This window comes from Haemaphysalis longicornis, unplaced genomic scaffold (genome assembly GCF_048455015.1).
Source record: "Haemaphysalis longicornis isolate Haplotype H1 unplaced genomic scaffold, Haemaphysalis longicornis Haplotype H1 scaffold_10, whole genome shotgun sequence".
NCBI classification, from domain to species: domain Eukaryota; kingdom Metazoa; phylum Arthropoda; class Arachnida; order Ixodida; family Ixodidae; genus Haemaphysalis; species Haemaphysalis longicornis.
In genome coordinates this window covers 18,119,662-18,263,840 of record NW_027526204.1, presented here as the reverse complement: position 1 = coordinate 18,263,840, position 144,179 = coordinate 18,119,662, and the positions used below count along the sequence as shown (strand labels likewise).

The following is a 144,179-nucleotide window of genomic DNA, read 5'->3' as shown; positions in this document are numbered from 1 at the left end:
AATCAGTGCCCCGTACAGCCGCTCCCTTCGGGCTGACCAATATCCGATTTTTTGACGGCGCCGGTGTTCGGCGGCGTTGCGTTCGCCCTCGAAACACTAGCGCGCGGAGCCTATAATGAGCGCTCAGCACAGCTCGTGTACACCTGCTTCACTTACGTGTCATGACGTTCAGATGTCATGCGGCACGCACCCTTCCTCTTACATTTCTTACTCTTACGTTTCTAATTCAGTTTTGAAAAGTTTGTGAAGCAGTCCTATCAGTCTTTACAAGCTTACGATTCCTGGCCAATCCCCCCAATGGAAATTGGCCACGAAGAAAAAAATTCCCCGCATTTCCCCGAGGGGAAGAATGTGAAAGTGCGAATGCACGAGTTGAATTTGCGCGGTTCGGTAATGTTCGCGAAAGAGAGATCACACACACACACACACACAACTACAAAGAAAGAAAGATGCATTTATTCACAGACACCTATTTGTGTTGTCGTTGTACTTGATTGCTAGAGCGGATCTCAGCTTTGAAATTTCGTGTCAGTACTCCTTTAAGCGGGTGCATTAGCCCTTCTCACGCCCGATTCCTGGCCAATCCCCCACGTGGGTATGTGCCATGTCAGCGGCCAGGCAGCGCGCGCCCATCTCCCCCCGTTGCCAAGGAAGACGAGGAGATTCCTGGCCAATCCCCCACGTGGGTATGTGCCATGTGCATTCGCACGAGCGCGGACACCGCCGGTGGACGCAGGTTCAGGGTCGCTTAAGAAGTGCATTCGCACTTAAGAGGTTAGGACAACAATTTTTGTTCTACGGTGGCAACGTACGCACATTGCACAGTTGGTAGTGCACTGCGCTGATACTTTGCAGATCATATTTTAAATCCCGCCGCATCGCGCGTGTCTGTTATATACTTACTATTAACAGCGTACGATTTCTTTTTAACCAGACATCTTCTACAACGACAACAGCGCGTTTTCCTGGAATGGGGCACTGAAGGCTTTTGTTTAGAACATATCACAGCGTCTGAAGCCAAACTTCTCTTGTTACAGAGGCCTTAGTACCACATGTGAGACAATGCCGCACTAGCTAGATTTTGCGATGCGCCATATATTATCAACATCATTGTTTGCGCGACACGACATTTCTGATGCTTCTGTGTTGCCATTTTCACTACGACTCACCGGCGTGTTTTTTTATTGTTGTCAGCTACTTCTTGCTTTAGAAGAAAATAAACAATTTGCACAGTGTTGTGTTGCGTGCACCACGTCCCGTAACAAGGTGAGTTCTTTCAGAAAGCACAGAAGCAATTTTCAGAACAGATGGTTCTACAGTGCGGGCTTCAGACATCAATTTGGCAATGTTTCATTAAGAATGCACAGTAAATCAAAAACTAATAAACCTATTCATAAAAACTTGACACCCAGGCTACAAGGAACCTTAATGGCTTCCCAAATTCCTGAATCATGAACCGAGCCCATCGACAAATAATTTCCCTGCTGTTACCGCCGATGTTGAAAAAGTTCAGGCTAGCCGAACTAATTTAATGAAATTCAAGGCCGGTGCACACTCGGAAGAGAAATGAGAGGCGGAGCCGTAATAATTGTGGTAAGATTAGATAGATAGATAGATAGATAGATAGATAGATAGATAGATAGATAGATAGATAGATAGATAGATAGATAGATAGATAGATAGATAGATAGATAGATAGATAGATAGATAGATAGACCGACATAAAGACACACAGACGGACGGACGGACGGACGGACGGATAGATAGATAGATAGATAGATAGATAGATAGATAGATAGATAGATAGATAGATAGATAGATAGATAGATAGATAGAGAGAGAGAGAGAGAGAGAGAGAGAGAGAGAGAGAGAGAGAGAGAGAGAGAGAAACTCTTCATTTAGCGTTTTGCGGTTTGGGGGGCTGTAGTGGCCCCCAGCTTGCGCGGGTGGCAACTTTGGTTCGTGGTAAGAAAACTTTTTCTAAGGAATACTGCATCTCCTATGTCACTTAGTTAAGACGTCACAATTGCTTTGCCTTTGTTGTGACGTGCACTCATGGCCATACTCGCAAGTGCCAACTCGTTTCTGTGCAATGAGCCACCGACGCACGTACGGTTCTTTATAGTCGGTTTCGCCAGATCGGTGCGGAAACGGAAGGCGAGTGTCTTGAACATAAAACACATAGTCCAATCCCTTTTCGGTCCTGGCACATCTACACCGAAATGACTGGCTGCGACAAAAGGGGTTCTCGTTTTTTTTTTTTTTTTTCAAACGTGTGATATGCCATTGGAATTTTTCGGACACTCAACTGAACCCTCCCGTTTTCGCAGCATAGCACTTTTTTTTCTCTTTGCCGCATAGGTACTCATGTTTACTACGCGTGTCTCTCCCCCGCGCTCGTGCTGTGCGTCAGATCTACCCAAGGACGACCTCCCATTATCCCGTCACGCGCCGGACACTAACAGCTGCCATAACCTAGAGAGGAATGACCCGCCATGAAGAACAACTGCCTGCTTTTACACGTAAAGCCTCGGGAGTTCTTCTCTATGGATTCCTAGCCATGTGTCGCTCGGCTCCGATATAAAAAGTCCCCTGGTGAGCTTTATTCAACGTGCTTGTAAGGAATTTTGGGAACAAGCACACCCGAAAACCATTGACAGAATGAAGCCATATCACAGATTACTCTTTAAATACATACCTAACGAAAGTATTAGCGACCCGGCCATCACACAAGCTACCGCCTTTGGGTATTATATAACTTTCGAAACTAATAACAATATTTTGCTGTTTTCATACAAGGGGGATTCTTGGCGCTGTATAGACACCCAACCTGTTTTTGCTGGGTCTGCCGAGCGGGTGGGGAAAAATTTAATTTTTTTTTCAATAAATCACAGCTTACATGTTGCATTACACGAGAGCGCTACATAAAAAAGGTAATTGCAATACGTCAATACAGAAATGCAGAAGATGGTTCAAACTAAAGACATATTAACAGCGGAGCAGTTGTTGCTTGCGGTGATGTGTGCGGCGTCATCAGAAAACCCTGGGTTATAGTTGCCACTTACCGAACACGTGAGCACGCGCCTCGCGAGAGCGCCCGGAAGGTACGGGCTAGCGCGTGGCGCTTTCAAAGAAGTATCAAGCAAACAGCTCACGTGCGTCCGCGCTTCAAGCGGGCAGCACAAGACAGCTCGCTATACAGACTCCCAGTTCGCGAAGACGGTTGCCGCCGGTTCCAGCGCGTGTTGACGCGTTCCATATTGTGGAAGCCAGTGCCTATTTTACGGAACATTGGACCTAAATAGGCCGATGATGGTGGTCATGAACACGTGGATAATGTGCAGCATTATTCTGTGGACCGTACCACAGGGTAATTCGGTGACGATACCAAGGTATAGTTCATTCTCTCTTGTCTAAAGCTACCTAAAATATACCAATTCCCACCTTTTTTCATAAACAGTGCGTAGTATTGACTTAAGAGTACAGGCTACATTTAAATAAATCACTTCGGGATGAAAATTCATAACTGCTGGTAGTTGAACCCAGGGCGTTAGTGCCAAAACCCAAGACTCCACCATTGCGCCTCGAAAGACAACAAAAAAACCAGCTAAAGACAGAACATACCCCGCTGGTCTGCATCAGAAAATAAAGCTGAACATTATGCTGTTGTCTGGCCCCCGGAATAGGCAGTGCGTTGTGAGAAATGTGAAAGCCTGCGGTCAAAACGGTTCGGGTCTTTCAGACAAAATGAAGCATTCCAGATGTATTTTAAACGCTGATCATACGACAATTCACTCCTCTAACAGATGCTTGAATTCCCTAATATCTCACCTAAATGCTGATGCAGCTAAAATCGTTAATTGGTGCTGTAATAATATGCTCAATATTACTGGTACTAAATCCCCCCTTGTCATGTTTTTATCCCCGCTTAAAACTGTTCCGGGACCGCCATGCATAATCGTTGCTCCGAATTTGCTTCATGCTATTCACCATGCCACATTTCTTGGCGTTGAACTCGACTGTCCTTAGAGTGTTACAAATCACATAGTTTAATTTACACGTAAAGTGGCCTATGGCCTGAGAATACTGATTCGAGTCCAACCATATTTTAATCAATACGTATCAATTCCACTTTACTACGCATTCCTTCGCAGCCATATTTTATATTCCATTTCTTCATGAGGCAACCCATATCAAACTCACCTGGCACGTTTACAGCGCGCACAAAGCCAAGCGTTAAGATTAATTACTTACAGCCATTTCTCCCGTATTGCATTGCCATTATTGCGGAGATTTATTATTTGGTCAATTAGTGAAGAAAATAAATATTTTCGTTGTGTCCTAATATTTAAATTATTTAAGGAAATTTTCCTATTTTGTTACTATCGAAAAACCAAGCCCTGCTTTTCGCCGCAACTGTATTCTCACACCACAATAACTATTTTTTACCAAAACCTTGGACTAATTGCGGCAAATATACTGCCAACTTTTTGGTGACATCATTCTGGAATTCATACTCCCAACCATTAAATCATCTCCTTCAATTCATTTATTTAAGAGGCCGCTTCGTCGAATCATTTTGGCATAATGAATGGTATTATAATATTTCCTTTGTTTTTTTAAACAATAACGTAGAATGAAAGCGCAAAATGGTAGTATCTCCACTCCGTGGATGACGACGAGGGTGCGGAGTACAGGGACTCGAAATGACATCCATGTTGCGCCACGAGTGACATCCGATTTGCGCCCCGATCGTCATTTCATTCGAGCCGTGAGTTACACCTTGATTACTCCCTAAATGAAACTGCAACTCACGGCTCAAACTTAATTTTGCTTGATATTCGCTTGATGGTAGTGTGCGCACGGATGTACGCGGACGTGCAATGGGAGGTCCTAAGGTACTCCGTACCGTTACAGGCGAGGGAGTAAGCCGTTTGACTCTCGGGTACTAACTCACGGTCATTGCCCAATATTTATTTCCTGAAAAGTGATCGGCGCCTCCACGCTTGCTCTGTCATCATCACTTAACTTTGGCATTGACGGCAAGAAAGTTTCCTCGTAATCTTTACTGCCTTGCTTTTCACTTCCAAGCAGTTCCTTACAATGCTCAAAAAACGCGCGCTCCACGACTTCGGAGTCCGTAGAAACCACATTATTGCATGCAAAAGCTTTAATCTCATTCTTTTGCGCATAACCCTTTTCGTCGCTCAAGGAACGTTTGGTTGGTGTTTCGCCCGACCAGAGTCACTCTGCGTGTGCGCGCACTATGGCACCACTGTACTTCTCGATGTCAATGACCTCCAACTTATTTTTAACCTTTCTGATTTCTTTTGTAAAATTTCCCGGCTGCTGAGCCTCGATGCCTATCAAAAGTGCAACTTGTTTGTATTTGTTTTTTCTCCTGCTTTTCTTTATGACGTATCACGGACGACCTTTCTATTGCACGTATCTTAACTTCACTTTTTAGCTGTTCCCAGACAGTAATAAGTGACCCGCTGTCTGTCCCGATTTTCTGCTCTAATTTCTTCTTTACACCATTTGTGAATGGTTGATCATTTACTAGTTTGACATTACATTTCCAGGTATCCCAGTTAAAGCGAGTTTTTCTTTGCTTCGGACCTATTGTAAACGTCACCATGCTGTGGTCGCTAGAGGACACTGGTTTTACGTTGTAGGCCTCGCACGGAGGTACACGACCCAGTGATACGTTCACTCTGTCCAGTCTTGCGTGACTTTTACGTTGAAAATGTGTGTACTGTGGTACATTCATATTCGACAGAACACACGCAACGTCCTCCTGGCCATACTCATGCACTAGGCTATTTAAAACCATCGCACTCAAATCATGTGTCGGTGGTTGTCTTGCTCTATCAGCACTCGAACAGACGCAGTTGAAATCACCAAGAAATATTACGTGCCTTTCGCAGTTTAAATACACTTTCAAACTTTCGAAAAAAAGGGCGGCGATCCACTTCCTTAGTTGGCGCATATACACAAATCACTCTCCATGCCATTTCAGGGTACAAAAAATCGCATACAATAAAGCGATCGCGTTCGCAAACACTGACCGTTTCTTCAAAAATTCCCACAGAATTACGCAGAAAAAGCGCACATCCAGCCGACGCTGACCGGGTGGGGCACGCAAACGTTAAATCGTGTCGTGAAAGTTTGCACCATCCGGTCCGTTTGCTCCCGACTTTAAATTTTCATCTCTTGAACGGCAATTATGTCGATACCGTCCTCCGGAAAAAGGCGGTTAAGCCCGTACTGCCTCCTTTTTGACGACAGGACCCTAACGTTAATTGCTGCCACCTTAAGTGCTGAAAGGAGATTCGCTGCCATTCACGTTAACGAGCGTGTGGGCGGGATGGTGCTTTCATACGTGCCAGGAAGAGGAGCGAACCGCTATAGTCAGCCACGTGCACCGTCGAAATGACATAGAAGCTGTCATCTGCCTCATACCAATTTATAGAACACGTTTCGCCCTCGACAACATCCTTACGTAGTCCTGCCTCCACATACACTAGAGACAGCGCCACGGGTACGGGGCGTGGATTCAAAAGCAGCGCAGAACTAAACTACTGCATTACGGGCCAGGAGTCTCAATGACACAAGTACCGACGCTGGCGCTCAAGGGCACTGGCGTACACTACTCGCGCAGTTACGTCGTCGTCTTCGCCGGCGTCGACGCTGTCGCCATCGACGAATTAACCACAGAGAAGTTGCCGGGCCCAAATTGATTGGGAGCCCAGTTTTACAAGTTCTTCAAAGAAGACATAGCAGTAATCTTGTACAGGGCAATAATGGAAGCATAATCCAAGAGAACACCGCCTTCGTTCCGGAAAAGTGATATTGTGTTAATCATATAAACGATGATCTTGAAAAGCTGTTGGCGGTGGAGTCGTATTGGCCAGTCAGCTCAACGAATGTTGATTACAAAATTTTCGTGAAGGTTTTGGCTAGCAGATTGCAAGGAGTCATCAAAAACAATTGTTGCAACCCATGAAACACGTGGAGTTCAGGGACGATCTTTTTTTACCAATATTCATGTCGCAAGAACTGCATTAGAGTGTTGCGACGCTCTAGGAGGCCACGTGGCCGTGATTCACACTGATTTGCAGAAAGCCTTTGGCCGTGTTGCACATAACATTCTTTTCTCAGTGTTAGAACACGTTAACGTAGGATCCGTCATCCTCCAAGGTGTACGTGTTATTGTAAACAAAAAAAATGGAAGAAAGTTTTGATATACCGTATTTACTCGCGTAATGTTCGCACTTTTTTTTCGAAAAATATGCAAGTTAGGGGGGCGATTAATACACAAGGTAAACATTTCGAGAAAACGTTTCAGCGCAGAAAACGCAAGTTGCAGCTCGAATGTTTACGATAATTCTCATGAACACAATAAACATAACAAATAAAAACATAATAAAACTCCACTGACGAGCGAATGACCGCTGAGTCATGCAAAATTCAGTGTTTTCATTACGGAATGCACTTCAAATACGGCATTACGGAATGCGCCGGAACGACTTTGCTGTGAGGTGAGGACACGGCGACAATAAGTGGCTGCTGCTGTCACAGTGTGGGACATCAAGACACGGCTGCCGACACAGCAAGCCGAGCGCGTTTTTTTTTATATTTTGTGAGTACATTATGTGCATTTAGTGAGAGTTTCTTCCCACCAATAATGAACTCACGCTTCTCGATATCGCTAATATCATAAAGTCCGCGGAAATAAACTAGCCATGTGCGCTTTTAAAGAGGAGGAAACTAACGTAAGCACGACCATCGTCGTGTGGACTTGGCACTCATACGACATATGGCTGCGGCAAGTTCAGGGTGCGGTCATTGCGTGGCAACTAAAAAAAGGCATATTTTGATGACGAACTTCAGGGGTGCGATCATTACGCGAGTGCGATCATTATGCGAGTAAATACGATACTGTCGTCAGTCAGGCAGGGGTGCCCCTTGAGCCCCTTCTTGTTTGCGATTTTCTTGAGCCCTCTTGTTTAAAGATTTTTCAAAAAATATATATATTAACGGATTCCGTTTGCACTACAGTGAAGTTAAAATTTTTTCATATGCCGATGACATCGCTGTTTTCTGTGGTAATAAAAAAAGTGTGAGTGAGGTGGTAAATGATCTAAGGCGATTTTGCGAGTGATCTGACGGTGCAGTTAACTGGAACAAGTGCATAGGATTCTGGCACGGTGACTGGCAAAGCAAGTCAGTGTTTTTCGAGAACATGCCTTGGACGACAACTCCGGCCAGGTTTCTAGGCATCCCGCTAGAAAACTACCAGGAAGCTAGGGAGTACTGGGACGGAGAAACTGATAGAGTTAGAGAGAAATTAACACGAGGGGGAAGGGATCTGTCAATGTTTGCCCGTGCGTGGCCTCCGCGATTTTCTGCCGGCGGCGCGCCGTTGCTCGCGCGCGCCGCCGGTAGCCGATCGCGGAGGCCACGGCCCGTGCATCACTATGCATTGTGTGTGCCGTTGCCACAGTATCGCACGTCCTTCAGTTGATTTGTATGTCAAGAAGGAACATACAAAATCGGCACAGAGTGTTCGCGTTGTTTTTGTGGGGCTCCAGTTGGTAGCCCACGATTGGAACTAATTTGTTTCGCTCGGTAAAATGTGGTGGATTGGGACTGGCGCAGATATTGCTTTCAGAGAACCGAGAGAGCAGAGAGAGCAGAGAGATTGCTTTCTACGCTCTGTGGTACAAGTCCGACTACGTGATATTATTCCAGACTATGTAGTTTCAACCTCTGAAATCCGATATGTACGTGTGCGTGGTTTCTTGCGCGAAGTCGTGGATGCTTTTATGATTTTGAGGGTTAGGTTCTTCCCGGAATATTTTAGTGTACCGCGCAAGCGTTTGTACAAAGATATGATTGATGTATGTCTACCTGTTTACCGTCACTTGTATGCAGTAGGTTCAGGAAAAGGGGATTTAAAAAGAGTGAAACTCATGCCAGTGCGTTCATTCATTATATCTTTCTTCTTCACACTTAATAGCGGCACGCTGCCGGTAAAATCCTGGCTGCAGGAAAAAGGATGATATGTGCACCCATGGACACCTAACTGTCGATTATGCAAAAAGCGTGAAACAATTGAACACATCTTTCTGGACTGTTCGGATGCGGTGTTCTATGGGGACATCCTACAACGAACCTTGAAGAAAGACCTACCCTTAACGCCTTATGGCATTCGCTTTTTGCAAGTAAACAATGATAAACGATGGAGGCGTGCCATATGATAGGTTCATGGCACTTAGTCTGTATTATATGTGGAAAACTCGCATGGCAGTTCAAAATGCCGAAAAGGATGCTCGCACGGTGCGAGGGTCCTTCATTGACAGCGTTATTTAATTACGAGAATTGTATAGAGCCATGCCGGAAGAACCTGAGTGGTTACCCATTCTGGATGTTATAGCGCAATTTAAGATGTTTTAAGCCACCCCCTTCAGCCGACTGGTGGCTGGAGCTACTAATTTGTGTAGTGTGCAGTGCATTTTGTGTTGTCGTTAAGCAGGTAACAAAGAAAAAAACTGTCGTAGCCCAATGAGTAAGACGACTCGCAATAACACTGTCTGGTCACCTAGACACAGGCTCGAATCCTGCCGGTGCCTGTGTGATTTTTTCCGATTGTAAATGCTATGGGCACGGATGCGGACGGACATTGTGCGGTCCTAAGGTACTCCGCAAAAAAAAATATTTTGGTTAGCTTCAAGGTGATTCCCCTTACTCGAATAATACAAAAATAATTCGTAGGAACGCCGCTACTACGTATGGTGCGCATTGTGGTGACAGCGCAGTGAACGGGCGACGAACATAGATACGGACGTAAGCACCTATGCGCAATGAGCCCTGTGCGTGTTCGTACGATAAACAGTAAGCGGACAAGGAACACGTGTGGTGCGTACCAAGCCCGAAACATGCGCACAATGGCCCCGTGTGGTATTGTTGTCAAAGTTGGTAAAGTATTGTTGGTATGGCAATACCACTCAAGCACAACCAATGCAAAGTAGAAGCATTTTTGAGTAAATGCAGGTCGTATTTTCTAAAAGATGCTAGTAATGTTTAGTTCTTGTAGACGTGAATAAAATTAAAGTGCAGTTGAGGCTGCTTATAAAGAACCTGGTTTTAACAAAATAGCGGCTATAACGAACAAATCTTCGTTTCTCGTTACCTTTTGTTTACATACATTTTTTGTCACTATGTAGCGAAAAGCGGATATAATGAGTAGGTTCTAGTTTCCCAAAGTGTTCGTTGTAAATGCTCAACTGTATTGAAAACTGAAGGCTCTATTAAAGCGCACCTTTCGTGGTCTCACTTGTGAAGGTATCCCAAATAAAACGCGAGGCAGGAAACCCAACTTTAAACAATGATAGGTACTTGACGATGATGATGATGATGACTTTGATTATGATAGAGAAATAAAAAAACGCTTCACTTGGTCAGAATAGAACCTAGGCCCGTCGCGTTATGAAGCCGACGTCAATCCCCTCGCGCCATCATTTTTTTTTCGTTATTCCATCGGAGAATACGGTCGAACATGACAGTACGAGGATACTATATAGTCAAGCAAGCAAGAAAGACCAACTAACTAGCGTTCGAACTAACGTTTAAAAACTTACGTTAGAAAAAAAATGCCGCCAATCCACCCCGTCAAGGTGGTTGGAAAGCGAAGCTGTACACGACGCCCACAAAGATTACGCATGCGGCGTCGCTTGAATTCACACGCGTGACTCTGCAAAGAGACAGAGACAAGCGAAATGTACTTAACCAGAACCTTTATTACTTCAAAGAGATAATCTTTGCTAAGGTTGACTCAATGCATGGTTCATTGATGGTGATTAGTTGCGATGTATTGGTGAGGCACATAAGTGTAAACTCCTTTTTATAAAATTAACGGAAGCTCAAATCCGGTGTTCGACGATCTAACTTATCTTCCGTCTCTGCCGCCGCCAACAGAGGCAACGATATCAGTGGCTGAGGCGGAGAAGTGCGGTGCCATGCGTTGGCGTGAGCTTCTTTTAATTTTATAACATCTAGTGCATGCGCAAGGCGCGCACAGGGTCGCTACAGGTGCCGAGGTGGAGCGCACAATGGCGCGAAAGGTCGCTTGACGCTATCACGTGGCATTCAGTGAGAACCCGCAGATGTGCTCACTGAGTGTCCCGTCTGTCTCCCCCATCTCTGCGTGTGCTCATAGCTCAATCGGTAACACAATAAGCTCTCGCTCCGTTTCTCTATTCGCTCCGGGTTCGATTCCTGGCGGTGTCACTGACTTCTTTTATTTGTTCGCGTGAGTTTTCTCTTGACACCAACGGTTGCAGCAGAAGCCTTGTGGGTAGAGATAAAAAGCTTCTTTAAAACGGAAATACATCAAAATTCAGGCAAACACTGACAAGCGTTCGAAAGAAACTTCCGTCATCTCCCGGCCCAGACGGCGTTACGTACGAGGTTTATAAGAACCTCGACGAGCCAGCCCTGAGCCGTCTCCTCGATTCCATCAATGACGTGTGGCTCTCTGGCCAAATACCAGAGTCATGGCTCCTGGATGATATCGTCCTTACACCGAAGCCAGGCATTCCACCCGAGCATCTTCCCAACTTGCGCCCAATAGCATTAATGTGCACCTTGTGGAAACTGTTGGAGCGAATGCTGGCTACGCGACTCCAGTGGGGGATGGACACTTACAGGTGGTACCACCCGGCAGAGATTGGGTTCAGACCTCGTCTGGTAACAGAGGAGGGACTTGAGCACTTATCATCAATGGTGCTACTCGGCGGCCCATCTCACAAAGTGTGGACGTTGCTTGCCATTGAAATTTACAAGCCATATGACAACGTCCGCCACAGCGCTATCCTGGAAGTTCTCCAAAGCCTACTAGTCCCGGAAAAGGTCCGCTCTTTCATGTGGACCTTTTGGACTAAAAGATCATTTTTAGTACGGATTGGTGGAGCTAGTTAGGGCGATTTTACGCCCGTGCGTGGAGTGCCCCAGGAGTCGGTGATTTCCCCCTTCCTCTTTAATGTAGCTATGCTGCCGCTTGCCATGGCATCGTGACTCCATATCAGACCTACACCCTCTGGTGTACGCAGACGATATTACAGTATGGTCTGTCCACCCAGACCTGTCTCGGCAAGCCACGAGACTGCAACAATCTTTAACTGACCCACTAAAATGGTGTGAATACCCTGGTCTCTCACTTTCAGTCGAAAAGACAGCCATTGTGTCCGTGGCCGATGCTTGGGGCTGTCGTAGGCTGGAGATGTCACCGATCTCGCTACATCTATCGGGCCAGCCTGAGAGCACTGCCACCTCTCTTCGCGCGCTGGTACTGGGGATTTTATCGTCAGGGTCAGCTGCCTTGTGGCTTCGATCTGCCCGCCAACGAGCAGGTCAAATGATACAACTTGTACGACGCATTTCACAAAAGTCTGGAGGCTCCTGCTTCAAAATGGCCCGACTCTTGTTGCGGTCAAACCTTCAGCCTCGACTTGTCTACAAGGCTCAGTTCCAGCATATGACCCAAGCGGAGTGGGCCCGACTTGAAGCAATTAATAGAGCTGCAATTCGGACGATCACCTGCCTCCCTCAAATAACGCCTATACCAACTCTTCAGGCAGAAGCTCAACTTAACACCCTGGATAGGCTTGTACATCAGCGCCGCTCCGCCCGCCAGCATAAACTTAATTTTGCTCCGGAGGTAGCGGCGTTGTCAATCTACATGGGCCGCTCTCTACCCGTCTTACAAGCCAACCCTGTAGCTAGACCGCCCTGGCTTTACCATCAAGTGGCCGAGAACCGGCCGCTCATTCAACTCCGCAGTCGGTTGACGGGAAACGCAGACGCTCAATCCGCGGGCGTACCATTACTAGCGACTGTGAACCAGCCCTAGGTTGTAGAGGCATTTGTGGACGCTGGGGCCCAAGACGGTGTTTTAACTACGCGATCGAATGCTCCTCTCATTCAGAAGTGAACCGAAATTGCGCTTATGAAGCACTCCGCACCTGGCCTTCTATGCTGGCGGAGCTTACAGCCATACGGGACGGACTGCAAGCTCTACTACCGGCACTTCTTCAAGCCCCTGGAAGTTTTACGGTGAAAATCTACATGGACTCAACGGCGGCCATACGGGATTTGAGACGTGCAGCCTCCAACTCTTCTGTCTCAAGAAACATTCATAACCTACTGGACCCGTACCCCTGCCCTCTCCGACTGCCGTGAATCCGGCGTAATACTATCACCGCCCATATTGCGGTGGACAGTGCCTGTCACCCTACGTCGGTTCCACGGCCCCTGCCCTTGCTGACAACTGAGCCACATGAACAGTTTCTCCAACTAAAGGAAGATCTGCGTCGCGCCACACGCGCTCTCATCCCACCGTGGGGAACAGACCTTCCAAGTGGGCTTGCTCGCTGGGAGGAGGTCCTGCTCCGTAGACTTCGAGTTGGGGTGGTCCTCTGTCCTGTGGTAACCCGGGCGTGGCTACCGCGATACCATGTGCCGTTTAGTAACAACTGCCCCTTCTGTACGGCTCCTGCCGAAGACGCCGACACCAACCACCTGCTATGGACGTGCCCTTCCCTGAGTGCAGCGAGATCCCGACACCTTCACCGCACAGGCCTGCATCCTGGGAGACCCCCCGATCTTCAGCGATGGCTGTGGGGGCCCCACCACCGCTGTCTGCTGGACTTCCTCCGGGAAACGGGTGCGAACTTGTACAGCACCGTATGCAAAAGGGCATACTATCGCAATTCAAAAACAAAGGAACCAGTCCTGTGGCTGGTCGAACAAGTTATACACACTAGTTACAAATGCCACAGTTTCTCAGAAATACGACTTTTTCGGGCTACCTGGCTCAGCATGCCTATCACATAGGCGACATCTGAACAAACTGTACAAACTAAGTAAAACAAATAAGTCACAGGGTGGCTCACCAGGATAGCATCATCATCGCATTTAGGCCGCACAGCATTGCATTTGGGCTCGTTGCACGGGCGTTGGCATTAAACTTTGTATGAGTTGAAGTGGGTTTCAGCTTTCGGCTTCGGAAGCTTGTATTTTGAATTTTGGAAGCGACAACGACGACGACGGTTTAATTACGACGATGGTTGGGTGGGGAGCCCAACTTTTTAGTGAGAGACTAGATTGCTGTCGGCTCAGTTTAGACTATGACTCACAGGGAGGTTGCAGTTTGATTGTTGGCGCTTGGAATTTGACTGTCGGGTGGTTTGGACCTTGTTCGTGGACGCTTTGACTTTGATTACAGCGGGTTTGACTTTAAAACTTCGCCGTTTGATTTTCCACGCAAGAATTGTTTTCGCCATGGTTGTCGTTAGACGGCGAGTATTGGAACTTTTTAAATTCAGCATCCATACCTGAAAATGGAAAATGGGGCGGAAAATATTTTTGCAAGTCTTTTATTTGCTTGGACATCACCTCTTCTGAGAAATTGGGTGGAGCAGACGTAACAGGTACATTTATTACAGATGACGGAATCGACACTGAACACTGGCCTAATAGATAGGATGTTTTGTGTAAGGCAACCAGCTCATCATTCTGTGTTTAGACTCGCCCGGGCAAGTGATTCGTAATCGACCAGATTTGGGGGAATCCCCAAGGTGGAGTAAGTTTCTGCGAAGTAAAGTATGACATCCACCTGAATGCAGCCATACGGCTACAAAGGAAGGCTGTATAGCTTTCCTTTGTAGCCATATGGCTGCATTCAGGTGGCTGTCAAACTTTACTTCGCAAGTGATTTGTACTCGAAAAATTTCTTGTCAAATAATTTTACACGTATAGAAATAGTAAAGTAAAGCACAGTTAAAGCAAATAGTAGTAAAGCACAGTCTTATTTGTTACGAATTCTAATGTTATTCCGTACTGGTTAACCGTATATTGCAGTGGGACTGTATTCGTATCTATCAAATTTCCTGATTTTTTGTTTAGACTCCCACGAAAACACCAAGATTCTTGTTCCTGTGGTCATGGTTACAGTTCTGGCTTTGAAAAACACCTGCCATTCTTTAAACCAGTCTTGAATTTCTTAAAGGCCTACTTTTAGTAGTGGGATTGTATTCGCACTTGACTATTTTGCTTTTATGCATTCATCAGTGAACATGCGGAGCACAGCATTATTCCTATAAGCTATTTCAACATAGGGATAAAAACGATTGGAGCTTAGACCGAGAATTGGGTACTCCTAAGATTATATTATGATTCGTGATAGCTTCACTCTTCAATAGAAGATCTTTCCAAATAATAAATAATTTGTATGGATACGTGACCCGGGGTACACCTCAGTGATTCCAGTAACACATGCGAGACAATTTATTTACTGAACGAAGTACATAGGATAGCAACTGGAGATGGTTCATTCTAGCTACGTTGCACGTGACCTTCCTCCAGAGCAACATTTCCAAAAGCGATGCCATTAAATTCATCATTCGGACTTCCAATCAAAGCAGCGTTGCCGATTCTCCGGCGTTAAGGTAAGGTTAGTCTCAACTACTATAACGCTTGGTACATGAACTCAACCGCTTGAATTATAAAATATTTTTTAGGGGCGAAGCTCCTCTTGCTCGGGCCCTGTCCCGTCCCTCGTTGCTGCCGTGTACATGCCGCTGATGATGATTGTGGCAGGATGCCCCTAGGACCTGGCCAACCAAACATTGGCCGAAGAGGTCAAACGTTCAACGCGTTCGTTGCTACCCAACAAGAAGGAGAGGAAGAAGAGGAGGTTGCCGTTCTTCGTCTGCGAGCTCAAGTACCGGAAGTGCGCGACACAGGACGCTCTGCAGAAGGCGACGGCCAAGGTGGCTAAAATGTCACACACCGAATTTACCAACTTACCCATGAAGATTCTCATCGTCCCAAACAAGCCCTACATGATCACCACAAACATCGACGTCGTCGACAGGCGTGTCAACGGAGCGGTGGGAAGTCCCAAGCTTTGCGAGTGAGGAGTGGTGGTCTTGACGCGGCGGCGCCCGGTTTCGATCGCACGACTCTCTGGCCGCGACGGGAGGTACGTGGCGCTCTTCCCACTGCGCTACAAACCGAGTCGCGAGCATGGCTACGAACACGCTTTATGTCCTTCACTCATTCAGATGGTGCGCGCCGTCAAGAACCTATAACAACGTATCGAGTCTTTATATGATGTGTGGGCGAATGTTTCATGGTTTACCGATAAGCATTTTAGCTTCGCCCCTCTCATCATCGTTCACTTCGTTGAGATGGCGCCGTACTCTTTATTTACGACATCTAAACCCAATTCCCATTCCTTTTGTTGAACCACCGCCAGTCGACAATAAATTTCTATAAGCCGCCGCTATAACCTCTGTAGCCATGTAAGTACAATTAATATCTTTTATGAGAGTTTAACTTTAAGATCACTAGGTTTTATTGAGCCACTTGTACTGCCGCTCTGGAATTGACTTTTTTGATCTTGCTGTTCTTGCTTCATGGTGACGAGTATGCACGCAAATACGATATATTGGTAGCAATACCTGAAATGAGTCGGGAAAGGTGTTTCGAACATACTAAATGAACAAGCGCAATGGTTAGGTAGGGTAGGGTGGTCAATGTCATCTGTGCCAAGAAAAACGTTTTACGTGCAAGGCAATGTCAACACTTTTGTTGCATACTTTGTTGCCGTGCTCGCACCTCTTTTTGGGCTTCGCCATTCAGACGCACGTACGTCATCGATACTTTCATGTGCGTCACAAAACAAAAATCCTGCAATTAAACGGCTTTTAAAGCAAAGCTTTTTACCTCTACCCCCCAAGGGTTCTTTCGCGACCGTTGGTGTCAACAGGAAACTCCCGCGAAGAAAAAACGATTTACTTACACCACCAGGAATCGAACCCGGAACTAATAGAGTAACAAAGCCAAAGCCCATTGTCTGACCGAATTAGCTACGAGCCCATGCGGGGACGGGGAAGACAAGTGGTGCACTCACCAAGCACATCTACGAGTTTAATCCCTACATTCTCGCTGAATGGCACGCGATAGCGAATAAAGGAAGCTCACATCAACTCCTGGCATCTCATTTCTAGTACGCCAATGTGCTAAAGCCTGTGGCTTGCAGTGTTCACGTAAAAAATCTCAGCTCCTTGTCGTCCACCCTCACGCCAAACGACAACCCAAGAAACACATTCAAATGCTTCTTGGTGGTCAGGCCATCACTCCAAGCCCCAGCATCAAGATCCAGGGCCTACATCTTCAGGCCAACACCAACAAAGACGAATTCTCGCAGCGCCTCGAACACAGCATCAATAAAATCATACGCATGATCAGGCGAGTTGCCCCGAAGAAGCTAGGCCTCAAGGAATCCTATAACTTTCGATTAGTTCAAGCTTTTGTCCTCTAGACAATCACTTACGTCAACTCCTTGTCTTCTTTTCGGAAATGAGACGCATAAAGGTGCTTTATATAATGATTAGAAAGGCGGTAGAGCAAGCCATTGGTCTTCCCATGAGTGCGTCCACAGAGAGGCTGCTTAGCTCGGGGCTCTGCAACACGGTGGAAGAGCTGATAGACGGCCATTTTTCTATACAGACGCTCCGAATGAGCAGAACTGCGGTGGGTCGCCACATCCTTCACCAGATTGGCTTGGAAGCACAGAATGTCACCCCGCTTGATGTAGTCCTGGAGCTTTGGCGACAAGGACTAAGGATGCTCTCTTTGCTTAGAAATATGAACCCCTCACACGAGTAGGGTCGCCGACAAGCACGGGTTCAAGCGCTCAACACCACCCTCTGTGGGGACCATGCAGGTGTCTACAAAGACACCTCCCAACATCGAGGGAAGCACCAACATCGAGGGAAGCAGTACACCATCATCGTGGCTACCTCCAGAACCAACGTCCTTGCTTGTGCATCACTCAAGAACGAAGACATGACGGCAGCAGAAGAGGAAGCCATCACATTGGCTCTCAATCAACCAGGGGTTCGTAAGGCAGTCACCGCTTCCGAACAGCATACCCGATTACCCCTCTGGTTTGGTGTGCCGACCTGCAAGGCGTGTGCTAAAAATCCGCTCCCCAAATGGTTTCATTCAGCTCATCTGGACACCCGCTTGCGCTTCCATGAAGGGCAACAAATACGTCCACCAATCGTGCACTTTTACCCCACGTGCCATGGAGCTGCGCTAGGACAGTCCCCAAGTTTGCCTCGGTAAAGGACATAACACAGCATTATCGCCTTCTGAGACATACCCTACCTTCGCCGTACCCTGACCTTTCCATAGAACAACAAACTACCCTACGGCTCATACAATCCGGCTCCTTCCCACACCCGACGCGTCTTCACTTAATGCACCCGAATCGCTACAACACTGAATGCAAATTTTGCTCAGAGGTAGGAACACTCTGCCACTTAATCGGGGTGTGCGACTTTAGCCCCGAGCATCCTCCTCTCTTTTCATCCACTACTGAACAAGAGCAATGGGAGATGCTGCTGTCAAGCCCCTCTCTGCCTACCCAGCTTCAGCTGGTGGACTGAGCACAGGCGGCGCGGACAGTGAAGAAGGAACCATTCGCCTGCGCCGCACTCAGAAATCCGAATAGAAGTAGTTCGTCTTCCTCATGCATACCCTCCTCCTCCCGTTTGTCATCCTTCTTATCCTCTTCCGTCTAAGCCGACCATCTCGCCGCCTCCGTCCGCGGCGGCAGAGACGGAGAAGTGAGATCGTTTAACCCCGGGTTTGAGCTTCTTTTAATTTTATATAAAAAAAGTTTCTACTCATGTGCTACACCAACAAACGTTATTGCATCATGCATTGACCCCGCCTTACCAAGAATATTTTTTAAGTAATGAAGGGTGTGGTTAAGTTCATTACACTTCTCTCTGGTTTCACTATTTGTAGAGCGACGTGAGTGAATTTAAGTGACGCCGCGTGGGTAATCGTTGTGAGTGCCGTTTACAGCTTTGCTTTCCAACCACATTCACAGGGTGGATAGGCGCGAATTTTAAGTGCGCATGCACTTTATAAGCGACCCCAAACCTTCCACCGCCGGCGGCGGCGGCGTCCGCAGTCCTCCTCTCCCTAGCAACGGCGTGGAGCGGAGAGGAGCGTCGGTAGCAACGGCGCGGTGACGTCACTTCACCACGTGACCGCGCTCGCTCCGCCTCCTCGCCGTGGCTGCGCGGGTGCGCGCCGCTCCCCGCACCGCTCCTCGCGCCGTGACGTCATGGTATGACGTCACAGCGCGCCTCCTCTCCCCAGCAGCTGCCGCGCGCCTCTCTCTCCACCGTGACGTCACACTCTCTCCTCTCCCCCTCGCTCGGCTGCAGCTGCCGTGCGCCGCTGTCCCTCTCCCCTTGCGCTCGCCTCCTCTCTCAGCCACCTGGCTCGGCGCGCTCGGCGCGGCGTACCCCCCTATATATGCAGCGATAAACTGCCAGACCTCCGTGGGTCGGCTCGCGCGCGCTCACGGGCGAATGCCAACGGATTTTAACTTTACTCCCCCTCATAGCATCACCCCGTGCATTCGCACTTAACCATGTTCACCCTCGGGGAAATGCTTGGGAGTTTTTTTTTTTCGCACTTCCGGCGAAGATGAGCGTCATGTGCTCAGCGTCGATGAGTCGCGGCGGCACCGTTGCTTAGTTACGCGCTTCCTGCAGCACGCTTAACGCTGTCGTGTTCATCCATATTTATGTTTTTTTACTGTGTTACCACGCTTCTCGTTAGGGCGCGTTGGCGAGGCCGATGCGACGATGAGACGATGGCGACGCTCACTTCCGAGTTGGCAGACCGCCTTGTCACACCACGCCGACGGCAACACGAACACGTCGACCAATCGGAAATCCGCGTGGTGTGACTAGCTCGCTGACTGAACACTCCGACAATACCGATAGGCCGAACGTCGTCCACCGCCACAATTTACCACAGCCACAAAGACCACAGCCACAATTTACGGCCTATCGTGTACGAGAAAGATACGCTTCGCACCAACTACTGTGCACAAAAGTTGACAAACCAAATTCCAGATATCGTAAGTGAACACCCTACTGTAATTACATTAATTCAGGAAAGCCCCTCGATTCATGTATTTAAAAAAATATTCATGCCTACATTTCACAAAACCAAAACTAAATCCACACACTCTTATTTCCTCATCCCATTCTATGCAACTCAAGCCTACTGTACTTGTTTCTTCTTACTTATGCGATATCTCTGTATTAGATATTCATTTAATTTTTTTACATGCGATACCAGTGTATAAGATAGTCATTTAATTTTTTACGTACTAATCTTCAATGTGCTCATGTTCAGTGTCCAATGGCATAACATTCGTGTTTCTCAATTGTGATGTATCGCGTCTTTTTTTCGTCTTTTTGTCTTCCTTACCCAATGAATGTTCATGTATGACTGGTGATTTGCGCGTATGTAATCGGGTGTACCGGCGCTTTGTCAGGCCTTCTGTGCCTTTACGCCGGTACCCTCAGGCAACTTGTATCTTTCTTGTTGTCTGAAATAAATCTCTATAAATTTCTATAAATTGCAGTCGACCGAGAAGCGAAAACTGCGCCAAAACGACGTTCGTGCCGCAATGAATGCGTTTCTGTTCTGTTAGGTCCTGGAGTGTAATAAACATAGTCAGGTACATAAAGCCAAGAAAACCCAGCCCTGGTGCTAATGCAATCCGTATCCCGGTTTACGACACTCCCGCTATTCACTTTGACAACGATTTTTTGCCTGAGTGGCAAACTGGTCATGTTGGACCAGCAACGATTTTAGAAAATATCAGCTTAGTTAAGAGCAAAAGAGAAGTTACGGAAGGCTTCTTAGGTACTAATAAATCCACATCGGCCATAGGTTTTAGCGTGAATTGTTAAACAAAAGTGCGGCATGGACTATTTCCGCAGGGCGAAATCGCAGTCGCAGCCGGAACAGTATGTTGCTGGAGGTCAGCTATGCTGGGGGCTTCATGGAACCTTACTGCGCAATTATTGTTCTAGAAATGGGGAGTTAACCAGCCATGAATTCTTGAACTCAAATAGAAAACATCAATTTGACACAAAGGGTGGCGCTCAGGGTAGTGTACAGGTTAATTCCTTACAATATCCAGTTTTGTCGTGGCGCAATCGACTAAAGCCTCGCGCTCACTCAATCAATGTTGCGGATTGAAATACCGGGAGTGCGTGCCTTTGTGCGGTCCTTTAAGTGGCATGGTTTGCGAATCGCATTCGCGAATTCAAAACAAAACTTTTTCGTAAACGTGGAAATACCATGACAAACGTCAATACATCGTCTGAGTCACTGGCACGATTTGTCCTGTTTTTAGCTCCCGCTTCGCATATATAGAATGTAAATAGTATTTTCAGAGAACGCAACACAGATGTGCGTATTTTGCAAAATTGGTATGCGTTTATAATCTCGGTGAGGTGTTTGAGTGGCGGCCCCTGTCTGCTGACGTCAGCTTTGGAACCCGCGCCGCTGTCACCAGGTACACTCCTGTTGTGAGAAGCAGTCAGTGCCTCTACTAGAAATCGTCCGTTTTTGATGCTTTAGTGCATTTAAAGGCGTATTTGCAGTAATTAGGTTATTTTCTACGCTTCTGACACCGTTGAATAGTTTCAAGCTGTATCCTGCAGAAGTTTGCAACAGATAAGACGAGAGAGAACAACTTTTTAAGAGCATAAGATCGTGTATAACTGTAGTCCTTACCAGCTTGCTTGGGAGGATCAGTGCTCAGAGCTCCTCGATAAGTGGTCAAAGTGCATAGGCTTCCCCAAAGTATTTTTTCAGATCCTCTTATGAAGACAATTGGCTGTGATGCTGCGCACCAATCAACGGGCTCCTATACCCGCATCGCACAGCAGGGAATATAACGGCTCTCTCCTATTTCGTCGTTGTTGACTTGTATCAGATTAATGTTTTTTTTTCTGTGCCCAACGCTTTAATTTTTCTGCACTGTGACAAATGTCTTATTAGGAGATTCGGTCATGTTTGGGAGGAGACAAAGTTCGTGTGGATATCTTCTTCAGGCTGTAGGCATACATTCCCTTTTTCACAAATTAGCTTTCGTTCGTTCAAGAAAGTGCATATCCGCAGCGGGGGTTGTTTATTTACATGCAAACATAATTACGAGGTTCGTGCTGCGACACCGCAAAAAGGCGCAGGCAATGTTGTCCGGAGTACACGAAGGCGGCTTTTCTGGCCCGAATTTTTGTCGTAACCATCATTATCATCATGAACTGACTCTCAACTCGAACAGTTATAACATCATTACGGTTTTGAAGGCTTAATGTAGTCGCTAACGAACGCAAAAAAAAGGTATACGCGCCGACTTCCAGTCTAACGAAAATCGAAGGCGGTGATGATGTCCAAACAGGTCTTTACTTTTTTTTAACCCCTTCTGCCGTAACAAAAAATCCTGGCCTATTCGGCATGATGTTTCGTGGATTGAAGAAAATTACTCCTGCTCTCTTAAGTGCAGTTTTACTGAAACGAACATCTGAATATGTGGAAGATGTGGCTTGGACCCTTGGACCCTATAGAGTTTCAAACCTTGTACCCTATAGAGTTCTGAATGCTGCCCGGCTACTAGAATGGCTATCTCAAGCTGCACTCGAAAGCGGAAGCTGAAGCTGAATAGTGCTCATATAGACGTAGATCTTTAAAAGAGGCACTTATGGCATTTACGCAAAATTGAACACTAATGCAAAAATAGGTACTTATAGTCACTATAAATTCATGCACCCCTTCGTCTAACGACGACGATTGTTGAACGCGAAGCTTTGCCATTCTGGATTCTTTGGTTGCACACTAAGAAGTCGAGGAGTGCTGGGCACTCTGTCTAGGAGTAAAAACTTTTGTCCCATATTTCACTCCCTTTGAAAGCATTGGGCTACTCTTCCGAGGAGTAGCGCGTGGCGGTCAAAACGACAGGCGAAACACTCCTCGTGAGATTTACTTGCTGCTTTCGAGGCCCACCAAATCATCTGCCAGCGTCCGCCAGACAGGTCTATTATGATAACATGGGCACCAGCCCACTCTGCCGTCCCGGGCAACGAAACCGCCCACCTGTTGGCCCAACAGTTATCCCGCCGGGCCCCGGGAAACGAGCAGGAGAGGCCAACCCCGCTGATCACGTATCACGAGATAACACAGCACTACAAGTTGGGACGTATCACCTACCCAGCACCGCATAAACACCTAACGAAAGAGAAGGAAAGGCAGCTCCGTGCACTCCAGACGAATACTTTCCCCCATCCCACTAAATGCCATATATTGCACCCCACCGTATATTTCCCGCTATGCCGCTTCTGCGGAGCCCCCGGGACGCTCTTTCATATGGTAGGGGGCTGCGCGCACACCCCACTACATTCGCGAAATCCCTCCATTCCTTTTCACGAGCTTTGGAAGAGAGCTCTGACCAGCTACGACCTCAATGACCAGCGCCTGCTGGTGTTGAGGGCTGTTGAGGCGGGGAAATCAAGGGGCCTTGGAGTGAGGACTCCTCCCCATTGCTTTTCGCAATAAACACGTTTACTCTCTCTCTCTCTCTCTCTCTCTCTCTCTCTCTCTCTCTCTCTCTATTTTGAAACATTTTGAAACATGGAATAGAAGGAAAAACGAGCTCAGACCTTATTTTTCAAGAAAATACCACAATAAACGGTTTGTTCTGCAATTTCACACAAAAGCAATTTATTTAGAATGAAAATATCACAGCTTAAAAACGGTTCCTAGTCCACATGCACACAGGAGACGAAGCGCCTATTTAGGATACATCCAAGAAAAATTCACAAATAAAAAGACAGCAAAGCAACTGAAAACACTGAAATACAAACATGAAATTCAGACAATAAAAATGACATTAACACACACAAATAAAAAAGTACAGGCATTAGCACGAAAAGCGTCAGTAGAAATACAGCAGTGGGAGAATAGTTAACAGTATTAAAATAAAAAAAAAATGCCCTGAGTATATCAGTGAGTGCTTCACATGGACTGGCAAGCCTGATCTTGTTTAGGAAACATTACAAACATTTACAAATAAACTTCGCGAAACAAAAATCTGAGACTAGAACAGTTCTCTGTGATTACTATTAACGCATTACAAGGTGAAATCAACACAAAGATACAAAGCCATTTACACTGGAGCTTTGCAACAGATATATATTGGGGGGATATAAGAAACCGCAGAAAACATTTGCCACTGGATTTTTTAGTAGGCGGTGGTTCTCAAATGGGGATGTTCTAGTAAGATTAAAAAGAGGGATAACTTGGTAATAAAAACAAATCCCTCCGAGCTGACTGCCTCATAATGCTCGTGGCAGCCTTCAGAACTGTACGGACCAGGGCACTGGGCTTGAGCCGATGTAGCGTCTCCAGAAGCAAGAAGGTGCGCTTCGCCTTTGAAGCGTATTGCACACTGAACAGCCAAAACACAGACAGCAGCAATGGGAACCCATCCACGAAGTCCAAGGCTGTGAGGAAAAGTGTCTTGAATGGACGGCCACTCCAGCTGACGCCTCGGGGATCCCTCTCTCTAAAAAAAACAATCTTCGGGCAAGTAGCGTCTTGCCGTGATTCCTAAATCTGCAGAAAGAAGGGGACGGTAAAGATAAATTCTAAAATGAAAAAAAAAAAATTGACGAGGTTGACAACGTTAAATGAATATTGGGTGATAGCTTAGTTTTTGCGCCGAGACCACGCACTGAACCCGTATTGGAATGGATTACTGATTGGCGCAGTCACCAGTCTAGATGCGAATGTGCAGTGACCTTGGATGCAGCCACGCTCACTGTGCCACTTGGCCAATGTCATGTCAGACAGCGCGCCCTACAGCTGTCTGCATACGCACTGCGCACCAAACCCATTAGTGCTTACGTGTCCGTAGCTTCCAATGTTGACCCCGCTATCATTACCCCTAAAAAACATGGCACAAAATGTAAGTACAGATAACTCTTTTTGTAAGGTTATAATCCCTGATTAATTTGCATTGGAATTTGTCCTCAGCCGACTGCAACGTACGGCCCATTATACGTTCACGTCCAGCCTGGAAAAGTTGATAATGGGTCATATAGCTACTGTTTTCTTCATTATCGAGTACGCTTCGTTGCATACATGCTCCAGACCGCAACATTTGATTGGAACCAATATGCTCGTTACTGAACAATCAGAACGCTGGAACATTAAAGGGGTAAGCACATGCAGCGACGGCGACAACCAAAGCGAAAAAAAGAATTGAAATGGGTACAACAAACAGTGTGGGCGACAGCGACAAACGGAAAAAAATAATGCATTGCCGCCAATGCACTTCGTCGTCGTTGCTGACGTTCGCTTGTGGGCAGCTTCTGGCCGGGAATAAGCCCGCGAGGGCAGTCGCCGCCGTCAGCGGCCTGTGGAAGTATTTTTCGCTTTACTGTGCCGCCCATAATACCTGTTTGCTGTACCCATTGCGTGAGGTTTCCCGCGTGGCTCATCGCCTTAGACGCATGTAGTTACCCCTTAACAGTGCGGGGCGTACGCCCCGAAAAGTCCCATTTCCGTCCATCCTGCCCTCAATCAAAACGCAAAAAACCGGTCTGGACAGCATTTCAGTCTGCTGCTGCACGCGCGGCAGTCACTAAATTCATTGTAATTTTAGTGACTGCCACGCGCTACACGCGCTCCTATCACTCAGCCTATTGTACGCAATTCTATGGAGCCGTGCAGGTAGCCACAGCTACTGCACGGCAGCCACTCTGACCCTAGCCGCCGAGCGAAGAGTGTAGGGTAGCTCAGCGACTACTCGCGCAACCGTGCTTCTTACCTGCGAAAACATTGGGCTAGGATACCAACACTTCACGAATCAAAGGGATTGAAATGGTGCAAGAATCGACGCTGTTTGCACACCGGTACAAAAGCCGCCCTTCAAATCTAAGCAACGGTCAAAATGAGTCACGAAAACGTTAGGGCTAACCGCTTCCGCGGACCGAAGTTCGAGAGCAACTCTGCTTCGTTAAATACACAAGACAAGAATACGAGGTTAACTAACGGCTTACCGCTACTTCCCGCCAGCGTTTCTTCGTCCGGTAGATAATTCAAAGGTCGTCATAGCAGTGAAAGATCCCAAGCTTAAGGCGCAAAGCCTGCGACGGCCACGAATACAGTCGGGCCAATAGCGCGCGCATCGCTACACGGTGCACATAGATGATGATAATGATGATGATGATGATTGCTATTGGTTTCCCCTTTGAAGCGAGGTGATGACATGTCATCTTACCAAAAAGGACAAATATAACCACGTTTTACACTCATGGTTTAATACTAGCGTTGCTTAGGGCAGGCACTAAAGCTTATTAGGCACGAAATACTTTTTTTTCCCTGTTACAGGTGGTAACTGTCATAGGCAATATTCCCCTCTCTGCTTTTCGTCCACTAGCATTCTAATCTTCTTTTCGTCCCCTCGACAGCCTTGAAGTTAACTTCCCCTGTGATACCCTTAAATCCTAGGGCTTCTGGAAGCCGAATATTTCCTTCATGCAGATTGAGATGGATGCCCTCACATTCTAACATTATGTGCCGCATAGTTTCTGTTTCTTTTCCGCAGACCACGCATACCACATCATTTTGTGAATACTTCCCCACAAAACTCTCAGTTCGCAGGAAACCTGCTCTAGCCTTAAAAAGCAAAGCACAGCCCTGGGAATTATCGTAGAAATTTTCCTTTCTGATGTTCAATTTCTCAGCCCTGTACATCTCTAACGACGTTTTAGCTTCCATTTTTTTCCTCCATTTATTCGTTTCAATCTGCCTTGCCTCTTTTTTGGTTACCTTGGATGTTTTGGATTCTCCACTGTTCTTTCCGTTCCGGAACCGGCCTCCGCGCTGCCGCCGCTGTAATGTTCGTCAGAAAGAAACACTAGTTCCACGCACGCACGCACGCACGCACAAATGTACGAACATACGACTTGCTCGCGTGTTCATCATGTCGCGCTGACGCACAGGCGTGCAGCAGTAGGCAACACGCGTCGTACTGTGTCGAAGGAAGTATGACGATAAGGGCAGGTGTAAAGCGACCAGACGTCCCGATTTAGGCGGGACACGTCCTGCTTTTACGGCTGTGGTCCCGCAGCCTGCTTGTGGGACGGTGTTTATTCCCGCCTTCGGCCGGAAATATGCAAAATGTGTATCAAGCCCAGTGTTACTAATGAAAAGCTGGAGTAATGATAGAACCAAAAGGAAATTTGATGAACTTCAAGAAAAGAGCACACGCGACGGTACTAAGCAAAAAACGGTTGTGTGTTTCTTGCTTAGTTCCAATGTCTAAGCTGTTTTTTTTTTAATTTACAGTCTACCAAGAAACCGTTCAGCACACCCTTCGGCGTTTGACGAAGGATGGGTGGGCTTATTCAGCAAAGAATGCTTCATTGCTCGTCGAACAAAGGCCGAGAGAACTACGGAACGTATGATGTTTCAGATAAAACAAAACTGCTTTGAGCATTAGTATCCCATCAAGCTAAGTGCCCCGTTCTTTCTTACCCCCGCTTCACTGCCCCCCCCCCCGCCCCCCCTTTCATACCCGTCCCGTCCCGCTTTGTGGGGGTCCGAGGAATCTGGTCACCAGGGTGTCAGAACGAAATGTTTTTCGTTCCGGTTTCTGCTTCGTTCTATAAATAAAAGATCCGTTCCGTTTCAGCTCCGGAACGAAAAAAATAATGGTTTGTAGCGGTTCATAACGGTTCGGGTTGGCGCGAAAAAAATTTAGATTTGTGAAACTGTTGAGAAGATTCAGAATTATGAAATATCGTTAAAAAAGGTGAAGTCACGCCTAATATGTCATTGAATTTTTTTTTTCTGATGAACTCATACAGTTCTGATGTTATTGCTAAAACTTTAAAATGGTCTGCCTCATAGAACACTCTAAAACTTCTCTTTTTAATCTTAAAAGAGATTGTACGGGAATAGGTAGCAATGGATTAACATCAGTACCTTCAGCATCCCCCCCCCCCAACCCGATATATATCCAGACTAAGGCATAACAGCACGAAAACACGAAAAACGGTGAATATTACTGGCGCACATCCGCATTAGAAGCGCATTTCTCGAAAAACCTTAGAGATAATACTGCCCGGTCCGAAACGGTTGATTCCGCTGCTTATGAAATGTTTTCCGCTGCACCCTCGCAGCACTTGCGTGCAAGTGCAACATGAGTTGTAGCTGTTTGCATTGAGTGCGGCTGTAATCTGCTGTTCGCGCTGGTAGTGGTGTATGTTCACACCAGAGGTTGTATTTTTCCTCATTGTTTTTATGTCTTCTTTTAGAATATCCGTGTTTATTATACACGTATCACACCCCCTAAACAATAGGGCTAATGTAGATATTTGATTAAACTAACCGAATAAATAAATAAATAAGGCCGTGACGTCTACAGCGCAGCCAGATGACCGCAGCAATCACGCGTTGATTTAGCACTGCGCCTATCGGAACGAACGGAGAGAGTGTGGGAGCAGGCAGCAAGCCTTCCGACAGAGAGTGGGTGCCAGAAAGACGAAAGACGATGTTATGCCAGAGAATCAACGCAATTTTCCACCTCGCTGAATGGAAATTGAAATGATTCCTGAAATACCTGAAATTGGCACTCATACCGAAAACCGAAACGAAATTTTTTCGGTTTCGCTCCGGAACGAAATAATTAATATTGTTACGTTTTCGTTTTCGTTCCAGCCATAAATATCTTTTTTTTTAGTTTTTCGTTTCCGGTTTTTCTTTCGTTCCGACACCCTGCTGGTCAATTTAGGCAGGTCCAACTTCCCATGCTGCACGAAGCGTCCGCTTGAAAGCCTACTTCGTTCGTGGCACATTGTTTACAAAGCCCAGTCCTGTATTCTGCGCTGGCGGGACATCACGGTCTGGCGCGGTCAGTAAGTCGCCCACCTGGTCTTCGCGGGTTCACCGACTGTGTAGGTGTTTGTAGTGGACGCGCACTTCACGGAAGGCGCCTTTCTCACGCTTGCTCTGGCGGTTCGCGTTACCTGACCCGCCAGATGTATGACGCGTTACGTATCCTGTTACACGCCTGCGGCGCCGCACCATCGGAGTCCTGGGGGGTTTCACCATTTCTCTTCGCTTAATAAAGGCGCTTGAGTTCCAGCAACCGATTGGTGTGTACACGTTTATCGTCGCTCGCCAGCCGACAAGACATATCACCGTTTTCAACGTAGACGGTGTATTTGGGATGCGCTCGCAGTGATATCGCCTGTTCCTCACACGCCGATCTTGAAGACGGGCCCCATATTGCTGTTAATACCAGTTATGTAGCCGGATTTGCTTTATTAAAGTTAATAAAACCTATCGTATGTACATGCCTATCTCGGCCGGCGACACAAGCAACGGTAGTTGGGTCGGGTCCGTGTTGCGCTTGCGGCTGAAGCTATCAGAAGAGCGCGGACTTTGCTTCTTGCAACACCATTTTCCTCAATCGATCTCAGATTTACAATCAGCTTTTTTTTTTAGCTCGACTAGTCGCGGCACAAGCGTACGTCTATCAAACTCTTCCAAAGCGGCTGTCTGCAGTGGCCTGCATTTTGGTTCATTCGGTTTGCCGCCTGCCCCCACTGAACACTGCGAGCAACCGTTACACGAAATCATATTCTTGCATGTTTATATACGCGGCAGAAGTAATCGGGCGCTTTTTACACAGCTGCTTTATTTATTGATTTATTTATTCACAATACACCTAAAGGCCCCCGTGAGGGGGTATTACATAGGGGGTTACATATGTAATTATTCGTATGCAAATAAAACATGCTGATGAGTTGGTGTGCGTAGATGGCAGGAGTGCATCTCCATGCTTACTCCCGCACTGCACAAGAATAAAATTGCAATTTTGCTCTTTGTACTGGAGAGGGCAGACAATGCGCAGCTTTACTCTTCGCTATTGTGGGAGCAGAACGGCAGCACTTCGCCGCGCACGAGAAGAGTACGCTTTCAGTTTTGCTCTCCCCCTCATGGGGAGCGAACATGGCGGACTCCCCTCGAAAAGGGGAGTCCGCCAACGCTTGCAAGACTACAATGACTGTTGGACTCTTCAACTACTCCCCCGATTTCTTAGAGTGTGGCCCATCCCACACTGCGAGTATGTGCTACTCTGGAGGTACGCACCACTTTTCTAGAATACAAACAGAAACTCTCAGTGTCCACCCCGTAGGCCTAACATCTGGATTTGCGCTGTATGGCGCCAATCGCTACCTGGTACTTGGCGTTCGCGTTTTTCATGTCGGAACGGAGCAATCGTATAGACACCGGCTTCACAACGCGAGTGACTTAGGTTCGATTCCGGCCGCGGGTGGTGGTAGTGGTGAACGTTTATTGGAGCAACAGGAAAAGGGAAAGGGGTCTGAGAAGCCTCCTTAGTCCAGAAGGCTCGCCGCATTCCACAGAAGCCATTATGGATAATTGGAGAGATGGCTGCGAGGGTGCCAGTCCTTCCCGAGACGACTTGCAGCTCCCGCCACCGCAGCCTCGAGTCGATGACGAAGAGCTGGGGGAAGTCTACAATGCTGAGGATGACTTTGCATCCACCGCTCGCCGCGAGGAAGACGAAGACGTCTTGGATGCATAAGACGACGGTTACTAGCACCCCAACCATGCAAAAAAATTTCCCCGCATTTCCCCGAGGGGAAGAATGTGAAAGTGCGAATGCACGAGTTGAAATTGCGGGGTTCGGTAATGTTCGCGAAAGAGAGATCACACACACACACACACAACTACAAAGAAAGAAATATGCATTTATTCACATACACCTATTTGTGTTGTCGTTGTACTTGATTGCTAGAGCGGATCTCAGCTTTGAAATTTCGTGTCAGTACTCCTTTAAGCGGGTGCACTAGCCCTTCTCACACCCGATTCCTGGCCAATCCCCCACGTGGGTATGTGCCATGCACAGACACCTATTTGTGTTGTCGTTGTACTTGATTGCTAGAGCGGATCTCAGCTTTGAAATTTCGTGTCAGTACTCCTTTAAGCGGGTGCATTAGCCCTTCTCACGCCCGATTCCTGGCCAATCCCCCACGTGGGTATGTGCCATGTCAGCAGGAACAACAACAAGAATGAGCCATGGGGACGCGGCCAGGCAGCGCGCGCCCATCTCCCCCCGTTGCTAGGGAAGACGAGGAGCGCGCGCACCCGCAGCTGTTGCTATGCAGACTACGGCGGCGGACGATTCAGGCTCGCTTAAGAAGTGCATTCGCACTTAATAAATATTGAGACTGAAACGTAACGATGTGTTCGGCAATGCTGACCTACAACAGCTTCGCCGATGAAGTTTTGCGCGTGAGCGGAAGCTTACCTGAATTTTTTTCTCACTTCGCCCAAGATCATTCATCACCTTCGTCAGAGAAAGTTGGCTTCCCTGCAGGGCGTATTGACATACTACGGCATCAGTGAGGACACTAAAGGTTCGCTTAAAACACCTAAATGGTTCTACCTGTCCTCTAATTCATGCTCATATATGCAAATGGGGCCGTATAGAAAAGTCCAGGAAACAAAATAAGCGTGTGCTGAAAATCCGCTCTCTAATTACTACAATTGTTACAACAACAGTACAAAATCCAGTATCTTTGACCAAATTTCTCTTTAATTGTCGAGTAACCAAGTTATCCAATTTAAACATAGGCAATTTGAAGTATCACTAAACCCCACCATAGCAAATCCCACCTTAGTACCAGCTTCGCTGGAATTCATTCCTCACATTGACTAAACATTTTTACACCATTTTTGGCAAAAAAAGATTGTAGCATGAGTAGAAAAAGCGCTTCGTTTGACTTTGACTTTCTGGTCTTGTCTGGTTTGCAGGTATTTAACTATGTAGCAATGTTTGTGAGCACTCTGACGCACCAGCACCGAACAGTAGTCTGCACTTGCAACACCGCGAAGGCAACAGGGACCGGATAAGCCAAACAATCCCGGACCATCTCAACTAACGTGAAACCTAGGGAGGGCCCAAGCATGCACTGTATAAGTGTATTCTTGGTGCCTTGATGTTTTTCCAACGGATATGAAATCGTGGGGGGGGTAGGGGTATATTGCTTTGCTGGAAAAGTGTCCTGTCGTGAAAGCACGAAGCGGTCCAGCACGGGGCGTAAGTGAGTGTCCCGGTGTTTTTTTTAGTGCGCGTTATACCAAGCGTTTTTTAGTACGCGTTATACCAAACGAGTGCCGCGGTTGTTTTAGTACCGTGACTACATGAGACAACGATTACGACGCCGACAGGAGACGCCAGCATCCCAAGTTTCTAAGGGGCTTCACCCCCCCCCCTTCCCACCCCCAAAAAATGCGAGTCTTTGAGTGAATTGAACTACTCGGCTCAGTGCGACACACAATCGCACCCTAAGCTGCGAAATAACAAGTCCCGCTCAGCGCCATCAGCCGGTCTCATTTGTGGAGTGATGCAAGTTCAGCCAAATTGCAAACAGCGAGCGTTTGCGTATCGCGTTCGTTCGTTACACCAAAGATTAAATAAAGCTTGCGTTGACGTAGCCAGCAGAAAGGCTGGAATGTCTTTTTGAAAGATTGGAATTTTAATGTCACTCTGACAACAAGCTGATTTTATCAGTACCCTGACAGTCACCAATTGGTGTGTCTCTGGAATACAATTACTGTTCCGGTGGTGGCTCATGCTTTTTAACTTTTCAGTTCCGTATACCCCTGCAAAAGAGAGTAGCACTAGATACACTCTTTGGGGAGATAAACAACAGCGAAGCTTCGAGCCACGCACAAGGCTGTTCCAGTGAACTAAACTGTTCAGCTGACTAAAACAAACTAATTTGCGTAAGAACAAAACAAGACGTACCAACAACTTCGCTTTCATTGTAGGGGAGGCTGGCCACGTTGCGCTTAGGGGAAAGTTGGCTGAGTTCTCTATGGATGGGCAGAGAAAACCTTACATTATGTGACAGCTTGCTGCTGAACGAGCCTCCTCTCTCTGGTCGTGCTTCGGATTTTTAGAATGTGGAGTGCTATGTTGATTGCGTGCGGTGTATCAGGGACCCATGGAATGAGGCGAAAGGCTCCATGAATCTGTTCGCTGACCCAGTCACAGAGCCGAGCCAGGAGATCGTGTAAACAGTCGGCAAGGATTTTTAAATGTTCGCGTTCAGAAAATCCAGCCAATGATACTATCAGGGTCTCCTACAGCTCGCAGTAGCAGAAGCTACGATTTCAATTTTTTTCAATTTTCCCAACGGACAGTACCTTTTGGTTGCAGACTATTTTTCTCGTTGCGCGGAGGTCACTCGATTATCTTCAACAAGCTCTGCAGGGGTTATTGCACTAATAAGAGCATCTTTGTTAGGCATATGATTCCAGAGCTCGTAATGAAGAACAACGTTTCGTAATTCTGGTCTACATGATACGCCGCGTTGGTAACGTGAAATTTGCTTTTATCACGCCACGTCCACTCCCAGGCGTCCGAGACAAAATGAATCATCCGACCTTAAATTGTAGCCCGCAAAACATGTGTTGAAAACAATTGGCGGACACATACATTCCAAGAATATACATACACCAGAGGCTCGTTTGGAATAGCCCATACAGACTACATATAGGCATACGCTTACGCTCTCTGCTCCACGGGCTCCCCAAAAGGCGTGACACCAAAACAGGTATTCTCCGTAGCCTTGAAAACAAACACAATGAAGTTAGCGATCAGCAGAGATTCCAATACAATCGTTACCATTCGTTTATCATAAGCGCTCAAAAAACACGTGGACACAGAAGACAAGGACAGGCACTTTACTAGAAGATGATTGAAGATTGAACACTGAAAAAGGCCCGATGAACTAGAAAATGCTCGAAGAAAGGCTTGCATTCGGGCTAGTTGGTATTACATAACGTTCATTTTAAGCCCACCAAAAACGCGGACACAGAAGACAAAGAAGCTTGTCCTTGTCGTCTGTGTCCGTTTATTTGTGGGCTTAAAATGAAAGTTATGGAATACCAACTAACCCGAACGCAAGCCCTTCTTCGAGTTACCACGCGGCTACTTGGTTACTAACCCTCACAGCAAGAAACCGGGTGTGCACAAAACACCGCAAAATGTCTTCAGTGGTGTTGAGCCCACACCTGCCGGTGTACACAGGTGACAAGATTGAGCTAGAGAAAAAAATACGGGCGTTGTTGCGCTTCAGCAAGCGACCGGGTGGGCATGGCACGTCTCATGACATTTTTGCTGCTTCAGCTGGTGCAGGCAATCCAATTTATAAAATGTTTCGGCGGATCCTTCTTCGATTTTCAAACCTTCCTCTGCCCCCCTACTGGAAACAAATGAATATTTAGATATAATTACGGGGTATTAAAGCTCGTGGAAGGCACCATGGGTTCAGTGGCTGATGTTACGTTGTTTGCGGAAAGGGATTAAACGCAACTGTGCGATTAAAAACGCTCTTATGAGTAAGTAGCTACAAAGGAGTGGCTTTGGTATTTCTTTTCTAATGTTTTTCCCTCCAACTTAGTTTTAGGTTTTACTAGAAGTTGTAACCACTTCAATTCTCCAGAAGAGCGAGAACCTTTTCAACATTGTCGCCGATCCCACGCGTGTGGTATGCAAGCGCGCAAAAGATATGAAGTGATGTTCAAAGTAAAGGGACTCTGCAGCACTTCCGAGGAACGTTTTCGCTATTTGCTTCACGTCTGGAAGCACTGTAAAAGCTATAGTTATCGCCACCACGGAGCCGAATGTGTGATTTGCTCGTCTCAGCCGATACGCCTACCGTTTCTGCTTTGCTTGTGAGGCCTTTTTTTAAAGTGGCTATCGAATGGTTTCATTGCTGCAACTAATAAAAAAATTCCCCCGCATTTCTCCGAGGGGGAGAATGTGAAAGTGCGAATGCACGGTTGTCGGCCCGCTTGCGGCGCTTGCGCTCGGCCCCCGCAGCCCACCGCCTCGCCGCCTTCTCTTCCATCTCTTCCATCGGGTTTGTAGTATCACGTGTACACCACGCAGTTATCAAGCCGCTATAACGCCGCTGAGTCGCCAACGCACGCCGCTGACATCGTAGTTTGAATGCGTTAAAGATATAAGGCGCGTCACTAACGCTGTTATCACGTCGCGTCCGTGGCTTGGTCGGTAGAGCGTCGCGCTGCGGCCGCAAAGTCCGCGGATCGAAACCTGGCGCCGGATGCTGTTTCTTTATAGAGGAGCACTGCGGACGCCGACGCCGCCGCCGACGCCGGCGGTGGATGGTTTGGGGTCGCTTATAAAGTGCATTCGCACTTAAAAGATGGCCAACAGCCACAACACCGACGTAATTGAAGCGGTGCAAGAACGGCAAGACCGGGAAAAAGAGAAAAATTACCCCACCTTCCCGCGAGGGGAACCCTGTGGAGATGCGACGCATTTTGGGGGTTCACTTGGTGTTTCCGTTGGGTTGATTCTCTAATTGCGTGAAACGTGTGAGGAACGCGTATGATGTATTCTTTATTTCTTTGGCCGGTGCTGGAACGACCGCGGCTATGACGCAACGTGGCGCGGCATGACGCAACACAATCCAACACAATCCACTTTAATCCAATCCAATCCAAGCCAAGCCAAGCCAAGCCAACCCAATCGAATCAAATCCAATGCCCCTCGCCAGAGAGTGTTCGCTATCGGAGAGGAGAAGGGGTGAGCGGCGCAGAGCGCAGCCCGCGCGGCGAGGAGAATGGGGGAGGGGTGTGGACGGACAACAACAACGCCGTATGGAGGGGCAAGGCGAGTGAATGAGATGCAGTCGCATCTAAGAATCTTTTGAGCAGCTTTCTAAGTTATCTGATGGGCATAGAGTCGTAATTTTTGGCTGATGTACTTTGCGACCCCTTAATCCAAGTACGGGATGTGGTGGTTGAATAGATTGTGCAAGCATTTAAGACCTCAAGAAACGTGGAAACAAGTGTTGGAGGGTTCCTTCCCCTTAAATACAATGACGCCAAGATTCCTGTTGCCGACTTTGTGATAAAAGCAGCGACCCCGTATGTGAAGCTGCGACGGAAGCAAACGGAACCCTGTTCAACATTGTCAATGGGCACACTAGACTAAACTATCATGACTATGTACAATATAACACAGTGCGCGAGACACGAAGGAAGCATGATAAGACAATTCTGGTTCCTTGTAGTAAAACAAACGCCCACCGTTTCTCTTTTTTTCCAAGGACGATTAGGGACTGGAACGTTCTTTCGTACGAAGTGGTAAATGCCTCATCCTTGGATTCTTTTTTGTCTCCGCTCGGTTCTAATCCTTGAACACAGCACTCAACCTGCATGTCTTATTTGAAACCCGACAACTGCTTCACTCTGATTTCGAACATCGAAGTGTCGATGAACCATTCAATAATATCTATTCCGACGTGTTAGCTGTTGTCTATGCTGTTTTTTTTCCAAGCCTGTATATCCCCTTCTCATGTATTTTTTGTGTTGATGCCATTGAAAGCAGTTATGGCCTATATATGACTTTATTGCCTTTTTCTGTTCTGCATAAGCTACAACTAGTGCTACGCCTGTCGTACACTTTTTTCCAGTGTCTACTTTGTCATTTACATGCCAAATCGTACTGTTACGAACTTGATCCTCACACATTACAGAATTCAGTAATATTTGTTTTTGTTTCTTTGTTTTTATCGTTCTTTGAATATTCAGCATATTTGTGTTATATGTCTATGTTATCTCTTGTTCCTCTTCTGTTCTCGCAGTTTGCAAAATCCATTATTTCACTGTTTTGTACACTGCTGCCTTGGCGGCTAAAAGGCTGCTGGCAGTATTGACCAAATAAAGTAAGATATTCCGTTCGCCGTTAATTTTATTACAGTCAGTCAGCCTGGTTTAGCGCTTGGAATGCGGCGTGTGCAATAAGTAGTATACGTTAGGAATCGATACCTTTTCCCGTATCGATAAACACCACCAGTCAGGCACAACCCCCCTCCCTCCCCCCTTTCACTCCAGCCCTCGTCTTGTCCAAGCACCTAGAAATGTAGAAGCACCTTTTGGTGACGTCAAAGTTAACTCTTTCAAAGCTTTTTTACCAGCTCTGAAACACAAGAGCAACGCCATTCAGATCTACTATATTTGTAAATTTAAACGGTGTGATAGGCATGATTGAGATTCCTGGAAGACTGACAGCCGTGCGCGGAGTAGATAACAGACCTAGAGTCTGCGACCCCAGCACGTACATGGCCTTGTCATCGATGATGTGTTTTGCAAATGAGGGTTTTGCACTGTTTTATATTTTCCTCTTCTTTGATCTTAACCACGATGGCGCAAATGATTGCTTGTTATGGCCTCCACGGTCAAATTTGTTGTCTCTGCTCTTTTCGGGGTGTATTGACATGCCTACAACTTATGCGTGCACTCGCGTGTTATTATTGTTTTCTAGCAATAAGCGTGCTGTTGCTTTGACCGCTGCTGTGAGTGAGTGGGCTGTCTGTGTATCTCGCCGTATGTCGATACGTGCCGTTGGTCGCGCTGACGCCGCAGTTGTGACAGCCATGGCGCCGCTGTATCGGCCCTGTGTAAATACGGGGGCCATTCGGTGTGCTCTGAAGCGAGGAGGAACCGCACCGTGAAATAGTCGGTTATGTTGATTCCTGCCAGGGTCTTTGATACAAGTGTGGGCGAGGATGCCGGAAGAGGGTGACCATAACCGCCTGTCTATGAAGAGCACGACACCACATGGAAGGCTTCCTGAATTCCAACCTGACGAAGGGGATTTCGACGTCTATCTAGAAAGGTTCGAAGTCTTCGCAGCCGCCAACGACTTTGCACCAGGCAAGAAGTTGCAAGTCTTCCTGGCTTCTATAGGCGAAAAGGCCTACCTTACCCTCCGAAACTTGCTTCTTCCCAAAACGCCCGCGGAAGCAACGTTCGAGGAAGTTGTAACTGCATTAAAACGTCACTACACGCCAGGGCGCCAACGAGTTATAGAGAGGAGTCATTTTTACCTGCGCCAGCAGCAGCCGCAGGAAACAGTAGCCGACTTCATCGAAGCGCTCAAGAAACTGGCAGCCAAATGTGGATTCGGCGCTTTCCTCCAGGAAGCTTTGCGGGATAGGCTCATTGCCGGGCTTCGCGACGACACAATTCGGCGCCGTCTCCTGACGATGCCGGACTCGGTCTCCTGGGACTACGCATGCAGCGTAGCCACGGCCATGGAAGCAGCTAGACACGGTACCCAAGGAATGACGCAGCAAGGTGATGCTGGTGGTTGTATGAACACTGCCGATGCTTCCGCTGACGTTCACTGGCAACTACAGCCTACGATGCGTACACTCGCGACAGCTGGAAACAAGTCTGCGGAGACAAGAAAGTCGAAGCTGAGCGCGTCTACGGCGTCTACGTGTCACTGTTGCGTGGACGAACGTGCTTGTCATCGATGTGGAGAAAAACACCCACCGGTGAGCTGCTTATTTCTTAGTATTATTGGTGTTGTGTAGACCAGAAAGGAACAGGTTTTACAAATGCGCAAGGGACATGCATGTGGAAGAGAAATATGACCGTGAGCTGTTTACCTAGTCTTGCATGTTGCAGCAGTTCAGCGCGCCATTTTGTGTCCTGACCATTGCAAAGATGTTGCGATGTAACTAAAATAAATGTGCCGCAGTGTCTGTCATGTCGGAAGCAGAATGAGCGGAGGTTTTCTAATGCTATAGCTTCAGAGAAGCGAGCAGCTTGTAGCGTACAATGGTTCGTGCGCCTGTCTCGAAGAAAGATGATTTAAGTTTTTTGTGTAGTGCTCGTGTGTCCTAGGTTGCGAGCTCGATCCTGGCCATAGCTGCCATATTTCCAATGGAGGCGAAAAGTAAAAACACCTAAAATGGCGGCGCGGGTAAATTATTCTGGAAGACTTCACTATGGCACGCCTGATAGCACGGGTGTACGTGCTGCCCATAAAACACCAAAATTTTCACCAATTTAGGAGATTTTAGATATGGAGGCTTGTTATTACCAGTATATTTAGACTTATTTATTTATTTATATTTAAAAAGTAGCCTAAGATAGAGATGGCTAGGTTATTTGGCCTGGACTTGCTTTGTAAAAGTATAAACTAAGGCGGCATGCTATGATGTCAGTGGAAGCAATGAATTCGGTGTCACCACTCAAGAAAATCTACCGTGAGATATTTGAACCTTGGTACGAATGTATGAGATTATTTAAAGCCAACGTTGCTGTGAAAAGAAAATGTTACCTTCCGACGTTTCATAATGGGGGTCAGTGCAGTGCGCTTTGCGGGAGCCAGTGCGGAAACAATTTGAGAACATGAAAGCTGTAGTAACCTTGTTTACAACAACAGTTATTCGACAGCAATCCTTGTTCTGTCCGACAGTAACTTCGAATACCTAGCCAGGCAAGCAAAAAAATGGTTACTCACGATCAAAATATACAAGGACATGTTCAGTCTTCACCGCTTGCCTTACGGTGGACCATGCCCGCCGGCTCTCTTTCAATCTGTGATAAGAGAGATACTGTACAGTTTACTGAGTACTGTTGGCTACTTAATTGACGTAATTATTGCAGGTGGGAACTAAAAGCAGCGATTTGCCAGAGTTGATTGATCGTGCGGTTACACGGCGAAGCTACTCCTGGGCCGTAGGGGAGGGCTCCGTATTAATTTTGACCACCTGGAGATTTTCAGCATGCGCCAAAATCTGGACGCGCGGGTGTTTACGCTTTTCACCTTCATCGGAAAAGCAGCCACCGTGGTCGTGATCGAACCACGGTCCTTGAGCTAAGCAGCACGACGCTTTAGCCACTCAGCCACCGGTGGCGGTTTGACAGAGTTGAGCAAGTGCTAACCCGCCTTTTCCAAAGCGGGACATGCCAGCGCTGCAAAGTGCCGACTGGTGCAAAACCTCGTTCACTACATGGGATAGGAAATTGACAGGAATAGGTTGCTCCCGAGGCCAGCATACCTAGCGTCTAGTTAGAAAACACCTAAACCTCAAAATGACTGTCAGTTATAGAGCTAGCCTTTCCTTCGTGCTCTCATGTAGGAATATTTTTGAACTTGCTGAAGATTTATGACAAAGTTCTTACTAATCTAAGAACTGGACTAGACCCACCAGCGTCTGGCTACGCAGACATACAAAATGTCACTGGTAGCGTCGTTGTGTGGAAGAGTTGTATTAACGTAAAGAAGTATTGGCGGATAAAAAGTGTGCGGGTGATCGGTCATGCGACGGACATCCAGAGGACGCTTATTTATTTATTTATTTATTTATTTATTCTTTATTTATTTGTTTATTTATATTAACACCTACATTCGCCAAGAGGCATTGTTGAATGGGGGTATTATACATGTAATAAAAACAAGTAATAACGAGCACGTCATAATGGTAACAAGGAAGGAAAATGGAGCGTTAAGCTCGCTAATGGCAGCACAGAGGGAAAGAGATCAAACTTGATTCTGCAGCTTAAGTTAGAGCCGCGGAGTGATCAGTTCTCGGAGAAAGGGGGCCTTCCACGGCCCTCCGATGGTGGCGGGCTTGGCGGAGGTGCGCAAAGAGTTTCAATGTGGGCAGCCAACAAGGGACCACAGAGATGCCCGTAGGTTTTCGGGGGGAGCGGCATAGCTAGACCACTAGTAGGGAATAGATAAACGCTGAAACAGCGGAAACAGCAGATGACAGCGGCACAGACACTGAAAAAACGATTCAAGTCATGTTGTGCTCATGCTCACGCATACACAGGTTGCAACGGAAGCAACGGAGACAGTAGGTTGGTTTCAACGGGACACTAAAAAACGGTTGAAGTCATGTTGTGCTCATGTGCAAGTGCTGCCAGAGCGCAGCGGAAAACAGTTCAGTGGGGCCGGCAACAACAGTGTCGGGTAGGGCGTGCCACTCTTTATTAGACCGGGGGGAATATCACGCTTGGAATGCAGATGTACGCCATGAATATTCAGCACTTTTGTAGCGTGAGCTACACTGGCCGAGGTTGAGCAGTTTCCCTTGGCTCCTGGAGAGCCGTGCTGCACATGCGCTAGGAGCAGTGACGTCACACGGTGCACAGCCGCTGCGGCCGTGCGCGCCCAACACCCCCTCCGTTGCGCTGTAGTTAAGTCTGACGCTGCGCCAGAGCCGCTTTATAGCGCCTCTCATTTCGTGAGCATGCGCAGAGGTATCAGTGGGGGTATACATATAGCGGGGCGTTCCCAGTGTGGTATAGCCATGGAGAAGGAGCGAAATTGCTGCTCAGCGGCGCAGACGAGCGGAGAAGCTTAACTCATCGGATCCCTGAAATAGTTGCCCGGCAATTAGCGGTTGAGCGTAGGAAGAACGAACAGAAGAAGGCTAAACGTGCTGCGTAGACACCGGAGCAAAGGGATGAACGTCTAGCAATGCGGCGTCGCCAGGAGGCTGAACGGCGCTAATCCTAGACACCCAGAAAAGCTAATAACCAGCTGAACCTTAGCTCACGCTACGTATCCTGGCCTAGCCAAGCTAAGCCTCTGCTAATATTTAAAGTAAAGCATTCTACCTCTACCTGCCAATGGTTCTTTTGTGGCGTGCGGGGCAAGAAACTCCAAATGCGGCTGGGGATGTCGAGAGTGCTTTTCACTCACGAAGCACAGTGTACAGGGCGGGGCGATAGGGCGCTATTACCCAGCGTTCCCCGCACGCAGGCGACGGCTCGCACCGGCGGACACGTCGGCGGAACGGATTTGTTGTTTGCTTTAGCAACAGTTGTTTTGGTCCCGTTTTGGCGCTGCTTCGCCTCCAGTACGCGCTTTCTTCGCCCGGCTTAATTAACTTATTCGACAGCACCGGGTGTGCAACCCTAACCCGACGGAATTAAGTGAGCGTACGGCAAAGATACGTTAAGGATAGGTTTGCCGGGCGGAAAAACCAAATATAGAGACCACATGCAGGCATTTGGCCTCTATAGAAACGCTACCTTTTGCGAACTGCTTGCCACGAATGGGACTCCATTTTCTAAATTTAGGAATACGAATTCGGTTGTGTTTTAAGAGGTATTACAAAATGCGAAAGTAGCAAGTTGATCTGATAAATAGCGATTATAAAATTTCCCTCAGCTTTCTCGCAATTCTCAAACTTACTAACTAGTTTAAATCAGTTAAATTGTTTCGGTGCCTCCGCTTGTGTCGCGCGGTGGTGTAGCCCCAATCTAGTACATTAGGATGGCTAGGTTTCGCTGTCTCACCCTTCGAAAGACGCGCCTCTCCGTTTTCTATCTCCCGACTCACGGCCGGGCTACAGCGGCGGCGTCCGCCGCTCTAGCACGGCTGTTGCCGACGCTGCTGCAGCGTTCGGGACGCCACCCCCGCGAATTCCAGGTAATGGCTGGCACAATCTCCGGTTTCACTTTTTGCAGATCCACTTGTGTGAATTCAAGTAACATTTCGGGTGGCCGGTTGTGGGTGGCATTTAAAGCTTTACTTTCCAACCACCGTCACTGCGTGGATTGGAGCCAATTTTAAATGCAGAGCATTTGTATAACTCACGATGTCACCCGTGCGTCGGCGTCCGCAGCAGCCAGCCTCCCCCCTACACTATAAAAAGAAACAGAAATAACAGTTACCGGCGCCTGGTTTCGATCCCACGACCCTGCGGGCGGAACGCAAGGTACATGGTGCTCTACCCACTGCGCCACCAAACGACACATAATGAAAGGCTACGAACGCGCCTTATACCCTCGACTCAGCGGCGTGCTAGCGGCGTGATAGCTGCGTGGTGTACACGTGGTGTACATCTCAACGACCATTCGTCCCCAGAGGCCCCGCAGAGAGGGACCAGAGTAAATCCAGAGGCATTCCCCACGTCGAAAACCGACTGAACAACCCTCCATCCCCATCCCCCCCCCCCCTCGAGAGATAAAAGAAGAAGAGAAACAATAAAGATCCCACCGATTGGAGGGGGGGAGGGGGGTGCAAGTGATGGCAATAAATAACAAGTTGACGTTACCTACTTACGTCTCTCTCCTCTCTCTCTCTCTCTCTCTCTCTCTCTCTCTCTCTCTCTCTCTCTCTCTCTCTCTCTCTCTCAAACCCAACTACCACCACCAACAACTACCACCACCACCACTACCAACCCTACGCCACGTAAACGACCCCAATGCTCTGCATTTATTCCTGTCCCTCGCGCGGGGGCATGCGACGGAGGATTTGTTTTTCAACACGTAACCTTTTTCGTAAATTTTAACTCCTCTCGTCTTTATTTGAAGGGTCAACACAACCTTGTTTCCTGAGACTAGACTACTCAAACTGAAGTAGAATATGGTGTTGGGGAAGCTGGGAACCTGGCACTTCTCTATCTAATTTTACTACCGTTTTTTGTCACCCTAAAGATCACACCACAAAGTGCCCTGCGAAAACAATGACCTATATTTTATTTTTCTGAATCATCGCCATCATCCTGAGCACGTGCTCTCATCATTGCTTTTCACTTTTGTCGCAGACACTGGAAGTGAATAAAAGGAGCTTTTTTGACGCCATCCTGCCGTGGAGGCGCTCAGGGAAAGTACGCCGTCAAGCCACGCCCCTCTATGCCACCTACCCTGGGGGAGCGTCATCGGCAGGCACTGGCGGCGAGGAGCAGGTGAGGAAAATACGCAAAAAATTGACCAAACCTGTCAGCATGCGTCCCATTTTAAGCAGATTGAGTTAATAATCTCTGAGTTTGGCACTTACTGTGGCATATAGGTACGGTAACAGTAAGTACAGAAGGCTGTCGCGTTCACTCGCATGAACCCTCTTAGGACCATTGTACGCAAAAGCAGCCCATTTTGTGAAATCACAACTGAAAACGGTTTATACCTCCTGTTTATATTGTTGTTTAGCTGATGTTAGTGTCTTTAATAAAATTTAACCAGGTTCGACATAGTCTGAAATATGCTGTGGTTGTCTTGTGTCGGCTCGAAACTAAATGGGTGTTGGCTTTAGAACAACACCACCCTCGGCACGCCAATTCTACGGTTCGCGCCAAGTAATCGGCAGCTAAACGTAAGCAGCGCAAAGCTCCTTCCACTCTCCCTCTCCTGAATGGAGGGAGGGTAACCCGACTGTGCGAGACCACGTCGGCCTCTGTAAGTGGGCCTGGGAACCTGCTGCAGCCCTTGCGTGACACACGACCTACAGCAGACGGATGAAAGGCTGCGCTGTTTAAATGACGTGCCCAATAAAGGTTCCTGCACACATGTACTGTCCGTGTGCCGGGTTCAATGTTTCTATATGAGAAAGAGAGAAACGTTTGTTAGGGAAAAAAGGAGGTGTCGCGATTGTCCTAGGGGAGGTGCCCTCCTTCCAGGGCCCAAGACTGTTCTGTTCTTCTCCGTGCTAGAGACGCATGCAGTAAATGCGGAAACCCTTCCAACTTATTTCGTGCAACATTGCCGTGCCCCATCATCTGGCTTTCGCGAAGCACCGCCACAAGCATGGAGGCGCAATGGGAGGCAGCTCTGGCCAGTTACCACATTGCGATTCAGAGAAACATAATTCTATATAGGATAATTGGCTGACGATTTCGATACTCCCGGTTAAGTTCGCGCACCTAACTTAAAGGGAAGGTGAAGCGGTTTTAGAATTAAAAGAAAAGTTGACTAGCAGCAAGTACACAGTCAATAGTTCATGTGTACGAAATATTTTCGCAATACATGCAATAGAAGCGGCGCAATGAGCAAACAAAAGTGGTCCGATGCCCCGCCCCCATCTCGCCGCCCGATGCCGGAAGACCGAAGAGCGCGGGCGAAAACCGGCTGAAAAACGTCATACCTGGACTTCCGGCCGGACCGGCCGCCTCGGCCATGCTCTTTTCGCTGTGTTTCCTTGGGAATGATACTTGTTGGTGTTGTGGTTGATAGCACTCGTTTGTACAATTTTCGTGTTCAAAATGTATGCACGAACGCCAAACGAGGCATACGTTATCATGCCGTATTCCTAAGCAGAATAATGCCACGCCGGGATGCTTGATAACATACGGAAGCGACAGCCGAGGTGGCTGTGCTTGATGACAGAGAATATACTACACTACGTTAAATACTTTGTAAACAGCTCCAATGCGTTTTTTTTTTTGATGCGACGCACGTGAATGTTCACATTAGATCCTAGATTTAGGAAGGATGGGGAATACTCCTGTACTTTGGCCGGGGATGTTTCGTTCCATTCCAGAAACCAAGTCACATATGTTCAGGAAATACAGTAATACCTCGTTAACTCGATCGAAGTAGTAAAAACCGCGAAATATTTCGAGATAAGCGGATTTTCCAGATAAGCAAAGTTGCACGAATTGCCACGAAATGTCGAGTTCCTTGCAAAAAAGGCGCTACTTAGCAGCTCTTCACCAGCGGCTTCCAATCTTGCTTTTCATAAAGGTTTTAAAGAGAAAAAGAACACACAGGAGACGATCACGGGCTGGGTTTTGTAGCACAGCAATTTTACTTAGCATAAAAGAACTGCATAATGCTGGTCTGCTTTGCGGTCGCGCTCGGGCCTAGTAAGAAATCTTCTAGCTGCCTGACGCATATCATCAGCCGATCTTCCCCGCCGCTGCACTCCACCTTATTTCACAGCAAGCGCAGCAAATTCCCCTTTTAGATGTCGGCACCTCTCGAGGAGGTTCGTCGTCATCGCCCCCCCGTCTTCGCCGTCCCCTCCTTTTTCGGCTATTTCAACGATTTCGGCGTCCATAAGTTCTGCAGTCACGCGCGCATACTGCTGTACCTTTGCGCATGTCTCTACCGTCACATGACGTGCCACAGGGTTGCGTGACGAAGTTCATATGCCTCTAGGCTCAGACTTCACGCTTGGGGAAAACATCGGCTTTGTGATAGGCGTGGCTAAACCAGAAAGAAATCGAGGGACTTATGCGCGGCAGCATCGTACGAATCTTGTGAAACGGTCGGCGGCGGCGAAATTTTCGTTCCCCTCTCAGTAAAGATTTCGAGATATCCGCAGTTTGACCCAAAAATACTTCGAAATAAAGGGCTACGAATACATAGGACGCATAGGAAATGGTTCGGTGCCTCGGAAAATTTCGACTTAGCCGATTTTTCGAGATATCCGAGTTCGAGTTAACGAGGTATTACTGTACTTTTTTCGTTAAACGCGTCGGTTTTCTTTCCCTATGGGCTCAGGACAGTGTTCAAAAAAACAATTTTTTGGCGAAACTAAAACAAGGGGCCAATCCTGATAGTTCTCTCCCGGCTAAGAGGTAAACAGTATTCCTACAAAGTAAAAGAACCAAGACAACCAGATTACTTATTTTGCAAGTATACATGTCACGATAAGGTGATGTTTGTCTGGAATTAAAAAAAAAAAAAAACACCACTCCGAACCACCACCGTGCTATAATTTGTGTTGACTGCGGGGGCCTAATTTTTTGCCCAAGATTCCGTGTGGCTGCATATTATAACCTGGCAAGCACTTGTTGTCACTGAACTTGAAGTGTGCTCCAGTGATAGTCGGTGATATATATAATGATGATACTAAAAAAATTAGGAGCGAAGAGTAAATATACGGCCTCTGTCCGACTAGCGCGATAAATGCTTAAATCTAGAAATGCTGAAACAGGCCAATGATTCATTATCACAAATGTTTGGTTATTGTTACCTAAAGTAACGTAACTACAACGTAACTGCCTTGTCCGACTGGTCTGTTAATTATAACGAGGTGGCCGTAATATTGTAGCAGAATGCACAGCGCACAAGCGAAAATCAAGCCCTACTACAGCCAATAATGCTGAGCAGGCACTAGTATGCTGCAGTGTTTTCAGAATAAATGCATGTGAAGCAGTAAGACGCCACTCATCGAAGTGCAGCTAGCAATCGCGGAGGCGCCGTAGCGCCGCTGCCGAAATGGCGCGCGCGTGTGGGTCTGTGTACGGGGCTGAGTAACGGGGCTGGGGTGGGCGACAACGAACAAAGGAAATGCGGAAGCAGAGTCTGCTTGTTGGTTTATGCGTGTACCGGCAAGATGTGTCTCGCATATATGTTTACAGCGCATGAACGCTATTTTTTCGCGCAGTGCAGGTACGTGCTTTTCGCTGGTAGATTGTTTATAAAACGCCCATTAATCTTCGGCATAAATGGTTTTGTGTATAATAAGAAACAGTTAAGGCAGTACCTAATATTAACTTAAGGTATAAAATCCCCCTATGCTGGTTGCCTAATTCAAAAATATTTTGATGGAACCCACTAGTCGACGTCACAGTCACTGCTTTGGGGTGCTCTGTCGTGTACAGCAAATTTAAGCTCCAAGATAATTGAACCAACAGCACAGGAAATTATAAAACAAACTTCCAGTCATGTGCGAAAATTAAACTGCAAGCTAAATTGCCGCAAAGGCAACCGCGCGATCGTTCGCAATGCTTCCGACAACCCGCGCGGCCGAAGGGTGTCCTCCTTTGACGTCATGACGGGCGCAATCAATCAGGGGCGTCAAAAGACGAAAAGCGCGCGTGTTTCAAACGGGGCCGCGCTTTTTGCAAGATAAATGCCACTTGGACTCATGTACAATAAATTTCAATGTGATATTCGGAATCAGCGCGCAAGAAACTATATAACTGTTAATCTAACTCAAATTTTTCGGAAAGCGCTTCAGCTTCCCTTTAATTAATTGATACCGCTCGGCAACGAGGTATCGTTGGGTGGGCATAGAGGGTTTACCTGTATTTTGTTTGTTTCCCACCGCCCGAGCAAACTTGGGCGCGAGGGGCGCCGGGAGAGACCACGGAAGCTTCTTTGTTATTCGCCGCACTTTTGTGTTTACCCACCGAGTGGGCTTGGAGGGGACTTATACAAGAGTGTCGGTCACCCCACGATAGTTAAAAGTGACGTAAGCTTTTTAAGGAGGCGTTCCTCAAATTCGTTGGAAAAAACCGGCGCAGGGGGGGGGGGGGTTGTTTGCGATCACGAGCCATGAGAACGAAGTGCTCATATTGTACACTCTGAGTTTACTTGGAGTAGACCGTCGTCGGCTATGTGCCGTCGGCCAACGAGTCAGCGAGTCATTGTTTCAGCGATAATCTCATCGGACCATCGCTTCGATCATCGACTTCAGCGAAAGATTCAACGGATTGTCATAACACTCCCTAATGCAAAATTTGAGCGCAGAGCGAACTACAGTTTTCTCGTCTATGGTGCGTAGCTTCTGCGTGTCCGAAAGTACTCGTGTACATGAGATATACGCACCACGGCGCACGCTACTCTGGCGTTATCTCGTAGCGCGTACCCGCCGAGGAGCACGTCTCGGAAGGCTCCCTCGGGATACCGCCCTCCCCCTCACACTTTCGCCATACTCTCCTCCTGCGCTTTCCTGCTCGCTCTACCTTGGATGCTCTGTTCTTTCTCTCTGCAACAACAGGGCCGAGGGTGTTGTACGAGGCAAAACCACAGTAACCCTCCGCACCATGCGCTTAAAACGATTAATTAATTATTAATTAATTAATTTATTTATTTATTTATTTATTTATTTATTTATTTATTTATTTATTTATTTATTTATTTATTTATTGTAGGGTTTAACGCGCCGACGCAACGCAGGCGATGAGGCGCGCCTTAGTGGGGGGCTCCGGATTAATTTCGACCACCTGGGGATCTTTAACGTGCGCAGAAATCTCAAAGACACGGACGTTTTTGCTTTTCGCCGCCATCAGAAAAGCGCCGCCGCGGCCGGGAATCAAATCCGCGACCTCGTGCTCAGCAGCGCAACGCCTTAGCCACTGAAACACCGTGGCGGGTTGCGCTTAAATAGAAACGAGAGATTACACGCTTTTGCTGCCTAACCGCACGAGGCACTTTCTTGACCCTGGTTAAACTTGAATGTAGATTCACGCCGCGAGCCGTTTCCTGGGTTTGTACTAGGAGTATCAGAGCTTCCGTGCTAAAAATTCCAGTCGGCACTATGCCGCGCTTGTCCTCCACATCTGCATGTTTGGGACAGAAGCGCATTGAAACGAGCTAGTGGAGTGGCAAGAGAGTGCGTGGGCTGGGCATGCCGTCAGAGTAATTTCAACGTTTTCCGAGAGACGTTTTCCGTTTACTCGGCGTGGACTCGACTGAAACTGGCTTCGCTGCGCTTCTGGCGTTAAAATGAAAATGCGACTGATGAACAATCGCATTTGATAATAAGTTCGATGAAAATACGGTACAAAAATAGGTGTTTATTAACCCCACGAAGCCCATGCATATTTCCAGGCAAATAAGAGTCCCGACACATGTGTACTTTTATTGAGGTTGTAATATGACTCAATTCAAACAAAATTACAAATGAAATTTACGCCTACAGCAAATATGCACACATGGACTATGTGCATTGACCCGAGGTTAACTATGAAACAACAACGGCAGCAGACGAGCAAGCGGTCATATACTGTAGGAAAAGCAGTCAAAAAACAATTACTACGGCGATAAGCGAAGATAAGCACAGCGAAAGCCGATACAGTGGCGTCGGAAAGAATTAAAATGCCACACGGGCAAAACAAATTTTCCCTCGTTGTGAACGGCGGCCAGTCCTTGTGGCCATGTCGAACAAGCAGCGCAAAAGGGACGGCGCAAAGGAGGATGAACGATAGCACAGCGCTGATCTCTCAACTTCATTGTATTAGAAAAAAAATCGTACGTATATATACTCCACTCTGAAGAGACACGTAGCTTCATTTCTTGTCATCCGCGATTACATCACAAGTAAGGCATTGTCAGACTGCACTTGCCAAAACCTCACAATGCGCACTGCGACCAGAGAGTAAGACAACTCACACTATCTCCTTGGCAAATGCGATTACACCGCTGACAAAATTCACGTGTCAAGGACCACACTAATGCGCACCGCTACCCGTCAAGAACACAAATTCACTGTCAGCTAACGACACTGAAGGAACGCTGACGCACTTGTCTCCATTTTTACTAATCTGATATGCTTCTGCAATTTTCCGTAGACTTCGATGCTTGTGTTTAGCAATTACCACAGGGACACACCCACGCTGCGCACAATGCTGAGTAGCATGGGATTGGTGGTATATTTGCAACGTGCGTTTGTGCTTGAAGAGTCTCAGGTTTAGGCAGCGGCCCGTTTGCCCGATTTACAATTTTCGGCAGCAGAAAAACGGAACCAAATACCGTACTGCCACGCTGCAAGGAACGAATGGAGACGCGTGAGTATGTGAAGACTTTATTAAAATCGCCTGCATGCAGGCGGCCTCCGTTACCGAAGCGCCCTGACGCGGCCCTACGACTTCCCGGCTGGGCTCTTTACTATACTCGGTGACAACTTAAGAACGGCACCGGAAGTTGCCGCTGTGCCTTATCACCGTAGCCGGATGTTTCTCCGCGCGGCGCAAGTACGGCGTTACTGGGAATATTTTGAACATGGCGTGAGCCGTTCCCGTGATTTTTTGGACTTAATATGCTTATAAACGACTCCAGTGACGACAAACAAACTGCGTGAGACAAGACAGACGATATCACGCATTCATAGCAAACCCCTTTCAAAACGCGCGCGCACTGACGTCACGGGTCCGGCGCTTTGGCGGAGTGATACACTGCATGAGGTGGTGCCGTTCTTGAGTTGTAACCGAGTATAGGCCGCTCCCTCTCTACTCGTGTCGAGGTCCTCCGGCCTGCCCGCGCTGGGCGGCCGGGCCCTCTCGGCTTTCGCTCGGGCGCTGCTGCTCAAGTGCCGCCAGGATCTGCTTGACGTCCTTGTCATTGCTCCGCGCCGCGGTCAGGTACCACGGCGGTACCTTTGTCTCCATTGACGCTTGCGTAGGTCTTGCCGAGCCGTCCCACACGATGTGGGCCATCGTAGTCCGCGCACTGTGGCACACTTTGCACGTATGTTTTACCTCGCACCGTGTATGATTGGCGGCTCCTGGTATCTTCTTGTGAACGATGTTGCACACTCGACTTAATTTGGCACAGAGAACACTACTTTCACTCCGTAACTTGCCGCGGCGTTTTTTAATCCGTATGACGTTTAATCCGTTTTTTTTTTGGTCTTTCCTATATGTATCCCCCCCCCCTTATGTAATGCCCTCGGGCCCTTAAGGAACAAATAAATGAAATGAAATGACAATCTGTGTTCATAGGTCACTATGAACCAACTAGCCCAGCTTGGCCTCCTTCTGGGGCCAGTACTTCGGTTTTGTTGTTTCCTGGTCGATAATGATTAGCCTCGCAGAATAGACAGCTCGGTGTGTATCCGACCCAACCACTATAATATATTCTTTTTTGAAAGTTTTGGCTTGATGAAAACACTTTTTGTACATTCAGCGATACAACCCCTTTCTGTTTTAAAGACGATTCTGATTCTTCAGCTACTTTAACCGAAACATTTGGACGGTCTGTCTGCTCGTGTCTTACTCGATTCAGCCACCCCGGCCAAACCTTAGCAGAGTTCCCGAACGAGAAGTTTAAATAGGCAAAACGTTTGCAAACCACTAAATATTACTGGCATTTTTTCTCTTAAATTCAAATAGATGTGTGCTTGATATTTGCGACAGCAAGTAAAAGTAGGCGTGGCAAACAGTGTTTTCGAGTAAAAATACAAAAGGTGCTAGTGACCGAGCCTAGGCCACGTGGGTGAATTCCAAACCCAACAGCAACGAACAGTACCAAGGGCTGGCTGGTAAGCCGTGGAACGCGGAAAAATTAAATTGATTGCCGGGCTAAACGCAGCGCGAGCGGGTCCAGACCGACCGTGCTTGAGCACCGCCACCGCGTTTATCGTGGAAGAAGCGGGGGCGGAGGGGAAGCGCATTTAGAGGACCAGGGCCGACAAAGAGCGGGCATTTACGTGGAAGGAGGGGAAAAAGTTCGGCCGACGACATTTGCAGCGAACTCCGTATATGTAGCTTGATTTTTTTTTTAAAGCCGAAATTTTTGGGGTCACTCTGTTCAAACCGGATAGCACGCTGGGCGCACTTGTATCGCCATTTCTGCGCATCCAGTCGGATCCTCTTTTCTCGTATTTTCAGTAGCGCCCATATCTGGCATGGATATGGCCCATCCACTTCCCCCCCCCCCCCTCTCTGTTTCTTTTCAATGGGGCTAGCCTTTCGTTGGAATATCTCACGCTAAATATAAGTATACCGACATAACCGTAAGTACCGCGTTTTAACACGACAGTGTTTTATGCCGGGGTAAACAAACCTCACCGACGTCATATTCGTCATGCAAATGACGTCCCATTGTCACGGCGGCGCTAGGATTCTAGCCCACAATCAGTCTGGCCACACAGGGAGGTGTAAACCGCTCTGCCGACTAACCCATGAAATCCTGCCGGTTGTACGGACGCGAATTATGCCACGCCCTCTAATATCTCCATTCAGATGGTGCTGCCGTCTAGGAGAGGTAAAGTGCTCATTAGCGCTATGACGCTAATGAGCGCCCGTAGTTGGCGCCTCGATAGGGCAGCGTGTAGCAGCGGAACCGGCTATGTTTATCTTTGCCCGTAGAACACCGCTCAACTTTCGGAACGCCGCCGCTGCGTTCTACAAGCTGAGCTCGTCGCTACACAAGCGTCTGGCGTACACGCCACCGAGCAAGACGCATGTGGTCGAACCGCACCTTTGCCGACGCGACCTGCCAGCTGGGCGTCGCCTTGCCAAGCACACCCACAAGACTCCTGCAAATCATGCTCCTTTCTGTAGCGCGACAGTGACTTCACCAAACGATTCTCTGACAACCCGTTCGGTTTCGTTCGCACGGTTTCAATCGGATTTCGGGTTTCAATCCGGTTTCAACCCGGGGTTTCAATCGGATTTGCGCAATGCTCCGGCGCGTGTAATCCAGTGTCTAATGTTGATGCATCTACCGCGCCATACCGACGAAATATAAATAGTGATGTGCACGTTCGTATCGATGCGCAATAAGCATTCAAATGCTCCTGGGAAGGCACGTTCAACTTAAGTGTTTTACCGACTCCTATGAAAGAAGGATCAACCACATTTTTTTTTAATATGAACCTGCGTTGCATTGATTTTTGCGAGGGCAAATGAAAAAGCATAGCGTTGAAAGGGGTGCCGATGAAAGGCGACATAAAACTGCCCTCCCACCAAACGTGGCACGTCAGCAGTGCTAACGCGGGAAAATTAAATTGGACAATCTTACGTTGCATTCGTCATGGGAGCAGCAATGAGAGAGGGGAATAAAATAAAGGCTGGGCGGGGAGAGGGGAGATTGATTGATTGATTGCTTGCTTGCTTGCTTGATTGATTGATTGATTGATTGACTGATTGCTTCATTGATTGATTGCTTGCTTGCTTGCTTGCTTGCTTGATTGATTGATTGATTGATTGATTGATTGATTGATTGATTGAATGATTGATTGATTGATTGTGATGTTGAACACGCCGACGCAACGCAGGCGATGAAGCGCGCCATAGTGGAGGGCTCCGGATTAAATTTCACCACCTGGGGATCTTTGACGTGACCCGAAATGTCGCACACATGGGCGTGTTTGCTTTTCGCCTCCAGCAGAAAAGCGGCCGCCACGGCCGGGAAGGGAACCCGCGTCCTTGGGCTCTGCAGCACAACGCCTTAGGAGAGAGGAGATGGAGTTACTTGGGAGGGGCAGCAGAAGGCTCTCGCTTTTCGAAAAAAAGTTGCAGCGAAGCGGGCAGATTCGCGGAAAAATTTTCGCCTTCTTCATTTCGACACACTCTCATCTCCCCCGATTCTGAGTAGACGGAGCATGGGAGAGTCACGCACCCCCGCGACATTGCCGCTTTCTGGTGGCGGTTACCACACCACAAACACAGCCTGTGAGGTGCAACCCGAAGCCCAGTGCAGGGAATTAAGGTGAGGTTGCGGAGTGTACGCCGAACAAAACTTGGGAATGTCTCTATCGTTTAGGAACCTCTCTCGCCTCTTTCAAATGGCGTAAAAAATGCCTGAAAAGACGGCTAGCATGGCTTCCAATATGGGCCGACAATAAACTACTTTGTAATTTCTGACTGTACACTCGCATGTTTATGTTTTTTTATCTTTTGGTGAATTATGCGGAGACTGAGGAATATTGCGAAAGTGAAGTCGGTTTTCCCCTAACTCACGTCCTCTAGAGAAGAAAAATTCGAAAGGGGGCGTGAAAGACACGCGGTTGCTTCTGGCTCCAGTTTCCCAACTTATGCCATTGCGGACAAGATGGAGTGACAACTCTGTCGAAAATTTGTTTGAAACTAGAGACCAACTTTAAGTGAAGCTCAAAGCCTGCAGCTCGAAGCCAATTTTGTGTTCTGCAAACGACAAAAAGAATTCAGACATACCGCTAATTCGGACGAGACGCTGTTTTTTTGCTTAATTGGACGTTTTCGGTCTCTGTACCTGCAAAAGCGGCCAACATGCAATTGGCAAGTAATGACTAAAGGCACTCCTAAATATATCGGGGAGATATGACTAGTGCAGAAAAACATGATTCATTAGAAAGAAATAGTAGTGGCGTTTTTTATATCTAGTCTCAATTTACACATCAAATAGGGTCGCCTCTTAATTGCCTCAGAATTTGGGGAACGAGACTCATCAGGGAGGTTAACAACCCTGCCAAAAACACGCATCCACGTATTGTTTATACTGAAGTTCTAAGCCGCCTCCATACCAACGCGGAACGTATATACGGCCGTTGCTTCTCTGACTGCGAGTCCATTTAAGAGAGACTTTTGGAACAGAACAAGAAAACGTTCAACCTGTTACGGCCACTTCAAAGAGGAACTCACAGTTTGAAGTTTTCTGTTTCATTTGGGGTGTTTGACTGAAGATGCGCTTGACTGCGAAAACCAGGCTAAAAGTGCGCATCTGTGAGCGCCACTTATCCTTCGTTTTCAATACATTGCTCCGTACCAATAATGAAAAGAAACAAAGCCCCCCCCCCCCCCCCTTTGCAGCTACAGACTCACCCACATGTACAAAGGACGCTCATCCACGTTGCGTCAACCACTGTAATTTCTGCCTTGTACCATCGTGCGTGAGAGTGCAATAAACTGGCTTCCTCCCACCGGATTGCCCTTGCTGCAAGCACTGCATGCCATGACTCACCAGGCCGGACCCTAACACCCAGCAAGAGCTTGGCAAGGAGGTTTTGACATCTAGCTCCCCTATCTAGGACTAGGGAGGTCCTTGTCCGCCGGATGCCCTAAGATCAGCCCCCAGAGAAAATGTTCAATACGTGCTTTCAATGCTACGGCCCGGCGTTACTTATTAACAGTTTTTTGCTGCTCCGTCGTATTTGCGCCTCTTAGGTTTGGTTCCTTTCGAGCGCGTCTTTAGCCGCACTTCGCTTGACTGTGTCTAGGTGTTGAACGTTGCCAGGTTTTAAATCCAGAGGCGGTTTTATCGTTTAAAAAATTCCCTATCACCTTCGGCTGTATTTCTGACCGCGCCAGCGTCTTGGTTAGGTGACCTACATGTGCCGGGCACCGAGGGCTGCGAGTTGACTTGTCGATTCAGAGGGAGACTCCGACCGAAAAATGCGCAAAGGTATCTGGAACCTGTGCATTTGCGCAAGTGCTAATTTTCTTTCAGGGACCTTTCCTGTAGAATAGTTTGCACGTCCCTAGTATGCCCTCAATGCAATACAGAGGTGTACTTTATGAAGGCAGGCAGGCCTCTACGTCTGGCGGAAACATTCGGACGTCCTGTATTCAACCAGGGCTTCATGTAAGGGAGCTATATCCTAACCACTCGACCGTGCCTGTGGCTACAATACATACAATATACGCGCTCTACAAGGTTGCCGGTAGCGGTACTTCTTAGCGGTACTTTTCCGTTTCCGGCACCGGTACTTTTAATCCCTTGTAATTCACTAATGCGAATGCAGACGTACGTAGCCGGGTGTAACCTTTTGCAGCGCAAAGTATTAAGCACAGAGTGAAGTCACCGGGCTCAGGCGGAGCATGACAAATGGCTCACGTGCGGCCCGCGACGTTCTGACAGCATTGCGGCAAGAGGCCCTCAAGATGACCCGCTATTGCGTGCGGAGAACCCACAAAATCCACAAATATTTACTGTATCGGCTGGGAAGACGCTTGCTCTCCTTCCAACAATCAGCTAACCACCAAAGATGTGCGGTTGATGTCGATTGTGCGATGTAACACACCGAAGCGGCACCTTGGCTATGTTACACCAGGTACGCCGTTGGGGAGGGCTCCGGATTAATTTCGACCACCCGGGGTTCTCTAACGTGCCACGACATCTCGAACACACGGGCGTTTCTGCATTTTGCCTCCACGAGAAAAGCGGTAGCTATTCATGGTCAAAAAATCACCCATTTTTCCGTGGTAACGGAAGAGTTAATAGGTCCCGCAATAGAGGCCTGAAAACCTCAGTTATAGCTTTAGGTGTGCGATGCTTTTGCAGTACACCCGTATACCACAGAAAGGAAGCACTTTGGGCGACATTGGCGAGCATTCTTTGAGTAAACAAAGGAATAAATGGCAAAACCATTGTAACCTTATAATGCAGAAATGGAAAGCGGAGATAGCGAATCAGGCTATTTTATGTACGTCATTTAACAGATAAAGTACAAGGTCAAACCTCATATCAGAAACGACAAGAGCTGTTTCCGAAACCTTTGACCAAAGAGAAAATGGAGGTGTACAACATGTGTTGGCCCAGAAACTTCGGGCATGTTTGGTATGGCATCGTGGTGAGACACTATGAAGAAAATTACATTGTAGTAGACTTCCCCCACGAGTGCTCCGTGAACGTATGATCGAAAGGCACTTTATTACCAGATGTGCATTTATATCGGCACCCAATTCCTGTTGATGTCATTTAAGGTACACAAAAGAGAGAGTTTTGAATACGAATGTACCAATATTTTGGTACCACGGGAAGTGAGCGGCATACGACAATGAACTCCTATTTCTCACGAACTGACTGAGGTCGTTAAGAGTGTAGCAAAGAGTACTTCTGGTAATCGCCAGGCGGCAGCAACATACAAAGAAATCCTTTTTCAAAGTACACACAATTGAAAACTGGCTAAAATAAAATTGCGCAAGTCCATCGAAAAGCCTGCTGCACAATGGCCATTTTTGTGCCCCTCACAAGAATAAAGTGAATCGCTATTGGCTGGTTACAGGCCTATTCACTGTGTTGATTTGTATTGATGCGGTATATATGTCCAGGATGTCTAAACTTCCTCTTTTTACGCTGTTGCTAGCGGACGCACGGTTTGCCCAGATCTAAAAATAATCCACTGCGTTAAGCACATACATCCTTGACACGGATGTAGCTGCTACGGTGTAGCAGCTGCATACGTGCATCGCTTCTCGACCTGTCGACATTTAGTTCCCTCCGAATGTGTTTACCTAAAGCTTGACGATAACGTGACTGATACCGGTTGCGAAGATGACGTGCTGTTACGTGGGAAGTTTTTACTCTGTATGAAAACAGTGCCTCGACGTGTATATCGGCACTGATAACGGAGGCACGCAAATGTCAATCCGAAATCACACAATTGCTAATCACTACTCACACGTGATATGAAGGCAGGAAGCTTTAAATGAGTGTTTCCGTGTGAAATATTCTATTGTCGTGTCAGTTTACATACCTGCGGGGAACTGCGTGCTCGAGCTAAGTACAAATTTAATTTTTCCTGCAACATGGACATGACGGTGATGTCTGCTGGGAAACCACCGCCTCAAAAGGTAATTCGCCGCTACTACAAATTAGTAGCTGCAGCTTCAATAACGGCACACTGTTTATCGCAGCACCATATCAGCGAAGTTACCCTCTTCCTTCCCTATTGTATACGTTTCCCACAATATTCTAAAGTTGTGTGCGTTGTAGCTTCAGCTGTGCTTTAAACGCAGTCATAAAGGCCCCAGCCATAATTGTTATTTACGGAAACAATAGGCAGCGGAAGCAGACGAGGACGAAGTGGAAGGTCGGATAAGGTTTGCTGGAAAAACGGTAGGTGCTGTTTCGTGTGTGGAGTACAGTTGGGTGCTTTTCGACTATACCTGAAAACACAGCTGCGTTAGATTATGCGCATCACTACTTTCACCACCAATTGAATAACCTTTGATTGATATGTTTATTGGCTGATTCACTGATTGATTGACTGATTAATTGATCAATTGATTAATTGACTAATTGATTGATTGATTGATTGATTGATTGATTGATTGATTGATTGATTGATTGATTGATTGATTGATTGATTCAATGATTGATTCATTGATTGTTGGGTTTAACGCGCCGACGCTAAACGGCGATGAGGCGCGCCTTAGTGGGTGGCTCCGGATTAATTTAGACCACCTGGGGATCTTTAACGTGCGCGGAAATCTCAAAGACACGGACGTTTTCGCTTTTCGCCGCCATCAGAAAGCGGCCGCCGCGGCCGGGAATCGAATCCGCGACCTCGTGCTCAGCAGCGCAACGCCTTAACCACTAAACACCGTGGCGGGTTGCGCTTAAATAGAAACGAGAGATTAAACGCTTTTGCTGCCTAACCGCACGAGGCACTTTCTTGACCCTGGTTAAACTTGAATGCAGATTCACGCCGCGAGCCGTTTCCTGGGTTTGTACTAGGAGTATCAGAGCTTCCGTGCTAAAAATTCCAGTCGGCACTATGCCGCGCTTGTCCTCCACATCTGCATGTTTGGGACAGAAGCGCATTGAAACGAGCTAGTGGAGTGGCAAGAGAGTGCGTGGGCTGAGCATGCCGTCGGAGTAATTTCAACGTTTTCCGAGAGACGTTTTCCGTTTACTCGGCGTGGACGCGACTGAAACTGGCTTCGCTGCGCTTCTGGCGTTAAAATGAAAATGCGACTGATGAACAATCGCATTTGATAATAAGTTCGATGAAAATACGGTACAAAAATAGGTGTTTATTAACCCCACGAAGCCCATGCATATTTCCAGGCAACTTAATGTCCCGATGCATGTGTACTTTTATTTAGCTTCTAATATGACTTCATTCAAACAAAAATAAAAATGAAATTTCAGCCGACAGCAAATATGCACAAAGGGACTAAGTGCATTGACCCGAGGTTAAGATTGATTGATTGATTGATTCTGGGGTTTAACGCGCCGACGCAACGCAGGCGATGAGGCGCGCCGTAGTGGAGGGCTCCGGATTAATTTTGACCACCTGGGTTTCTTTATCGTGCGCCGAAATATCGTACACACGGGCGTTTTTGCTTTTCGCCTCCATCAGAAAAGCGGCCGCCGCGGCCGGGAATCGAACCCGCGACCTCGTGCTCGGCAGCGCAACGCCTTAGCCACTGAGCCACCGCGGCGGGTTGACCCGAGGTTAAGCATGAAACAACAGCGGCAGCAGACGAGCAAGCGCTCATATAGTTTATTTAGAAGGATCCAGGGGTGTCGTCACCTACGTTGCGCAGGTGGACGACGAAGCTGACCGCACAGTGGCACCACCCTCTCCCGTGTTCATGGCAGTTGAAGGTGCTCCTGAGGTAAACTACCGAAACTGGTACGCGGCGAAGAAGACCGTCTCCGAAGGCTTGTTCGACGTGGCTCTTCTGTCTGCCAACGCGGCGCAGCTCAAGCACGTCTTACAGCTGGGTCCCGGATTCGAGTTTTACGGGCCCGTGTTGGTCCTCACGTCGCTCTCCATTGCGCTACAGGTGGGTACACGGCGGGAGCTTAATCCCGCTATTTGGCGATTAATATAGGGCGAAACTTGGGAATGTTTTTTTTTTTTTTTTTTTTTTTTACAAATTGCTGCACTGCAACCTTTCATATAACCTTATCGATGTTACTATTTGGCGGAGCAAAAGCGCCACTAGGTTTTCAAGCAATAACAATTTCTGACTACCGACATTTCACACTAAGTACGGGAAGAACACTACTCGTTTTGCAGTTGTCACATGTTGGAATAATTTACGAATGGCTAATAAATCATCCCCGTCCCTAACGTGTTTTAATAAAATCTCAGAGAACTTCTTTTGCGTTAATAAATACCTTGTTTTTTTTTTGGTCTTATCTCATATACCTTTGTTTCCTATTTTGTTATTCACGAATTGATTGAACTGCGTCTTGAATTAGGTTCTGCTACCTTTTTGAGTGTATGTACACGACAGGATAATTTTACTTGTCCTTTTACACTGACCACATTTAGACTACCGAATGTGCCCAGTTGGTGACCACTGGTGCCCACGTTTACACTACATTTTACACTACCTACATTTTACACTGCTCGATGGGCTCTGGTGCTCAATAGCTGCTTCCATGCAATTATCATATGTATTCGAAATCGAGGTTAGCTTTCAGCTCCTTGACTATTGGACCTTCGTCTGTATGCGAATATGTTTGTATTGAATTTATGCAATAAACTTTCACTCTAAGAAAACTGTACATGCCGTACGAAAGTAGACGCGAAAAGTGACCGTAGTCGCGCTTCTCGGCGTCAAAACAAATTGTACCAGAATGGCCGCAGCTGTAAGAAGGGCGCAAAGGAACGAACGGGTATTTATAGCAAAATGGGAGATGGTAGAGCCCTTCAACGTGTAGTACCGTCCACGGAAGAGCCGTGTCGGATGCGTCCTCAGCTCAGGAAATCCTGGGCTGCAGAGAGGAAATCAATAAATTGAACACATTTCCGTTTCTGCGGGATGTGAACTTGGACAACCGTAGCAGCAGCCAGGGCAGCTAACCCCGGCGCCAACCAGACACCACCCAGAATGGAATATTGAGGAGTTAATTTAATGCGTGCACCGCTACCGGTGAACGGGAAACCACGTGCACAGAACAAGTACGCACGGACGAGAGCTCTGAGTGACAGAAAGTTGCAGCATGAAATTGACCTGTGTGCCAGTGGAAGAAATTCGCGTCAAAAGACTCCACTTCAGGTGCTCCATCCACTCGGCGGAGAGGAGAAGGAGGATACTTGAGCAAATTGCTTTCAAGGATCTCCTCGACTGGAGGCTCGAGTTGAAAGGTGTTTCAGAATACGGGGACAAAAAAAAACGAAGGCAAAAAAATGTCGCAAACACAATGCAGTGGTGAAGAAGTTTTTGATAATCTATGTCCTTCGCCTTCAACTGGCGCAAGTAGACTGAGGTGCCCGAGGAATTGTTTGTCTCCTCCACCCCCTAATATCGTCTATCCAAACAAATTGAGGGAGGCCTGCACTGAGAATGCCTAATTCGAAGATCCACTGATTAATTTTATAAAGTTTTAGAAGGCCAAAGTCTGTAAAGGTAACCGCACACAGTGTACGAGGGATCACAAGGACACTATTCTGGGCTTTTGACAGTTGTGAGGCGAACACGACTTTGTCGTTCTTGCTTTTCCGTGGTCCCCTGCTGTGAGCTTTAAACAGTACCTTGCGTGTGTATCCACATGTGGTTCCCAACCTACCCAAGCTACAGTCACAGCGATTGTGATGGCAGGAAAAAAAAGAATACAAACAAGTTGCATTTTCCGAGACGTGGGTTCAGTCAACGTGGACGTCCAAATTTCTTGCGCTTAAACGGGCCTAAGCTACTTCGCGCTGGTAGGCGCCCCATAGAAGATGGCTATAGGGTAATTTAGGTCACCCATGGGACTACCGCGAGCTCTAAAATCTCTGCACGCAGACATTTCCGTTTTCTTGCCTTTATCCGAAAAACGACAGCCCACGACTGTTCAACATTGTAGGGCCAGAATTTATTTCTGTGCCACAACTTTTCCAGCAATTTTCCACGCCTTTTGTTTGCTCCCTCAAGGTAATACTTGAACTTTTAAATCGAACGCACCCTGTATAAAAACCGAACACTAAATATCCGTAGCGAATGTGTTTGCGGCGTCGCGGAACTACCGAAACGATAACCGAACAAAGAGAGGGACCGAAAAGACAGAATCTTCTCCTATTTCTTGCATGTAATTTAACATCTCATCTCGGTGCTTTCGCCACATGTTCCCCGGAATAAAAGCGCAAATCTGAGGTCAATTAGCCTCAGACGTGTCTCTATATGGTGCATATTGCACAAGATATCATGTCATTCAAGCCGTATGAACGAGCCCTGTACCGTTCTGTCATTCCGTGCATCTACAGGCAGCAGCTGTATTGCGATGTTGAGGACTAATTGCAGCTGTACCTGCAGCCAGCTGTTGGGCGGGTTTCCCATTTCCTTTCGCGCATAGCAGATGGTACAGTATGACGTTTTCATAAACAGGCCACCGACTCTCTTCCCACAGATACAGCGAAAAGCGCCCAGCTCAGTCGTATACAACTGTCCCCCTCCCCCGCCGAATTATGACAGCGGTAGGACATTTTTGTTCTTTCATTAGTGTCAATCAGATTGGACCACGACAGTTTGTAATATTTTTTCTCGGAGTTACCAGTTGATTTTCCCAACGTATGGGTACGAGCTAGTTGGTATTCCATCTAGATAGCCGCTAAGCGCATCAGCGAAGACGAAGGACGTAAAAGGCAAGAACCGGTGCTACTTACAATTGAATTACGATGGGTACAGCGCAGAACAAAACTTCGAAAAGAAAGACCATCGGACAAGGAATGCCACGACATGTTGTCCGCACCATGAACCTATACCGACAAGCCCGACTCGCAGTTCTTCTTTACAACTGTATATTTATCAAGAAAGGGCCGTGTAAATAAAGAAACCACAAGCTCACGTGACCTTAAAGGTACATCCCGCCACTGCGAAGTCCATCCCGTACCACATCATACCCGCATTTGTCAACTTCGTCCATCCCAGAGGGCCAGCTCCCTCTAGGTGAAAGAGAGGGAGGTCGCGTTTACGCAATCTCTAACCAGCTGCATTTCAACGGCCTCAACTATCTCTCTCGCGTGAGCTGATCAGCGTCTCGAAATAACACACGCAGATGCTCCTAGTCGCACTTGGCAATGATTGGGCAATTTCTCTTATTTGCCTTTTTATTGCGAAGCAGTGTATGTCTAACCCAGTAGTTTTCATTATCGCGAAGCCGCTTCACTCGGCGCCGCTCCGGGATTCTTTCTCGCCACCGCCAACTCTTCTTTGAAAACTTTTATACCCCTTGCATCCTCGATGCTCATTTCACAACTTGCGCCATCGGCTGACAACGGCGGTAGCGCCGTTCTCAGATGATTGCGGAAAATCAACACAAGCAAACGCGAATTGGCGTATAAACGACCGAAAGCCGCCGTCCACTGGCCGAACATGAATGTAGTTGCCGCCAATATTACTTATTGAGCTTAAACGGCTTTCAGAGCGGAATTTTCGACGGTCTCTTCCAATTCTAAGCCAGCGCACATAACCGGTTCCCGATTCATGCGTGCGCAGGTTGGCAATGGACAGAGGGTGGTGGGAGTGTGGAGATATTTTCACCCCGTAACTATATGTTGGAGTGCGCTAGGGCAAGTGCGATTTGGCTTCGTGCCCGTGGCAGTGCTGCCACAGAAAGTTGCCGTTGTTCACAGCTGAGGCATCATTTTTTGGAAGAAGGTATTCCTTCGGTCAATTATGTTGCGTTCCCAGTAGGGATGCACATTCACGCACAAAAGACCACCCCAGCTGCCCCTGGACACTATTGAACACAACTGCTCCTCCGGAAGTGGTGCAATCGCTACGGCAACACTATCGGTTGAATTCCACGCGCATACACTCTCGATATGCGTACGCTGTACCCTGACGATCACGATTTACCCTGACGCCCGCTACTGACATTTTGCCGAACAGAGGGTAATGTTAAGGATGCTGTTAATAGGGTAAGGATAACAGATGATGAAAGGAGACAAAAATAATGTACCGCGTTTGTGTTTCTCTTGGTGTTCCCCGACCCGCCTGCCTTTTTCAAGTTTCACGTGACATGGCGCCGGCTAGGGGCTTGTGGCCACCATATACCCTCATCCTGACGGAGAGTAGGCCACAGTTTCAACGCCACCTCATTAATATTCCACTCTTTTAGAACAGCACGAAATAACAGGTGCACCTTTTCAAACTCAGACTATGCATGAAGACTGAACTTTGAAGCAGCAGGAGCTTGATGTGGGTGAGTTGGTGAAACATTCAGAAGAAAAAATAGCGCAAAAGACGGGACAAAAGGAACACTGTGCGAACAGACGATAAAGAAGACAAAAGACAGAAGTCTGTTCGCACTGTGTTCTTTTTGTCCCGTCTTTTGCGCTATTGTTTCTTCGGACCTTTGAAGACTTTCAATACTTTGAAAAACTTCGAAGACTAAACTCTGGTTCAACAAAATTGGTTTGACCGATTTCAAACCTAAAAATGTTTTTTGTACCCGGACGCAACAAAAACCATAAATGCATGGATAGCAGAAATTTCTGTGACTTCGGGCTTCCGGTTACTAAACTTGTCAAGACAGCACAAACGACGGGGACAGGCGAAGGGGACAGCACTGAAAAAAGCCCATAGTGATGATAGCAGCACAACGTACATCGACGCCGCAAAATGTTTAAGCACGAACTATAAAGAGCACGTGATAAGTAAGACGCGAGGCAACGGAGAAAAGCTAGTCTGCGCCACCACCAAGACTGAAAATTTCAACTTGGAAGAGGAGCCAGCAGTTGCTCTCGCCAATACAACGATCACGAAACATCGAGCTTGAATGACCACACTGACGAACTCCGAAGCAGACACCACAAATTTTGAGTGGGGTCGTATCTCCACACTATCGCTCAATATAGTCCTTAGGCTGAGGACCAAAGAAAATAAAATTGCCCGGACATCTATAACGCGTGGACATCGGGAATGAGTTTCTGGAGGGTCGCCACCCGAGGCCATTCTTAAAGGGGCAACAACCACTACCCTCACTATAGAGTTACAGAAAATTAAGCTATTCCATCGTCGTTGTACCACCTACCAGGGCGCAGCTAGGATACCGTGGAACACCACAGATAAAGCAGAAAAAAATATCCACGTCCTCATTAGAACTTCATCAAAGACGCAGCCATTCAATAAGAAGACTTCAAATGAACTTTTTTCTCTCGCGCCACGCAATTGCACGGGATTCACCCCAGGCCCGCACTCGTTCCAGTTAAAGCTGTAAATTCGGCGGGACGCCCGTCCCTCTCTACCACATAGAGCAGTGTCAAACAACTCCCAGAGCTCCTGGCGCCATCGACAGAGCCGTGGAATGCCCTGCTGTACAAAGAGGTCCTAAATGACACCCGGCCTTGTGATTCGGGCCATACAAGCAGTTAAGTAGACTACAACGCCACTTACACTGTATGATCAACGCTTGAACAATGACATCATCCTTTGCTGAATTTTGCCATTTAAAGGAATCAATAAAAATTTGTCCTCTATCTCCTCGCTCTTTGCCGGGACGCAACAAAAACCATAAATATACCAAAGAAATTTCGATGAGCTCAAGCTAATGCTTGCGCTACAACATCAGGAACTCAAAAACTGGATGTATACATCAATGTAAGGCGATTATAGCATTTAGCACTTGTAAATACGACTGAATGGGGCCTTGTCAGCCAGTCGATTATCTTTCTTTATTTATAATGTTCATTGCAAACGGCATTGACGGAAAGTACCAAGGGAAGCCAGTGAAATGTCTTCATACAATTACATGGCAACGTAATTACATGCCTTGATGTAATGCAAGGAAAGGTATTGTTTGTGCGCGTAAATGGTGACGGGCATAATTGTTGCGCACGGTGTACAAAAAGAGCCCAAAACAGACAAGCGCTGTGCCGCCGTTTTTTTTTAAACTTTTGTCCTTCCGCATCTTGTTAGGTTTCGGACACAATAAATCTACCAACTTTGAAATTGTTCTGCCTCATTGTGACATCTGTTACAATACCCAGGCTAGTTCTTCAAAGAAGGTGTTTCCACTTCGAATGACTTGTCTTTTGCTGCACACCAGGTGATCGCCATGGGACTGCTGGCGGTGATCGGGATCCTGGACCTCACCAACGAAGACAACCAGAAGCGAGCAGAGACGCTCACCAACGTGGCCACTGCCATGGCAACCATAGTGGCCGCGATCAACTTTGTGGCGGCATCTTTCAACATCAACGGGCACGAAGACTTCTCTGTTCTCAAGCAAAAGCCGCAGTGAATGTTGTCAAAGCATTGATCACGATCGTTGTAAAGAATTTTTGGTTCCATTGCTACCTTTCGTGGTAAGATTGTACGCACGATATCTTTGTGATGGTATACAGGCCATCATACGGCAATCAGGAGCGCAGTGTCCGACTCTGCCACAAATAAAGCAAGCCGGCGTTTTCTTTCTAGCCCATCAGTATGACTCCGGAATGCGTTTATCTGAGTGCCTTCTTTGAACTTCCCCAAGTCTTTTATAGACTGGGCTTCCAGAAAACGATCGGAAACCTCTGCAGTTGGCTTAGTAGTCTGGCGGTCTCTCTCTTTGATGAGCACAAGTTCCTGGCTGCAGCACTTCAGGAACTGCTCGGCGATCATTTTGTCGCGTAGGCTTTCAAATGTTTTTGGTACGCCCGACGTCTTGATCCACCGATAAAAATGTCCTGACAGGCGGGAAGCGAACTCTAGTCTGGTTTCTCCATCTTCGGCCTTTGCATGGCGGAACTTGTCATTATAGCCCTGAGCAGGGACTCGAAATCGCTGTTGAAGAGCCAATTTAACATTCTGGTAATTCAGAGAGTCCTCCGGCCTCATATTATCGTCCGATGACTGTCAGAGCATCTCCGGTCAAACAAATGCTCAGGCCCATTTACCTTCCGGCCAATGTTGCGCGAGCGCTGCGCTCTCAACCTCATGAAATAGGCGTCTATTATAGATCGTCCCGACGATCGTCTAACGGGGGTATGAAGTTGTGTGGGCTTATGGAGATCGGCGCCGGTGCTGTCGCTGATGCGCTCGCTACGTCACACTGCGGATTGTTCCTGGCACCTTCCTGCAGTTTTAACTTAGCTGAAGGTTCGCATGCTCCACCTCTGCAGCCGCTTTGTTAGCGTCGCGTTCTGCTACTATCTCAGCTCTCATGCGATCTTGCTCTGCCCTCACCCATTCCCGGAGATCAGAGACTTTGAGGCCCAGTTGGGTACCAAGCGGGACTACTTTTTCAAGTTCCATGTCGCGTCTCACTCTCCAATCGCTCCTGCTGGTGACGTTACCTGTTCGGGTTATTAACGAAGAGTCCTGTCGCGGACGCCAGATGTGATGGAATACAGGCTCGAAACGGTCACCAGCGTTACGGACGTAAGAATGATGAAACAGGGTGCGGGAAGAGGAAAAAACAAGACGGCACGCTTTATCAGGTCGGGTCAATGAACAAGCCCGCGGAGGTGGAAGACGAAGAAAACAAATATACGGGGTTGCCAACTAACATGTGTCCGTTCTAACGGAAGTGAAATTTAAAACGTGGACAGTCTCACAGGTTGGGTGACCTGCTTGGGAGAGTGTACTTTGGCTGTAGCTTCGTCGGCGCGACGGCGGAACTTTCTGGAACGTGGTCGGGTCGTGGGGCGCTGGTCCGTGCTGTCGTTCCTCTGGCCGTTGACTTCTAGGCCGTCGCAGGGGAACCACGGTCACGCAACCGGGAGTTGAACAGTGGCGTCTGGTCCGCAGGTGTCCCTCTTACTGAGGACCACCGCAGGACAAGGCCGGAACTCCCCGTATGTCCTTGGACGCAAGCCTCTTTCTGCCTTCCTTTTGTCCGCCTTCTTCGGGCACATAGCCCCACATTAGAGAATGGCCGTCATCTTCGACGAAATTGTCTTTAAGAACCCGTGCTTCCTCACAATATTAATATACGAATATTCTATCATGCGTACGTCTTACCTCACAAATGGGGCGTTTTCTGCTGTGCCATGCGACAGCGTACCGGTGCGAGCCTGTCTACATCACTGCGTCTGCATGTCCTGCGGCAGGGGTGTTTGTAATAGATCTCCTGATTCAACGTGTGGTTGCTAAATAATTGATAAAGTTAAACATCTTTTAAAAGGAGGGGTGACCATGCCCGACCTGTTTGAAGAACTGCAAAACGGGACTTTAAATATGTTGAGACTTCGGTTAAATTTGGATAGCTGAATTCCTACAAATAAAGATTGCTACGCATGGTATTTCACAAGCCTAAATTTATGGCGTATATGCGTTTCCTAGTCAGTACATCCAGCCGTCGCCTGAGCTTTTTTATGGGTGTTCTATTGCAGTAGAAACGTACCTAAAGCATACAAAACCACCCGAACTGAAATAACAAACAGCCAAAACTGACCTGCAATGGTTGAAAACCACGTGCAGAAAAATATTCGACAGAAATAGCCGAAACCGACCTAAAGAGGGCAAACACGCGAAAACGTGCAAGAAGCAGAAGTTGAAACTGGCCAAAAGGCAACAAAAATACCCGAAATCTCATTTTTTAATGCCCAAAGATGTCATAAATAGATTAAATGCGTGATAACAAATGTTAATATTCGAATATGACAGACCCTTGCAAATGAAAAAAAAAGCGGTAACAAGATTTGAACCCGGATTAGGATAAATGCGTAGCAGGACCGGAACTACTACAGTACGAGACCAAGTGGTCCTGAGCGATTAAATTGAGGGCCACAAGCACGCAGACACAGCTTCAAACATGCCCCTAGATGGCGCCATGCATTGCTTGGCTGTGCTGACTAGGAAACGCCTATACGCAAATTTAAGCGCTTTAATAATAAAGCATGTAGTGTGTACTGTCCGTCTTTACCTGAGTGCTAAAAGTTGTGTCATAGCACAAAATGGTTTCTGGTTTTATTTGGATATTTTTAGGAAGAGCATGCTCTCGCGTACTGCTTTGAACAATATTCTTTGGCGCCTGTAATTTCTGCAGCTTACGAATAAAATTCATCTACGAGGGGTTTCGCTTCGCGAAGAAACCGCACTCTTACGTTATGTAGGTTGAATCACTGAAAAAAATGTTTTTTTTCCTTTCGACTATTTGGTTTATCTGGCTACCTAATGCAATATTACTTTTCCCAATGAGGTAATCTTGTTCTGATTAAGGGTTGACAACCTCTAGTTTTAATTTTCTTGTTTGAATCATTACCAATCTTTTCCAGAAGCGTTTGGCGCTTATTGCAGGCGGGAGCAATATCAGTCTAGTAAGGGATCGCTGTATTTTAAAGCGGAGGAAATGTAAATATTAGTCGCGACTTGCTCCAAAGTTCTTCGCGCACCTGCACTCTCATTTGGGTCTTCCCAACGCTCAGGTGTGACATGAAACACTGTTAGCTAGCTTGTAGCCCACGCAGAGGCTGATACGTGCAGGCGGAGTAGGGGCATGTGCCACAAAATATTTTTATATTGCCCGATTCACTAAGCAAGTCAGCTCAGCGTATACTAAATAAACCGCACCAGTTAAGGCTGAGCCTCTTAAGAAGATGCATTCCGCAAATTGTTTGTGTGGAATCCAAGGGGGAATTAGCTTTCAACTGAAAGTTCCCACCTTTCCCTGCTAACTCTGTTTTTGTCCGACAGCAAACTATAAGTTCTGTGTCTACAAATAAAAAATTGCATAACCAACCAGTTTTTCTTTTCATTCCTTTTTACATTTTGTTGGTCCTTTAAGCAAGCCACTACTTGCCTAGTGAGCACCCATTCTGCCTTGTTGGCATCGTGCCAGCTTAGCACTCCCGTGTGGTGCATGCAGTCCAAGCCGGAGGGGTGATTAGCGAAGTTGACCGGCAGCTAAACAACCAGAGTTATAGGCTATTATTTGTTCAATTTTTCTGCAACAATACGACCCCGCAAAACGTGCTAAGAAATGTTTATATACCTCGCAGATTTTAACATCAAAGTGTTTTATTACTGGATACAACAAGATATCAGTGACGTCATATCCATCACGGAAATGACGCCAGTACAACGAAGCAAGCGGCCTGTAAAGGGCTCACCACTGCACACAGGGTCTCCTTGCGGGGAAGAAACCTTTAGTACTAAAGGGTACGTTATACTTAAGGTTGTTCGTTTTAGGGTTTTATATTTGAACACGAAAGTGTTTTATGCCGGGATAATCCAAGATATCACTGTTGTCATATCCATCATGGAAATGACGCCATTACACATTTGCCGATGCGACCCGCCAACAGGACGTCGCTCGCCAAGCGCACCCACAAGACAGCAGCCGACCCGCAAACCATGCTGAGCTGCAGATTTTGCTCTCATTTCACTTTCGTGTTTTAGCGATTCCTATGACAGAGTAATTAACCACAGTTTTTTTTTCACATGGCGCTGCAATGCAACTGTCAGCACTTAAGAGCTTTTTTTCTGTAATAAAGAGTTCCCGTCGCGGTGATTTGCAAATTTATGTCCACAGCAGTGAATCTACGGGTGAAGGTTACGAATACGTTTTACACTATAGTGTCTCTAATCACAGGACATTTCTGAAAAACATTTCGGTGAAGCACGGTTTCATAGGTCGCCAACCGGATGTTCGCACGTGTGTATGCAGTTTGTAAACTTATAGGAATGGAAATGAGTGCTATCGGGCAATACTGCCTCAAAAGTACTTCGTTAGCATCCGCTGTATTAAAAAAAGTGCTCGACGTTGCCTCGTAACAAAGGACACCTATGGTGGAGTAGTTTAACCTGACCAGAAATTGTATTTGCGCTACGCTGATAAGCCAAGAAGAATGATGTGCCTTCAAAAAGTTTGATTGATTATTGAGTACACAAGAGTAAGATGTCGTGCCCGTTGAGGAAGCTTATCACTATTCCGACACAAATTACCAGCGAAGCTGAATGGCATTCTAGGTTTAGGGGCCTTAAAATGAGTGTGGTGCAGTAAGCTTCACTCCAAACCTTCTAGAAAGCAGAAAGTTTTAGTTACGACAACTGAAGTGTTTAGGGTGATGAACTTCTAGAAAAGGTAAGTTCTTGTTGGAAGCCTGTGCTGGCACGGCGTACTGAAAGCTGTAATTTTGATTTTTTGTGCGGTTATGTCGCGTCAACTATGCGGTTCCTTCCCATATTTTTTGTCCACGGATGTGAGCGCGTCCGGTAGGGAAGGCGGAAACTAGGCGCCTCTGTTTCTATGAACTACGTGTCCGGTTTTGTGTCGTGTTATTGGGACTAGTTGTTTTACGATCAGCGTCCTTCTTCCCGTCGCGTAAGATAGAGGGATCACTCGAATACATACGAGGATATCGAAGTAGAGAGTAAATAAAAACTTCGGGTTTTGTTTTGTTTGAGTGTGACGTGCACTAATTAACGGGCGCGTCCCAATTGTTGGGCTGTTGTTCATGTTAGGCGTCCCTACTTAACCAAGGGGGACGTTATGCCATTTGTAAGGGGTTAGTATGACGAATGGTAAGTACTAATTCCTGTCTATAATATTATTAATAGTTGCGAAGAGGGCGGGGCTGTGTAGCAATGCACCTCCCATTTCCGGCTTCGGGCTGTCGTAGATTATTGCGTTGAATCACGTCAGTAATAATATAAATGGTTTGCCCTTATAACACTGGGCATGCAGGCTTGAAACGAATTGATAGACCCGCGTTGCAATGATCGCGGTTCGAAGATCGGAAGTGTTGTTAGAAAAGGTAAATATATTCATTCATTCGGTATTCATTTATTCATTTCTTGTGCTATTTATTTATATACTAGTGCACTCATATCGCCAAGGGCTATTACAAAGCGACGAGCGAGGGTTAGAAGTGGACGTGCAGAGAAGCAGGAAAAGTAAAAAACATTTTACACAAAAACGGACCCGTACCAATCAGGTCCGTTCTAGTTCTTTCTCATTCTTGTGCTATTCGCGTGTTTGTCTGTGTTGAAAACATCCGTTTTGCGTCCGTTTCATTCTGACGTACTCCCAGTTTCAGGCGGGCTTTGGGTTGAATTTTGCGTAACTGTTCTTGTAAACACATTTTAGACGATTCTAAATGATCTTTTATGTGTTTATTGTTTTGCCAGCAAACCAACAACAAGGCGACGAAAAATCGCCTGCTGCTAATCGTCTCCTCCGATAAGCCGCTCCTCATCGCTCCGCCGTGCCACTGTAGCCGTGCTTGCATGGCGTCACATCCGGCCGTTCGGTTTCAGCCAATCAGGGCTTGCTCAAGACGGACATTTTTGAAACGGAAACAAAACGGACAAAACAATAAAATACAGCCCCAGATCTGCATCACAAAGAATCGGAAAAATATGAGGCATTAATTGCACAATTATATCAGTTAACTTGTTTTACTTTCTTATGGCTTCCAACCTAAATTTTTGTTGAAGAGATCAAGGTATCTGGAAACAGAAATATTTTATTAAATAGCAACTTCTTATTATCCCAGTTCTGTGACAAAGACGTTATCAAAACAAAGCAAGTCTCAGAAGTACCAAAAGTGCCTAACGGAATCCAAACCGAGACACCTATGGCACTCAACACACCTGCATTCGTTGAGCAGTTCTTAAAAGAAAACCGTGCAGTCGAGTTCTAAACGCATTTTAAATTTCAATGTCAATCTTGCACGTTTGTCTCATCCAGCGCATGCGAACTGGACTGCAAGGCTATTAGCAGCTTTCAACAGCTACGCCTGAGTTTTTACTCCAACTTTTTTCTGATTGCGATGCAAGAAGCCCAGAATACTTCAGGCTTCGTATGAGCATAGTTCATATAAGACTTCCCACAGGTAAGATCGAGGTACGATGACATAAATACACTGGTAGCGGCCATTCAGGGAATAAGTAGTTACCTGAGACATTTTTTGTGTAGTTGAACTCGTAGGAAAAGTTTTATAGGTTGACCTTCATTTTAAAAGTCTGTCACGTAATAAAAAGCCTCTTGTTTTCTCATTGAAGCGCGGCAGAGTACCCGACTATTTGGTACATCTGTACAGGATATAGTTGTCTCTAAAAAGGCGTATTGAAGAGAAAATGTCGGGAAAAGTACCATCCATACAAGTAAAAAAATGCTGTGCCCAGAGTTGAACCCTTCTGTGCTTCAGAAGTTAGATATACGTCTGACGATGGCTGATCACCATTTTTTTACCACGCGCCCTTTCCTGTGGTTCCAATACTCATTTCTTCACCAGATTATATTTTTATCGAGTCACGAGCACAATTCCTACCGAAGGACCTACAAAAACATTTCATCAGATTTTTTGATCAAGGAATGCGTGATGTGTTGATGACTTTGTATTCAATGACCCTGCCATCCAATAAAATGTTAGCCGCGTGAATTTACAAGCTAGAGCCAGTAAATTATGTTGTTAATAAGCTCGAAGCGAAAGAGTCATTTATTGGCAATAACGTGAGTGAAAAGTAAGCTCAATCACTTTCTATGTTACGATGACAAAAATGAGGGCGTATGTGTTACCTGAGCTACAGAGCTGTAAATGTCGTCGAAAGATGATAGTGCTCTCCCGCTCCTCCTCCTCTCCCCTTCCTCGTCTCCCGTAAAGAATGCAAAATGAGGTGTGGTCAATTCAATTCAATTTCCCATCGCTTACACTGCTTGCTCGCAATTCGTTCCGACCCTCTCTTTCGGGTAAAGCTTAGAACAACTCTTACATCTTTTGCCGTAGTGTTGGCTTTCGTAGCGCCTCCCTTCTTCAGCGTTTTCAAGATATTGTTTTCTCATTTGCTGTTTTAATATAAATTGAACGTTCCTTCCTAAACAAAAGGCTGCTGGTACTCCCGTTTAGGCAAGTATATTTATTCAAATATGCTGGTGGTTTCCTTCGCATTGCAAAATGCGCGCGTGTGTGGTCAATGCCGGAAATTTTAAAGCTGCGATAGTCTTACAAATGCATACTGCGTGTTCAAGCATTATTTCACCCAGTTGTTTGACAGGGGGTAAACCGAACGAGAAACAGACAGACAGAAAGACACACAAACCGAAGCTTTCGCACTTAGCAAGCCAGATATTACTGCCATCTCTTATTCTTATTGATTCTTATCTTATCTTATTCTTATCTCTTATTCTTTATTTGGTGGCAGTAAACAGGCGAGTGGCCTGTGATACATATTTTACACTGTGTCTTGTAGTACACTAGCACAACATGCTATGAAAAGCACAGAAGAAAATACAATAAAAAAGAAACACTTCTTCACCGAAGCAAACAGAAGGTGGGGCTACGCGAGAACGTGAAGCACGGGTACATGGCGGAGGAATGTTCGAAATGTCTTTTGTAACAAACATGGAATTGTACGCTTGGTGTGAACGAGTATGAGATAGGGTGAACGAATGCCAGGAGAGAAGGTGAACAAACACTTCCAGGTTTTACAGATAAGACGTGGTATTTTATCGATGTCAAGAGTTCATTGTAGTCAATTGTTGCGCACAAAGTTTTGTAGAAAGTTCATGTCTCGCGTCATGTTTGCGTTTGCTCAGCTGCCCTTGACGACACAGCGTCAAGGGCAGCTGAGATGCAGTGATACCCATAAAAACGGCGACGAACAAAGGATCGATCATATATACTACGAATATACCTGTGCTGTTAATTTCAGTTCGAGTCACCGGGAGAAACAGCCAAATTGTTTCATATGACGGAGGCGTACATTGGAGAAGCTGTAATTATTAAAAATAAAGAATGCGAAGAAATTGTCAGTTAGGAATTCTTTGTTAACCGCGAAGCAAGACGAAGAAATTGAACTTCGTGCTTTACAACGTAGAATACACGTGAATGGTAGTCAAGTTTCCAGCATAGAGATAATATACCGACTCTAGAGGCAAAGCGCGCCGCTGCGCCAATGCATTGGAACCGTACGACGCACAGTGGCAGACATGATACAACGATTTGAAGGTTGCCAGCTGAGCTTTTGCTTACTAAAAACGGCGAAAGCGATGCGTATTAATTTGGCAACGTGCTGCTGTGGCGTTTCCGCGTCCGGCTAGCAAAGCATGACGGGATTAATTGTAACATGGCGGCCCGCTGGCCAGGCGGATTTTGTGTAGGTGGCGTCGACTGCGTTGCGTAGTGTATCTCCTGAGGGTAGTTAACCTAGGTGTTTTTTGTTTAACGTGCGACTTATATGTACTGATACTATTTGAGCAAGACGTGGAAACGCTCACACAACACTTGAACGCAAACTCGAATGCGACTGATCGCATGCGCGCGAAGACGCGTAGGAATCAGCTGGTCCGTGCTGAGGCGCACAAAAAGTACATCTCCGTCATGATCTGCGTGCATTTTTGCGCCGTGCCGCTTTATTTGTCCTCCTGTGACATTCTGCAAGGCGCACAATGTTTTTCAAACGAAGTGGAATTAACTGTGGCTTTAGCTGAATGTAAAATCTTTATTGAAACCAGAAAAAAAAACGTTATCGCATTTCCGGTGAGTGCGGTCCCTTTGAAGTACAGGAACGAAAGAGCGCGGTCGACCGCTGGCCAACGGAGGGGCAGAATGCATGCCAAGGGAGGAGGAGAAATACAGTCAGCGGCGTGTCCGGTTTTCCTTTCTGGCTGTATTCGTCAAGTTCTTGCTGCTTTCCGCAACTTCAAAGGAAAAGCTTCCGGCACTGAATGGCTGCAGTAATTTGCCCCACAGAGCGTGCGAGGAGAGAACATTCACTTATTGTGGCTGATTAAAAAAATAAACCGCATTTTGTTACGTATTTTTTTGTTGTACCTTCACGAACCTTTACGGGAAAGTTCGAAGCACGGAGAGCTGTATGAAGCTCCACGAATAAAACGACTTAAACGGAACGATTATAAAAGCGGCTTTTATTTCTTTTACAGCGGGAACGATCGCTGGCTGCCACTCCATAGCCTGCAGTGAACTTGAGGTAGCCAGGTTCAGATCATAATCTCTGTTCCGGTGTCAGTTGAGAGGCAATAGATAAGATGCTTAACGTGAAGCAAAATGACGGCCTCGACAGCGCCCGGGGAGGCGGTTGTTCAGCGCGTGCACAGGGGGATGAAACTCCGCCGTTTTTCTGTCCCGTGACTGCCGCGATCCTAACGTTTGGGGGCTGTACTACATACGAGCATAAATGAACGTTGTTGTTGCATTTTATATTTATTACCAGGTTACTTATTAATTACGGAGTTTTTAATATGCAAGTGAACTTAAAAGGTGCAGTTCGAGATTGCGAAAATACGAGCGCCACCAGGAGTGGAAAACGGGAACCGCGCCTTTCTACTTCGCACCGCTGAAAAGGGGCGTTTCTTGTCGCGCCCACAGGTATGTTACGATCCACGGTGTTCCGAGGGCCGTTTTTACCACCGTAAGGTTCGTTTCATCGAACCACACGCATGAATGGATTCGCGCCGTCATCACAGATCGTGCTGTACTGAGTGGTGTCAAAATTCTTCACGCCGGGCCGCATAAAATTTTTTTGGATACTGGTGGACGAAAGGTAAGATCTGCATGCTGCTCGTTTTGCTTTTCTACGCTTGCAAGAGATAGCAGGATGCGGTTGCAGCAGTAGCTTTACAATTTAAGAGAGCATACACGTGCACTATTTATTTCTTACATTCAGGTTGTCTTCTTTGACCTTTTAATTACGCATGAAATGCGTGGCAGAGCATCTGGCAAATAATCCAGTCTCTACATTAACTACACACGTTTGTTTATGGGAGCATTATTGATTTAATGTGTTTCGATCGTGTGTTTTGCATTTTAGCGGAAGTAAATGCACGGTATGCAGAAAAATGTATATGAGGAAACATATAAATTAACTAATGGAACAGTGTGAGCCTATCTGCAATTTTTATTAGCTTTTGATTGCCTTGGTTGTTATTATATTATTATTATCATTGTGAATAGTATAAATATTACCAGTATTATTGTTATCGTTATTATTATCAGCCTATGTATGTCTACAGCGGGATGAAGGCATCTTCCTACACTTTTGGCTCAAAGGGTTGGTCCGTAGGGTTCATATCGTGTTGTTAGCAGTATGTTAACTCAGTAGTGACTACATACATTATTTTATTACGTTTCAATTGTGTGTTCTGCATTTTCTCTTCACGCGAATCAACGGAACATAGAAGAATGAATTTGTAGCAATAAATATACAAACTAAGCAATTACTGTATATGTTTATATAATACAATCATAACTATAATTCCACCACTTATAATTTATAATTTACGCTTCAGATCCGTGCATGGAGTTTCAGTTTTAAGTACAAGAACGATATATTCACGAGAACGCAGCTACAGCTATAAGCCGATAAATAATTAGACAATGCAGGCTTAACCTTTGCTAGTAATTTGTTAGAGGTTCTTAAATAAGGTTTTTATAACCGGTTTACTGCACGGCCCGAGAAATACTCGAGGAATACACAATATGCGAAAGTATATATGCATGAATAATTTCTCAGCGATTGTGGTGTGGGATGGCTGCTTTTGTCTGCAGAAGTGTATTTTGGATTAGGAGGAAAGGTGGGTCGTTGCCACCGAACATTATGATCGCACAAATGGAAAAACGTATCCGCGTCTCTCAATAATAAAGGCTGATTTGAATTTAAAATGTGCCTTTACGATTGGTGTTGTCACAAGTCGTCTTTGTAGCCAAAATTAATCTAAGAAAGAAAGATTCGAAATATATCAGATCACGTTTATTTGGAATACAGATGCCAGTTTTCACTCAAAACTATGTGCGCCTGGAAGAAGCATTAAAGCTAGTATTCATTCTAACCCAAATATACAAACGTGCTTCCTGATGTTCCAGATCTCGCGTTTGGCTGCAGTGTGCGAGAAGGCAGGACCTGGCTTCTTTACCACCAAGACAGATCTACAGCAGCTACCGGCTGTCCTGCCCATTTCACCAGCAGAGACTATGTGGACCTTGGGCAAACAAGGCACTGGACACATATGCGCTGGCTGGATACCTAGTTATTAGCATGCGGCCATGTGCCAAACGCTTTTGTTTGCGACTAAAAGCGCAAATTATCCAAGTTGTGTTTTTACTGTATGAATTGTACATTTAGGCAATAAAAATAAAATATCTGTACTCTTTATTCTTGTCTACATTATGTGTACTAACAAACCAAAACAAAGTCGTACTTACAATGGGTGGTGCAAAAACAAGTGGACGCGCAAAACTTCATCAATCAGAACAAAACAATTGCCCTTTAGATAATGTGGCGGATTGCGCAACATGAACAAGGTCGTGCGCTGGCCATCTGAATATATTCCACTCGCTCAATTTATTTTGCGTGCGCATCCCAATAGAATTTGGCGCTATCATGCCCCCCACCCCTCGGCTTTTCAGTCCTCATTAAGATGGCGTCTCCCAGTGCATGTCTGCAACGCGCCGCCATGTTTTTAGTACCGCCCCCAAACACCAGGGGTTTGTCCGGCGCTGCGAGCGAATATCGCGTCCCATGCAAGGTATAGGAAGTTTCACTCCCCTGGCGTGCATCCGGTTGTACACGTTTTGCACGCACGCACATCCGAGCTGGAAACTGCACGCACACTGTGAAAGTCCGGCGCAACGGCTTCGCCACTTTCTAGCACACTTGAAGTAAATTGAAACCAAAACTTAACTACACACTCTTTGTTCGCTAATTAGAGCTTTATACATTGAAATCTTTTTTAAAAGAACTAGTAATAATTACTGATGCAATTGTTTGCAACTATTTTTTTCGGTTTTTGTTTTAGGCAAATAATTACTCGGCCACTTTTTAACAGGCTGAATGCAGTTGCTCTGGCAACCATCAGAATCGTATCATGTCAGCGCCCACAATTCGGACGGTCTCAGCGCTCGCTGTACCCCCCTGGTTTCAAGAGCACCTGGACAGCAAGGTCGCTTGCAAGACACCCCCGCTGTATCTTCTTCACCACAAACACGAAGAAAAAGCGGTATAATGTCTAGTGGTCAACATTTCTTTCACTGCACACCGTTACCGAGTGTCCAGGCATAAGATGAGAAGCCTTTTTAAGTGCAAATGCACTTCTTAAGCGAGCCTGAAGCGTCCGCCGCCGTCCGCATAGCAACAGCTGCGGGTGCGCGCGCTCCTCGTCTTCCTTGGCAACGGGGGGAGATGGGCGCGCGCTGCCTGGCCGCTGACATGACACACACCCACGTGGGGGATTGGCCAGGAATCTCCTCGTCTTCCTTGGCAACGGGGGGAGATGGGCGCGCGCTGCCTGGCCGCTGACATGGCACATACCCACGTGGGGGATTGGCCGGGAATCGGGCGTGAGAATGGCTAATGCACCCGCTTAAAGGAGTACTGACACGAAATTTCAAAGCTGAGATCCGCTCTAGCAATGAAGTACAACGACAACAGAAATAGGTGTCTGTGCATGGCACATACCCACGTGGGGGATTGGCCAGGAATCGGGCCTGAGAAGGGCTAATGCACCCGCTTAAAGGAGTACTGACACGAAATTTCAAAGCTGAGATACGCTCTAGCAATCAAGTACAATGACAACACAAATAGGTGTCTGTGAATAAATGCATCTTTCTTTCTTTGTAGTTGTGTGTGTGTGTGTGTGATCTCTCTTTCGCGAACATTACCGAACCGCGCAAATTCAACTCCTGCATTCGCACTTTCACATTCTTCCCCTCGGGTAAATGCGGGGAATTTTTTACCATGATTTTAAAGAGGCTTCGCATAACGCAAGCAGTGCCATCTGTACATGATTAGACCTCACCGCGCTGGATAATTTCAAACGTAAGTGCATATTCTGGTACGAACGCCCAGTGAAGACGCGGACTTTTGTATCTTGAAAGAAGATGTGAGCGTGAATTATACGCCTCGAGCTTCGCGATCGCTGCCCCGCCTGCCGCCACTTCTCCGCGGCGTTGACGGGATTTGCGCTGCGTGACTGATAGGGGCTCGTGCAGTATTTTGGTTCTATTTCGCTTCTTTTCGCCTCTCCGCGCCTAAAAAAACTTGTTATGGTGACGACTATAGGCAAAGAGTACGTTTAGGTCATTTAAAAAGCAGCTGCGTCTTCGTAGAGTACGCGATCGCCTGCAAGAGCTACCCGGTCACGCGGTTCTGCGCGCTTCGTCGCCGCTCTTCCGGGCGTCGGCGACGGCAGCAGCATATCACCCATGTCACCTCCAAAACATCAGGCACAAATGAATTCTACTGACGCCTCGTTTAGACCTGATACTGGCACAATGAGAGGTTGGCTTCATTTTGCAGCGTGGACAACGAATGCGGCTTCGTTTCGCATATATACGCCACAGAAAAATATGTTTCGGGGATGTGATTACCCAATCCCGGACAATAACTTATGCCTTTTATAAGAATACAAACCATGCGAAAATCTAAAGTATATTCCAAGCCTATGCGTCGCTAAATATGTGCCCACACACCCCATATAGGAAGAACCAAGGAAATGAAACCATCGAAAAATAAATGCTGTGCCAATGCGGAATTTAGAAACATAATAGCTCTAACTGAAATAAAAAAACCAGTGCAGCTTCTGGCATGCTAAAGACGTTCGTCTAAACTTAAGCCAGGTAGGTTTCACTAGACCAACTATATGCAAAATGCACTGCTATGCTATTTCGCGAGAAATCGGTGGGGGGGGGGGGGGGCAAAGAGGGGGACGCCGTGTACAAATGCGGAGCGGAATCAAGCAATGAACGTTTTAGTAATCCAACACATAAATCTCGCGTTCACTTTCCTTTTGTTTTTTATACTTCAACGAAGAGCTGATCGTACGGCGGACGCATTTTTGGAAGTATACAGGGTAGGCTGTTCAACAAGCGATGTAATGTGTAGTTGGAAGAGTGTGGTACAGTCGAACCCGTTTATAGCGAACTGCAATATGCACCGGGATTTGTTCGATATATCCAATAGTTCGATATAGCCGAACCCGCCTATAACTAGCTTACTGTTACGAGTTCGCATTGCGCGGTAGCCCCCCCCCCCCCCCCCCCCCTTCCCCTGCTCAACTCCACCATCCCCGCATAGAGAAACGAACACAGTAAAGTAGCCATTAACCATACCCAAAATAATTCATTTATTGCAATTAATAAAGCTTCTTTCCGCCCTAACTGCCTACTTTGCAAAAAAAAAAGCGGTGATTTTTGTTTTCACTTTGGTTTTGGCGGCTACAACTAGCATAGCCTTCTCTACACGAAACATTATTTGCAGCAGTACCAGTCTGCGTTCTCCAAAATCGAAGAAGCATTGGCGGAGCACATCGACTACCGAAAGCGCTTTGCTCTAAGCATCGAACGGCTTTCACTCGCGACAGCATCGGCAACGTTGGCGAACTCTTCCCACAGTTCACCGATGCTGCTGTCTTAGTCTGGACTCGCTGACTTGGCGGGTTCCGTCGTAAGTCCCACGCGTCGGAAATAGTTACGGAAAATGTCGGCCGTCACGTCGGTCCGGCCAAGGCGCAATGTCCCAGTCCCGGCTCTTGCTCCGTGGTCGCGGCCAATCCACATCTCAATCGCCGCTCCGAGACCATGCATTTCGGCGGCCATTCTAGGCGCGCGGAGTTCGATATATCGGATGTAAACTTCGTTATAAAGAATCCGTTTCCCAAGTATATCCGTAACTGAATTATTTTTGTTCGATATATAGCATAATTCGCTCTATCCGGGTTCGTTATAGCCGGGTTTGACTGTATGTAATAAGGCCCTCTGCTTTCAGTTTCTGGCTTATTCTGCAGGCTCCCTGTGCCATATGACGATATTCCGAAGAAGCATTTAGTCGCGGACGCGGATTAAATTGTAAGCCCGTCTCCGCGCTGCTCGCAGAGGATATATGTAGCAGATGAAAGTCTGCGGGCGCGCACCTCACGACAAGACGACTCTGTCTGTGCTGATTTTTTAGTATAATTATGCATTGTCCATCGTACTTTTGTTGAATATCCCCGAATTTAACACAGACTGGCTCGTAAATGGTGGGGATCAATATCTAAGGTATAATATTGGCAGACTAAACTGGTGTGCTGTCAGGTATGAGTGCTCCGCTGATTATGTAAGCGCAGAAAACTGATTTAAATCATAGTGTATAGCCGTAGCATGAACATCTGAGGAACCGGTGGTTAAAGAGACACGGCTAGTAAATTCAGGTCAGTGTAACTACAATCGGCTCCATCATACGCCGGTTCCGCGACGCTGGCCTGTGACACACACCTGGCGCTTATACAGACCGAAAATACCACACTAAGATCGCGTCGGAAACATTTTCACTCTCGTAAACACACCCCATTTGCGAACACAGTGACTGCTCCACACAAACATGAATTTCAAACGCCCACAAACTGTAAATCTCAGCCACAAAAGCAGCGGCGGCACTGGGGAGCGGGGCGCGGACTCCCGCGCCTGCTTTCGAAACGGGCCGCTAGGGGGATTTCAGTGGCGCCCCTACAGGCCGCGCTCGAGGCGTATAGCTTACTGACACTCCTTCATGCACGCAGTGTGCGGTTTGCCGCCTTCTTTCGTTAGGAGCATAGCGGGAGAGGGATGCAAGTAGGTGACGCAGGCTTCGCATTAAACCATAGCGACGCCAGCGTGGGCCAGGTAAAAAAAAACAATGTTATGGCACGCAAACGAATTTAAAGAGCCGCATCCGGCGGAGGGGCCGCTTTTAGCCTTCACATTAATGGTCTCTGCAGCTGCGCCGCCAAGCGGTCACCGCCCTTTCCACAGCCACGCGCAGCTGCGGCGTGCACGTTGGCGCTCTTCTTTTTTCCCGGCGCCAACCGTCGTGTTTCAAGGCTTTCCCGGCAGTACGCTTCTGTCGCAAACGGGTGGCTGGAAGATTGTCTGCTGTTTTTCAGACCCAACAATGAACGCCTCCCTAAGGTAAGCGCAGTGCTTTTTCGTCTCTGTTGATGGTTACCTCGGAGCCTGCCCGCGGGCGTTTTGGTTATTGAAGGGTTTCAACTCGCACTGCTCCTACCCGCGAAATTTAAATGTCTGCACAAGCATTACTGTCAGCCGAGCGAAGGGTGTATTGAGCAAAGAGGCGTAGCTAGCTGCCGGTACCGGCTAAGTATATCCGGTGAGGATGTGAAAAAGAGAAAAAAAATTGAAAAAAAAAAGAACTGTAAATAAAGATAAAACGAAATTCAAGGAGGATTTAGCGCGGAAAGAGAAGTAAGTACACGTTCACAAAGACTAACACTTTTCACTGCCGAAGGCGTTATAATGTTGTGCCTGCAACTTTCTCTTTGAGATATCGGTTACTTGTTGCAGTGCTAATAAGTGCAGGGGCGGCATGAAATGTTCGTGAAGTATGCAGCGTTACTGAGCGCTTTCTTTATTATACAATCTTCGTGAACTCGCTATGCGTGATTGCAAAACCGTATTTTTTTCACAGGAAAGGAATGCTGTTGGGCATGGGCAACCCGCTCCTCGACATATCTGCGTCTGTGGAGGACGAGTTTCTGCAAAAGTGAGTTTTGCTGCGTGTTTTCGCAGGCTGTCGACCATTTGTGGCAACTATACTGGTGGCTTCACGGTGTGCTAACCTAACGGCGACGCTAACCGTAATCAACTGGAAGTAGCATTATTTGGCTCTCGTGGCATGCTCGAAAAATAATGACGATTGTTCATTTAACTGATAAGAGGCATGCGTACCCACGAGCGGAGCTTTGAAGCCGCTGCTGTTGCCTAATAAAGCACTAATCTATTGACCACGAAGTCGCCCGTTCGATTCAAAGCGGAGCAACGGCTATTCCACCGAACGATGAGAAACACGAAAAGTACGACAAATTTCTCTGCTCTTGGGGTGCAAACGGAGATGGACGTGGAAGCCTAATTCACATGTTTTAACCTGTAACGTGAAACGTTTGTACTTCACCGAAGTCTAATAAATCTTGCGGTACATGAGGGCGACACACCTCGCTTAATTCAGCTGTGATTACGTTTTATTTCAAGCACGTGCATTACGCCAAGGATGGGCGGCTATCCCGCGATGATGTGCAGCGCATTTCATCCCCTCGGTTAGGCGTCGACACTCGAGTCAAGGCCACTGACTTTGCTCAGCACGTGACAGGTGACCTCTCCCTGGGAAGTTCTAGAATGACGATGCACAATGACAGATGTCTTTCTTGGTCGGTATGGGGTCCCAATTGTTTCCCTACCCTTGTAAAAAGGCTTAAAAATCTTAAAAATATTCTGCCACATTCGGAACTGCTATGCGGTGACCGGAAAACTGCGGAGCTGGTGGTCGTCACAAGTTTAACAAGGCTTTTCTTAGGACTGCGCATCTCATCCGTATATCGGGCACTGATGCCGCCGAGCGCGCGCCGTCTCTCTCAACTGGGAGAACAACCTGCACGTCAGAGCTGGCGTCATAACTTGGCGCAGCCAATCCCCAACGCGCGCCTCCCAACCCGAACCTCTGTACACTTCAACTCGGTGAAAGTCCAAAGCCAACGCCCAGGCTGCGTACCCAAGGAAATGCATGGCGCCCCGAATGCAACAATAGCGCAATCAGTTTAATAGCGGTGTTATAACGCGAGAGACCCATGTTCGAGCCCAACCCCTGGAAGCATTTATTTTCTTGAGGCGCGGACTCCCCACACCAGCTCGTCGGCTGCTGGACTACTGGCCACTTTCTCTCACTCTTCTTGGCCTAGGATCTTTCTGCCCTCCAGTTAAGAAATGGAGAAGAAACACAGTTAAGAAACACGGTTAAGAAAACAGTTAAGAAACACGGAGTTTTGAGCGGCTCCAGGCACGGATGAAACTCGAGCTCAAACAGTTACGCTGTTAAAACATCAGTCAAATACTTAGCAACAAAAACACTGGCTGAGGAGCCCCATTATGCGGAAAGAATGTAGAAACATCTTGAAGGAACGGTAAGACTATAAACACAAATATTTCGAGGTTCTAGCTTATTTTTTGAAAATGGCACTAATGTGGGTGAAAAGTTGAGAACGGTAGCACGAAGTTTACTTTCTGCTACTGTTCTCGGTACGGCAGTTTATTTTCTTGTACCAAACTGAGGCTTCCAAACTATTATGCAAGTTTTTGTGCTTGCACAGAAATTGGCTATAACCCACGCTGCGAAGGTGGTTGTAAAGGATAGCTGTAAACGACCCCATAACAACTGCCCGTGCGACATCAATGGAATTCACACACGTGTCTCTACAAGGAGTGAAACCAGAGATTGTGCATGCCGTTACCTAGAATTGGCAAGGGCGGGATACCGAACGCAGAAGCGTCGGCCACGGCCGGGCTAGAGCGGCGGTCGCTCCCGCTGTAGCCTGGCCGTGCGTCGACAGAAAGGAAACTGCGAAGAGCGTCATTAGAAGGCTGATGCAGCGGAACATAGCCATACTGATGTGCTAGACCGGGGCTACATCACTACGCGACACAAGCGCGGACACCGCAACAATTCGGCACCAGAGATTAGTGATTCACATTTATGCCGATTTAAACTAGTTAGTTTCGTAAGTTTGAGAATTGCGAAAACACTGAGGGAACTCTTATAATCGCGATTTATCAGAACCAGTTGCTCCGTTCGCCTTTTGTAATACCTGTTATAACACAACCGAATTGGTATTCTACAATTTATAAAACTGAATCCCATTCGTGGCAAGCAGTGCGCGAAACGTAACGTTTTTCTAGCGGCCAAATGTCTGTCGTGGTCTCTACATTTTGTTTTCGCGCCTTGCAATCCAATCTTTAACGCATGTTTGCCGTACGACCACTTAATTCCGTCGTGTCAGGGTTACCCAGGTGGTGCTATCGAACCATTTAATCAAGCCGTGCGAAGGAAGCGCGAAATGGACGCGAAGCTGCGCCTAAACAGGCCCAAAACAACCGTCGCTAAAGCAGACGACTAAGCCTGGTCGCGCTAACGCGCCCGCTGGCGTGAGCGCGCGGGGAACGCTGGGTAAATTCACCGCACCATCTACACTCGGCTGCGTGAGTGAAAACCACCCTTCCCTCTGCAACCGCGTTGAGAGTTTCTTGTCCCTCACCCATTAAAGAATTGTTGGCTGGTAGAGGCTAAAAGCTTTGCTTTAAAAAAAGCCTGCCGAAAAGGAGTTCTTTATTTAAATTTTTTTTGTTGTTGCCAAACTAGTTGGCAGAGGATGGCAATACGAAGACCCCCACCCATTTTCAACAGTCTTCCCAGAGCGGCACTAGAATAAAGTCGTTGCTGGGCCGTTTTATTAGATGCCACTATACAAGTGTGTTTTTTCTTTCGTATTTCCTCCATTCAAAGCGGCAACTTTAACCCTTTTCTGATTGGCTTTCTGGGTACGACGCACGTCCAGCACCCTTGTTAGTTCATTCATGCTTTTGTTTCATGCACCATGGAGTCATTCCAACCTGCACGCAATATCAGCTCACCTGAAAAATAAATGAAACGTCGGTTAGCTTTTGACGCAACGTGTCAGTTTATTTCTGGCGCACGGTACGGCGCAGCTGTCCTCTCAATCGCCATGACCTCGCGACGCTGAATAGCGTAACCCGGAACTGCGTACCGCGACCGGAGTGTTAATTTACGAATCCATACAGGAATATTTTATCCTAATCATTCAGTATATCCTTTCGAACCAACATGGACCCTTAAATGTTACGCCGCCTTAGTGTCCAAAGTGTCCTTCGTGTCTACTTGTCCAAAGTATTCAGCGCCTTCCGTCTGAGAAGGTAGCATCTTTGGCGCAGTTTAAGCTTGCGGAGATTGTCAGCGCGTGATTGATCCGAGTGTACCAGGATGAGCCGAACGGTATGCGCACCCGTGTCAGGTCGTACAAGGAAATGCGGATTTATTAGAGGATATTTATTACAGGATATTTATTACAGGATATTTATTACAGGACATGATCTGCATTCGAAAAGCCTGCACAGAGGTTAAGAATGTGAGGGGATGTCCCGAAACTTATAAACGCAGGTGATAAATTTTTGCGGGTGTCGGATGAATACTTTGCATAGCAAAGCGGAGCAGACTAAGACAAATGCTCGATCAGACAATTAAGCTGTTTGCAGCCGCAAAAATTTTTGTTGTACCAGAAGGGACAATGACGGCTCGCTACGCCGTCTTCACAGCTACAGCCACCGTCTCACTTTGCCAGCGCGTGTCACGGTGCTTTGACAGGTCCCGACCTTTAAAGCAGAATCTGACAAAAGAATTTTATGGCATTAAAAACATTTAACCCGAAATGCTTTTTTTTCTCTTTGAACTGAAAGGTCACGCTATGCAAAGCTGCATTGCTTTGTTTTCTTCGGCAAACGATCGTCTTTGTTTAACAGTAGATAAAGGAAGATGCCTTTCCCTCTTTTCTTTCCATTCTATTTTTGCCTAACGCAAGAGTTCATGTCCCCCATATCAGAGAGAAAATAAAGTAATTCAAGGAATTTTTGCGACCTGTGGTGTAGTCTCCTATGAGTTGCAGTAGAAACTTATCGCGCAATATCCCTGCGCCCGGAGGAGTGCCGGGCACGCCGGTTAGCCAATACTTCAAGTTGAGTCGCAGTTTTGTTGGCGGTTATCGTATACCAATAAACGCGGACGCTGAAAACAAGCAATGGCCCTCACTCTCACTCACAAAAGATTTCTAACGATACTTTGCAACCAGGCCAAGCGTCGGGCTAAAACCGAAACTGAAAGAAACTGTACCAGCACTGGTAATAAAAGAACGTGCCTGAAAGGTTTTACAGCAAGCCATCGTGCGTTTATGATACACATGTGCTCAGCAGGATTTTCCGCTTGCTTTCTCTTCGAAACTGGTCTTTGTTTCAGGAAAGTGCCTGTACAGGTTCCACAGATCCCATTTTCACCATTCTCGGAAGCATATGGAGTCAGGATACGTGTTGACGCGGTTTGGCAATTTCCTTCTTTAACTGCTTTAACCGGAAGTGGCAGAGTTGATTTCAGAGAAGCAGTGGTGTATCTAGAAATATATTTCAGTTGACGTTATCTGTCACTGGGAAAATAAAAAATTAAAAGAAACAACACCGACAGCTCTGAACAGTATATGAGTTATTTATGTGCATGGATATTTTTCGGGGGCTGCTCCGACACCGAAACACCCACTGTGGCTACTCCTTTGCAGAGCAGTGTAATGTTCCGATAGAGGTTCACTTGTTGCTACGGTTCAGTGGCCCCTTAAGCAAAGGATGAGTCATCTGCCTGTCTTGCTTTCTTTTGTTTGTTTACAAATGGGAGAATACTACCGCCGTCACGCAGCACAGCTCTGCCGCTGCATGACAATCTTCAACTTAGAAGTACCCCAGAAGCCTGTGAAATGATCCAGTGCATGTAATGCATGTAATCCAATGCATATAACTAGTGATTAGATAAAATTTATATATGCAAGCTGGCCAACGAACAAGGGGCGCAGATACAGTGACATTCTGCGTAATGTGGGTGGATTCATGAGGTAGAAGACGTCCAAGGGGGATGGTGCCCATTTAATATATATCAATGCTACCCAAGTCCAGGCTTGAGAGGATTTCGCTGTCCTCGTTTTTAAGCGCAGTTTGTATTAGCCGTCGGTGTTGCTGTTCGCCTCATGCGCCAAAACTTCGTCCCCACCCCCCTCTCATCTCTCCTCACCCGCAGCTGGCGGGCGGATCATGCCAATCAAAGGGACTCTCCCCTCCTGTTAGGGGAACGGGAGGTTAACTCGCATTCTTTGTTGATGAGAGTGCGTGGGTGCGCATGTGTGTGGGTGTATGTATATAGTCTCTGTGTATGTATATAGTCTGTACATAGACTGTTCATTGCCCGTTATTTCATTGCCCTTCCTTTTTTTGTTCCTCCCTCCCCTCGGCGAGACCTCTGCCCTCTTTTGAGAGGCAAACTTTCGCCATGTTGATATTACCCGTTCAATAAACACTTTATCTCTCGCTTTCTCACCGTTTATCCCCACTTCAGGGCCAGCTGCGCCATAGGTTGGCCGCGCTTGCTCCGCTCTGCCGTAGAGCAGGCAGCCCCGAAATAGCAACAGCCGGGGGATAGGGCCCGTGAACTAGCGCCTGCTCGACGAGCTAATCCTGAGTTTCGGCAATCAGAAAGGCAGTCGAAGTGACAATGGCGGGTCGCTGAAGGGGTTCGGCAAGCAAGGATTGGGCACTTTGTTTTTTAGACATTTCACAAGGTTTTATGTTTTTATAGGGTTATTCAAGCTTCGCGTGTACCCCCATAATCAGAACGGGAGGGGTTTCAATTTTTATCCATCCGCGGCTGCATTGAAAATGCACCAAGTGTAAACGCTTCGTTAAAGATTTTCTCCACTGCATAATTAAGGTTTGTGCTTCTTTACACGCAGGTACTCGCTGAAAGCAAACGATGCCATCCTCGCTGATCAAAAGCACAAACCATTGCAAGTATCTACGCTCTCTACTATACATGCTTGCTATTTTTTAATGCGAGGTATTGCGCACGCACGCATGTGTGTGTGTGTGTGTGATCGGGAAGGAGAGACCACTCACTGATGCTTTAAGACAGTAAGGAGTAATGGCTAAAACTCATATTTCTTGTAGATACACGGAGCTCGTTGAAAAATACGAATGCGGATACACGGCAGGTGGTGCGACGCAGAATGCCCTACGAGTGTTTCAGGTCAGTGAGCACGCATTAGTTCATTTCAGTAAATCGTGCTTGTGCAATAGAACCTCGTTGATACGTTTAAAAGAACACGAGCGGGAAACGTGCAATGCCGGAAAACGTGCCATCCGGCAAGAAACGTATTATAGGGAATTTTTAGTGTTTACAATTGAGGGGGTAGTAACCGAGAAATCGTATTAACCAAAAACTTATAACCGGAGTTCTACTGTCGTTAGGTTTGATCTCCCATGCCAATGACGTGCTCTGGCCCTCTCTCACCTGGTCGAATATTATGAGGAGTGACGTTCACGAGTATCTGCAGTCATCTGAAGGGCACGTTCAAGGAATTCACCAAAGGGTAGTTAAAGAGACCAAAAATGATTTTTCGGGGTTTTTGTAACGAATGTTGAAAGTGACAATAAAAATATTAAAAATAATTAGACAATAACCGTCGTGGGACGATGCTTCTTTGTGACTGCCAGTACAGTTGTGAAGGGTCACACTGATGGAGCTTAAAAAGGTCGACGCAAGTGAAAATAAAATACTTCCCGAATCTCGTTAAACGGGCGGAGCCCCTTGGGGGTAACACGTTACGTTGAATTCGAAGAACACGCTTTTACCAATTTTTTGAATTAGGACAGTAATTCGAACCCCGCTGTTGGCAATATGCCTGATTTGTTCCCGATGTAACACAAATACAGTGTTTTTGATGTCCTGGTGACATCAATAAATAGAGCGGTCATACACGCGCTACAATCAAACGACGGACGCACAATTTACAGTGAAAGCTATGCGCATGTATTCGCTTGAAATCAACTTGGCATAAGGTCATCAGCCTCCATTCAGAGTCTGGTCAAGCCCGCATGTGCAGAAAGATACGCGTTTGAGTGGACAAAAGACACGTCTTCAATGCTTCCGCCGAGAGCTCGGAAACATTCGGGGGTTACTAAGATTCAGCCAAGTTCGCGTTAAAAAAAAAAGCTGTGTTCTGAATGAAAGGGGAGCTCTTGGAAATTTTACGTTTACAGGCTTCCTCAAAAAAAACTGCCCAAATTCTCTTTCTTCGCAATGTAGTCTTCTAGGAAGCCTGTGACTAAGATGCCACAAGTTTTTGTATCTCAGAAATTTTTAATATGAGTATCAATGCAGCTTCACAATAAGATGGAGGGATATCTGCTGGCCGCCGGGTTTTCTTTTGCCTCTTCGTTAGGCTGTTGGGTGAAGACATGCGTTTCTTATCAGTTGTGATCAGGTGCTCACTGGGCCTCGTCATGTTATCTAACGATTTGTCACGGCGCGATCGGCGGTAGTTTGTGTTCGGCTAAAGGAATGCACAAACAATTCGTGTAAGGCGGCGGTTGTGTTCTGTATGTCGTCTCGTCTCGACTGTGGCCAAGCTTCGCCTCAGTTTGGTAAAAACCGCGGGCGTTCAGCTAGGTTCTCAGGAAGAGAATCCTAATTTTATTTTGTAGCGGTAATCTAGAGCTCTTACAAATGACTTCTGAAAATATTTAGGTACTTACTTGAGTGGTGCAGCTACCCCCTACATCTACTAAAGCACACTAAAAATAGAAATACCGAATTTTTCGGCGAGTGCATCAAAAGTCACGTTCATATTGAAAGGATGGCTCGCAATGCCCTTAACTGCAAGAATCCTTCGCAAAGCGGGAATACTGTGACAACGTGCCTTTCCCTAACGTCAACCGAATTTCACTATCTTCTTAGAGCGCATAAGGAAAGTGATAGCGTAGGGATAGCAGCAACAGCAAATATCCTCATAGTGTTGTCAATATGGATCGTTTTCTTCTCACACCCTGGTATGCAGAAAGTCGCGACGATTACCCAGTTACAGTCCCTTTCCGCTGCGACTACTGCTGTGTCAAGACAGTGATTTATCAAGGCGTACAGCCCCGGTACAGTTCAACTTGTACTCATTGGAGGACCCTGAAGAGTAGTCCACCCGTTGCCACCATGTGTCTATGTTTTAGTAACGCCATGATAAAGCCTACGCTCTGCATTCGCTGGTGACGGGAGTGGATGCCTAACGCAAGGCCTTTAAGGCCATGACCAACTACGGCCCTTCAAATGCGGGTTTCGAAAGTGTTTGGCCAGTTCCGGCTACTGGACGCAGTTTCGGTTTCAGTTCGCCCCTCTTGCTCTGCTCCCAAAAGTGAGCGGCGTCAGTTGCGTTTGATGGCATTTTTATTATAATAAACGGCCTAAAAATAAGTAATATTTGGCCAATGCAAAACTCGCCTGAGCTGCTGGTTGCCTGGTAATCTTTGGCATCAGCACAAATTCTAAATTTGTGAGCGGTGATCTGTGGCCTCACTACCCAGCATGGCAGTTGGGGTCGATGCTTGTTTGATAGCCGATATTCTTTTCGACGGAATGAATGTTGCAAGCGCATCTACAATGATTTTTACGCGGACGTTTAAGTACGCTTTATCCGTGCGAGTGATTGAGGCCGCTGAAGAAGGCGGAGACACTCTGCATTCAAGCGCCCCCATTGATACGTAGTGTGCGCTCTAACGTGGGAACAGCCGTAGACTTTTCAGCGCCTAAAAATCGGCATTGCGTTATGTGCCACGACGGAGGTGATGAGTGTGATACCATGGTGGTTCCCTTGCCCTTAGCTATAGCCTCGCTGTAAAATATAGAATGGTATGACCCTTTCTTAAATAAAGACGAACATCGATAAGAGTTTCGCTTGATTGTTACAATTGGAAGTTCTGAACCCGAATTTCTGAACAGCAGACGCATACAGTTCATTACGTGTATAGGTGTAACGTGAACTGCCGTAATTGTTTTATTTTTAATTTTCACACAGAACAAAGGATCAAGAGAAAAATACTATAAAATTAAAACCAGCTTTAAATGCATGATTGTCGACAAGCAAAGATTTTAACAATCTACCTATCGTATAATTTTGTGGCAGTGTGAGCTAGAACGTTGTTGTTTTTGTTATCATGGTGAAACCTCCGTAATTGACCTGCAAGTTTTAAACATCCAAACTCTGGCCGTAAAGCGATACATCACTTTAGTTCTTTACAAAAACTGTGTTATCCTCATACATCAGTATTTATGTGAAAGCATAAAAAGAGCTAAAAGAGAACAGTTCAAGCAGTTGCGATACCCCGGCCGCCTTCTGGGAAGGTATCTATGACGTCACATCTTCTCGTATGCTTGGCGGTCGCCGAGCAAAGCCGCCGCCAAGAAACATATTTAATCTGGTCGTATCACTTGAATGTTAACACGTAGTTACACTGGTAACAAATGTTCATAGTGCTTGCCGCTGTTGCTTCCTTGCTGCTGTTATTAGATAACTAGGGATAGCGCGTAGTGCAAATTGAAATTGATTTCAACATTCCTGGCGTTTTCTTGGTTAAACCCATCTTTCCTGGATCGAATAGAGCTGGGCTAGCTGCCGAGTGCTGGTTACCTTCTATTGAACAAAGTTGCAGCCTCTCTTCATAGCCCCTTCGAAACCCAACTCCAATTTCTTTTTCACAGTGGGTGGTGAAGGCACCTGAGATCGCCACTTTCATGGGATGCGTTGGCACCGACAAATTCGGGGCCATCCTGGAGACGAAAGCCAGGGAAGCCGGTTTGAATGTCAAGTACCAACACTCGGACAAGCTGCCCACCGGAACATGTGCTGTGCTGCTCACGAACCAGGGCCACTGCCGGTAAAACTCTGAAAGCGAACCTTCCTTGGCCTCGGTCATGGCGACCGTATGCGGAAACGCACTGCAGAAAAGCCAACTTTGCACAATGGGTGGGCGCATGATGAAGATGGGTTTCCGCAACGGCACATCAAGCGCGTCAAAAGAAAAAAAAAGGCTTCCTGTCGGAATCGAACCTGTCCCTTTGCGTTATGAAGCCGACGCCTATCCGATTGATTGCTTGATTATGAGATTTAACGCGCCGACGCTATACCTGTGAGAAGGCGCGCCGTAGTGGAGGGCCCCGGATTAATTTTGATCACGTGGGGTTTTTAACGGGCGCCGAAATATCGAACACACGAGCGTTTTCCCTTTTTGCCTCCATCAGAAAAGCGATCGCTGTGACTGGAAATCGAACCCGCGTCCTTGGGTTCACCAACACAACGTAATAGCTACTGAGCAATAGTTATATATAGCTACTGAGCAGCCGAAGCAGTTTGGATTGGCCTTTCACTTTCACTCAGTTTGCATGGGAGAGAGCTTCTCGTTTTAAGCATTCTTCCCTTAAAAAGGGGGCTTTGATTTCTTCCCACTTCCTCTTGAGGAAAAAAAAAACAAGCAAGGTTATTTATTCACAAAACACGGTAATAAAGAAATAAAGGTAAAGTTTCAGGTCGTTAAAGCGGGTAGTTTGAACGACCACGAGGGGTCGGCGGAACGGCGTTTTGTATTTCCAATACTGTGTCTCATGCAATTTTAAGAGCAATATAGGCGCCTCAAACAACCTCCCCCGGCGGTGTTGTGTTCCTGTGTAGAGTAGAGCATGCCACGGCATGTCCCTAAAAGCTTATAGCTGTCGCCTTGAAACTGGGCTAGATGTTAACGCGCACGCGTGAGAGTTCAGGCTGCACATTACGTCACTGTATCATTTGAATTTGCACTCAGCAATTAGGCACGCTGCTCGATGATGTCAAATAAACTTGAGCTTTCGAATGACGTTCCTACTCCCTGCGTTTTTTCACAATGCCTAGGGTTCAAATCAGTATGCTTCCTGAAAGTTGAAAATTAAGTGATAGTAAAACAACCGCAGGTACCATACAAAAACTACTCACACAAAAACAGCCCGAGAGTCGGCCCCGAGTCCGCATAAAACGGATATTGAGAAGTCGCATTATCTTTACAGTGTACCAAAGAACGTTGCTACTATCTTTCTCGCTCCGTATAAAATCAAGAAGGGCTTGTCAAACATTTGCGACTGACAAAAGTTGCGTTAAAATTACGATTTTGTAAAACCGTTTATTGGTTTTTGTTAACGAATAAATATTTCCAAATGAAACATCAATTCAAACCCTTTTGCAAGTATAGCGAGTGTACTACTATGCTTTTGCTGGTCCCGAAACGTTGGCGCCGGTTTTATGTACGGACAGCGCGTGTTGCTGCAACCGCCACCACCTGTAACGGTGCACACAGCGGCCGCGCGTGTCACAAGCGGCTGCGATGTTTGCCCGGTCTCAACATGCGAGTGCTCCCTGCGTTTTGTCGCTCTGCTCCGAATTAGCTTAATGATTTTTTCCTACTTGTCCAATTTTCGTTAGCATACACCGCCTACCATTCATGGCGGACTTGTTTCTAAATTTTCACTTGCAACCGCGTCCTCGGGCTTTACCAGATAATTATCGTTACGGATTTTTGTTAAATTTTCATGTTTTTGTTCACAGAAGTTATTACATTTATTACAACGAGAGCTCCATCAACACGGGCTGCTACTTGATAATAGGATTAAAATAGCAAATACGCGTCGTTTAGAGCATAGTACTGATCAATAACCTCGGACAGCACAGCGGTTTGAGATAGGTGGCGAGGCAGTGGAAGTGGTAAGCGAATATGTCTACTTAGGCCAAGTTGTGACCCCGGATCCCCACCATGCTTCACAGATAATTAGAAGGATAAGAATGGGGTGGAGTGCATTCGGCAGGCATTCTCAGAAAATGAATGGCAGTCTACCATTGTCCCTGAAGAAGAAAGTGTATGACAGCTGCATCTTACCGGTACTCACCTACGGGTCAGAAACTTAGAGGCTCACTAAGAGAGTTCAACTTAAATTGAGGATGACTCAGCCCTCAATGGAACGGAAGATGATAGGCGTTACGTTAAGGGACAAGAAGAGAGCGGAGTGGGTCAGGGAGCAAACGCGTGTTAAGGAAATGTCAGTAGAAATTAAGAAGAAGAAATGGGCTCGGGCAGGGAATGTAAGGAGATGGCAAAATAACCATTGGTCATTAACGGTAACAGAGTGGATCCATAGAGAAGGCCAGCATGGCAGGGGGCGGCGGGATGTTAGATGGGTAGATGAGATCAAGAAGTGTGCGGGGATAAATTGGTCGCAGTTAGCAGAGGACCGGGGTAATTGGAGATTAATGGGAGAGGCCTTTGCCCTGCAGTGGGCGTAGATAGGCTGGTGATGATAATGAATAGTTTGGGCAGCGATGCGCAAATCACTCCAGATAGGGAATAGTACCGAAAGTACCGAAATGCGCTTTTGGACATTTCGGAGCACGCTCAACGATGTAGTTTATTTGGCGGTCTTGTTAGCGTCCGAGATCGCGGCTTAAAGGCTAGAAACTGTCTGGAACGCCGCTCAGGCCGGCGCCTAGCTTGTAGCGCGACAGGTACACCGTATAGAATGTGAGGGAGAATTAACTGGCAGGGATTATTAAAGAGGCATAAAAATTCTTCCCGGATACACGCACATAAAATTGGAGTCAAAGCTGACGTTAACCTGTTTTTTTTTACCGTGGAATGGCTTGCTTCCATTTCTCATGTGTGTGAGAACAACAACAAACAACAACAAAAAACAACAGTTAAACGTTTTACTTTGTACATTTATACATAGAATGACCGGGACACAACACATGTTTGACAGTCCTTTACACGCACTAAGTCGCATAATAATAAACGCGTGATAAGTTCGCTGCGCGTTGTTGTCGCACCACACACTCTAGTGAACGCGTCCCCATCGCGCTGCCCAGGGCTATGCCGTCCGAGGATTTCCCTATGCAGATAGTGTCGCCACCGCACGGCAGGAGGAGGCAGAATAGAATAGCCGATTGTTTAGTTGTTAGCCTTATTTTCCTTGCATCTGAAAACTACTTGGCCCCTAACTACTTACCTTTCTGGAGGGAAGGAAGACGTTCTGTAAATAAGCGAATTGGTAAACTGCCTGAAACAACCGAAATACTGCATACCGACGTTTTATTTACAGAAGGCATACTTTGAAATGAGTATATCTCAACACCACAGGCCGCAAAAAAATTACGCCCACCTCCCCTCGCGGGAACCCTGGTGTGATGCGATGCTGAAGGGGGTTCCATTGTGCGTTTCCGTTGGGTCGATTACTCGAATTGCGTGAGCAAGCAATCGTCGGGTAATGAGAGAGAGAGAGAGAGAGAGAGAGAGAGAGAGAGAGAGAGAGAGAGAGAGAGCAACGTAGCGCGGACGACCGTCGACTGAGAGACCGGCCGGAGCGCAGCGCGCCCGAAGAAGAGGAGACCGCGGAGAGAGAGGGCGCTGCACATGCGCACAGCGCGCTTATGCCGCGCGCAGCGCCGCCCACCGGCGGAGTGAGAGAGCGCGCCGCAACGCGCGCCACAGATGTTGGGGGAGAGGGCGCGCTATCACGGCGATACGAGAGGGGGTGAGCGGAGCAGAGACGCAGCTGTGCGGACGCGGACAACGACGACGCAGGAAGGACAGGGCCGCCGGCAAGAGATGCTCCTCTCAGCGTCGCATCTAAAACTTTGCGAAAATGAGTGTTGCACTGTAGCTTGGATCACCTCATGCAGTCATTTTTCGATCTTTTAGATTGAACCCACATTGCATGCAGTGCTTTCAGGTCGGCTACTTCGTTCCCGATCCGTAATCAACGCACCTTATGTCTACCGAGGACTTCCTATCCAGACGATCTTGTTTAGAGCTACCTGCACGTTGCAACTTGTTCCAGGTCTTTGTGTGCCAACCTCGCCGCAGCAGAGTTGTACTCCGTCGACCACCTACTGATGCCGGAAAACAAGGCTCTGATGGAAAAAGCCAGCCACTATTACATTTCGGTGAGTGCTCATAACCCGCGTTCCACTTCATAGAGCTTTCGGTTCTTGAGTGTAAACTAAAGAAATTTTTTTACTGTGACACTTGCAGGGATTTTTCTTGACCGTTAGCTTAGACAGCATACTCACAGTGGCCAAACATGCATGCAGCGAGAAGAAGACCTTCTGCATGAACCTCAGCGCACCTTTCCTGTGCAATTTTTTCAAAGACAACATGATGGCTGCTTTTCCCTACGTCGATATTATCTTCGGAAACGAAACGGTAAGCATCACACAGCCGCCGGGAAAAGAAAGGCTGTGTAACGGCGTAATTTGGTCCAGCACCGCTACTGTTGAAGGATGAGCCCGGCGATGAAGCACTCGAAGATTTTAGATGTTCAAATGTTAACTGGTTTAAATATTGACACTTCGATTTAAAACATAGAGACAAAACGTTACAACTGTTACATAAAAATAGGAGAAAACAGGCAATCAAGAGTACTTAACGAAACATAGTTGGCGGGCGAAGGGTTCCCGGCGTCTGGCCCCGATGACAGGCAGCAAGTGGCTCCCCTGGTGTAGCTGCCGCCCCCCTCAATAGCCAGCGGAGCCGCGTTATATTCGCTTCAAGCGCTCCGGTGGGGGACGTATTTGGGGGAAAAAGTGCATCCCGGAGCGTGCGGACCTAATGGAACACGGCTTTCTGCAGCCAATCTGCGAGACGCTTCTTAGCTCCAATCAGCCATGTTCCCGCCAAAGTTCCCGCCAGACACAAGGCCGAACCCGAAAACGCGCGCTTGGAGAACCATGGGCATAAAGAAAGTAGTTTAGACAAAACACACTGAAGTAAACAGGGAAAAAAAGGAAGGTCGTCTGAAGAACACTGAGGACACGGAGCCCGAACGCGACCAGCGCACGCGCCACGGGAGGAAGGGAACGCCATTGCGGCGCGGTAACACAAGCCGAGACGATGGCTCGCTCCCCTCAACGGCAGTCTTCCGGTCGGTCAGCGCGCAGAGACACACTTCGCATGCGCTTCTTATAAAAAACAGTGCTAGGCGACTAGAGAGGGATGTTAGAAAAGAGAAAACGCAATCGAACCGGGGGCTTCGTGACAGCTGAACTGGTGGACTCTTTGCTCTTCTGTTACCACTTGGTTTAGTGGATCTGCAACACTCTTCGAGCTTTTCGAACACACTGCGCGATGTCTATGTTACATGATAGGAAACATCTGAGCCAGATAATATATATCTGCGCGCAGCAGTAAACTTGCAGGCAGGCCGTTGTCTAACGTGCTGGAAAACTGAACGCGCTCTCCTTCCTAGTTTCAAATAGACCGTATTCTTCAAATGCTGGAGCGAGGTCATTCCAGCTCTATAGTTGGTCGATTGGTTATAGCTGGCTAGCGCTTCATTCCGCCAGAAGATATAACGCCCCAACGAAATAAAAATATTTATTGACTTTATTTTGAGCATTCATGGTACCCCACAGGAAAAAAAATTAAAATACAAAAAGGTAGTGCGCTTTCACTGTGTGAAGAAGATGATCTGTGAAGCTGGAGGCAGTCCGCGGAGTGCACGAAACAAAACACGTTTGTTTGTACTTTGCGATTGAGCATACTTCAAGTCATTGAGATTATTTTAACTTGGAACGCCCAGAGCATTTATTCTAGCGGGAAAACATGGAAATGTCTGTTTCCCTCCGCGTCGTAGGCATCTAACTGTCTAATACACCAACCCAATCCGTTCGACCACTGACGAAATCGGACAGGTCGCATTGGGAGCCCGTTTGACGTCCACGTTGAAACCTCGAGCCAGCACAACTCCCATGTCGTCACTGAGGGAATGAAACCTATAGCTTTGCGTGCAGGCCTACCTCCCTCCACTCACAACCTGTGCAGGCATAAACAGGCAACCCGTTATGTGCGCGTTCTTAGACGGTGTCTTTTACACCATCGGACGGTGCCTTTTGTGTGTCCTGTGAGTGTCCACTCACAACCCGCGCAGGCATAAACAGGCAACTCGTTATGTGTGCGGGCTTAGACGTTGTCTTTTACACTGTCGGGCGGTGTATACGACGGCGTCTTTTACGCCGTCCAAAATGCCGTAATAAAAGCCCTTTAAGCTGAACAAGTAATATTGTCTCCCGTCGGTGTTCCAAGCGGGCAAGTTGCTGTTCATCCGGGGGGAATCGTAGCTGCTCCACGAGCTGCCACTTGAGGACCGCGAAACCGCGGCGGGAGCGACATTCTGTTGTTTTCGCGCCCATTAACGCCTCTGCTATATCCGACGCTTCTTCGATTCCCGCTCTTTCCCCTCCAAACCAACGCAATGAGCCCGTCCAAGAGCAATTCAAAAGCTGGAACGCCTCGAGCTTTATTACGGCGAACAAACATGGGACTGTCAATTTGCTTTCCCACTTAGAAGGCATCTTACTGTCTGTGTAGCACTCACGGACCACGCAGAGCCAAACCGCTCGATTACGGAAGATCCCTGGCAGAGCACATTGAGCGACGAGGCTTTTGCGCTTGATTCTCGAACCAGCACAACGGGCATGTCCCTGGTAGCGCGACGAAGCCCAGCTTTGCGGGCATGCATCCCCCCTCCCGCCACTCACAACGCATGCAGGCAGACACCGGCAACCGGTGCTTAGGCGTGACATACACCGCCGAAGAGGCCGGTCTGAAAGCCTTTCAAGCTGAAGAAGAATTATGGGCTCCTTCTGGCACCCCAAGAACTTGCTCTTCAATCGGGAGGGATTCGCAGCTACTCGGCAGGTGGAATTTGATGTGGCAACGGCGGCGGCTACACGCTCGGCAGCGCCAGATTTCGCTCGTTTTTACGGGGCATTCGCGCATCTGTTGATTCTCTGAAATCATCACGTGACAGCGCGACAGCCGTTATCAGCGCATTGCGCAACTTGTGAAAAAAGCATCGCTGGTGGCGAGGGGATAATTTGTGAATGAGGGGTCCGCGGTCGCTAGGCGGAGCCTCGGAGCGGCACCGAGTAAATCGGCTTCACCGAAACGAAAACTGGGCTGGGGGGTTGGTCATACACTGCCTCGCAGTAAAATCTTTTTCTGTTTCACTGCTATTCCGACAAGGCTGGTGATGAACACAGCCATCGCTGGCGATGAGCGCAGCCCTCGACTTACCCCGTTTGAAGGAAGCGCGACTGGTTGTTAGTGACAGCGAAGTAGCTGAACGTATACCGCGAGGCACTACGAGGTGGCTACCTCGACAGCAGTTGTGAAGCGAAGACGTACCATGTTCAAGGCGAATAAAATACGCACGACGTCATCCCGACTACATCGTGGCGGATACAATACCCGCACATGCGTTCGACAATTCGACATGAATCCTTTCGCATTCAATACGTAGTAGTGACTGCTAGGTATCATAGAATGTTTTGTAGGGGGAGGGGCGCCTTTACAGCGCGCCATTTCTATGTACTGATCAAATCCAGTTACCACCGTTGCCTACTTCAACTAAACCCGAAAAGACTGTTCCGTTGCACGACGAAACGAAGTGAGCGCCCAGTGCAACAAGCTTTAAAACAGGGCTATGACGAGTGCCAGAGTGCTTCAGGTTCGGAGTGCTGTGGCGCAAAAGCACGATACCAAGAAGAGAGCGCGCGTCTTTACTAGTTCTCTCCTTCGTCTCGTGCTTTCGCTCTCCCAAAACAAATTGGCTCCAATTCATGCTGTGAAGGTGGTTGGAATGCAAAGCTTTAAACGACACCCACAGCAATTGCCCATGCGATGTCACTTGAATTCACACACACGTCTCTACAAAGAGTGAAACCAGAGATCCTGCCAGCTGTTACCTGAAATTCGCGGGGGTGGCGTCCCGAACGCTGAAGCGCGGCCATGGCCGTGGTAGAGCGGTCGTCGTCGCCGCTGTAGCGCGGACGTGAGTCGGGAGGAAGAAAACGAAGAGGAGCGTCTTCAGAAGAGTAAGACAGCGGAACCTAGCCATCCTGATCTGTTATCTTGGGGCTGCACCAACGCTCGACACAGGCAGAGACACCGAAACGATTCGCCATGTGAGCTTAGTGATTCCTATTTATACCGATTTAAACTTGTTAGTTTAGTTAGTTTGAGAATTGCGAGAGTGAAGAGGGAACTCTTATAATCGGTATTTATCATAACTAGTGGCTCCTTTGGCCTTTTGTATACCTCTTAAAACACAACTGAATTGGTAATAATCACCAATTTAGAAAAAGCAGTCCTATTCGTGGCAAGCAGTGCGGAAAAGGTAGCGTTTCTCTTGTGGTCAGATCTATATGGGGTTTGTACATTTTTTTTCCCGCCCTGAAAACCAAACCTTTAACGTATGTTTGCCGTACGACTACTTAATGCCGTCGGGTGCGGATTACAGTGGAGGTTCTGTCGAACATTTAATCAAGCCATGCAAAGGCCCCGCGCAGTGGACACCAAGCTGCCCCGAAACAGGCCTAAAACAACCACCGCTGAAGCAGACGATAAAGTCGTACCGCCGCCGCCGGCGCCGGCGAGCAGGCATCCCCGCGCGTTGAAAGCTGGGTAAATTTGCGGCGCCATCGCTAGTGTGCTTCGTGAGAGAAACCCTCGCCCTTGCTCCTCGCCACCGCCGGCTCCTACGTCTTAAGAGTTTGTTGTCCCGCACGCCACAAAAGAACCGTTGGATGGTCGAGGTAGAATGCTTTGCTTTAAACAATGTACGTGTTTCATAATTTCGAGAACAAAAGCGAATTTGCAGTCTCGTAAATATCGGAGGGCGCTGAAGGTGAACGGTCGCTCTCCCCGCCCTGCTCGGTCTCCCGGGGGTAGTCAGTCAGTGAGTGAAGTACATTTACAGTCAAATCTCGTAACAACGAACCCCACATTAACGAACTTTTCAGATTAAAATGAGCATTTCAGAAATCCAACGCTGACTGCTTATAGTTTTAATGTAAAATTATTTCACTAAGACGTACTTCAGAATAGCAAACTTTTCAAAAGAACAATCGTTTTGTTTAGTTCCGCGCCATGTTAACAATGCCTCAGTACTACGAACTCATATTTCTAAAGCCGGAGATTCTTAGATTTCCGTTAAATAATCGCGGCAACCGGAGCCATATGCTAGCAGACGACACGGCGAAGCGCAGCGCAGAAAAAGACGTCTTGCCACTTGCTCCGCGGAATTCGCGAGCCGATGCGAGAGAGAAAAAATAAGGTGCGGAGAAGGGAAAAAATGAAGCATGGGGGGCCTCCTCCATCCAGACTGCCGCGGCCGCGCTATTCGCGCCCAACCTAGAGGGTTTCTACGTTCCGCCGCTGCTCGGGTTGCTTCCTGGATCTTCACAAACATCAGCGGAGCTGACCACCAAGAACAATCTTCAGAGCATGAGCGTTCAGGATGAAGAAGGCAGCGAGGACCGCATCAATGAAGATGCCTCTGAGGGTGCCGCGGCAGCTCTCGAAGACTGCGATTAGCACATGACGACTACGGGTGGGCTGGACAGCGTACTAAAATCGCACATTTCCGGGGAAAACCGCGTGGCAATGGACTCAGTCCACCGGAATATGGACGGGTTGGAGTCCTTCGTGCTAGAAAGTTTGTGATGCACGCACCAGAAGAAAAGTGCCAACTGGTTTAAGTAAACGTACATTGTTTCGTTATCACTCGTGAATTTTTTCTGAAAAATGACTTAAAGGATGTACAGCTCTACAGGTAGGTTGTTTTAGGCATTGAAATGTTATTTGTTGTCTTATAGTTTGCGATTTTCGCTACAACGACCTTTCAGAATAACCAGCAATTTTCCACGGTGCCCTGAAGTTCAGTATATCGAGATTTCACTGTATCATAAAAACCCCAGTCTCTTAGTTCAGGATCTCTTGAGCGCGCAGCCTTCGTCGCGGAAGTGCAACATTTAGTAGCGATGGCCTGTTATAGGGGGACCCAGGTGCCTCACGTTGTATAACTCCGGTAAGTCTCCGTCCAAACTTCTTCGAGGAGAAGAATTGGGAGCCAATAAACTTCTTCATACACTTGCTTCCAAATAGTGGCAGGAAAATACCAAAGAGCATTTAAATACATAGCATTGTTTGCGTAGTTGCCTGCAGCCGCAGCTTGTAACGTCCGGAATTGGCACAAAAATGCATATTTGGTAGAATCAACACACCTAATCGATACAATGACTTTAATGGAGATGATAGGTTGAACGGAGTGACAAAACAAAAAAAAAATCGTAAAAGGGATCTGACAAAACCAAAACTATGATGTTTCTATACTCCTTACACTCCTCTAACCCCCCCCCTCCCCCCGGAGTAATCGGCAATAATAAACCACGGCGCCAAAAGGACGAAAACACGAATGAAAAAATCGTTACAACGAGAATACGTTAGTGACAAAGTGGGGACATTTGTTCAATGTATTACCGTAAATTAAGATTTGTGGTAAGAGAGAAGTGTAAAAAAGAAGTATAAAAAGAGAAGTATAAAGTATATAAAAATACAAAATAATAAACATAAACAAAATTTTAAATCTGCATTTATACGCCGTCATCGCTAAATAAAGACAAAAATAAAAAATTCCCGGTATGAATAAAAGAAGCTTGAATAAAAAACTGGAAATGCACCAACCGTGCACTGCGCCTTGTGTCTGTGCAAAAAAAATAAATTGGCGAAGTTAAGGGAGTTAACTGCTACCTTAGTGTAAATGCACCCACTGTTGAGAGGAAACAGAAGGGAAGGACTAAGCAATAAAATAAGTCGACGCTGTGACAACTCATAGCAACCCTTGCTATAAAAAACTCAGTTTGATGACAAATGACGTTACTTTTAAGTATGAAGGCGAATACGTATGAACAGAAGTGGCGTAAACAGTTCTCGGAATTTCTGCAAATCTTTTACTGGATTTGAAGCCCGCGTGGAGTGGCGGTGTTCGCTTAATAGCGATGCGTGATCATTTAAACTTACCGCTTACCAAAAGAGAAAACTGTAGTAACGTTCTTCACTTATTTGTTAGCTGATTTTTCCCGAACGCATTAAATTTGTTGGAACTTTGGAAGTCATGGCGTTCGGAAATCGAACGCCCTTTTTGTGAAATATTTTTGGTTTCGCAGTTTGAATGGTACTGTGCTGAACGTTTTAATGTTGCAAAACGTTTTCTCTTACCGCTTCACAGGAGGCCAGAGAATTTGCCGATGTCCACAAACTTGGGGTAAGAATACAAGCCTAATATATGCGTCCTATCTGTCTTGGTTTCGTGCGGGACTTGTATTTAAGGATGTTGTTGATGTTGCCGCGTTTTCAGACAAACGACGTCACTGAGATCGCTCAACTCATGAGCAAGTTCCCGAAAGCGAACAAGGCCTTCGAGAGGATGGTTATCATAACCCAAGGAGCTGACGACGTGGTTGTAGTTCAAGGTAGGAACGTTGTGTGTCAGTCATGTACACACAGCTTGTTAACTGCAACGACACAATACGATAATGAAAAGCAAGCGACAAGTACAATTTCAGCACTCCATTTTTGCCGCTGCAGCTGAACTTTTTAAGCGACGACCTAACTGTTCCACTCTGTGGAAAAACGTGGTTGTTATTGCTTATGTGCGCTCAAGAAAATGGCCGCCGCAGTTAAGAGTCAATAACTAAGAAAGACGTGTGGTATCCGATTGGAATTTAACCCCGGTATGCAGTGTAGCAGCATACAATTTTACCAACTGCGTTAACTCCTCTTTTTGCCTTTATTTCCCCACTATGCTATCTCCGCACTTCGACAGCGTAGAAAAATGTTGCCGCTGCTGCTAGTTCTTTCTTCGTAGCACATGCCCCCTTGGGGGATTGGCCAGTAATGGGGAACTGTGAGAGGCAATGTGCCTGCTTCACAAAATTCCCAAAACTGTGAACTGGAAACGTAACACCTTTAGAATAGTTCGTGCCGCGTGGCACCTGAACGTGACGACACGTGACTAGAACAGGTGCGCACCATTCCACTCTCGACATCATCATCTTTATTTCAACATCAACAACTACAAGAGTTCTAGATGCTGGGGGCACAATCAAAAAGCCGTGGCTCGGCTTGACTGGGAGAGTGCCCCGTATACATGACAAAACACATAACTAAGTAAAAGACACACAACTAAGTAAAAAGTAGCAAACGCACGAGTCACATAAATGCGTGTAAATTTTGCACAACTACACAAATTACACACAACTAAGTAAAGTTCACACAACAGTTCAAATAAGCGTACTTTGTAGATACGCAGATGTACATCGGCACATTCACTTTTAATTTATACAAAAAAAAAACAGTCAGCAACACTCAATCTGCGCGTAGGTTTGCGCAAACAAAGAAAAAAGACGAATAAAAGGAAAACGATTATGAACCTGGAATCATTTAAAAATGTTATTAAACTTTGTTACTGAACACCTGACGTGTTCAGTAATTGAGGAAGCTTGTAACGCAACATCTGGAAACCGTAATTGGTGCGGCTGTGGGGGACATTCCAAATAACCAGTATTACGCGTAGGGTACTTTATCTTTTTTAAACTTAAATCGGCTATTGTGTTCAGGTACGTGTTTTTATTTTTCAGACATGTTCTGTACCGGCGGAGTAGTTGCAGCCTATAGAGGTCATTTACAGGCGTTATTGATAAGGACCTGAAAATTGGGGCTGTATGCGCGTCGTAAGGGGCATCTGCTACTATGCGGACTACCTTTTTTTGTAATAGCATCAGTTTTGATGCGTTTGAGTTGGTAGTGGTACCCCACACCAGGTGACCGTACGAAATGTTGGATAGAAATTAAGAGGTGCAAGTGATCATCTTAACTGATGGTGGTACGAAAAACCGAATCCTAGATAGCATGCCTGTTATCCTAGAGAGTGTGCCTCTTACTTTATCATCAGCGCAGAACCCCGAGTCTCTTGCTGTGGCGTGTGCAAGTCTGTTGCTGACGTGGTTCACGCCGTAAGACAAAGAAGCAAAAGCGAATAGAGAGATGTATGCATAGAATTGCAGAGAAGGCGCCAAAATACAAACCAGCGAAGCTTTCAGCATCTCACATGTGTCGTCTGTAGTGCACCCTAAAATACACCCTCGGAAAGCCAAGTTTTATTGATGATAATGGTGAGGATGATTGCGGGTGAAATGGAGAAAATCCTTCCTCGCTCGACGTGGGTTCCACGCGTTATGAAGCCGACGTCTATCCGATGGGTCATTCCGTCACGGTCGATGCAGTTTGGATAGGTAGATGGGTGCTAGGACGTGAAAAAATTAGACTTTTACGGGATGGCGATATTTGAGTAGGCCTACAGAGCACAGTCGCTTCTGGAGTGTTTCCTTTGGTTTTTGAGTTTATACTGGTTAGCTTGGCGTTCCCGCCCGTCGAGGTCGCATCGGCCACGAGTGCAAACATGCGGCAGCAATGACCGATGGCTCATGACAAAGAGGGAGGAGCTCCATGTCTCACCACAAAGCTCTTAACACGCACAGGAGCTCGCACAAAAGGCTGTGAATACTGCTGGGGAGTTGCGCTCCTGCAACATTTCCCAGTGATTATCGGCGAGGTGCTGGTGTATACGTTGCTGAGGAGGGTGCTTTTATTTCAAGTTAAAACTGAGTTGTAAACCCCCCGCCCCCCCCGCCCCCCCCCCCCCCCCGCTGTAATGCCTGAAAGGCGCTGTGGGGTACAAGAGTAAATAAAATATGTCTTCGTCACTCCGAAGATGGGTTTCTGCTTAGGTCAGTGCGTCCCGACGGATTACTGTCGCCATTATTACGTACGACCGCCTCCTCAGATACCGAGGTATGACCCGTTCCTCCTTAATATGACGAAGCCGAGTTAAGGGGAGAATCAAGCAAGGACTTTAAAGTGTCCGTGGCTGCCATCCCTCTGTCCTCTAACGCAGGGGTAGAACTAAGGACGAAGTTGTAATCCCCTGCCAAGGGGTACTGGCCCGTTTCACCGCTAAAGACGATGCCACGCACGCCTATGTACAGCTAAGATCTCTTCCAAGTGCCATGTTGCTTGAATATTTAAAACGCCAGATAGTCGTGTTTTATTGTGCACCTTAAATTACACAAAGTATTTGTCGTAGTGTGTACTAACAAACAACGTTGCTTTGCGTTAGTTCATTTTTGTCTCGAAAGGGTACGGCTGCATAGGTGAGCATGCTTGCGTGATCATTCCATCCCATGTAGGGTTGGATACTAACAAGGCCACATCAACCTCCACAATACTGTCACTCAGATGCTTTTACTACCTTAAAGCTTGGCCACAACGCTTGTTAATATTATGTGTTGCACATGCTATTTAAGTAACACCATCTCGCGGTGTTTTTAAGAAATTGAAAGGAAAAAATAAAGCAATTCCTTTTTATCCTATGTCTCATCAAGGTGTAGAAAACAGCTCAAACGACGAGTTGGCATTGACTTTCGTTTCACCGTAAATTAATATTCTGGTCATTGCAAATATGGACAGGCAAGTTTAGGACTATTTACTAACGACTGTATGTATGACAACTCGATAAGCTTTCTGCTGAAAAGAATGCAATATCTTTGCTCAGGAATCATCGCTAGCGTTGTTTTTCTCTTCGCTCGTAAGGATATACTTTATCCAAAACCAATTTTCTCTCATTTTTGCGTCACCACCAATTTGCCCATGTGTGTTTAGGAAAGACGACTAAGACGTTCGCCGCCACTAAGCTTAAGGAAGAGGAAATCGTCGACACCAATGGAGCTGGCGATGCCTTTGTTGGAGGTAAGCCAATTTTACCGCAAACGGCATGCCGATTTGGAGTGAGACAAATGTTACACCCCCTCTGCTTTGTCTTCAAAAGCATTTTGTAGCGCTAAATTAACACAGGGGCGGCGCACTTTAAATTCACAGTGGCCGTTGGACACACAGATACATTGATTGATTGATTGTGGGGTTTTACGCGCCGACGCAACGCAGGCGATGAGGCGCGCCGTAGTGGAGGGCTCCGGATTAATTTTGACCACCTGGGGATCTTTATCGTGCGCCGAAATCTCGTACACACGGGCGTTTTTGCTTTTCGCCTCCATCAGAAAAGCGGCCGCCGCGGCCGGGAATCGAACCCGCGACCTTGTGCTCAGCAGCGCAACGCCTTAGCCACTGAGCCACCGCGGCGGGTCACACAGATACATGCGAAGAAAACAAAGCATTGAAGGGCATACTTCAGCTATGTATAATCAATTGTCTTAAATGCTTTGGAATGTTCGCTTTGCGCTGAATTCACGATAAAAAAACCTCGTGCTCGTAACCACGCAGTTTTGGAATAGCTGGAACGGCATTGTTAGCAGGAACGGCATTGCTGCAGAATAATGTCTCCAGAATACTTTCTACTGAGATGAACGCGATTTTGACATGCCCAGAAGTACAATTCTTCGCATCAAAATGCCTCAGTTTAGATATATTGCATGGAGCAATAGTTCGGTCAGCCGAGGGCGCTGTATAACGAGCAGACATGAGTTTAAATGTACCCTGAAAACTTTTTTATTTTTTTTTTTGAAATCTTAAATGCTTGCATAATGTAGTCACCCAACACTCCCAGTACTTAAGATTAGGGGGTCGAAAAGTACCTTAGCCAAACATTACGTCTATATGCCCATCAGATAAAATGTAAACTCGCGCAAACGATTTTTTTTTCTTTCCCGGTCTTGACGTTCTTCGAGGGCTCGAATTTATTATTTATTTATTTATTTATTCATACTGTAAGCCTAATTAAAGGCTCATACAGGAGTGGTACAGTGCAAAAAATATGACACTTTAACAAATCTCTTCAAAGGCGTTAGCATACAAGGGCTAATAAAGGCGATGTATGTTTATATTTGACAGGTCAACACACTTTCATTATTATTGAGAGTTATACAATGACGTCCCTAAGGCCATGTAGGGGCTATTGGTCTGTTTTTCTTCAGTTGCAGCACTTGCAACAACACCAGCGCGTTTCCCGTTCTCCTGCCTGTGTCAGGTTGCGCTTAAGTTTCACTCATTAAAGCCCTGGAGTAGCAGTGAGATAAAGTAAACCTTCACCTAGAGAAACTAGCATTGCGATAGAACTTCTCCAGGCTCCTCACTTTGATTGGGGTGATGACGTTGTTAATCAAGCGTACGCTGCGGCACACGTACGTAATCATAAATCATTGTCCGTACAGGAGAAGAGAAAACCCGGACTTCGCTCGCTTATCGGGTTACAGCATTTGGCCTACACTCAGCCTAACCTCACAGGGTCGTGTTGAGGTCATTTGAGTTTGAGCTGGACACCATGAACTCAGGAACTTATGAGGAAGAGAAACGTTTTATTCCTAGCGAGGCTTAGTAGGGACGATTGATCTCTGCCGACCAGGTTGCACTGGGACTGGGCGTCCCAGCGAGTTAGGCCAGACAACCAGAAGGGGAGGCGGGGGCAGGGGTACAGGGAAGGGTGTAGAATTTCGAAATGGCGCGGGGTGTATCTTGTTTGTGGCTGCAATGTGAGCAAGTGGGATGACAAAGAGGGATGGTGAGGCATGCGTGAGGGTAGCTCGAGCGGTGAGCAAGCGAGTTTGCCCACCCCTGGTAATAGCCGTGTTCCCTCCTTTGGCAGGCTAGATGAAGTCCGACAGAATGTGTCTCATATCAGAGGTTTGCCGAAGTTACGATCCTTGATATACTCTCTATCAGTTCAAATAGCTGAATAGACCGTTAACATAGTGCAGGTTTGCATGCATCCCAGACATCCTGGCTTAAATTCGCGCGTTGAAGAAACAAGTTGCCACAGCATCATCAGGTTGGCGCTATCTCCCTGAAGAGGCGTATCCTTCACCCCTACCTATTGAAAAAGGCGTTGGACTACGATGCCCAGGTCTAGCCGGTAAATAAATAGAGTAATAGAGTTAGTCCGATCTCTAAGCGTGCCAAAACCAATACCTATAATGCGGGTAAAAAGATACCAGTAGATACAACCTTTTTATAATAAGCCATACTAATGATTTGAATAGCAATATTTAAGCAGATCCCACCAATAACTTCGGAATTTCGGACAAAACGCGGCACTCATAGTTACCACACATTATCGTCTTGGCCCTCTTTGGCATTTATGGTCTTCGCGCTACAAAACCAACACAAACACACAGTTCAAATCAAATCAAATCAAAGTTTATTGGCTACATGATAGTGAATAAATATATTGGAGTGGTACAAAAAGAGGTCCCGAAGTGAAGCGCTGCCAAGGGGACCTCTTATTATTGAATGTATGACAAGTGATTAATATTAGCGGTTTAGCCATTATTGCAGGCGTACAATTTACAAACAAATGTTCCAAATCGGCAGACATACATCCAAACAATTATAGCTTATACACTATTACGAACCAGCGTTTAATTTATTGTTCAGGTTATCAGGAGACAAAATAAAAGAAAAAAAGAAAGGACGAAAATATAGAAAGGAAGAAAAAAAAAGAAAAAGGAAAAAGAATGTTTGGTGGTGCAATAATGAATACTTTATAGCACACAAATACCAATGTGAAAAAGACGTGACTATACAAACTACCAATGCTCAATTACTTCATCAACAAAATGACCACAATAACAAAAACAAGCGCAAAAAAATTCCCCGCATTTCCCCGAGGGGAAGAATGTGAAAGTGCGAATGCACGAGTTGAATTTGCGCGGTTCGGTAATGTTCGCGAAAGAGAGATCACACACACACACACAACTACAAAGAAAGAAAGATGAATTTATTCACAGACACCTATTTGTCTATTTGTGTTGTCGTTGTACTTGATTGCTAGAGCGGATCTCAGCTTTGAAATTTCGTGTCAGTACTCCTTTAAGCGGGTGCATTAGCCCTTCTCACGCCCGATTCCTGGCCAATTCCCCACGTGGGTATGTGCCATGTCAGCAGGAACAACAACAACAATGAGCCATGGGGACGCGGCCAGGCAGCGCGCGCCCATCTCCCCCCGTTGCTAGGGAAGACGAGGAGCGCGCGCACCCGCAGCTGTTGCTATGCGGACTACGGCGGCGGACGATTCAGGCTCGCTTAAGAAGTGCATTCGCACTTAAAAACATTTTAAGCAGAAATAATATAACGACATTTACTTAACGCAACATCCGTTAGAAATAAAGGAAGGTAACTACAGTAAACAGGAAATAATTGAAAAAAAAAAATGCCAGGTAGTTTTCAGCAGTTATTTCCACAATACGAACGAAGTAGACGCCTAAAAGTAGGAAATGATGCGGTTGATTTGATTGATACAGGTAATTCATTTCAACATTTGATCGCACTCAATTCGACAGTTAGTTTTCCATAGTTGGTGCGTATTTTGGAGAGCAACAAGTTGTTTTGAAGCGCAAAACGTGACGCAAATTGAAGTTATGAATGTATTTGTGCCGAGAAAGTTAACCATGCATTTCAACATAACCTCACACGTGGTTATAATTTTGTAATTTTGTTATTTTGTAATTTTGTTTCGCAGGTTTTCTGGCCATGTATCTCCAAGGGAAGCCTCTGGAGGATTGCGTCCGCTGCGGCATCACCATGTCCATCGAGATTATCAAGAGGTCCGGATGCACTCTACCTGATAGAAACACTATTTCAGCTTTTTAAAATGAGCACGTTGCATCGAAACAGCGTCATTGCCAGATCATGCTCTCCGTGGTGCCTGCAGGAACGCAACGTTGTTGAGGGAAATTGTAGTCGTTGCGATGGCGGGTGGGACTTAAGTGTGCAGTAGCACCACAACATGGCTGCTCATTTTGGGGTTGGGTTTTTAAAAACATTGAGGACTGCAATAAATTGTGCGTGTGCATCTGCCAAGCGCCTGAATGGAATTTCTGCTGAAACGGTTAAGACCAGGCATTTACCCCTCATTTTCACAGCAGCAGAACATGATATTAATGTCTTTTGCTACTTCTTTTAGCCCCCTACAAACAGCGCCCTCCCGCCCGCTTCCTTTCTCGACTTGCTCTTATGTAGAGTGGACACTGGAATACTAGACGCTGAAGAATCACGAGGCCACATTGTTAAACATTTAGCAATGTGACCTTTTTCTCCCGCGTAAATATTACCTTTCTAGTTCATGACTATAAACCAGCGCTATGACACCCATATACGTAAATAATTGATTCTTTCGTGATTGAAAGATTCAAAGGTTCAAAGATTTTATTTTCTCAGAAGTGCGAGGAGGCAGGCTGGGACTAAGGGCTACAAAAACCTGACAGAGGCCCCAGCCCCTTTTGGTACAGTAAAATAAATATGCAATTGACAAAATGGGAAATCTAATGTTGGAGTACTAAAAATATTGTCACGAAGCCAAAAACGGCGCAGTAGCCTAGAAGTAAAAAAAAACGTTTATTGGAGCGAACTTGTGCTCCCTTAACAACTACGGTACGGTACGACAACTTTATTGATAGTGCCTGCAGACGGCTGGTCGCCCTGTTCTTGTTAGGGTACTTCGCCGCGACGCGGCCTTGACGTCGTCTCGGTTGGTGTCGCCTCTACTTTGGCCGCGGCCCCGCTACTTCCTCGGGTCGACCACGCCTGTCCCTGGTCTGGAGCGGCAGTCTTCCCTCGGGTTCGCTGGGTCGCTGCCTTTCGAGTGCGGCCGAGACCTGCTGGACGGCCTGGATCTGGGTCTCCCTGTCGTAGCTCCTCGTCGCTGCTTCTAGCAGCGGCGGGATCGTCTTCCTCGTTGCCGCTTCGTGTGGATTTTTGCTGCAGTCCCATAGGACGTGAGCCGCTGTGGCTCTCTCCTTCTGGCATGTGCGGCAAAGGTCACTCGTGTACACGTCCGGGCACACGTGCTTCATTAGGGCTGGGGTGGGTAGCGTCCCCGGGTGGGGCGGTGGCATCGTTCTCCTCTTGTGTCTGTACCACTTCGTTATCTCGTTGTATGTGGTCATGTTGTCTTTGGTCTCCCACCACCACGTTGGATCGACGGCGGCAGTTGCCGCAGCGCGGTTAGTGAGGCCTCGCGCCACGGCGTTCGCCGTCTCGTTGTGGTTTGCGTACCCTCTTTCTGATAAGTCTCCGCCCATGTGTGCAGGGAACCATTTCATCGCCACGCGGTGGCTCTCGATTTTTGTCGCTCTCAGTATTCGCGCGGCTTCGCTGGTCACTCTTCCCCTGGCGTAGTTGCGTACTGCCGTTCTGGAGTCACTGAGTATGGTCGTGCACTCGGTGTCGGCGATGGCCAGGGCGATGGCCACCTCCTCTGCCCGATGCGCCTTCCGTGTGCGCACGCTTGCTGCTGCCTTAGTTGTACCTGTCGTGGTTTGGACTACGACTGCTGCGTAGGCTTTCTCGTCTCCCGGGTATTCGGCCGCGTCTACGTATACGGCTCCCTCGTCCCTGGCGTGGAGGTCGATGAGTGCCCTGGCTCTCGCCTCTCGCCTTTCCCTGTTGTATTCTGGATTCATGTTTCTCGGTATTGGGTGTACTCGTAGCCTTCTGCTGATGTCTTCTGGGATTGTCCCTTCTGTTGTATTTTGTTCCCTCAGGCTTATGCCCAGGTTCCTTAGTACTTGTCTTCCTGTTTTTGTTTCTGTAAGGCGCGCGAGCTGCGCCGTTCTTTGCGCCTCTGCTATTTCTTCCAGCATGTTGTGCACGCCGAGGGCCAGGAGTTTCTCCGTGCTCGTGCCGTCGATGAGCCCGAGTGCCGCCTTGTACGCCTTGCGTATCAGCACGTTGATTTTGTTCCGCGCGCATTGCCTCCAGTTGTGGAATGCTGCCACGTACGTTACGTGGCTCATTGCGAAGGACTGTACGAGTCTCATGAGGCTCTCCTCCTTCATTCCTTTTTTCTTGTTTGATACTCTCTTTATGAGTCGTATGGCCGCGTACACTTTGGCCGTCACTCGGTTGACCGTCTCGCCGTTCACCCACTTCCGTTCGATTAGCATGCCGAGTACCCGAATCTTCTCGACCTCAGGGATCGTGAGGCCGCTTCTCGTCTTGATCCTGATCTTGTCTCTCTCTCTCTCGGATTTGTCTCCCTTTGTCCTTCCGGTTGACCTCTTTGGTGGAATCACCAGTAGCTCGGACTTGCGTGGGGAGCAGATGTGGCCGGACCCGTCTAGTGGCTCTTCGATGGCCTCGACTGCTTCTTGCAGCGTGCTCTCGATGTACCCGTCACTCCCCCCCGGTACCCACAGCGTCACGTCGTCGGCGTATATGGTGTGTCGAACCCCCGCGACTCGCGAGAGTCTCTCGGCCACCCCGATCATTACCAGATTGAAGAGTAATGGTGAGATGACCGAGCCTTGGGGGGTTCCGACGCTGCCCAGCAGCTTCTCGGGTAGCCGCAGGTCACCGGCGTTGATCTCAGTGGTTCTGTTCGTCAGGAAATCTTTGATGTACGCATACGTCCTGCGGCCCATATTTAGCTTCGCCACTTGCGCCAGGATCGCGGAGTGCCTCACTTGGTCGAAGGCGCTCTGGAGGTCCAGGCCCAGTATGGCCTTGTTGTCTCTCGTTCCCGTTGTGTCGTCGAGAATATCGTGCTTTAATTGAATCATGGCGTCTTGGGTGCCGAGCTTATTCCTGAACCCAATGATCGTGTTGGGGTAGAGCCCTCCGTCTTCTAGGTACCTCTGCCATCTGTTCAGGAGGACGTGTTCTAGCACCTTGCCTACGCAGGACGTCAACGAGATTGGTCTGAGGTTCTCGATGCCGGAAGGTTTGCCTGGCTTTGGGATTAAGATGGTCTTGGCCGTCTTCCATTGTCGGGGCAGCGACCCTGCGCGCCAGCACTTGTTGAAGTAGGCCGTGAGGTTCTCGATGGCCGTTTCGTTTAGATTTTTGAGTGCTCTATTTGTGGCGCGGTCGGGTCCCGCCGCCGACTTTGTGTTCAAATCTTGTAGGGTGACGCTGACCTCCCACACCTCAATGTCCCGGTCCAGCCACTCGTTCTGTTCCCCCTGGTGTTCCGGGTGCGCCACGGTGGGTGCGGTCGGTAGGTACTTGTTGTTGATTCTCCTCTTCGTCTCGTCTTCCCCGTGCTCTTTTCTGGCTTTGTGGATGATTCGGGCCAGGTTGTCGTGCTGGTGGGATTTGGTTGCGCTATCGTCTAAGAGGCTTTTCAGCATGCTCCACGTCTTGCCGCAGTGCATCTGGCTGTCCGCCTCGTTGCACACTTCGTTCCATTGTTGGGTGCACAGCACCCTGCTGTGGGCTACTATCTCCCTGTTTAGTTCGGCCACCTTCTTGCGCAGTTTCCTGTTGGTTCGCTGCGTCTTCCACCTTGCCTGTATCGATTGTTTGGCTTCGATGAGGTGGGCCAGTCGGCTGTCGATTCTACCGACGTTGTCTTCTGTCTCGATGGTTCTGGTGGCTTCCTTTTCCTTCTCCCTGATTTCGTTTGTCCACTCCTCTATGTCCGTGATGTCCGTCTGCTCGGTGGGTAGCAGCTTTCGGAAGGCGTCCCAATCCGTGTGTCGGTGCTTTCGGTGGCCTCTGTATGTCCCTCCGTTGCACCCGATCGGGATCGTGACTTCCACGATGTAGTGGTCGCTGCCCAGGTTGTTTCCCGTGTTGCGCCACTCGAAGTCTGCCCTGTCGTTTTTGCCCTTTCTGACGAAAGTGAGGTCCGGCGTTGTGTCTCTGGTGACCGAGTTGCCGGTTCTTGTGGGCTGGGTCGGGTACGTGATTAGATTTAGTCCCAGGTCCGTGGAATCTTGCAGCAAGTCTCTGCCCTTTGCTAATGTCCTTTGGTACCCCCACGCTTGATTCTGTGCGTTGAAGTCTCCACATATTATCAATCTGTTGTCCGGTCCCGCGATCTTGCTCGCCTTGTGCAGTAGAGCTTTGAATTTCTGCTTCCCGTGCGACGGACTACTGTATACGTTTGCTATGTACGTGCTTTCCTTCTTCTTGTTTCCCGTTACCACTTCCACCATTGTGTGCTCTATCGAAATATTGTTGAGAAGCTCGTGCTCGACAAACGTGATGCCCTTCTTCACCATGGTGCAGACTCCCCTGCCACCCCTCCTGGCCGTTCCCCGGTCTTTTGGGCGACTGGCAACGGATCGGTAGCCTGGAAGTCGGACGTTTTCAGCACGGGTTTCCTGCAGCATGCTGATGTCCGGCCTTCTCGTTACTTGTCTCAGGTGTTGTTGCAGTGTCGCTTTCTTTGGGTCGTATCCGTTGCAGTTCCAGTGCCAGGCCAGGAGGCCTCTCACTGCTGTTGCTGGTGCTGCGGTTGTTGTCCTTTCCATGCTTGCTGGAGGTTCGCTATTTGTACTGTTAGTCCTTGTACTGTCGTCATTAGTTGTTGGCACATTTGCTCTAGTGTCGCTAGTCGATCATTAAATGCCTGGAAGGACGCACGGCTGTATTCTTCAAATCGGTTGAATCTGTCTTCCAGGTTGTCGATTCTGTCGCTGAGCTTGCGCTCCTTGAGATTTTCGAATGCTCTTCTCTTTGGTGCTGGTCCAACCGCTGCTGTCGCTCTCGGGTCCATTTCCATTTCTGTTTCCTCCTTCGTTGTTGTTGCTGCTGTCGGTTCCTGTTGCTGTGGTTGCTGTTGCTGCGTTTGCTGTTGCTGTTGCTGTAATTGGGCTTCCATTTTTCTCCGGTTCTCTTCTATGTCCCTGTTGATCTTGTTGATCTTTGCCTCGAGCTCCGCGTATCTCTTTCTCCACGCGTCGTTTTCTTCTTTGAGGGCTAGCAACATTTCGCTCTCTCCTTGGTTTCTCGTGCAGCTATCCGGGCGGCGACTTTGCTGCTGCGACCTTTTGGGTGCCTCCGTTTTTGCCGCCCAGCTGACTCGGTCCTGGGATTGGTATTGGCGCTGGCGACTCGCACTGCGGTCTCGTTTTCGGTCCGCACTTTTATTCGCTATCGGCCGCGATTCTCGGCTGCCCGCTGCGCGGCTTTCTCTTGATGTCATCAACGGCGGGAACTCGCTCGGGGCCAGCTGCTGTCTCTCCTGTTATTCCGCCATCTTGCGTTCCCATTGTCTCCTCGTCACTACGTAGGGGGTCTTGTACTTGTTTTTACACTCCCTGCCACCCGTTGGGTGCTTCTCTCCGCACAGCTTGCAGTTCGGGTTGCATTCGCTTTCGTGATTTTCCGTCGGGTTGGCCGTTCCGCAGTTGAAGCACACCTTCGCATCCGGGTTGGGGCAGACGTCCTTTCTATGGCCTACCTTGCCGCACTGCTTGCAGACATCGAAGTGCTTGCGGTATAGGCTGCATCTCGTGAGTACCGGGCCGTAGCGTACGTAGTTTGGGACCAATGACCGTCGTCGAGTTGCCGATTCTCTGCGCTCCTCTCGCCAGCGGGTTCCTTGGGTTGACGATGCTTCGGTCGATTTCTGCGGGGGTGTCTTCGACGGGAATGCCGCGTATGACTCCCTTAACCGTGCCGTCTGGCGTGGTTTGATAAGCGCCTACTTCGTGCGTCTTGTCTCCGATTCGTATGGCTTGGATCTTGGCGTAGGACAGAGCTCTCCCCTCGTCGGGGGTACTCACCAACATGATGTTTTGGTGGAAGTTGGGGCAAAAGGTGTCTGCCGCGCCGTCTTCTCTCGCAACCCTTGCCGCCGCCATGATTGCCGAGGCGACGGTGACCGTTCGCGCCTTTGCGATGTTCAGCCCTCCTCGTGGCCTTACGATTATCGTGATTTCCTCTCTCGGTAGCGTGTTCGGCATCCTCGCTGCCCTCGTCGTCGTCGCGATCATCTTCCTTCCGGCATTCTCTCTTGTTTTAGGTCGAGGCTGGCGAGTGTTACCGGTTGCGCTTTCACTGCTCGCCGCGGTTCTTACTCTCCTGCCCACGTGTGACCACTTTCGTTGAACTCTTCTTGGGTGATTTCCTCACCCTGGACTGCGATGCGCACTTGCCCGTCACTGTTGCTGGGGCCTGGGGTCGCGGGCATTTCCGGTGATGACGTCGTCGTCTCCATCTCCACGCTGTCGCCTTGTTCCATCGCAACGCCGGCGTTAGGCCTAGCCCGCCTAGGCAGGCTTAGCGGCCGTACCCCTCGGCCACTCGGTTAGGCCTGGTGGCGGGTTGCCGCTGCCGTGGGAATAAAGTCCTCTTATTCCTTAAAATGGACGTACCGCTTGGTCGAATCTGGTACCGGGCGATGCCCCGCACCTTCACGGACACATTTGTACTGAATATACAGCGTTAACTGTAATTAGCGTTGCGAAAATTAGCATAAAAGCCGGAGCCTATGTGAGCACGTCCTCTTCCTTCGGCGATCGCAGCGCCACCTCCCTTAACAACTAAAAAAATACGCAGGCGGAGAAACAGCAGCCAACAAAGTGACGTGCGCAGGCCAGCGTCGGCGAATCGAATACCGCGACGTCTGCTCTTCAGGAATTTACGTTTGGGCGCGAGTGTTTCTCGAACCGTCGAATTACGTCTAGAACACTGTACATCACAGGAGAATATTCAAGGCTGTTGATATTATTTATATTATTATTATATTATATTATATTATATTATATTATATTATGACATTATCTATAAAAAGAGATAACACATGCGGCATAAAAATGAAGAACAGAACACGTGCTTCACTTTGCACACAGGTTAGATATGCGCCGTTCAGAGCCGAGCCTGCTATTTTGAGCCGCTCTTTATAAGACAGGGTGATCCCTGGCTCAGTAAAAGTGAGCGGCGGCTCTTTTGGAGAGAGGGAGCCCCATCTCGCACGCTCAGTGATTGGTGTCGAACGGTGCGAGCCACAGCAGAGCCAACCATGGCGGAAAAAAACCAACTGATCCGAGCAGCCGGGTCAAGTGAGCCGGCTCTTTGGGGCGAGTTTAGCGCCAACTATTATAGGCGCGAGAAAGGAACTGCCCTGCTGGGCCACGTGAGGCTAATTTTCTAAATTCCTGCAGCGCATCCTGTCATGTGAGCAGACAGTCCGAGTCAGGATACCCGGGTCTTTTGTGCCGTTCTTCGGATCATCTGACTCGCTCTTTTTGAGAGCCGCTTTTTTAGAACGGGGTCCCGTCGGCAGAAGTGAATTACAGACTGGGAGGCCACAACCGCAGGAGTGAACGAAATGCGTCGACATTTTCAAAGTAATAAGAAAATACTGATGGAGGCGAAAAAGAAAAATGCTGGTGTGGTCAAGATTTCGGCGGACGTTGAAGATCCCGAGGCGGTCAAAATCAATCCGAAGCTGTCCACTATGGTGCGCCTGATCGCCTGCGCTGCGTCGGCGCGTTAAACCCTACAATCAATCAATCAATCAATCAATAAGAAAATAAACTCATGTGACCTGTATGATTCACCACAGTTACATTTGTGCGCTCAGCTATAGTCCGAGTCAGGAACCAGGCGGATCTCATGAGCCGCTCTGTTCAGAGGCGGTTTTCGCCTCCCGGAGGTTTTTTGGCAGAGCTGCTCTCCCACAGAACCGCCGCTCAACGGTTTCTCGCGTGATCAGTGCACCGTTTTGAAGCAGGTGCCCCTGGACGAATCATGTGAACACGTTCCCGTAGGGTTAGGTTTAGGCGTAGGGTTAGGCGTATCGGCCAACCCAGTAGGGCCTTTCACGTCATCTATTATCGGCGCCAAGAAGCGGGCCTGTCTCGCTTCGAATGAATTGAGCAAAGAGTTATTCATATACCATAATCCACATTACATGTATTAGGGTAGATTCTTGTATCGTGTTTTCCTGAAACATTGTTTTTCTGGCGTGACAGCTCACCAGTAGGGGCCGTAAGTGTGAGATGATAAAGTTGACAAAAAAATTTACATTTTTTTATTTTATATATCTGCCGAGAGTGATCTTTAAATACCGCAGACACATTAAAAAGTTTTGTAATGATTGTGAAGCCAATTTGTTACTGTACACGTCCGCCGGATTCTGTGACAAAAGAAAGGTTTCTATAACAAGGATAAGTTGCCGCACTTAAGTTACGCAATAATTTAGATCACGCTTAGCATAGGTTAATAAACCGCTGAGCAGTTCAAATAAACCGGTTCACTTCAGTGAACGGAGCTGTTCTGAGCCGTCCACTGAAGTGAGCCGTTTTGCCCATCTCTAACACAGATAACACAGACCGGCACATCCGGGTGGTAAAACAAAACACAAATAAACAAACCCAGCGCATGGTCGGCGGCATTACCCCCCTCCCTTCTATTAGTGCATCGACCTGATGCTACAATAAAAGGCAGTCCGAACAAACAACAAAAAAGTTCGTCATCATAACGTTTGCAACTTCGCTGTTAACTATAACTCATCATGATAAGTAAATGAAGCTCACAAACATGACAGAGTATTCACAGTGGCCAATCCTCATATTTTTTTTATAGCGAAGCTGTTTGTGGCTGCACTCCAGCAGATCGTCTCCCGCGAAAGACGGAGAGTACGCAGTGTAGACGAACAATTTTCGGTGACTAAAACTATGCATAAAAACTTATCATCTTTCCATAAAGAAAGTTTGGAGTTGTAGGTCTTTCCAACATGAATACGGCGTGAAAAGTGCGTCAAGACCTCCGCAAAGAGCGCGTCCCCCCTTCGCTGAAAGAGCGTCCATTCGATCGTGAAACCTGCAAAGACCCAAACACCCAACGAAGAATGAACCCATGGGATGAGCTCTTGGGCATGGTAAACGCATCAACCAGGGATCTAAATGTACGGCCTTAGCCCTAGATAGTTTTCGAGATAATAGGTAGAGCATGGTACTCCTTCTTCGCGATCTATGCCTGTATTGTCTTATCTAGAACCATTACTTTTTCGCCATTTTCGAGTAACCATTGTCACACAATTAGTTTTTTGCCGGGACACCTTCTATTCCACTAAAAAATATTTCGCTTTAAAATACAGCTCTTAGGGCATCCACTGATAAAATTGGCGCAGCTTACACTTGTGGCGCAAGGTTGGACAAACAGCAGAGCTAACGACCCCTCTCCCCCTTCGTTGGAGACCCGGGTGTTGCACCTTACATTTATTTCCAAACTTTCCTCTGAAATTTCTCCGTGCCGGGCAGGCCCCGATCGTTTCGTCCGCATGCTTTCGCATCTCTCCCGCGCTAGAACCCGCGGACAAGTCCAAAGCCAACGCCCGCTGTACGAACGCAAAGGAAATGCTTTGCGCCCGTAATGCGATGATAGCTCAAAGGATAGACGCCGGCTGCATAGCCCGACGGACCCATTTTCGATTCCTACTACGCGAAGCGTTTTAAAGACGATATTCTTTCTTGGGCTGTTTAAACCCAGAAATTTTGGTCTGTCTGTCTGTCTGTCTGTAACTCGATTCAGCCACCCGGCCAAAGTAAAATTGATATTGCGCAATGGTCTTATATACTCACAGCCAAATGTAAACGTCTAAGTCCCGTTTATACGTTCATACTTGTCAACTTTGTTGAACAAGAACAAGACATTACGCAAATATGACAGGAAATGGGTACACAAGTGATATTTGCAGTGTTCCTTTATTAAAAAATTCATGGATGCTTGGTTTCTCTATAACAAATGATATTCTACATCTACTGCAGAAAACCGCCGCCTCCTGTCGGCATATGAAAAATCACGCGGAAACAGCAACGAAAGGTTTCACTAGCTAGGTTGCACGTTCTGCTTGGAACACACGTGGAGCACGGCCATGCGGTTCTATAAACCTTGTAGTCGGCACCTCCATTCACCCGCGTCTCTGCCGTACTGCAGCGCTGGCATCGAAGAACCCGGCCTGTAGCAGTGGAACGCAGTAAATTCAAATCGCCTTGCACAAACCTTTAGTGTATTTAACTTGGGATGAGCGCGACGGTACAGGAACAGCATGAGAGGTGAGCGGGAAAGCAAAGGGGGGCATTTCCTTGGCAAATGTCTGCAAAGACTATCGTCTTTTGACGACATTTGCAACGAAAGGAGCAGATAGCGGCCACTTTTTTTCTTTCCAATTCGCTGCACATGTTATTGTCTTCCGCCTCTGCTAACCCCGTTCTTATGCGGCCTTTGGGGTGGCCCAGTGGTCCCGTTGCCGGTTATGTTGACGTGCCACTCGGCACGCACTATTGTTCAGGTTTTAGGTTTGCAATGCATAGTCTTGTGAAGCGGGCACATTAGCCCCTAAAAGCTTCCGATTCCTGTCAAGCCTGCAAGTGGGTATCTGCCGCGAAGAAAAGAACATGTTCCACCGCTGCCGATGTATGGCGACAGAGGGGTGATAGCGCACGTGGCTCCTCATCTTAATACACGATTCCACTTCCCATAGGAAATTTTATTCCCCGAACGCGTTAGTGTTCTATGAAATGAAAGATATATTTTTGGGCAGCGTAGTAATTTATACCACCCTGGGATCTTGACAATGCCTTTAAATCTCAACCAATGGACGTTTGAATTTTTGTTAACATCAGAACACCCCCCACACGGGGCACCTTGAGTAATCTTGGTGACGGTATTGGCGACACCCCGGACCCGCGCCCCCAAACATAAGTTGTCACCTACCATTACGATTTATTTACAGGTGGAGGGTTAGAAACCACAAACGGTGGCCGTCGGAGCCCAGGTCAAGCTCCGGCGGATAGGCTCCCTGTCTGTTTACCAGGCAGGGAGCTCCGGGACCTCTTAAGCTGCCAGGGTAAGGCTGACAAAGAAAGTACCCCCGTCCCCGGCTTTTTTCTATGCTGTATGCAAAACTCAACCCCCCAAAACGTGATCAGTCCCTGAAAATTGGCCCCATCGAAGTCTCTTTTCCTCAGCTTCTAACCTTGAGCTTTCCAAACCTTGACAGCTACTATCGTTTCTTTGTCATCGAATCGCTTGACGCAGCCGTCCCTGTTGCTTCAGAGTTGTCACAAAATACGTTGAAGGAATAATTGGGAAAACCTACAATCCAAAAAAAAAAAAACAACGAACCGGTGAAGGCCTTGTTTAGGTGAAGGACCAGCAACAGGCGACAACACTCCTTGGTCAGACGAAAATGGTCGATCGGGACATCAGGTTCACACCCCACCGCAAACCGAATAGCTCGCAGGGTGTGATCTCTGAGCCAGATCTCCTTACCGAAACAGATGCTGTCCTTCTCGAAGGATTGAAATAACAGGGTGTAACAGCCGTGCGCCGCACCACGATGTGCAGAGAGAACAAAATAATTCTCACCAAACATACTCTCCTTACCTCCAACCGCTAATCGCTCCATGAACATGTAAATGCAGGCTTCATCCGATGTTTCTTTCGTACTTACATTTCGAGGGTGTAGCCCGAAACAACCAATTCCCGTTTGAACCCGTCCCGCTTGAACCAAATCCTGAAACGCCCTTCCCGTTTGGCCCGTCCCGTGTGCGCCCGTTCCCAAAACGCCTTTCCCGTTTGACCGCATTCTGTATCAACCCGTTCGTAAAACACCCTTCTCGTTTCAACCCGCTCCCAAAAAAGCCCGGTTCAAATGGATAAGTTTCTAAGCTCGCAGTGCGCTTTTAGGAATCGAAAATTGTGCTGGGCAAGATAAGGTAGGTTACTGAGTAATGTCTAGAACCTATTTTACTCATTTCTTAACTAAATATTTAGCGGGAGGGAAAATTCTATTTTTCCTTGACTCGAACTCTACTCGGTAGATGGCGCCACCGACACGTTTTCTTTTTAGAGCTCTGCAGGTGATGGCGACAGCATTCTCAAAACTTCAATTATTGTGAATGCTTCAGACCACAAGGCAAATGTCCAAGCTACTTTAAACGAAAGCAAATACACATGAGCAACAAACTTAAACTTATGCGTGATTTGCTTTGAGACTAATTCATCAAATGTCGCTACTTGCTCCGCGGCGGCCGGAATAAGCCAACCGCAAACAATGTGTCCTACCGTCTTCAGCGGCAAACGGAAACTCCGGCTCCACGTAACATGGTAGACGGCGACGCAAACACTGTAACGATGTGCTAAAACACTCTATTATAGATGGATAACTACCTAAATGTTTGCTTTTTCTCTTCCATGTACTGCGTGTCCACCTATGCATTATCCGTAAAAAGTGCATGCAAGAGAATACAGCTTGGGGTGTTCTTAACGCCTGGATGAAAAATGTGTGCGAACTATTTGCTCCAGGGAGAAATTTCAGCTTTAGACTTCAATGACCACTCTTTTACAGACAGTTGCATATAAATTGACCGTGGGCTACACATTACAATCTAAGTTACCATCGAAAAGTTACCATCTAACTTTTGCTGTTTTAATTATTTCATTTCATCTTTTTCGGAACGTGCAGCGCCAATATGTACTGTTTTTTACCTTGATTCAGCTTGTTTGTGGTGTGATGAGTGAGTGTATATTTTTGATTTGTTTTTGAGTGTATGCTTTATTTCTTTTCTTTTTTTATTAAGTGTATTGAGAATTTTTTCTTGCATTTTCATAGGTTGTTTCACTGTGTACTTGTCTGTATTCGAACGATTTGTTGCCGATTCTTTGCTCTATTTTTTCCGTCGTTACCAATTACTTGTTATAATATATACTTCAACCATAGCCTGTATTTGATTTAAAATTTTATCCCTTTTGTTTTTTTTTTGTTTTTGACATTCATTGTTTGTACGTTTGTTCATGCAACCCCCTCCCCCCTATGTAATACCATCTCACGAGGAACTTTAGGGGTATTATGAATAAATAAATGAATAAAAATTAAAATGGATCATACCACAGGCTTGGCCCATAATAGTTACCGCTTTCATGAAATACTTTTTTTGTGTAGTTAGCTAGATTTGGTAAACATATTTTGCCAGATTTTTTTCCTGCGTAGAAAAAAAACAGTAATACCCCTAATAAATTAATAGTTGCATTTGTTAAAACACCCAACTTCATTCTCAGCAAGAGCTACTGCCGCTACAAACTGGCCCTGCGACGGCGGAGATGTTCTAATTTTTTAATTCTCGTCCTTTCTTTCTTTGTGTGTGACTTGCATATAAGTGGATGTGCATTCGTATATACAACCGTAGGGACTGCAACCATCACCGCTGCCACGGAGTACGCATGCGAGCAACACGTTCCGGATCGCTCGACAATCGCAGAAGCAGTCGGAAGAGTGTGGTTTTAGCTGTAATTCCCACACGCTGTACCTGGTCGGACGTAACGCAGCAACCTACGTGTTGTTTTTTAGTTAGCGCCACGTATCGTAAAACGGGCCATTGCAAAAAGGTGGCAGGTTAATAGGGCATCTGCATACTTTGACTCCGCCAGCCGTAACGCTTTTTTAAGGTGAAGAAAGTTTGACGTAACTAATTAATTTTCAGGTTACGACGTACGCAAGTATTTTTGACTTTCGGTTGCATCTGACGTAACTCAAAACATAAGGACAGTCGGGCGCAACTTGAATTTCAAAAATCGCACGCCTCGGTCCGAGGCACCCGAGTCGAAACTGGGTTCGTTATTCTGTGAAGGGGCTAATAGGGAAAATACGAAACGGGAAGGGTGTTTTGTACCGACTTGAAGCGGCACGGAACAAACGAGAAGGTTCAAATAGGAACGGGGTCAAGTGGGAACAGGCGAAATAGAAAAGGGCAAAAAGAAAAGGTCGTTTTGCGCCGGGTTGAAACGGAAAGAAACAAGCGGGAAGGATGAAATTGGAATGGGTTCAAACGGGAACCTCCCCATTTCTAATCCGCGCCGCTGCTTTAAGTAGTGCCAGCAGTTCGGGCACGGTAAAGCATCTTGCCGCGGCAAAACAATCTGTGCGAAATACGCCGCCCAGGACCACCCCACCGACACCTGCGCTTCTGACAACCTCACATGTACAAACTTCAGGGGCCCACATGAGGCGTACTCCAGGAAATACCAGAAGTTTCAGCAAGAAAAGGAAGTACTTAACGTAAAAGTCACTGAAAACATCTCCTTCCCGGAGGCGCGAAAGAGGTTCGCCTCTTACCCTCTGGGAAAATATGCCGACGCAGCTCGCCGGGGGGCGAGCTGCGTCGGCATACATTGCCTACGCAGCCTACGACGTATGCTGCATACGCAACATGCATACGTCGGCATACGCAGCTGCGTCGGTATACGCCCGGTTTTCCTGCGTTAAGCATTCGTTGCGCTTTGGACTCTCAGATCTCCTAACTCGAATGCCCGCAGTCGAATTTTACCATTTTTAAACTCGATTAGCGTAACCACCGCTATAAAGGAGGCAATCATGATAATTAAAGTATTTTTCTGGTCCATAACCAACGCACTTAGATAAAGGAGGGGCGGATAAAGAAGCTCCCGCAAACAGCCTCACGAGGATGCAGATCCCTTTCTGCAAAAAAGTAGCGTCGCGACAATGACAACGTATACAGACAACTAAAACAATAAAATCTGAGCAGTTGTAGTTAAAAGTGGGCACCGTATGTTCCATGGCGAAGATTGCTGCTGGTAACATTGAATAGTTTTTTGCTGTAGTAGTCGGGGGCAGCTTTCGACATCACGATGTTGTCGGCATAACGCGGGAAACGGGCGGCAGAATCTTGTCCAAGTGTTCCGGCCACACTGTTAATTCTCAGATTAAATAGGAAACGACCCACAATGTGCCCCTGCGGGACTACAATTGAGGTAGAACGCAGTGGGCTGGTGTGCTTGAAGATCGAAACGGATCGGTCGAGGCTGACTAAAGCTGGGTATCCAAGGTTCAGCTAGGAGTTACGGTGGTGAAATCTCGGAGGATAGCTGACTGGCGGACAAAGAAATATCTTCTGCATTATCATTACCAAGGCAAGTACGTCACCGGTAACTGAAGTGGAATACGAATTACTAGCGCTATAGAAAAGCCTTAGATGATCGTTGTTCGGGAGAGTGAACAGAAACCCTTAAGGGCGGGAGAAACTAACGTGTACCCTCTAATTGGCGGACAAGCCCATTGTAGAAATGGCCATCACCGCGTGTAATTGGGCCAGCAAAACACTTCAGAAAGGAAGAATGAGCCATTTGGCCCTGAAGCTACTACAAAACAGCAGCACAGCAAACGTCTGCGTACTTTGAACTCGGGAGCACATAACTGTGAAAGGAAACCTCCCGCCACATGCCGGAACTTGACATTACGCCAGACATTCCCGTAGGAACACACATCCCACCCAGCCACCCTCTTTCGGGGACAAGAGGAGACAATCCTGCATACACGTCCGGATATGCTAGAACATTCTAAAAAACGAACACACTACGTCTTCATAAGACCCTCATTAAGGAAGGATCAGTACTTAAGTGTAGACTACTACCGGCAATGTACTAGTGCGGCGCACTCCTAAATTCGGGGTGTCCTACGAAACACCCTAGGCATACCAAGCGCTTCCAGGACGTTGAAACAATATGCATCATAGGGTATTTGGAATTCAAGAATCAGCCAAGACTCCTTCCGACCAACCAGCAACCGCAAACCATAGAGTGGGGTGGCTCCAAACTGTGCTAGTTCGTACATTGCTGGCGAAAAGCCAGAAAAAAGGGCAGCGGCGTGCCCTGTTTTTTATTTTCTTCCGTTTTGTGTAAAGTTCGAGCTGCTTTTTGCCAAAGAGTGGGAGACTCTGCTCACTAGTCGAGACGCTAACGACCAGCTTATGCTAATATTAAGGGCATTAACAACAATAGAGACCTTGGTTTTCTATAACGAGAACACTTCCTCGTGACGTTTACGAAAAAAAAAACACGCTCATAGAGTCAAATTCTTCGCCTGTCCTGTAGGATAGCCAGCAGTCGTGGGAATCGCGGGAGTCTCTCGACACAGTTTCGCCGCATAATATTTTAAACGTAAGAGGAGCCAAGAGAACAAAATGATGCTTCAGTGCCTCGAAGAAGGCTCACCAAATTGTTACCTTATTTTCGGCTGATCTAATTCGTCTCAACAACTGAAGTCAATCATTCTTGGAGAGTCCCACTAATTTGGCATGTACCATTTTGTACGGGCCACTACTGCCACCACCACCCGTAATGCGTCAAAAAAGTCGCCACCTTCGAACTCAGGGTGTCGATCAGCTGGTTTGGTGTAGCGAAGGATCAAAAGAGTGTCGATGTGTTCAAACATGCGACAGGACGTTGCAACGTGTTACACTATAAGAATCCATTTTCTAGGTCAATAAGAAATAGCTATCCTATGGCATAAATATCGGGTGATATCCCGTATGAAAAAAAAAATATATTTTTTGCCCAGAATGACGCAGTTTTGACAAACAACGAATTTTCTTTTTACTCAGGCACGTAACACGGTAATACAATCAGTTGCAGTTACATTAATCTTATTTGCAGTTTTTGTCCGCTCCTGTAGTTTTGCAGTGTACGGTTAGTGGTCAACCCCCCTTCGCTGAGTATGCACTACTGTTGGGGAGGCAAGCACCAGCCTACCTTTTTCCTTTCTTAAGGTTTGGGCACAATACAGTTGTTCTGTATCATCATCATTATCATCCTAAAAATAGTACAGTACACATAACTGCCGTCCCAGCCTCCCCCACCCCCCCCCCCCCGTTGTACGCACCCAGCCTCGTTGAGATCATCAACTTCATCATAGATGTTCAATTCTTTTACTGGGAACAGAGCTTGGCCACTGCTATAGCATTGTGTGTCGCGCCATCCACTATTCATTCCAAATTCGGCTGTTCCATCAGATGACGGACAACAAGCCTCTGGCAAGGCTACACGTCCGTACCTCGGGCCTTCCCCAGCCTCCAGATGCCATCCTTCATGTCCCTGACTGGGCGCCTGAGACGCAACCACTGGTTGTCCAGGCTTTTGTGGACGCCGGCGCATACGACTGCTTCGTCACCACGGCCTTGACGTGTCCCTCCTACCCAGCCCTAAATTACTTACTTACTGCCACTAGGGATGGCGTTCAGGCGCTTGCATCGACTGTGGCTACTGGGGGCAAGCTGGAACTTTACACGGACTCAACGGCAGCGATTCGGGATTTGCGTCGCGTTGCGCGTTGTACAAGCCTGGCCGCACGCATTCACCAGATTATGGACACATATCCATGCCCTGTCTGCGTTTGGTGGATTCGCCGGGACATGCGTCCTGCCCACACAGTGGCGGATCGCGCCTGTCACAGGGACCTCACACGGCCACTACCACTTCTTCCTGTATCAATGATAGAAGAACTGCTGGTGGGAAAGGAAACCCCCCGTCGCGCCACGCGCGCTTTACTTCCACCGCGTGGAATTACGTCCCCAGTGGGCTCGCTCGTTGGGTGGAAATCGTGCTACGGAAGAGAGAGAGAGAGAATAACCTTTATTTCGTTCCAGCATGCGGGATTCCCACCGGCCGCGCAGGGCGCGGGGTTCACCCTATCTAGCAACCACCTTTACCTCGGTGGCACCCGGGCCTAGACCTCGGGGCTAGGTTGCCGGCCTCCTATTGCTACTCGGAGTGTCCCCCTTTCGCTTTTGGAGGGCCAGCGCAGCCTCGAGCTGCCGGACGGCCCGTAATTGTTCTTCGGGATGCCCCGACCCCACACAGTGTTTCACAGGCGGCGGCAGCACGCTGTCCGTCGCCCCCCTTTTGCCACACCCCCACAGCACATGGGCCAGCGTGGCCCTGTCCAGGTTGCACAGGCTACACGTGTCGTTTTCATAGAGTTCCGGACACATGTGTTTTGCCAACGCGGGGGTGAGAACGTTTTCAGTTTGTAGCTGCCTGAGTAGTACCCCCTCCCGCCGAGTGAGATCTCGGTGTGGTGGGGGGAATACCCGGCGGCGTTCGCGATACCATTCGAGGATTTCCCTGTAGCTGGTGAGTTGCTGGTTTTCGTCTTCCAGGCTCGTAGTCGTCTCCCTTGCAACACCGGCGGCATAGTTCGCCACTTCCCGGCACTTTGCGAGATCACGGGCCGCGGCGTTTGCCACCTCGTTGCAGTTCACTGTATGTTCGTACACGTCCCATCCCGCATGGGCTGGGAACCATTTCAGTGTCACAGATGATGCTGGCACTGAGTCCCTTAATAAACTCGCAGCCGCCCCGCACACGGCTCCGCGCCCGAAATTTCGTATCGCGTTCTTACTGTCACTCAGTATCGTCCTGACTCCCCCGGTTTTCAGGGCCAGAGCTATCGCGACCTCTTCGCCCTGGCCCGCACCAACGGCGCGGACACTGCACGCGTTGATCACCGTCTTTCTTGTCGCCGAAACCACCACTGCGACGAACGCCTTCTCCCTCGGGGTCCTGGCGGTGTCCACGAAGACCGTCCCGTCCTCGCTTCCGTGCAGTTTGAGCAGCGCCCTGGCTCTCGCTGCTCTTCTGGGTTCATCGTTCGTCGGGTCCATGTTACGGGGTAACGGGTACACGATCAGCTTTCTCAATGTTTGCTCGTCTATTGGTGTCGTGGTGTAGTCGCCATCCCTCGGGGACTTTAGGCCGACTCGCTCTAATATTCTTCTCCCAGCAGCCGTGTCTCCTAGGTGCGTTAGCTGGGCTGTGCGTTGGGCCTCGCTGATCTCCGAGAGCGTATTATGAACTCCCAGAGATAGCAAGGCCGACGTCTTCGTGCCATTGAGGAGGCCCAGGGCTCCGGTGTATGCCTTCCGGATGGCCGCATCGATGCGCGCCTCTTCTCTGGCAGTCCACTTGTGGAAGGCGCCTACGTACGCCGCGTGGCTGATGGCGAAAGCCTGCAGCAGTCGTACGAGGCTAGCCTCTCTGGCGCCACGAGCTCTAGTCGCAATTCTTCTTACTAGCCTCGTGGCGATGCCAATCTTTGTTACCACTTGGTTGGCTGCCGTGCCGTTGGTGCGGTGGGCGTCAATGTGCATCCCCAACACCCGGATCTTGTCCACGTGAGGGATGGGCATGCCGTCCCCGGTGCTGATTGTAATGTTTCGTTCCGCTTCTGCAGCGGCTTTTTTTCGTTGTCTTCCCGGTGGGGGGATGATCATAAGTTGGGATTTCTGCGGAGCGCATTTCAGTCCGGTGCCCTCCAGTGTCTTCTCGATAGTATTTACAGCTTGCTGCAGGCCGGCTTCTATATCGCCGTCGCTGCCGCCCGTGGCCCATATTGTAATATCGTCTGCGTATATGCAGTGACGGATTTTCGGGCCGAGCTTGTCTAACTCTCGGGCGACGTCTATCATTATTAAGTTAAAGAGTAGAGGGGAAATCACGGACCCCTGTGGGGTGCCCACACTGCCTCCCTCTCTTTTCTCCCATCTCTCTCCCTCCACCTCCAAGCAGGCCGTGCGGCCCGTGAGGAAGGATCGCACGTAGTTATATGATCGAGGGGGCTTTGTGGCCAAGAATGCGGATCCGATGCTTCTTCGGAAAGCAATTATCGCAGCGGCGAAAGTTGGAGCGGAGGAGGCGGCTGCCGACAAAATAGCCGTCAACGTGGCTCAGAACGTGCTGGTCGTCAGTACCCCCAGCGAGAGCAGATCATTCCGCTATGGGGCCCTTAGATACCTGACGGTCGGGGACTGCACATACGAGGCGTTCGCATATAAAAGCGCGCCAAGTAACACGATGCGAGGCGTCATTAAGGGCGTAGGCCTGGACGACTCAGCGGAGGAGATAACCAGAGCCCTGGTTAACGACGACAATCCGAGTATCCTAGCAGCGCACAGACTTGGCCAGACAGGTTCTGTGGTAATCTTATTCGACGGTAATAGGGTCCCCTTCCACGTCTACTACGAGGGGGTACTCATGAAATGCACGCTATATCGTCAACATAAAGAGGTGTGTTCCACATGTGGACAAGTGGGGCACAGGAGGGACGTGTGCCCGACCCCCCTCGTAAAGATTTGTTTTGCGTGCGGGCGTAAAAACCCAGACGCTGAGCACAAGAAGTTTTGCAAGCCGCGATGCCGTCTATGCGGCGGCAGCCATACCACCAGGGCAGGGAGCTGCAAAAATAAATTCAAGACGCCATTGCTCATTAGACAAAGGCAGATGGAAAAACGTGAAAGCGCGAGACCGCCGAGAAACAACAACAGATGGCCGGAAAACAGCCCGGCGGAACAGGTGCGCACACCACCTGGCGCGGGAGCCGGCAGACAGGCAAGGATAGACAAGAATAAAGGAGAAGGCGGCTCGAACCCGTCTATAACAAAGGAACGTAGTAGGAGCAAGAGCGAAGGCAGGAAGCATGGACTCTCCTGGGCTGACATCACATCCGAAAATGGGAGGCGCAGAGAGCGCTCACAATCGCGTTATAGGTCAAAATCAAGAGAGCGCTCGCAGTCACGCAAACGTACGACCCCGGGCGAGGAACGCGTCACCGGCCAAGGCGAGGAAACGCGAACAAGGAAGATCGACGAGGCTCTCCCAAATATGAAACCGGGAATACCTCAAAGGATACAAGGAAAGAAGAGCAAAACTGAAGACCCGGCGGAGTACATCTGCGCCAAGGAGCGGGAGCTTAGAAACGTCAAGGCGCAACTTCAGAAATCGGAAGCGGAGAACCAAAGACTGGCGACGCTAGTAGAGTCTCTGCAGAAGACTGTTAAGCAGATGCGGCAAGAACGCCTAAGGGACAGCGGATGCCTGGAAAGCATGGGACGCTCCCAGCCAAAAGAGGACGCTGAAGAACGAAGCGAAAGGATGAACACCGACAACGAAGCTGAGGAACCGCCGCCGCGGGTGCACCGCAGGAAAAGGCCGACTAAGCCCACGGCAGAAGCGCAACAGCAGTCGCAAAACATGGAGCACCAGCATTCGGATACGGAGCACGCATATACGAACGCGACCCCGGAAGGGGATGAACGACCTATATCAGGAGAGGAAGAAAACCGACAGTACAGAACACCGGGATACGCAGGCCTGCAAGCAAGGCTCACGCGACTGGAAAACATTTATAAGAAGTGGGACAGAAATCTGGAGGAGATGGAGAAACGGATCATCAACAAAACTATGCACCATATGCAGCAGATGCTCAATCAGGCTCTAGAACAGCATACAGAGAGAATTAGCGCCATGCTACAAGAACGCCTACACGATTTCCGCAACAGCATTCGCGATGGATCGAAACAAGAGTGTTAAAATTTGGCAGTGGAATATAAACGGATACAGGAACAGAAAGGCTGTCCTGCAACAGCTCCTCAGAACTATAAAGAAAGAAGAATGGCCAGAAGCTATTGTCATTCAAGAAACGCCTCTGGAAGATTCGGAGAAAATAACACTAACAGGTTACAGGGCCTACCCCAGGCCCCCAAGTGCACGCACAGGGGGCAAGGGGACGGCGCAAGGTATTTGCACCTTCGTACGAAAAGGGGTAACAAGTATCGACGGTACAGAGAAACTACGCATGAACGACTCTGCCATAGAAGCCAGCATGGTAGAGATCGTGATCAAGGGAAGACGGGAGAATGGTAGGGCAAGAAAGACCACATCCATTTACATCACCAATGTATACAGCAATCCACAGCACGGCAATCAAAGATTCCGACACCTAATCCAGGCAGCGGGCAACACTGCCAAAGGCGAAGGATCGGAGGCCATCATATGCGGAGATTTTAACGCCCCTCATGAAGAACTGGGCTATACACGCTCGACTGTCAAGGGACGAAGACTTCTCGAAGACGCAGCGGAAGCCGGTTTCGTATTGATTTCTGACCCGGCACAACCCTCAAGAATTGGGACATCCACCGTGAGGGACACCACCCCGGACCTCGCATTCGTGTTCCTACACCATAAGGGAACGGCGAAATGGAGGAACACGGGGTGGAACCTCGGGAGTGACCACTTCATTCTGGAGACCTTGATACCGACTCCCCACGGAACTGACACAAGGAGACCAAAGGTGGCAAGGAACATCACAAATTGGCATAAATTTCGCGAAGCGGACCTTGGCGAGATAGAAGACGTCGACAGATGGTCAAGAAAGCTAGTGGAAGAGACCAAAAAGGCCACGGATACGGTCGAAGCGGATAACGAGGACATGGTCGTCGACTCCCGCCTAGCTCACCTACTGGAAGCCCGAAGATCCATGCAGAAGAGGTGGAGGAGGCAGAGGAACAACAAGACACTTAGGAAGAGAGTGGCAATCCTGGGAAAAGAAATAGAGAAATACAGCAGACACCTCTGTATGCAACAGTGGTTCGAGGCCTGTAATATGGCGGACGGGCAATTACATAGGGGAGGCACATGGGCCCTGCTCAGAAGCCTAATGGACAACACTAAGAGCAAGGAGCATCAAAGGCACAGGATGTCCCAAATCATTCACAAGGCGACCACACAAATGGGCGCCGAAAATGTACGCCGGGTTATGAACGAGAAGTACATACCGTCCACGGAGAAGGTTCAACACCCGGAATACACAGGAACGCCGAATCCAATACTGCACAGAAAGATCGAAGAATGGGAGGTACGCCGAGCGACAGGTGCCCTCAACTGCCGCTCTGCACCCGGCCCCGACGGGGTCACAAACAAAGCCCTCAGGAACCTCAGTGACAGCGCGATAGCGGCCCTCACGAGGTTCTACAACAAATGCTGGGAGAAAGGGGATATCCCCGGACAGTGGAAAACAGCCAAAACAGTTCTCCTCCCGAAGCCTAATAAGCCCCCGGGGATAGAAAACCTACGTCCGATCTCCCTCACCTCCTGCGTGGGGAAGGTCCTCGAACACGTACTAAACGACAGATGGCAAAGATTCCTGGAAACCCAGGGCCACTACAGCGACTCCATGCTGGGCTTCCGATCCCATCTGGGAACACAAGACGCCCTATTGCTGCTACAGAGAGAGGTGCTGGACCCGGTCGGAGGCATCCCACAGAAGGACAACAGAGCGGTCCTGGGACTAGACTTACAGAGCGCCTTCGACAGGGTCACACACTCAGCCATCCTCTCTAGCATGGTGGCGCTCGGCATGGGCGAAAGATCATATAACTTCGTGCTACGGAAGCTTCGGGTTGGGGTGGTGTTATCCCCGGCAGTTACACACGCGCAGCTCCGCTTGAAAGGCGGCCGGAACGGCGGTCGCGTGAAGTAGTGGCGCTGCTGTCGAATCTTGCTCCCTAGCTTTTGGCGCGGTCGCAGTGGTCGCAGCGCGGGGCGACTGGTCGCCGGGTTGTTTGTGTAGCTAGTGAGGACTGAGGACTGAGGACTTACTGACTGACTAACTGAGGACTGACGTCGGCGTAGGGACTCGCGCCGCTGTCGACTGCTACACTCCGGCTGTGAGGGGCAGCAGTGCCTACGCTAGAAATCACCCGCTTTGATGCTGTAGGGCATCAAAAAGCGTGTTTCTAGTAATTCAGTTATTTTGGCCAGCTCCTGAGACATCTGAATAACGTCAGTCTGTATCGCCCCCCCCCCCCCCAACTTTGCAACACTTGAAGAGAGAGAGAAAACAACCTTCTTGAGAGTCTCGGTCAGGAGATCGTTTATAAGTCGTCCTTCCTTGCTTATTCGTGGGGTTCAGCGCTCAGAGCTCCTCGATAAGTATCCAAAATGCATAGGTTACCCTGAATAGACCCTATGCAAAATGCGCCCCGCCATCTCACGTCGACTCCGGTAACTAGGTCCGCCATTTTGGTACGGTCGTTTGAAACCGACACCAAGTAGCAAAACATGGAAGGCGGGCATTGACCGCTCTTGGTGATGGACTTTAATGCCGGAGCATTGCTGCGTGCGGCAGTGCACGCAACGAGGAAATACCGGTCCAGATGGAGAAAAGGCACGTGAAGTTCCACGCTCTTGAACGAACTTTCTGACGCGAACTATGCCAGCGCGAGCAACCTTTGTGACACGCTCGGATATTTAGCGAATATTTGTCATTGGTTCGCTAAGCGCGGGATTTCGTAGTCGCTGTACGGGTGAAAAATACAGCTGCGTTGGAGTTCCGTGGTTCAGCCTTCGTATTCTAAATGAAGCCTGAGCGTGCGTCACCTATTTATGACTGACAGCGGCACTCGAGCGGGGAAACAGTACCACAAGTTGTCAAAATTAGGCTTTATTTCTTCACTCGTCCCGGAGGCTCTACGCTCGCTTCATTTCATTGTTAAATGGTACCGCTTAGCCCCTACACGAGCCTTTATCTTACCTAGGGCTGTAAACAATCTTTTCTTATCGCACTACGCCGTCACGGTGCGGTTGAAAATTTCCTCTGTGGCGGGCGCGCACGGTATCGGAGTATGTTGTTAGTTTCTTTTCGGTGCATTTAGCCGCGTGTCGTTTCGGAAGAGGCGTACACTGTTTTATGATGATATGACGTTGGAAAATTCGAGTTTCTGCACTTGGTTCCCGATTTGCCGGGCTGACAGGTTTGTTTACGTCAAGTTAACTTGTTGCCCATTGTCATTTCAGCCATGATGTATTTACTGTCGAATATTTTGCGACTAAAATACACACTCACTACTCTAGTTTGTCACACACGGCATGCTTACCTCCGATGTAATGATAGTGGCCATTGAATTAGGTAGCTAAGGCAATTTTCAAATTTTCATCAAAAAAATAAAAACGGCCAGAGTTGCATCAGTCCGCCGCGCATCAGCTTGAGTGCTTTTGCTTTTTTTGTATCCACAGTGAAAATCCCAGTAAATTAAAATACTTCGCTGATTTATAACGCGTGCAGTATAGCAAACTGTGGATATAAATGGAACAAAGGGAAGCATTCGCGCACCCCTGCATGCAGCGGTCTAGTAAACACGACGTTGCCCAGCCGCAAAAGTGAGGCAAAAAACCCATTCCAAAGGCCATCAAGTTTTCTCCCAAGCGCTTGTACGGCACTTTATTGCTGCTCGCATTGCTCCTGCACTCGACGTGCGCCGAACAGACGCAATGGCAAGGGACGGGAGAGGCCATTTTCTTGCGGGCTTCTCCAGTCAATGTCTTGGACACTCGCTGGCTTGATGCCCTGCTGTCTCGGACGTCCCCACTGTTGTGGCAGCTGTGCACGCAAGCTCCGGTGGCGCCTCTTCAAAACCTTGGGCTTGCAAGAGGACGAGTAGGTGCACAGCCGCCAGGATGTGACTCCATGCTCCACTGCAACCCGCCGGGCACTCGCACGATGCCTCCCCAATCGCCCCACTGTCCGTCTCAGAGGTGAGGCACACAACATAGGGCCGGCCAATTTTTCTCTGGGAGCTAAAGCAGCTGCTAACCACAAGGATGAGGCCCAACCTGCAAGAACAGAGAGAGTAACAGTAAATAGCACTCAGGGAAGAACAGGACTAGTCCGCTACAGTTTATGCTAAAGGGACAGAGCAGAAAGCAGTGGCCGCAAGGAACAGACTCAAAATGACCAGATTTTGTGTATTGCTTAACACTGTTGCAAGGGAATAATCTACACCTCAAACAGCAATAATGTCAGAATTGTTTTTCAAGTTCGAGCGTGCAAGTATCGCTGCATGCTTTGTTCATGTACTTTCAAGAGAAGGAAGTTTAACATTTATAAACCTCACCGTGGGTAATGATACCAGTACCCGCATATTCGTGTTCGTCATAACTTAAGCAAGCAAATTATGATTATCTGGAACTCACTTCCAAAACCTTTAGAGATAAACAGGTAAACATTCGGGCTATACCGATGACCCATCGAATTTAAAAAGAAAATTTTAGTTCAGTGAGTTCGAGCTAACGAGGTTTTACGGTATTATCTGTTCGGGCACACTCAAAACATGCGCTTTAGAAACTACCACAACCACCCCACTGCCAAAAAAGGACAAGCCAGACGCACAAACAGATTGTTGCGGCAGGACATGCGCAATAATGAAAACACACACACAAAAAAAATTCAAGGCGCATGTGCACTTTTGTAGTTGACTTCGCCGCAAAGCACGAATGCTTTGCGGCAAATGCGCGGGCGGACGACCGTCACGGAAAACGGCCGCAACCTTTCCGTAAACATCTTCGCCAAAAATAATCCCGTAAATTCGATGTACGCCATTTCAATCCACCCACTAGCGGCACGGTCTGGCGATTGTCGCTTTCCTATTTCAGGGTTACTGCAACAGGGTCCCCGCTACGCATTTGCATGGTAAACAACGGTGAACAAACTGCTATACAAATGCTCATACCGGTTAACTCGTGTCAAGGAAAAAACAAAGATTTACTTACTGCGAGTCGCACGTGTTTGTCCGCACCGATGAAGGCGAGCAATGCGGCTCGGTGGCTTGGTAGCATTACCTGCTCCGCTGCCGCTCGGATGGGCCTTTGGCGCGGCACCACGAGTGGTATGAGTCCTCAGACACAGTCGGTAGCGCAGACGAGTCCTTCGTCCACAATCCGTGGTCGGGACCCGGAAAACGCAGTCCAGTTTGAGCCATACCGCGTTACCGTAACCTACTCTTCCACACTAAACAATACGAGACTTCGCGATCGTCGCCCGTACCAATATGGCGGACGGTCTTGTTTACATCAGTGTTGCTAGATCACCAAGCAATTTCGCATAGGGTCTATTGTTTTAGAAATCCTCTTATGAAGTGTTCCCAACGCATTAGTTTTTCTGCACCATCACAAATGTGTTATTAGTAGGTTTGTGAATGTTTTGTAGGCTCACGAAGATTGTGCGTATATTTTCTTGAGGCTGTATGGCATATATTCCCTTTTTCACAAATTGGCTTTCGTTATGAATGCGTGCAAGAAGATGCATATCCACAGCGTGCGTTGCCTATTCACATGCAATTACAAAGAGAAGGTCGGTGGTACGCCACCGCGATCGCGCCCCAGGCAACGTTGTCCAGAGTACTCAAAGGCAGCTTTTGTGCTCCAAATTTCTCTCGTAACCATCGTTATCATAACGAGCTGACTCTCAAGACTACCAATTATGACATGATTACGGTGTTGAAGGCTTGATATACAGGCTAACAAACACAATAAATAGCATACGTGCATACATTACACGAATCGAAACCGATGAATATTTCCTAGCAGCTTTTTATCGTTTTCCAACCCTTCCAGGTGTAAAAAATAAATCTTGGTCTACTCGGGATGACGTCCGATGGATTGTAGAGAATTACTCTTACTCTCTTGTCCTGGACTGATGACCCAGCCTACTAATCGGCTCGATTTTAAAGGGACACTGAAGTAAATTTGTCAAGCTCCCGTTTTTTCTTGCACTGTGTAGACTGGCTCAAATTAGCACACTTTTCATCGTTTATCCGGTTGACAAATCGGTAATTATTTTACAAAGCGCGAAAGAAGAAAAACTACCATGCGCGGTTTGCGGCGGCCGCACAAACTAAGCTGTGACGTTAGGAGGAGGGGGCGCCGTGATTATACGATGCCCAAGGTTAGCAATCAAACAAGTTTCGGTTTCGGTTTCGGTGTGGAAAACAACATGTTTGACTTTCGATGGCGTCGTTGGATGGGCATTCTCAATATCTTAGTTATCGTAGTACCGCGCTTCTGCCATGTTGTCGGCTGTAAAATGCCTAAGATAAGCCTCCCAGGACGGCTTGGAATCGTAGCATTCACTATCTGAGGCCTACGCAGTGCATGAACGCCCTCCGCGTCCCCGCAGACGGTCAAATGCATGCGCTTTTCCCCCATATTTGGAGCTTGCCTGGCTCATGCCTGTATCGTAAAAAGCGTGTTCGCACCAGGCCAAGGGTCTGTTGATTCTGGGCTGTGCCCACTGCCCGCAAGCAGTCGGTGCTTATGGCAACAACACGCCAACGAGAACTCGCTAGCGCGCCAGTGCCAGCCTGCGCGAGTTCTGTGCACTAGTTCGTGGGGCAATGAACGTTGCGGCCCAAAAAAAGGTGAACTCAGTATAGAAAACATTGGCGAAAACCGAAAAAGTTAACCCATAACAAAAAAAAAAAGCATGTACCCGCTGCGATTCGAACTTGTGACTGGCAAAACACTTGGGTTGAGATACCTAGCGCTCCAGGTGACTAGGCCACGGAGGGCCGCTGGCGGCAATGGAAAATATAAGGTATATAATGTATAACCAGTTTTAACTTTTATTTCGTTTTAGTATTTCAAGCAGCTTAGGTGACTATTTGTTGGATTCCGCTCGTGCAGTAAGCGTCCCCCGAGTTTCCACAATAGCTCACGTCTAGCAATTGCATTTCGTAGACGGGAAAGCGTTCGCAGATGCGTAGTCGTGCTGCTGACCGCTCTGCTTGTTCGCCCAGCGCAAAAAAGTGCTTCCCGCACCCTAGTTTTACGCTGTACGGTAAAAATATCAGTTGATTTTATTTGCTTAGTACCTATATTGACTTCGCTGACTCTTCTACCCCTTCAAGTGGCCTTATATTTTCCTACTGGCGTACCAGTCAGCGAAGCGTCGCATGTGCGCTTGTGCAGCGCTTGAGTGAAGCGACCTTGACTTGGAGCTAGATACAGAGTACAAACTAACGAAGTAAATAAAGGCGCATTCTTCCATTCCCAAACGTGTTGTGGCTTAGTTTCAACTGATCGAGCGTATTGCGACGACCCGTCGGCGACCGGCGGACTAAACGGTGGGCCGACTTGACTCGGTCGCGGAAGGTCAGCGAGCCGTGCAGGAGCACAGCCAATTGTCAGCTCCTGTCCTGCTGACGTCACACGAAAACGCCACAGAAAATGGGCGAGCGTAAAGAGAGGAGGACAGAATTTTCGAATTGATTTTTCTACTAAATAAATTCGCGTAAACGCGCACAGAGTGGTCGAAACAGGGCCCAGGGACTCCGGACTACAGTTTGCGCTAGTAATCCCGCATTGTTTACAAATCACTTCAGTGTCCCTTTAAAGTTAAATAGTTTCCCCCTCCTCCTTCTCCTCCTCTTCCACATCATCTTGAGTGCTGTTTTCCTATAACGCATATCTGAATAATGGGAAGATATTGCTGCGGGAAATGTACAATAATAGCCCCCCCCCCCCCCCCCCCCCCAGGTCTGAACAAAAGTGTTACTGTATCTTTTCCGTAGACTTGATTTGTTTTGATCAATAAACCTCCATACTGGTTGGAAACCTGGTATAAAGCCAGCACGCGCCTGTACTTACAGAAGGTTATTTGGAACTCAATTTACATTTTTTGCGTGCCATCTAGCGCATGTCGGCATACTTTCATGCCATGACAACGTAAAGTGATGTGATGCAACACTTTCGAGCGCTCGGCAAGGTTGCAAAAACTGTTCTACCTTACATATGATTACAGGGAATCCCAATGCCTTCTGGCAAAGCCGACAGCCCCAAAGGCCTGGAACTTGTTTTGGTCTTGTATTTTTGTTGTTGTCGGTTACTAGCACCTGGCTGTTTTCTTTGTTAGAAAGATTGCTCATTACAGAAGCTGACGCCTAGCTCCGACTCTTCGCGCTCCGCACAGGACCGGCTTCGCAACGAATGGGGCGACGCCGACAATGTTTCTTGCGTAGCGGTATCCAAAAGTATACTTATAAACTCGCGCCCTGAGCTAGTTTATGTGATTTTAAGTCTATTCTTATGATAAAAAGTTACGCACTCGTAAAATCTGGTGTGCACAAGCATCCGACGTCAACTGAGCGCAAATAAATAGCGGGGAGAGTGAGCCCGAGTGAAACAGACGACATATGTGAGAATCCCTAAGCTGACGTCACGGAGGCGCGCTTCGCAGCGCCACCCGTGGTCCAGCTCACCGCCAATAGTGACAGCTTCCCCCGAGCAACTCAGCTCGCATCACTGTGACTTGCCTCAGAGGTATCTGACTGAACTTCGCTCATACTAGGCAGGGTGTCTTCGAGAACCGTCATTGAGGCTTTACACAGTAGTACAGAAGATGGAGAAAACTGTTTCCCAGACACTGAACAAGTCTTCTTTGTTTGGTGACCTTTTTTGGAAAGTGATAGGTGACTTGGAAAAAGCTTCTCTGCCTGCTTTGGGATATGATGAGCACTGCCAGGAAGTTAGTGCCATGGTCATTAAGTTTTATGTTGTCATGCGAACGCACTTCTTTTCAAGGAAGAAAAAAAGTGAAATGCTGGTCCCTCAGCAAGTACAGCATGCAAGGAAAAGGCAAAGCTACTTTAAGCTATCTTGTTGGACTAGTGCTTCATACTCAATGATCAATATTCCTGTCGTGGATCGGTTTTGTTTTATTCAAGTTGCGTGCTCAATAAAAATATTCCTGCCGTGAATCTGTTTTGTTTTATTCACTTGATAAGAAGCGTACTCAGTAAAAGCTTATAAGCTTTAACGTGATTTTTGGGTGCTGGAACTGAAATAGCGAGTGTTCAGCTACAAATACATGTAACAACGTTGCACTGCGTGGCGCTCGATTCTGGGAAGGAAGTTGGAAATCTGTACGAAAGTGCACCAGTCAGCCTGCCACCTAATGCATCGAAAAGAAAGTAAAACAATGAGTGGGAGAAGCGAGCTTATACGACGCTCAACCCCACATAATCATAGACTCGGTTTTCTGAATATTCGGTTCCCGAGCCTTATCTCGCCTCGTAATCCTGTTAGATCATGCGAAAAAAGCGCTCACATTAACCACAATGCAAACGCACATTAGACGCACGCATTTGCAAATTTTGTAAGTTATGTTTCGACGGTCAACGCCCGTTAAGCGGTCATTTTAGTCACGAATGATCTCCAGGACGCAAGAAAAAGCAATGGAAACTAATGAGACAGTTGCGAGTCAGCGCCCGTCTTGTACACTCTTTTCTGTACATTGTCTGTTTGCGATCTAACGCTTCCACATGGACACCCATTTGATAAATGCAAAGGTGCGTCTTGAATGGTGGGACCTGATAATGGCGGGAGCTATCAGATGCACTCCGCACGCACTGGGCTACATCGGCGCTTTCCCATCCTAGCAGACGACGCGCGAGCTATGAAGCAAGACTCGACGGCAGCGCCGTTAGTTCCGGCGACGACCGTTCCGGCCACGCCGAACACAGGGCGCGTATGGGGAGCTGCGAAACTGAAATAGTCTAAGAACGTTGCTTCCAGCTTCAGAAGCTGACGTTGAACATTTGCTGCGGACTTGCCCAGGCCTTAGAGACGCCCGAACGCAACACCTCCGAGGCACAGGGCTCCATCTTGGCAGACCCCCTATCTAAAGCGCTGGATACGGGGGCCCCAGCAACTGTCTCTTCTTGAATTATTGCGCGCTACGGGTGCAGTGATGTACACCTGAAAATATTTTCTTACGCCGTAGGGCGATCTTTCGCACGCAAAAAAAAAAAAACATCTCAGATTCGGCTGGTCTGCCGTGCTAACCCTATTCTGACCACGCTGACTTTTATCTTGTTTTCCCATTCCTCTTTTTTTCTTATTTAAGTCGTTACATTCTACAGAATAAATCCTTTCTTCTGCTCCACTAGCTTGTCTTATCTTGGTTTCCATGAAAAAAAGCGCTTCTTGGCCAATCCTCTTCTGTGGTTATGGGCCATTTTTATCGGTCTCCACTACCACCACCGTTCGCCCTAGCCGCAAGGGCGAACGTGCCCAGGCACAAGGCGACCCAAAATTTGTCGGCCATGAGTGAGGGTAGGTCCGAGCGTTCGTCCAAGGACCTCAGCCTGCTGCGCCGGGCTCCGCCGAAGGAGTCGCCGTCCCGGAGCAGCGGCGAGGACTGCCGAAGCCTGTTTGCGAGCGGCGGGGTGGCGCACACCACGCTGTCGCTCAGCGCTGGCGGAGACAAGAGGCTCCGCCAGTCCATCACCATCAAGGGCAAGGTGGGAGCCACCGTAGTCAGCGGTTGTACGATCAGGGTCGCCGACCGCAGAACGGTACGGAGTCGTGACGCTTCGTCCGCGAGAAAAGCTATAGGTTCCCAGTTGCGGCTGTACGCACGATGGCGTGGTATCCTTTCATCAAGTCTATAAGCCCCACATAGTTATTTTCGGAAATTTAAACCCTGTTTTTACGCACACTGTGTCGACGGGGATCTAACAGATACTATTCCATCCCAGCCTCACAAAGATACGGCATATAGGTGTGCTAAATTACGCGATTGTTTAAAAAAAGACAGTTCCTGGAGTTTCGGGCAGTACCACAGGTGCCCTGCGCGAAAAGCGGCCGAAAGCGTACCACTCCAGCTAAGGAACATGAAGCTCAAAAATGTGAAAATAATTATTTGCTCCAGGAAAAGGTTGTCATTGCAAAAAAAAAAAAAAAGAAACGAGTGAAAGACATCATTAAAAAAATAAAAGCCCGGCGGCGCTGTGTTTTCAACACAGAGCTTCTACGCACAAATGGGATGCTTTACCTTGATACCCTGAATAATTTTTTTCGTTCCTTATTACTTGACACCCTCGACAACGATAGCCTTATTTGCCAAATGAGGAGACTAATTTGCAAAAGCGCTATTCTCTAGGTTCCTCCAGTGACACCATGCACTCAAGTGGAGCTAGTCATCCCACGGTCTAAAAATATTTAATTCTGTATTAAATCAGTCTGTCTCTATTAAAATAGCAATTCAGTTGAATTCAGTTCAAACTTACGTTCTCTCAATCGGTTTTCAGGAATCTCATTGGGGCGTGGCTTTGAAACATAGACACCCGTAATATTGAAGGGTGCGTCCGGATTCCCTTAGCTAGAAGTTTCC

At 47.6% G+C, this 144,179-nt stretch overlaps 3 protein-coding genes across 5 annotated transcripts; 2 read left to right on the top strand and 1 right to left on the bottom strand.

Annotated features, from left to right (window-relative positions):
* The first annotated feature begins 57,470 nt into the window (after window positions 1-57,470).
* Window positions 57,471-66,093, top strand: LOC144158253 (ninjurin-1-like). Of its 2 annotated transcripts, none has more exons than XM_077688996.1 (3): window positions 57,471-57,578; window positions 59,280-59,522; window positions 65,719-66,093. In XM_077688996.1, the coding sequence occupies exons 1-3, from the start codon at window positions 57,534-57,536 to the stop codon at window positions 65,911-65,913; spliced, it is 483 nt and encodes a 160-aa protein (XP_077545122.1). In that variant the 5' UTR covers window positions 57,471-57,533; the 3' UTR covers window positions 65,914-66,093. The 2 variants fall into 2 exon arrangements, with proteins under 2 accessions (XP_077545122.1, XP_077545123.1); XM_077688997.1 differs by lacking the exon at window positions 57,471-57,578 and adding an exon at window positions 57,712-57,843.
* Window positions 66,094-78,460: 12,367 nt separating this feature from the next.
* On the top strand, window positions 78,461-111,733 carry Adk2 (Adenosine kinase 2). 2 transcript variants are annotated; one of them, XM_077688995.1, is made up of 12 exons: window positions 78,461-78,555; window positions 82,393-82,480; window positions 82,998-83,072; window positions 88,912-88,965; window positions 89,126-89,204; window positions 92,703-92,878; window positions 96,855-96,960; window positions 97,049-97,219; window positions 104,085-104,120; window positions 104,214-104,328; window positions 107,576-107,662; window positions 111,384-111,733. In XM_077688995.1, the coding sequence occupies exons 2-12, from the start codon at window positions 82,464-82,466 to the stop codon at window positions 111,512-111,514; spliced, it is 1,047 nt and encodes a 348-aa protein (XP_077545121.1). In that variant the 5' UTR covers window positions 78,461-78,555; window positions 82,393-82,463; the 3' UTR covers window positions 111,515-111,733. The 2 variants fall into 2 exon arrangements, with proteins under 2 accessions (XP_077545121.1, XP_077545120.1); XM_077688994.1 differs by lacking the exon at window positions 78,461-78,555 and having other exon boundaries at window positions 82,324-82,480.
* Window positions 111,541-117,836, bottom strand: LOC144159740 (uncharacterized). Its single transcript, XM_077691440.1, has 5 exons — window positions 117,728-117,836; window positions 114,659-115,940; window positions 114,184-114,505; window positions 113,517-114,114; window positions 111,541-111,569 (listed from the first exon to the last, which is right to left on the bottom strand). Exons 1-5 carry the CDS (start codon window positions 117,834-117,836, stop codon window positions 111,541-111,543), a joined length of 2,340 nt encoding a protein of 779 aa, XP_077547566.1.
* Window positions 117,837-144,179: the final 26,343 nt, after the last annotated feature.

What these genes read in the sequence shown, in the direction of transcription:
- LOC144159740 (XM_077691440.1), bottom strand. Translation starts at nt 117,836, where the DNA reads ATGGAACAAGGCGACAGCGTGGAGATGGAGACGACGACGTCATCACCG. An exon ending in CCGAGAAGCTGCTGGGCAGC is followed by an intron (nt 114,115 to 114,183) that starts GTCGGAACCCCC and finishes GGGGTGGCCGAG; the next exon opens with AGACTCTCGCGAGTCGCGGG. An exon ending in GGAGAAACTCCTGGCCCTCG is followed by an intron (nt 111,570 to 113,516) that starts GCGTGCACAACA and finishes GCGTTCCTGCAG; the next exon opens with GCACCACGGAGAGCATGATC.
- Adk2 (XM_077688995.1), top strand. An exon ending in CCGATGTCCACAAACTTGGG is followed by an intron (nt 104,121 to 104,213) that starts GTAAGAATACAA and finishes CCGCGTTTTCAG; the next exon opens with ACAAACGACGTCACTGAGAT. An exon ending in TGGCGATGCCTTTGTTGGAG is followed by an intron (nt 107,663 to 111,383) that starts GTAAGCCAATTT and finishes TTTGTTTCGCAG; the next exon opens with GTTTTCTGGCCATGTATCTC.
- LOC144158253 (XM_077688996.1), top strand. Translation starts at nt 57,534, where the DNA reads ATGGACATGACGGTGATGTCTGCTGGGAAACCACCGCCTCAAAAG. An exon ending in GGAAACCACCGCCTCAAAAG is followed by an intron (nt 57,579 to 59,279) that starts GTAATTCGCCGC and finishes TACGTTGCGCAG; the next exon opens with GTGGACGACGAAGCTGACCG. An exon ending in CGCTCTCCATTGCGCTACAG is followed by an intron (nt 59,523 to 65,718) that starts GTGGGTACACGG and finishes GCTGCACACCAG; the next exon opens with GTGATCGCCATGGGACTGCT.